Source organism: Vanellus vanellus (assembly GCF_965231255.1).
Source record: "Vanellus vanellus genome assembly, chromosome: 1".
Taxonomy (NCBI): domain Eukaryota; kingdom Metazoa; phylum Chordata; class Aves; order Charadriiformes; family Charadriidae; genus Vanellus; species Vanellus vanellus.
Window position 1 is genome coordinate 215,930,931 of NC_138905.1, and position 128,845 is coordinate 216,059,775.

The following is a 128,845-nucleotide window of genomic DNA, read 5'->3' on the forward strand; positions in this document are numbered from 1 at the left end:
TTGGCAGGGGAGTTGGACTAGATGATCTCTAGAGGTCCCTTCCAACTCTGAAAACTCCGTGATTCCGTGAAACAAACAGAAGCTTGAAGCTATTCATCCTATCACTGACTGAGTATGAATTCCCTTCCCATTTCCCTGTCTCACTGAACACTTACAAATTTTACACGTATTAGGCAGTGTCAATGGGGGACATTCATTTTGGAGTACCCTTATGTCCTGACAGGCCCTCTCTTGAGAGTTGAGAGATGTGGGTTTCTTTCCTCTCAACTAGAAGTTTCTTATGTTATCAATTAGTGCTTTGAATTATTGTGGAAAACAAAACTGTTATCACTAAATTCTCCAGTCCTCTGAATTCACTCATCTATTTTCTGTGCTTGTCTTATACAGATGAAATATTTTCTTTCAGGTTAATGTTTATATGTAGCTGACGGATTCTTCTGGTATATTCTTCTGAGGAAATCAACCAAACATTTCAGTTTTGTCCTGGTTCAAAATTTATCATTTTTTTTCAGTTTGGCCATGGAACTGAAAAATGACTTACCAAAACAGCCCTAAACTAGTTACCTCCAAATTTGAACAGATTTGGAGACTTCAGTCACATATTTCCATGGTTACTCTGTTACACCAAGATGGTACAAAGCTGCATCACCTCATCATGCCAAGCCATATCCTGTTACTGGTTAATGTCCTGTCATTTTCACCTTTTTTAATCCCTGGGAGAAATGGGAACTAGTTTTTAACTGCAAATTTAGATTATTATAGCTGGATTAATTTGGCTTTGGTGGGAACAGATGCATTCAGATCACTAGATACTGTTTTTAACATGTGCGTATGGCTAGGATTTCTGGGAAGGTATCCATCCCATAGTACATTCCAATTCCCAGTGAAGGGGTAGGAACTTGCTTGTACTTCAGGAAAAGTGAGAGGAATTGTGGGAACTGAATAACTGATATCCTCTGTTTAATATACCTTCATGGCAATATGGGGCAATTACCAGTCCAAAAGAAAGTAGAACCTAGGGTTTAGCCAATGTCATGGCTAACTTGGACTGAAAACTTCCCTAATTCTGCATAAGAAGGTTTTGTGTGTAGGCAGGAATTAGAAAAGCAACACTTGCTGAGCAAGAGCTTGAACAACTCTACAAAGAAAGTTTTTCTCTCTCAAAGCTCTGATATGAAAGCAAAAAAAAAGAAAAAATCCAGAGTCTCTGTCTCCCAGACGTATTTGGCTACATGAGAAAGTTCTGCTATCAGGGTTGCATAGCCCAAAGGTGTGGCTGTGATTGACAGTGTTGTACCAGCAGAGGGTTCTAAAAATGGTGTGAAAGAACCAGAGAAGCCTTCCCTTTGCCTGAAAACGTGCCACTATGTTTCTCCACAAAATACACAGTCTTGCTGATACAGCTGCGTTCTTTCTAGGTATGTGCTATTGAGATAGTTACTATGAAAGCTTTCAAAAATGAGTATAGTCTTTCTCAGATGACCCTTTTTCTTTTTATTTTTTTCACTTGTCAAAAGGTTAAGGTGTACCAAAAGGAAGTGAGTGATTTGAAAGCCTCTATTCAGCTCCTAGAAGAAGAAAATATCAGTTTAGTGACAAAACTGATAGATAGCAGACTTCAGAATCTGGGAGTACCCAGGTAAAATGATGCCTTTGCAGACTCAAAAGTGATTATTTTTTTTAAAAAAGATACTGCTGCCTTCTGCCTCTAAAGCTATTTGGACTTTCCCACAAGAAAGCCAAGGTAGTTTCCTAGTTGAGGGGAGGCAGGATTTGACTCACTATGTGTGTGACTTGTGTCTCTGAAGGATGACAGTGACATTGTAGCCTCCTAAATACCAAAATTCAGGGAAGAAAATGGGTTCTTTAATAATCTATTGCGACCTAGCGACACTCGCTTTCTTTTAGTGGGGATACCATTGGGGCTTGGAAATAGTTTCTTTCTGTTGTAATTGTCTCAGACCCAACTTCTCAGACCAAGTGCTGACTAATAGATTTTTTTCTTTGCTGTTGGCAAAATGTTTAAAGTTGTTAAGATTAATATACAAATATATGGGGTTTTGCAATCTCAAGTGAAACAGATGACCTGGTACTAAATAAGGAAGAGGCCTTGGGATAGGTCTGTCTGTAGACGTGTCTGTTGTATTAGTTTCTTTTATATTGAAATTATTTAACTTGTTCCCTAGAGAAAGACTAATTTAGCTGCAAAATGTCAATGCTAATGGTATCAAAAGCACAATGTAACAATGGAAATGTTCCATCTTTAATTTCCAGTCCCCACTCAGTGATTTCAGCCATATTGCATAAAAAGCTCCAAGTCTTAAGAAATGACCATTTTTCTCTCTTCTTCAAACTTTGGACTGCTTTTAAGTGAGAGCTGCCAACTGTGGTTTGAATCTTGGACTGACTGGAGACTATAACATTTGTTTTCTTTTAGTCTCATGGACATAGCTGAACTTAGGCACTAAGAATAAAAAAAGAGCAGCATATTAGCCACTAAGCTACCTGGCTGCCTCCATTGCATTTTTAAACCATTGCGCTATTCTGCATTTGTGTTTAAGCAGCAAATGGCTTTCAGAAAGGGTGCCTTTCCCCCACCCCAGAAGATTGCACAGGACAATGAGAAAATTCAGACATCTAATATGAGTTTCACTTTATTTTTTCAATTTCATAGGCATTTGTTTCTTACCCAGGCAGCTGGCTTGCAAGATGAATTTCCTAAGGATGAAATGAAAGAAGCAGAGTGTAGTGAGTATGCAGGTAATGCACATGCCAACAGCTTATAAGAACTGATAACTTATGGAACATTTACATGCTTTTTATTTCTTGAGTTTTTAATCAAACTGACTATTTTACATGTTGAACACCTAATTTCCCACTTAATTGCAGCCACAACAGCAATGATAGTCTGTAGTTTGCGTTAAGAAGATAAAACCACAATCTACCTGTAATACAGTTTTAAAATTGAAATTGGTGTTTAGAATATCGGACGTAGTTACTCATGTAGAGCTAGCCTGGGATGTGGTTAATAGGATCGGCCATCTGTTATGAAGACAAGATTCATCTATTTAATCAGTTATTCACTGATCCATATCAACATAACTTCATTATTATCTTGTCCCTGAGAGGGCACTCTTGAATCCTACATTGGCTTTCACTTGGAGTACACTCACTTTACAGTCATTCAGCTCATAGAGATACACTGGAGTTAAATCATAAATTAATTCCTAGCAAGAGCAGATGAAGCTACATGGAGCTCAGCCTGAACTGAAATCTTGATAAGCAGTACTGAATCTTGGGCTGAATCTCCATCTGTTCTGGTAGGTGTGCCCAGGAAAAGGATACACCATTAGGCAAGAAGGACCATGTGATTGTGCTTACCTGTTCAGGGTAGTTTCTATGGATTCCTTAGTATCACATGTTTTATCTTACATCTTTGTGTGGTAGAAGAAAGAGGGAGAAAAAAGGACAAAATTAAATCAAAGAAGTAAGTTGCAAAAATTGAAGCCATACAGTTATGGATATGTGAACAAGTCTATTAAGTTCTGACCAGTTCCAACCATAGGTGGGCCTTTCTGGAATCATCAGGCACCAGCAAACATGTTGAATAAGACTTCTGAATTAGATATATGTTTACTTTGAACACTTCAGCTCTACTACCTTTGCCAGACCTTTACAATATTTACTGGGAGGAGTAGGTTTTGTTCCAATAAGCTGAGGTCGAGTCACTGTCCCAGGCAAACATGTAACACGGCAGTCCATGTCCAGAATTTTCTGTCATCCCGAGAATTAGTCAGCTGCAAATGTGAGCTCTTCAGGGGAGTTATAAGTAGACTAGCTGTGTTTCAGTAATTTGTATATATGTACATACAGAGATACATACATAGATATAGAAAAAGTTTATACTTGTTTTTGCTGTCTTTCCTATTTTCTTAACTATTCAGGCCTACATAGGATTTAAGTTGAACTGATATAAGCTCATTTTTTCCCCTGCCCCAGACTTCTAACTTCCAATCAATATCAGTCCCTGATCTTGATCAGAAATTGTGCACAGAAATAAAATCAGTGAGCAAAATCAACATTTGGCTTGGATTGCCAATTAAAAATCCTACCAAGCTGTTCTTTACATCACACTGGCCAAGTCACGTTAAAGATTGCAGGCAATGCTCATACCAAGTACTAATTCTGATCTTCGTAAAGCTTAACAATTACATACACATCATTGTTCTTCTCTTTAAAAAGCAAAGACAGATGGAGATGAAAGCCTCAGAAATGCTGCAGTCCCCTGTCAGAAAAAAAAAGCCTTTCCAAAGATTCAGTCTAAAACAGAGCATGAGAAGCCTCAAGACAGTGATGAGGAGCTGTGGGGAAAGTCATTCACTCCAACTCTTGACAGCTTATTGTATGAAGATGAAAATGATTTCCAGGTATGAGTTAAAGTAATCGGGTCTTTCATTGACACAAACATCTTTCAGTATGGAGCAAGAGCCCCAGTGGTGTTAGGGCACAAAAAAAACCTCCAGTGTTTTACCTAGTGTACAATTCAGGTGCTTAATCATAGGCACCCGGTGCTATTTGTGATGGTTAGGACACTCCCTGTGCTTTGATGCTGAGCCAAAAGAGCGTAGGTTCTGTGTCATACAGGGCAGCCTCATGTGGATGTTTTGGATGCCTTAGGGCATTTCTGATAGCACAAGATACATTGTTTTGGCAATTGAATGGTGTCCCATGAATCAGCGTACGTGAGCTTCAGAATGAAATTCCCCCTAGGAAGAATTCTGGATGTCACCTAGTGACAGTTTTCTATGTCACTGCATAGACTTGTTTGATTGGATGCTGGTCCTTTAGAATTTATGTTGCGTAGTAGCATTAAAGGATCAACACGTAATTTATTCCTTCAACAGAAAGCCAAGACGAAGGTGTTCCTGGGTGCAAAATATAGGGGTTGAGAAAACAAACAGGTACAGGTTATATGTAAATAGGCAGATTTTCTGTGGTTCTCAAAAGATGTGCTTCAGAAGATCTGTGATCCTAGGTTGCAAAATGATGTTTCCTGGATGCTTTTGATACTATACTCTTGAGTTATGAAAACTTTAATACATTTCTAAATAAACTAATTACTCTCGGAAAATACATTACATCACTGATTTCTACTGCAAATTAAAGATGATACAGACGTGGTGCAGACTGTGGGGTTTACTGTGTAAAGATACTTCTCCATAATGTTTCTTTACTCTTGAATATTTTATTCAAACATACTAAATAATGAGTTTAGAAAAAAAACAAACAAACAAAAACTAAACCCAACATTAACTCTTTTCCTAGAAATTTGGCATTAGCTTGATAAATACCCTGCAACTTGTGTTCAGAGAAATCATCCTGTTGCCTTGATCACAGACCAAGTGAAGGAGAGGCTCTGTGTTGAAGAGTCATTACACAGAAAAGCTGAACATTTAACAAAAGAACACAACTGTCCAGGCATTTGTTTCCTTGCAGATGTTGCCTTGGGAGAGGAATATTAGCTTTACTTCTTTGTTCCTGCACTGCAGAGGGACAACGTCCCACTGAGGGACATAGGTGCTGCTGACATTCTCGTACTTTATAGCAACGAGGGTGTAATTGCAAACAGTGAAGTTGCATTGGCAACTATTATGAAAGCATTTATTAAATAGAGGTGATTCAAGAGCCTGCACCGTAGGGTTCCTCCTTCCCTCTGCCTGGCCTTGCCTGTATGGTCCTGCTCCTCCCTTTAGGGAACCCACAGTGCACATAGGCCTTTTCTGTAGCTGATTCGCACACTAACCCAGTGGAGAAGCTTGCTTTTTTTCTCTCCTGAATTAATTTTCTGTTGGGTTAGTCAACCGAATTGACTCAGAGGTTTGGAGAAGACCAGAGCCAGCCGCAGACATGGTGGAAGCACATGGCTGGACCTGGACTTCTTTCTTGGCAGTAGCGAGCTGTTGGATTAGTTTAATTCTTCTCACAGAACTGAACTTGGGAGCAGAATTTGGTTTGCAGAGCAAGTGTTACTGCTGAAAACACACAGGAAAAGAAGAGGGCAGCAGGGCTGCAGCCTCCTAAGATGAGCGGGCGTGTAAGCCAAGCCCGTTAACCCTGACATTACCAAACATAGCAACCCCAGGGCAGCATATTCACAGCTGCTTTTAAAAGGAAAGTTGCTGGGCTTTTTTTTTTTTTTTTTTTTAAGAACGGCTGCCTTTTGATGTAATTGCAGAAGAATACTATTCTTTCTTCTTAAGGAATACTTAAAGCTGGGTCCTCTGGAGACAAAGCTAATGTGTGTTGTTGGAAGAGCCATGCCTATTCATAAAGAACCAGAAGAAATGCCAAGCAGGAGCCACATAGAAGATGGCATTATTGGTAAATCAGATGGGCACATCACAGCTCAGATGATCAAGGCCTTATCTAAAGAAAAGGTTGGTTAAAAATAGACAAGCTGGGCTGTTAACACACAAATGTAACATTCTCAGTTCATTAAATTTTTGTTCTGTTCTTCAAGAAGAAGTGTGGCACTGGGCTTTGTGTAAACTATTTTTGAGTGCCTGGATCGTGATTTACACACAGAAGTTTAATAAGAAATATATCTGTGTGCAGATGGCTAATTGAAAGGTTGCTTTCCTTACTGCTGTGAGAACGCTTGTGCACTTTTTGGGCTTCTCAGTCCACATAGCTGCACGTGTATCTAATAAAGGATCCGAGTTAATATTTAGTTTTTGTTGTCCCCACTTGTAGTCTGTCAAATGTGGAATTCCCTCGGGATCAGACATGGCACGGGTAAATGCAGGCTGCTATAAAATGTAGACCTGTTACAAAATATTTAACACCCCACTAAAGCAGAATGTAATTTATCAAAGCATAATTCAACTATCGCTAGAAATCAAATATTTGAATGCATTTTATCTGTCTTCATAAAACCCCTACTTAAATATACTGAAATAACCCAAAATTGAATAAAAAATTTTAAAAAGCATAAAAATAATAAAAAATTTATTCTTTCAATACTTTTTTTTTTATTTGGCCAAATATGTTGTGTAATCCTGTATCTTTGGTTTGAGGGTAGTTTCTATGAACATATATCTTAGTGCATTGACTCAGTGGGGTTTTTTTCCAGTCTCATTGCGCATCCTGGACACCCCGTCAGGGGTACACAACGCTGTTACTTCCCAGGCACAAGTAGGCTTCTGACCTGTGCATTGTTGGTGACATGGACAGTGGGGTCGAGTGCACCCTCAGCAAGTTTGCCAATGATCCCAAGCTGTTTGGTGAGGTAGACATGCTGGAGGGGAGGGATGCCATCCAGAAGGACCTGGACAGGCTGGAGAGGTGGGCCCAAGCCAACCTCATGCAGTTCAACAAGGCCAAGTGCAAGGTCCTACATCTGGGTCGGGGCAATCCCAAGCACAAATACAGGCTTGGCAGGGAATGGATTGAGAGCAGCCTGCCCTGAGAAGAAGGACCTGGGCGTGTTGGTGGATGAGAAGCTCAACATGAGCTGGCAATGTGTGATCACAGCCCAGAAAGCCAACCATATCCTGGGCTGCATCAGAAGAAGCATGGCTAGCAGTATGAGGGAGGTGATTCTGCCCCTCTGCTCTGCTCGAGACCCCACCTGCAGTGCTGCATCCAGCTCTGGGGCCCCCAACGTCAGAAGGATGTGGACCTGTTGGAGTGGGTCCAGAGGAGGCCACGAAGATGATCCAAGGGCTGGAGCACCACTGCTGTGAGGACAGGCTGAGAGTCGGGGTTGTCCAGCCTGGGGAAGAGAAGGCTCTGGGGAGACCTTATTGCAGCCTGCCAACATCTAAAGGGGGCCTACAGGACAGCTGGAGAGGGACTTCTTACAAGGGCATGTAGTGATAGGTTGAGGGGGAATGGCTTCAAACTGGAAGAGGGCAGATTTAGATTAAACACTAGGAAGAAATTTTTCACTTTGAGGGTGGTGTGGCACTGGCCCAGGTTGTCCAGGGAAGCTGTGGCTGCCCCATCCCTGGAGGTGGTCAAAGCCAAGTTGGACAGGGCTTTGAGCAACCTGGGCTGGTGGGAGGTGTCCCTGCCCATGGCAGGGGGGTTGGAACTCGATGATATTTAAGGTCTCTTCCAACCTAAACCAGTCTATGATTCTATGATTTCCCATTTAGCAACTTGTGAAAGCACCGAATAATCTGATTTAAACCCTTGACGGGTTAATCAGCAGTTTGGAATAAACTTAAAACACTTTAAACAACCTGTGTCTATGCAGTGTCTCAGCTTATTCCGTACTTCAGCGCAAACATTTTTTTTTTCATTTTTCGAGTGAGCTCAGATATTCCTGCCCAGCAGGTGAATCTGACTGAATCTCACTTGTGTTGCTGCATAGTAAACACTTAAATATTTAAGTTTGGCTGTATCCCTGCTGTGACCCAACTGAGTTACTGCAAAGACTGAGGGGGCTCCTAGTGCTGGAGTGTCGAGAGAAGGGGGTCCGTAGGTGTGAGTTGGTACTGTTTTCAGCACCACAGGAGCCTCCCCTCAGCTACACCGGCGTTCTTTGAGGGAAGCGCAAGACCCGTGAAATGGCTTTCTTGAAAGAGAGATTAGTTCTGCTCAGTGATTAGTTTAGCTTTTCGTTTAGTCGCAGAATTAGAATATGGCTTTTCAGTTAAAGACTGGCCTCTCCTTCTTCCCACCGCTCCCCAAACGGCATTTCCATTTCCTAGCGATGTAAACGTAGGGCCCATCTCAAGGCTTCTCTTTGCTCATGCCCATGATGCGTACCGCCACGTGGAGGGCATGGGGCAGCACAACAGCAACTTGCACCCCGGGGAAAAAAAAAAAAAAGAAACTTCGTCTCTTCAACTCCCTGTTTAGCCTTTTACCATAAATGCCTGTGTGGGTGAGAGGGAGTTAAAAAGAAATCTGAAACATGCTAATTAGGGTACAAGCCACAGGCAGCCTGCACAAGCCAGAAGCAACAGCCTGTAGCAAAATGTATTTAGTGAAGTGTCCCAAATCCCCTTGATTTCTATCGGATTAGCGCTAAGGCCAGTGTGAGGCTTTTATCTGGAGAAAGCTAAGTCTTCAGCAAATGAGGCATCTGGATTTGATAATTTTGTTACTGGCAAAAGCTCTCAGAAATGAGCAACATGTTGTAAAACAGAGGGCCGATCAGTCCACTTCGTGGCAGCACAGCCAACGCTTCCAACTCCTACTTAAACAATGGGAGACGGGGCTCACTGCTCCGGCGAGGACAGAACTTACAGGAGTCACCCTGACATCCCCAGCATTATGAAATACCTTTTCTTCACCGTGTTTCCGTTGCGCAAGACAACTATAGGACACCAGGTAGGCCACAAGATGCAGAGAAGTGTCCACGTGTCCCCACAACCCTAATCCCAGCAAAGCCTCAGTTGAACTGGAGTTACATATTTAACTGGCACGCAACATACGAAACTTGCAGTTTCAACAGGAAAAACGAGCAAACAGCAAACCCCCAAGTGTCCCCTGGAAATTCAAAGTTAAAGAAATGTATGTAAGCGTGTGGTAATAAACCCCATTTTAATAGACTGAAGCCTGTGTGTTGGGATTGAAGAAGATCAATCCATCAAACGCCTGAAAAGCACGGTGGGGTGAGGTGGGGTGGGCTGCTCACCCGCATCCACTTGAGCGATTAAAGCAGCCGCTTACGTCAGCGCGCTGCTGGTTTGAACCCTCTCTGAGCAATTTCCCTGTAGAGTCAAGCGAGGGGATTATATTGCTTTATAGTCTGGCTGTGCAAGTATGATCTCTCCCGGCCTGAGCTGCGGGGAATGAAGGTTACTTAACTTCTGGTCTGGTTTTTGAGAGGTTCGCAGCCTCCGATGCAGCTGGGTTGTATAACGAGGCAATCTTTCCACAGGTTCAGACCTGCGTGTTTTGGGAAAGGAGGGTAGGAGGCTTGTTCTGCAGCATTTGTTCTTGTTTGGCTGCTTTCTGAGAGAAGTTATTAAACGCTCCCCTTCTGTGGGCTAAAAGGAGTTTGCCAGAATCAGGTCAAGGCAGAAGCTAATGGACTGAAAAGTTACACTACAGTGACAAGCAAGGAACAGAGAACTTAATGGCATTAGCATCCTAAAGCCACTGATGTTTTGCAGCTGGATGTTCCTCTGAAAAAGATTTTCCCTTGGATTTTGAGTCCAGAGTAGAAATAAGGATGTTTCTCTGTAATACCACACTTCAGAGCTCACATTCCGCAGACCACCACAAACACCGTGTTGTTTTAGGACACGACGTGGTAATAAGACGCCAACAACTGTTCCTGTATATGGCCCATCGAACATCTCCACTGAGCCATGGAAAGCTGGGATTTGACATGGTGCTGGACCTTTTCCTCACTTTTAGTGATGAAAGCGCAGCGAGAGGCTAAAATTGTACCAAATAATCTTTTCTAGAAAAACAATACTCGGGCAATCGCTGTAGCTGGTACGGGGAAGTTCAGCAGTTACCACTGTGAACAAAGCCGAGATCTGTGCTGTGAAAATAAACCCGAGAGCTCAGCTCTCCCCCTGTGCCACAGCTGCCGGATATCCAGAGCAACTCGCTCATATCCAACACACCTTCAGCACCCTTATCGGCTCACCCAACAGAACTTTTAAGGAAGTTGGCTGTTTGTTCCGAGGCTTTTTGATCTTTGCCTCAGGAAATTTCATCAGCAGAGAAGCAAGAAAAAGAAATAAGAAACGCGTTTCACTCAACTCCTGGAGCGATTTGTTATCTTGGGCATCTCCCACAAGTGAAATGGATTTACTCAGCCTTCAGATACAACAGGGTGCCGAGCGGGTGGCAGCAATGTCACACCTTCAGGGGAACCTGTTCAGGGTTCTCTCCCCCTCACTCATTCTCTTGATCTGGTCATAGAATCATCTCGGTTGGAAGGGACCTTTAAGATCGAGTCCAACCATCAACCTCACACTGCCAACACCACCACTAAACCGTGTCCCCCTGCTCAGCCAAGTCCCTTCATTCTCCAGTTTGAACATGGAAACCATCCGTAACTCACAGATTTTTCTTGTTGGGCAAATTCACCAAAAGATGTCAAGACTTTCTGCTCTCTCCACCGCAGTGCGAGCACACTGCAAAGGTCAATGGGCCAAGGAGAAAGCTCATGGTTTGTTTACATGTGCTCCCATTAACATGGATTTGTCTTCTGTACTCAGCGCATTTCTTCGCTACCCTGACATTATCTTGTCAATCTTCTGGTCCTGTCAGCGTTTCCTCTCTCTCCCAGTGTTTTTGGCACCTAATTCTCATTTTTCTGCCACAATCTTTATCTCAAGTATGTCATGGCTTTCAAGTTGCAATTCATTTATAGCACTACAACATTTATACCCGGCTCTGACAAATGGGCACTTTTTCTCTCATAAAAGACGCGAGGTTTCACCTTGTCCCTCCTCCTTGCTGAAAGGCTGTTTGGCAGCCGAGAGAGTCCGTGACTTACCCCAGTAACTGGCTGAATCGACCATCTGATGTCACGCAAAACCAGTTTTTAAACGTTTCCTGAGGTGCTGTCAACTTACTGCACAGAACAGTTCAGTTCCCTTTGTGACTTCGAAACAAAGAACAGAAGCAGTGAAACAATTTAGATTTGTCTTTGGATGAAGATTCTACATTTGGGATTTTAGAAAACACCTGAGGCTACTACCTGTTCAGGTTCTTGTTCCAGCAAGAGTAACTGCCTCAAGAGGTGAATCCAGTTGGTTTCATTATATAATATTCTGATTAAAAAAAAAATATTAAAATATTATGACAATTCTGACATGCTAATTTCCTTCATGAAGCTCTGAAACGAACCACAGCACTCTAACAAAGTGCTGTATCCTCCACTGCTTGCTACGGGCAGGCAGCTCTCCCAGAGCCTTCGCTCTTCTGGACTCATAGAATCAGAGTGGTCAGGGTTGGAAGGGACCTCTCTGGGGATCATCCCGTCCCACCCCCCGCCAGGGCAGGGGCACCTACAGCAGTGGCACAGGACACATCCAGGCAGGTTTGGAATGTCTCCAGAGCGGGAGACTCCCCCACCTCTCTGGGCAGCCTGTGCCAGTGCTCTGCTGCCCTCACAGGAAAGTTCCTCTTCATGTTAAGATGAAACTTCCTATGTTCATGTTTGTGCCCGTTCCCTCTTGTCCCATCACTGGGCACCACTGAAAAAAGACTGTTCCCATCCCCCTGGCACCCTCCCTTTAAGGATTTATAAGCGTTGATAAAATCCTCTCTCAGATTAAATAGGCTTTGAACTCAACTTTGAGGGAACCAGGTTTTCACAACCCCCCATTATTAAAAATGGCCAGCAACTCAAAAGAAACACATCTATGAGCCCTGCTTTTTAAATTAAGCTACAACTGAGGGTTATTCCAGCAATACTGAAAGCAAACATACTTATCAGAAACAAAGTAAATGAGAAAATAATCCTTGGGAAAATTCTCAAGCCAGTTTGTCTCTGGAGAGCGAAGCAAAGGAGAGCTTTCTTAGCAAGGCCTCCGACAAGCTTAACCCGCGCAGCAGCTGCGTTAAAGCACACGGAGCAACTGTGAGTGAGCGGGAAAGGGTAAGAGCTGAACCCGGCATCCCTGCAGAAGAAGTGTTTGTGTTTGGGCATTTTTGGAAACTGCCTGATTTGCCACCGTGTCACACTCACAGCCCCACAAAGGGGGTCCAAAACGAGCTCCGCACAATCTGTATCCTCAGCCAACAGCCTCAAAATGGACCGCCCCCCCCTCCCCCCCCGTGCGCAGAAAGCCCTGTGCACAGAGCACCGCAGGCCTAGACGGGTGACAAGAGTGGTGTCTGTTTTTCTCACACCCCGGCACAGCAGGCTACAGGGGAGGAGGACGCTCGACCTTGATCTTCCACACAAGCTCTGGGCCGTGTTTCAGAACGGTTCGTCCCCCGGCAGTTACCGATTCAGCTAACAGGACACATATGTGCACCTTTTTCCCAGCTGACCCCCGGTTCAGACAATTCGCATTTTTGATATTCTGAGCATAAGCGAAAACTAAAACAAAAAAAAAAAAAGTTGTTCTCTGGTGGTTCAGTCCCACTCAAAGCCTCATTTGTAGGGAGGTAAGTGTTTAAGTTAAGTGTATATGAAACTCCCCAGCTGTGGGCATGTGCATTATATACTATAAAAGCAACAGTTTCAGGGTTTTTTTTAATTCATGCTTTTAGAAAAAAATTGTAAATCTACTGATCTGTACTGATCATTTGATGATGTACATCCTTCAGGACAAGCCTCGGGTCGCTGAGAAGAGGGAAATCCATTTCTGTCGCAACTCCCCGTGATGAAAACTAGCGTCTAACGCAGACAAGGGTCTGAGCAGGCTCTTCACCGCTCCCACAGCATTACCTTCCGCTGAAGGCGAGGGAACATACCTAAATAATTATTTTTGCTGTATTCATACTTCTTGCTCAGTTATAAACAGTACAAGTTTATTGCCATGGATATTTTGAAAAATTAGAAGATCGTGAAATACCATATCAAGTAAGGAATCCGGAATCCGGCTCTTTATGAGACAACTCATTATAGTGGAACTAAGGCCGTCTACTGCAGCACCACCGGGAAGGTGTTGTCTGGGTCACGTCATTCACGGATTCGCAGCGCTGCACTCCCTGTAATACAGTCTGCACATACAAAATACATTTGGTATTTTATTAAGTAAACAAAGCAATTATCAGTGCACATTTTAAGCAGCAAAAAGAAAAGAAGCACCTCAGACTTTCATACTGTAACAAAAGTTCTGTGGAAGCTGCATTTTATTTGAAAATCCACCCATTTTTGCTAACGTACATTTTAATATTTTAAACAAAAATAGAATCTGCAGAGACAATGCAGCAAGTATGCTTAACTCATGTACAGAATTGCTTTCACATCATTGACTATCCTTCCGAAGGCCCCACTCCACCCAAAAGTTATGATGTATTTACACAAAGCACCGATCAACAGTGCTGCTTTAATTCTTCGTTAACTAAATATCCAACTAGACATACATAAGGAAGCTACTTCCCCTTTTTTACTTTTAAAAGGTCCGGGATCATAAACACGGCACTGGCCAAATGAAAAGGCTTCCCCCCAACACACAACACCTCAATATTTTTTTATATATTTTTTTTTTGGTTTTTTTTTGTTTTGTTTTTTTTTTTTACAGAAAAGAAGGAAAGTCTTAAAGTGAAAGCAATTCCTCACATTCATTTTGGAAAGGCCTTATAATGTCAAATGTAAAAAGAATGACATGCCAAGCACAAAGCAATAAAGTTCCTTCCCAACGCACTAATGCTGAATTAAAAGTGTAGTGCTTCTTCTAGTCAGTTAACTGTTCCCTTGCAAAATCCTAGGCACAGAATTGACTATAAGGATTAATGCATTTTACAGCTCTTCCCTAATTCCCATATATACTGAGAATTCATTAGATTCAGACCTTTAAAATATTTAGTGCTCTGTATGTCAGCTGAAAAGCATTCTGAATCAGATTCATTCTTTGTGGATAAAAATCAGACATACTGTATACATCCATACTCATTTTCATAAGGAGGTTTTTTTTTTTGATACAATATTAATGTTAAATTGATAATCATAAATAAATACAAACAATAATACATAAGGAATGTCTACTGCAAACTGAATATATAATTTTTAAAAAAAGTTAATTTCCATTACTGCTGTGCCTACATTTGTGAGGACTGAAGAAAAGGTAACTGCAGAATTAAGAGTTAGGATTTGACCCTCCCCTGCCCAAAGTCCTGTTTTGAGTTACAGAAAAGGACACATCTCCATTCCAGACAGCATTTCCAAACACCAATCGCAATTTCCAGAACAAAGGCTTCTCTTTGTACATTACCGATTACGGATATTATTAGAAGCTGAAAGTATCGACGTGTTAGTCACCAGGACAAAAAAATTAGATCTTAGTCTTAATTCATGGTAATTCTTGGCTTTATATTGTGTATCAATGTTTTCTTGTGGAGTTGTCCCAGGTTCCTTCACCGGCCTTCATCATTTCACCGCATCATTTAGTGGAAGAGGAGAGTTTGAGAGACTGAAGTTCATTTTTTCCTGGAAGTGGGGGGGGTTTACTGGTAAGCGCATCTCTTTGGAGACGGTCCTTTCTCTTCCATCTAACACAGTTACATAAACTGAATCTGGAAAGATTAAAAACCCTCATGTTAAACATACAACAGAAGTAGGACTTCCGCTACAAACCTGCGTTTTCTTCAAAAATGTCCATTCTTCAAATGCCTGAGCTACCCCAAGATCTGAAGTTTTGAACAGAAATAAAGAGTTTACAAAATCACGGCCAGAAAACCACCAAAAGCCACCAGGATGTTTTTCCAGCTACACCCGCCTTTGGAACAACTCTTTGCGTTAAGCTGGTTTGCCCAACGATAAACCCCATCTATTTATCCATGCAACACTGTCACCAGCGGCTGCGTAACAGATCAACATCATTATGAAGAGAACTCAATGTCACTTTTCGTGCTGAACCAGAGGAAGCGCACGAAGAAAAACAGGTGCCGTGGGCAATAAAGCCTACTCTGTCCTTACAACACACGTTCTTGAATTTTTTCATATTTTCACTCATTTTAGTATTGAATCTCCACCCGCCTCTGACTGATAAGAACGAACGGAACTCCAAAATTTAACCCTCGCACGCCTGAAGCCAAGTACCACCTTCTGCATGAAGCGCACTCTTTGGTCAGCAACCGGCCACGTGCAGGAGCAGACTGCCAGCAGCACTCGGGGCTTCACCGATAGCCACGAACCCGAAACATTTTCCCGATGAAATGGTAAAAACCAGGTAATACCAGTTCCTTCTCCCCAACTGCAGCGAAGTACCACGTGTGCTGCTGTCGCAGTTCAGGGAGGAACTGGGAAACTTTATCTCCAATGGACCGAAGCAAAATGACTCGATCGGGCCCTTACACTGCCGCAGTTCAGTACACCGAGTTCCCAAGTCACTTCCACAATGCTTCCAACTCAACACGACTTGTTTTATTTTCTTCAGAAACGGTTCTAGTCACCTTAATAAAACTCGAATTAGAAGTGTGATTTTGTTTTATAGCACGAAAACCAGCATCTCCCCAGAATAGCGGACAATACCTAAGTTGTTCTACAAGAAATCCTGGAGAGAGAGCTCTGCAAAGGGATCCTTTCCTGAGGCTCTGTGAGGACTCTGACTGGAAGGGCTGGATGCTGCAGACAGCTAGTAGGAAGACGACAGAGAAAGGGAAAGAAAAAGAAAAAAAGGTCTCAGAATGACAGAATATGAAAGCTGAACGTGTAATGAAAGGACAAGGGGAGGTTAAGAGGCAAACTGGGCAGAAATCAACTACTGAAACAAGGTGTTTGGTCATATGGAGAACAGAAAGCCTCTTCAATGGTTGGTGTAATGCAGAAACAAGCTGGATGCGACTCTCCCAGAAGGAAATTTCAATTGGAATTCGCCAAATAAGCAGATAACCTTGCACTTTCACAATAGTTTTCTTCAAAAGAAGATACAAAACATTAAGCCTGACGCTCCCATGAAACAGGTTAGCGCTCTCCCTGCTTTACTGGCAGGGAGAGGTGAGGCTGGGGGTCTGGCCAGAGCCCGGCAGCCTTCCAGATGCCTTCTCTAGAAGAAACAGCTCTCAGCATCTTTCCCTCTCAAAATAGGATGTGTATAAAAAGAAGCTGGAGAGCAGACAACGGATAATTGTCAATTTGGGGCCTAGAAGGAGAACATGGGATATATTCTGGTGGCAGGAAAAAAAAAAATAAAAATAGATGAGAGTTTGTCAACTCCTGAGATTTTAGGTGAGAACTGAAGACAGAGCAATAGTCTATACTATCTACACTAACAAAATCACATCCTGTAGCCACGTATGTAAAGCCCCACACTACAAATTCAGCCATGTAAAGCACATAATTTACAAGTAGATAATATTGGCATTCCAGCTGCTGCTGCTGGAAGGGACCAGTAATCTGCAGGCTGTAATTGCAGGAGTATCTGCTATCTGTCAATTTATTTTTTCATCCTTTTCCTTCTTTGTTAGTGCTTTCCCAGTTATAAATGGCGCTTTATTAAATTCTGTTTGCCCTCTTCCCTCGTAGAGCTTGTGTGCTTTTGCAGTTACAAATAAAACAGTCAACTTTCTCCATTTCAGATTCCATCACTTTAACAGTTTACTCAGACTTGAGTCACTAATCACTTGCACTTCATACCCATTGCAAAAAACATCACATGAAGACGTATTTCCTTTGGAAATACTGAATGCCGGCCAACCTACGCATGACAGGGAACACGCTTATGGGAACTGCTTGCAGGAGTGCCCAGAGTGTAAATTTTTCACATTAATGTCTATCTCAGAAACCACGTGGGGAGGAGGAGTTCCTTCAGGATCAGTACTCTCTGTCTGGGTTGGAATCTTCATCTCCCTCCCAAAACCACACCCCCAATGGGACACTGGGATTCAGTCCCCATAAACAGATTATGGAAGAGTCATGAGACAGAATGGGAAGTGCTCGAGAAGCGGTTTCAGGATGTCAGAAGTTCCCCTTCTAAACTTGGTTCTTCCCTTTGGAAAGCCGTAGCTCACACCCCCCCACCCTCCCTCTCCAGGATTTGAGCCAGACTAATGACAAAAATCCAACAGAGCCACTGCTTCAGCGAGCCGTGCCTGCTGCGACTTCACCTCAGGAGACATTCTTCCTCTTCGTGGTCAACTGGCTCAAAGTCACATATTAAAAAGTCCCCTTAAATTGAGTATCCAACTGATACCAAGTCCAAAGTAATGTCCCAGTTTGAAAGCAGTGTGGAAGACTGGTAGGTTTAGAGCTGTGTAACATCAGCGTGTAACCAGAAACAGAGGTGAAATTTCAAGGAAGCCCGTTCAGGTTAAATACTGGGAAAAAAACTTGACAGTGCTACTTCCTGGATGCCCCAGGCAAATTCAGACAAGACACAGGACCTTACAGTAAATACATATCCTAATGTATTAATCTAATTATGAAAAAGGACACCTAAAACCAAAACAATGTGGAAAGTATAGTTAAGACAGTTTCCTACACTGCATCGATCCAGAACACGGCTTATTAATATATCTGAAAACCAGAACCTACCTTAGCTGTTTCTAGGGAGAAGCATTTGAAACAGCAGCACTGGCCATCGCTTTCTCTAGCGCTGACACCCCTAGAGCTGTGCATTTAGTCTCCTCACTGCCCAGCGCTTGCGTGAGCTGAAATGCAACGTACTGTGCTGGATCAGAGCCAAAGCTTAGTCTCACCTCCAACAGCAGTCGTCACTTCTCGCTGCCTCCAAAGACAAAAACTCCCCGGAGTCACAGTAACACAGAACCACCCGTCCGTAGTGAGCGTTGTGCCAATTCCCATCCCTAGCTAGATATTGGTTTCTCATTAAACAAGGTTGTCAAGCTGTTTTAGCACATATTTTAGGATGAATGTGCCAAAAGGAGCACCTGTAAAGTCTACTTTCTGGTATAAGTCTGTCCTGGACTCTATAGCCTGCTCTTCCGCAGTCTCAAATAAAAAGAAAAATAAGAAAACCACAAGCACAAAACCAATTTACTCATTTGCACATTTACCTATTATTCCTCATCACCAGGCGATTGCTCCTACCACCATTCTGTACAGCTCTGATGTTAACAGCAGTGTTACCGTGCACACAGAAGCTGGCAGTAGGCACAGCAATTTCTTTATTCTGTCTTAAATCTTAAAATTTTCGCTACCCAGCTGCTTCCCCTCCGAAGGCCATGTCCCTTTGGGGTTAATCAGCCCAGAATACAGACCAGGTATAGGCATACCGGTGATTTGGCAGTACTGTACTGTTTCACATTAGCCAATGCGACCATGTTTTTGGTGGCAGTGGACATTCACGCACCGCTGCTGTGCGCTACGACACTCAGGTCTTACATCGAGCAGTTACACTCCCGTTCTCTGGACATCGTTCAGATCTGGCTCGTCTGAAGTACTCTGCGTTTGCTGTACTGCATCACGCCTGCTGTCACTCTGGCTACTCTTTACCCCTGTTTGGGCCACTGATTCAGCCCATCCCTTCCTCCTACGCACACACACGCTCTCCTCCCCGCCAGCTAAAATGTAATCACCCAACTCCGACCATGCTCACTGCTCCGGGTAGCATGATATATAATATTTTGCAGTGAGAAAAGCCCACTAGTTTATCATGATGAAAACTATTATTTTCTTTCTCAAGCAGGAAATACTAACCCTAACGCAAGATAAGTGATTCCAAAGAAAAAGGTACACACCAGTTTCTTTTAAAACTATAACTTTTGCACCTTTCAAAGCAGCAACTATTCTAGTCTCATTCTCAATTGTTTCAAATTATTTTGCCGTTAAAAAAACAACCTACCCTTGCTTTGATAGCAACAATTAGAAATAAAGTTGCAAGCACATAAATATAACACTTGAAAGAGTGGCAAAATAGGTATGTCTAGAAGTAGGAAAAGGATATTTGTTAAGACAAATCCTTAAAAGTACCAAGTTAGGAACACCAGTTTAAATTATAAAGAAACTGGACAACACTGGGATGCCTATTTTACCACTCTGTATACGAAGCAGGAGGAGTTCCCAACATGCTACAACTTAGAAATATAATTTCTCAGCAACAATTTCATATCTGTCATTATGTTTTAAAGTACCTCCAAGACTCTCTACTGCAGCCAGCAACCAAGATCTATGAGCAGACTGGAGCCGAGTGATATAATCTGGTGCTTTAAATTTAAATATGAAAAACAATTTTGGTTTTGGCAGCAATGACACCATGGACAGAACTTGTATGAGAATAATGGCATTTGGAGAGATGCACGTGGGACGTCGGCAGTTTGAGTTGTATGCCTTTCAGATAACCATTATTTATTAAGATCTGTTTACTCACACCAAGAACACACATTTTTATTTATTTTCCTATTTCTAGGAGGAGTATTAACTACACCTAAACAGACAAATATGCTCTCAGAAGAGCCTCAAGACTAAGCATACAGTCAATTTAGCATAATAACACTGTAATTCCCCTCGGTGGCTGCGCGTTAGTAAATGCCACCTCCGCTATGTGTGGGGAAGCAGCTCTCGCTCGCAGCCTTTGTTTCATTTCAGTCGCTTTATTGATGTCAGACTGCAGAAAGCTCAAACACCTGCAAGCACCGCAGACTGTGCGTCTTGGGGAAAAGCCTTTCTGGTCACACAGCAAATGCTGATTCAGAGGGTGTGTTTTCTATCAAATTAATTCTCACAGGAGCCAAGCCCCTTGTCAGATAAGCACAATAAATATAGCCCTATGCACTTCACTTGTGACTAATTCCTCTGTCTCCTGTTATGACAGCCAGCTGCGATTCAACCCAGACCCAGCCCTGCAACATCAAACCGAGCAGAAAGGCTCACCTGGCTATTCAGACCCACCTCCCTGTTTATAACCCAGTTTGGCAGGTAGGCAGATTTTAATTTCTTTTTTTTAAAGGGACACTTCAAAATTGCTATTTTGGGAACTGTACGAAAAAAAATTCTCTTATCCTTGAGGATCCTTTAACTTGTTCTCTATTTAAGAAGTCTTGTAAACACATTTTTTCCTCTTGAGATAGTATAAAACCCACGTGAAATATACCAAATCACTTGTCTGAAGCAATAGTGAATATGCAAACCAGCTTTCAGGAGTCCAAGAGAAGGTCAACTGAAAACTGCATTTCTAGCTGAAATAAAATAAATAAAAAAAAAAAATCTAACAGCGGCCCTATCAATTAAAGCCTTTAAAAAATAAAACAATAAAAAAAAAATCTATTTTAGTGAAGAAAATGGACATACTGCCCACTGGGAGCACACAGCGTGGCCTCCCCTTAGTGCAGGATCAGATTCAGGCACTAGAGAAAGGTTTGAGGCTCTTTTCCTCTCCAACCCACTGCTGAATTCTTTTCCCTCCACACTCTAGTCCCCAAATCACACTTACACCAACATATACTTAAGTGAAGTTACACATGCATGTTTTTAAGCAGTTGCCTATGAAGACAGAGCTCTTTATGAGATCAAAATACGGTCCCAATATATTACATTTTTCTAACACAGTCATGATGCACAGCGTCACCTTTGACAAAGAAACTTTTGACAGGTAAGTGAAACCACACTGTTAATACCGGAGTCCCAATCTGCCAGCTAAACTTGGCTCTGCCTCTAACTACAGTTCACAAACACAACCAGGTCTTAATGATCTTAATATTTTCTGAAAATAGCATGAAGATGTTCAAGGTCGTCCCTCCCCCCAGTTTTTCTTAAACGTTTCTCCTACTGCAAAAAAATCTGTCTTATCATGGCTATTGGGTTCAAAAAGTGAGTTCAGATAGAAACCTCCCAGCGACAGAAGTTCGCAAAAAAACCCCAATAAAAGGTACGTATTTAACTCCAGTGTTGATAAAGTCAGTTATTCTCAATGTTCACCAAGAATAACGCTTCAGCACTGGGGCCTGTACTGTTCAACGTCTTTGTCGGCGACACGGACAGGGGGGTCAAGTGCACACTCAGCAAGTTTGCTGATGATCCCAAGCTGTTTGGCAAGGCAGACACGCTGGAGGGGAGGGATGCCATCCAGAGGGACCTGGACAGGCTGGAAAGGTGGGCCCAAGCCAACCTCATGCAGTTCAACAAGGCCAAGTGCAAGGTCCTACATCTGGGTTGGGGCAATCCCAAGCACAAATACAGGCTTGGTGGGGAATGGCTGGAGGGCAGCCCTGAGGAGAAGGACCTGGGGGTGCTGATTGATGAGAAGCTCAACATGAGCCAGCAGTGAGCGATCGCAGCCCAGAAAGCCAACCATATCCTGGGCTGCATCAGATGAAATGTGGCCAGCAGGTCAAAGGAGGTGATTCTGCCCCTCTACTCCACTCTCATGAGACCCCACCTGGAGTACTGCATCCAGCTCTGGAGTCCCCAACAGAAGAAGGACATGGACCTGCTGGAGCATGTCCAGAGGAGAGCCATGAGGATGACCCGAGGGCTGGAGCACCTCTCCTATGAGGAGAGGCTGAAAGAGTTGGGGCTGTTCAGCCTGGAGAAGAGAAGGCTCCGGGGAGATCTTATTGCGGCCTTCCAGTCCCTAAAGGGGGCCTACAGGAGAGCTGGGGAAGGACTTATTACTTGGGCATGTAGCGATAGGACGAGGGGGAATGGCTTTAAACTAGAAGAGGGCAGGTTCAGATTGAACCTTAGGAAGAAGTTTTTCACTGTGAGGGTGGTGAGGCACTGGCACAGGTTGCCCAGAGAGACTGTTGAGGCCCCATCCCTGGAGGTGTTCAAGGCCAGGCTGGAGGTGGCCTTGGGCAACCTGGTCTAGTAGGAGGTGTCCCCGTCTATGGCAGGGGGGTTGCAACTCGATGATCTTCAAGGTCCTTTCCAACCTAAACCATTCTATGATTCAGCAGACTCTTACTGCAGCACGTTAGGTAATGCATGTACACACAACAGATGAGGAAAAGCAGAAAAGCAGTGACATAAAGAACGCTCCATTTCATGTAACGCCTTACTGAACAGGGAAAGGCCAGACACATTGGTGTAGCTGTTAATATCTTCACTATGCTGTAACTACTGTTTTCTGCAAAAACACGGAGGAATACAGAGAGCTCTAGAGAAGCCAACGGTTAAAACTAGATGAAGGTGCCGTGTGCCTCCCACTGAGAGCGGTCAGTGCTACCAACCAGGTGCGGGGTTGAAGCCCCACCACGTTTGATGCCGCGTTCTGTAACAGTCACAGACTGAAAAGGCTCCATACATCCGGTCTGTCCCCTGCAAAACGCTGTCATGTAAGCATGCAGCTTACGCTCAAAAAGTTTACAGCTACTGCCAGACTCGGTTACTTTATAATCTGATACTTTTAAGAGCAGTGCCACATATGCTCTAGAAAAGGCTGTAATAGCACAATGTCATAAACCCACACTTAGAGGTAAAGCAGCAGAGAAGACCAGCTTTGGGGAAGAAGCCTGTCTCCAGCAAATAGCACAGAATTAACTAATCTTATCCCTTCACTAAAGCGTTGAGGATAATCTTAGTCACATTCCCAGAAAAACAATGCCTTAAAAAGCCATCCTCTTTCCTGCTGTAAAACAAACTCGATGCTGCCAGCCTGGACGTAAGGAGCTAGGAAGCAGTCCTCACATGAACTACTGGGCTTGTGCAATACGTTTGTCCAACACAAGAAAATATTAAAATATTTTTAAAGAAAATGACCCAGCTGTAATTTGTTCCGGGCACCAATTACTTTGAATATACCCACCTGTGCTCCCGGTACAGGGCCAAAAGGGTTTGGTGGTCTCATGACTGGCTGACTGTATATTAAAGTTGGCTGTGTCATTACTGGTATGCCTCCCATCTGTGACGGCTAAAAAAAAAAAAAAAATAATAATCCAGACAACATCAAATCACACATAGCATTAATACATTGCCAGTATTTAAGGAAAAGAAAATGGTAAATGGGTGAAAAGTCTTGGTTCTATTTGGCAACAAAGATGGTGAGGGGACTGGAGCATCTTTCCTATGAGGAAAGGCTGAGGGACTTGGGGCTTTGTAGTCTGGAGAAGACTGAGGGGGGAATCTTATCAATGCTTATAAATCCTTAAAGGGAGGGTGCCAGGGGGATGGGAACAGTCTTTTTTCAGTGGTGCCCAGTGACAGGACAAGAGGGAACGGGCACAAACTTGAACATAGGAAGTTCCATCTTCACACGAGGAGAAACTTCTTGACTTCAAAGTAAAGGTGGCAGAGCACTGGCACAGGCTGCCCAGAGAGGTTGTGGAGTCTCCCACTCTGGAGACATTCCAAACCTGCCTGGACGCCGTCCTGTGCAACTGCTGTAGGTGCCCCTGCCCTGGCAGGGGGTTGGACAGGATGATCCCCAGAGAGGTCCCTTCCAACCCTGACCATTCTGTGATATATGCAATCATATGAGACCTTATTCTGCAAATAAAGGTTACTAGAAAGGAACATTAGAGCCTTTTCAAGGAATACTCTCAACAACAACTGAGCCCATTTAATCTCTTGCTGCAAAGACTGAAACTCTAAAATACTTAAGGACAAGCATTTGTGCTGGTCCTCTTGCTCCCAAAACTGAGGTCTGACAGCATTCCCCTGTCTGCCTCTGAAAGCACAGACAGCGTTACAGATACCAACACAGAGCTGACAGCGTTCAAGAAAAAATGAAAACTGAGAACTATATGTATAATTAATGATAAGTCATTATGCAATCAAAGTCTACAGTGTTACTGACACTCTGGCTGAGCCAAATAAAGAGTTTAGCATATATTAATGGTCTTAAATGTCAAGTTTTATTTATTTTAGGTAGACGCCCATCTCTGGCTCTGCTGTTGGCACTGCCCTCAGGCTTGGATTGATACCCAGCTGCAGTCCTACTGAAGCAATCCACATGCCAAGCAGCTTTTCCTTGACTAATCCTGGTCCTCCTCCTCCTCCTACCATGCCAAGCAGCTGTTTGGGCAACCACATGGTGAACCCATTCAAGAAACTGACCCTGATGAAAACACCCTATTAAAAAGTAAGTTAAAAATAACTACTGGCACAACGAAGACAAAGGAAGCAGCAGCCAGGGAATGCCAAGGTACAAAAAAGACTGCCTGTCCCAGTGTGCCCTCGCCAAGGGAAAAGCCTGCTATGAGAGTGCCGGTTAGGAACAGCCCTGCTCACAACTACGGTACCTACTGCTGCTCTCAGGAAAGTTCAACACAAGGGTTGTAAAGTGGGTCAACATTTCAGAGATTCCCAGCAGTAATGTCCTGAGTAAAGTCTGAGTGAGTCAGGACAGCTTTCAGGATGTGTTACAAAGCTGCTGGTCCTTCCGTAATGACCCACCTCACCCATCTGCTCAGACGTTGCACGCTTTTGAACAAGTAACAGCAACTCAGGATAACAGAGCTATAGCTCCTACAAATTGTAGTTTCCATTTCACATTGGCATTTGAACCCCATGATGAAAGCTGCTTTACAAAACACGCAAATTTACTTCCTATACACTAAACACATTACCTTCCCCAGGTGCTGAATCAAAATAACTAAGAAAACGCTTCCAGTACCACCAATGCAGAGTTGCGTAGACCAAGTTTGAATCAACACTAACTAGTTTAGCCACAACGACTTTGCACAGAACATACTACAGGAGTTCACAGATGGGTAATGGGGAAGATGATTCTCCCCCAAAAGACCATTAAGAACACAGTTGACCACTTTTGCAGTTCACTTACTGAGCATATATGAATTATAAACCATTAATCTAATTTGATTGTATGATGAAAAATTTAGCCTATTTTTATTATACTCATCTGAGCCATTAAACAGAATAATTGTTTTAGGGAAGTTCTCCTTTTATTCACCCAGCAAAGCTGTGCTACATAAAAGCCATACTAATAAAGAGTTAAGGCGTATCATTTCAGAAGTATTTTAGAATTTGAGACAGGAACAAACATTTGAACAACTTTTCAGAGCAACATGCAGCAAGGTCAGGTTTATGTCAAAAGCCTTCGGTACTGGTGCGTCACAAAGAGATTCAATTCTCAACTGACACCACAACACACAATAGTGTCACAAACTTGCACATTTGTAGCATCGATCATTACAGATACCTTTTGCAGCAGTTGGGAGTGAGTACTTAAGGAAGGTTTCACTTCATCGATAAAACATTCCTGTTGTGAATGTAGCTATCTATACTCGCATGACACACTTATTCCTATGATACACTTCTTTCTACACCAATAAAGCCCACCATGAATAGCCACTGTCTTAATTTTAAAAAGTTTATGAAAAACTCCGTGAGGTAAGAAAGAGCAGACTTAATTTCAGACAAAAGTCACTGAAGTATTTCAGAAAACCACAACTCAGTGATTTGGTGAAGAATAAACCCAATAGGAGCTGAAATTCAGTCTTCAGTAAAATAGTTCAGAAAAACGACTGCTACCAAACTATACGCAATCAAACAACATGCAGCATCGGACTTCTTTGAGTTACAGGTTACTCACCATCCCGTAGCCCATCATTCCTGTTGGCGTCGTGGCAGGATATGCCATTACAGGTGGTGCCTGGTATGAAAAACAGTGGTGAACTGAGAGGAGTCGCAAAAAGCTGCACACTGGTAAGACATTGCTAGCTAAGGGCCAACTGCAGCACTTAGCTTATTATGAATATAGCAAAGAATAAAGAGTATATGCAGCCTCAGAGTTAAAAATGTACCCAAATTATTTCAGATGGAATATAACACCTAAGATAAAGTCTCTCAGCAAATCTATAACTATGTATTTGCTTTTAACCTGTTAGAATTCTGGCTGACTAAACGAAATTGCAAGCTACCATTCCCTCAGCATCCTCTTTAAAGACCACAGTATGAGACAAGTTTGAGAGAAAATACTCAGGAAGCAGAAGCATTTTTTTTTTTTTAATCACATGAAGTATATATTTATATTTCAAAATCAGAAGTAATGGTACACAAGGAGTCTTGAGAGAAAATTTTAAAGACTGGAAGACCAAATTACCATTGGTTCTGCTGACATTACAGGAATTCTCTTCTCTTTAGCCAGAATGTACACACTATGGGGATTCTCCTACCACATGTCGATATAAATTCAGCTCTAACATGAATACCCAACTTGCATTCCCTCTCGCTCACCCACTTACTACAGCGAATTTGAACAGGTTAAAATTCTTCTTAGTACTTTGCAGATATGTTTATACTACCCTTAACCCAAGTTAACTTTTCTGAAGTTACAGTAAGATTGCTGTCAATAGACAAAACCTGGGGTGAGGCTATGTTTTGTAATCAACTTGGCAACATATACTTAAAAATCCAGCTGATATCTTAGAAAGAAAAATATATTTAAGACAGTTCTTCATATCCTAACCATAGTCTTTGTTCTACAGTTTCATTGTCCACTTTCTAAATTGGTATTAACTCTTACAAGGATAAACAATGTGGGTTTTTTCCAGACTATAAATTGGTGCTGACAAATATTCAGATAACTCACTGTCTATTCACTCCACCTCCTGTTAGTCTGTCCTTTAAGAAAAAAACAGTCTAATTTTCATGCTATTGCTGCAGGCATTACTATTCATGGCAAGACAAAGACCACATATGTTTCTTGATACACAGAGATTATTGATACAGAAAAGAGGGAAGTGACAAAATATTAATTATACTGGATTAATTAAAGCAGAGAAATTGTAACATCAAGAACAGGACATCAGCAAAGCTGCTTCTGAATTCAGTTCTAAGGTATCAGCTGCCTTTTCATAGATAGTAGCCAGTGTCACTGGCATTTCAGTTGCCATCAGGACACATTTCCCTGATCAAGAATTACCTAGACTGTGTACTATCCATATATTTCATGCAGCTGGCAAAGCTATCCTGAAAATTACTTTTTTGTTTGTTTTGCTTGTTTATCCACACCTAAACACATACATGCATGCTGACTAAATTTATTTTTGAGTGCTCAAGTATGGACCTACCATCCTTTAGTTACAGAGTTACCCTGTAATAAAAACAGAATACAGGGAAAGACCAATATCACTGTTGACATATAGAAAAAAAAAAAAAATCCATTGAAATGAAAGACTGCATTCCTCAGACAGCAAGCACAGGTTAGTGCTTGCCCTTTGTAAACTGTCAGCATGGATTTTGGTGTTTTGTTTTTTTATGAGCATTAATGACATATTGGTCTCTCCCCACTAAAAAAAAAAATAAATTAAAATAATACAAAAATTAAAATAATAAAAAAAATAATCAAGATCTACCATAAATGTGGATAAAGTGCCAAGTGTAACAGAAGCCTGTGAGGTTTCATGCAGTTATTCAAACACAAACATCTTTATCTTCATTCAAAATTGACCAAGTGCATTAAAGGCAGCACAGACACACACCCCAGCTCTCTGGCAGCAAATGGTACAGTTTAAAGCAAGGAAAAATAATTTTGGTATTTCCCATGCCATCATTCGAGTCAAGAGCCTGCAGACCACCTAGGAGGTTCGTGTATGCTAGGAAAAGCTCAATTTTTGACACACCAAAGATTTTAAAATGAGAAATGTGTAAATAAGCAAGAAGGTTATGAGATTCTGCAACAGCAGTGGTTAATATCAGCATGCCAGTCGATTGCAAAAAGGCTGTGGGTTGTTTCACTTACGTATTGTGGAAAATGCATGCCATTCTGTATTTCCCAGGGAGAACAATTACATAATGCAATAACACTGGATTAGAAGCAAATACTTACACAACGGAATATACACAGATAGCATTTTAGTTCACAAATACATTAAATGTTTACCCCAACACATTCTTGTAATTCAAGTCATTTACCAAGACAACATACACCTGTGATACTGTCATCCTTATTAGGTTTCCAATTGTTTTGCATAGTCCATTTATTTGGTATATGCCTTTTTTGCAAAGACGAGAAAGCCTTATTTTCAAAAGCATATTTATTTAGCAAGCAGCAGCAACTCCACAATAAATAGACCAGCAGAGGAAAATAATGTTTTTCCCCCTCCTAGATTGTTTCTGTTTCGAGGTTTTTATGTTAATAGAACAGTTTCACAGGAAGAGCAGTGTCTCAACACTATCTCTAAATAATGAAAGCTCTTAAATGTAATGACTTATCACAAGAAGATGTACATATGAGACATGAGTTATTAAACAGATTCAAGCACACAAGTAAACTCAATCCACCAGTCAATAAAGCAGGTGAGTCGTTACAGTTTCTTCAATATCTACCTCCGGTAAGGTCCACAAACATTTCTCCCTATGAAAGTGTAGTGAGCTGACACCCAGTAGGGAAGAGGTGGTGGATCCAGGGAAACAGGCTCTCCCTTTCCAAATCCACGCCACTGTGTTGTTATTACACTGTGGATTCAGCCTCCCCCAGTCAGTTACAGGGTCAGATGCAATAAATCCTCGGGGGCAGTTTGTTACTTGTTCTGTCCATGTACAGTTCTCCAGGTCATCAGTGAAAGGGCGAGTAGGATTCACATGCAGAAATGTTCTGTTGTCATTGTGAAAGCTACTCACAGACTCATAACCTCTTTGGGGTTGTTTGTTTGTTTTGTTCTTTTTTTTTTTTGTTTGGTTGGTTTTTTTTGGCTTGTAATTAAGAACCCTCACTCTACACGCTACCCAAATCCTTGCCAATACAACCTGCTACAACACACACTGTGAAGTTGATCACCAAAATTAACACGCATTAAAAACAACTGCACACATCGGGGCAGGAAAGCAGTAGTTACATACATTAAGAAAGCTACAGCCTGCATCACTGCGCAGACACCTCCACAGGGAATCAGGAGGATAAATCTCTCGGCCCATTGTAGGCTGAGTCGTAATGTTACATCAAGTATGTGTATCAAGTGCACCTCAAGAACATACATTTCACACTTCTACTTTTCTAGACTGCAAAGTGCTTCCCCCCGCCCCTGGAATTCACAGTTTTACATCAGTTGAGTGAAACGTGAAGGCTGCGATCTCGCCATGAGAGAGGCTGGTCAAACACTGCTGAAGTTCATGCTAAACCTGCACAGGTCACATCAAACTGTTTACTAGAACCTCTCAGCAAAAAAAAAAAAAACAAACCAAACATACAACAAAACCCACAACCAAGCAGTACACATACACATATCAAACTGACCACTTCTTCAATTTTCTACTACCCTTTTACTGCAGCTATAGATCACTTTCAGATTTCTCCATTATACATCAGCCTGCATATCTAAGTCACAGGGAACTCACTATTTTAAAATTAGCGTTTGCTTACCAACGTTGGAGCATTCCACGCGGTTGTAGGTGCAATCTTGGGTTGCCAGTTGGAACCACCTGTTAGTTTCTTTTCACCTGGCTGAGTCCAGTTTACATCACTTCAAATAAATTGTTTTTAAGAATTGTTAGAAAACATTGGATTTTCTTACAGAATTCCCTCAGGTAAACACTACTTCCTCTTGGAAATGTGGATTCTTTTGTTAGTGAAGGTCATTTTAGCAAAGATGATAAAAGGTCTCATGACAGCTTGTTTTGGCTAGGAAAAGTAATGCAAGATGTTCAACATGAGCCACCTCAGCTTTATCTAATCTCAGCCAAGCTCCCCAGTCTGGGTAAGTTAGTCTAGCTGACTTTCCTTGGGTCAAGATAGTTTCATTAGAAGCACGTGCATACTAGATTTCTGAATGATTTCACAGTTGTCACAGATGGTCCCAATAAGCCTGAAATTTGCTAATCGCATTCTCAACTGTGCTGCTAGAGCAGATGTTCACTACTCTAGAATACACCCTGCTTCAAAATTCACTTCTCTAAAGGACAACCACAAGTCAGAGGTTGTAGTTTCACAATCTTTAGTACAGCTCCACACACCCTGAGACCGCACAAAGTATTTACAAGGTGTACTAAGATTACCTACAAAGCAACATTTTCATGAACTTATGTCCTAAATATATACAAAGCCTGAAAGGAATCAGAGCCAGGAGGACATCTTGCCTGCTCTCACCTTCCAACAGCTCTCAACAACTCACTACACTTTGTATGAAAAAAACCAAAGTACAATCCCAAATGTGATCTGAAGGTTAACATTATGTTGTCATGCACAGGTTTGAGCCCGTACATTCATAAAACTTTACTATCAAGGAAATCAAAATGCTCAACCTTTGATTAAGCATACTCACTTTTTAGTGGTTCCATTTCCAATGCCCAAATCTGTCACAAAGTAGAAAAAGATACTATTGAAATCCTAATCATTTAAAGGAATTAAATAAATATTTATATGTTAGCAGTACAATACTTACTGCCTACAAGATTGGCTAAAGATGAATCCAGATCATCTGACACTAATTTGTTAGGTGGTACTTTGGCAACTGGAAGACTCTGGTTTTGAGAGGCCACTGTTGGTTTTAGAAGACCACCTAGTTCATCAAAGCCTTGGAATGATAAACATAAAAGAAGTGAATGTTGTGACATTCAATTACATAGACAGCAAGTTCAACACAATGGCTAAAATACAAAATTTAACCTAGTAGCTCTACACTATACAAGTAGGATAAAACTTAAGCCTCTTCATAGAGGAGGTATTTATTACAGAAAGGAGATTTCACTCTACTAGTTTAACCTACACGACATCAATTTTACATAGAATGGTTTCACGACTGCAAAGCAATCAAAATATAAAACAAAATAAAGATACCTTAAGTATTTCAATCTTATAAAAATGCATATGTATTGTCTTTTAGTGGATCTCTGGTTTGCCCAAAAAGAATCCAATGTGAAGAGTCCAATGTAAAAAGACCAGAAGGTATTTACTTTCCAGATGCTCAAAAGAACAGAAAGAGTACTAACTGTGACTACAATCCAAATTAACTGTGTAGGTTTTGACAATTTATCTTTTTCTGAAATAATCTTAACATCAAAAGAATAACATGTAGGCAAAGGGCCAAAAATGTGTTGCACAGATAAATAAAACTAAGATGCGACTTTAACTCAACTTCTTCTGACTATACTCTACAAATACAGACTTAATTTCACTTCACAGCATGTAAAAACAAAGGCCGTTCACTGTGTGAAGGTTTAATGCACAAAATTTTTTAAGTGAAGGAGATCAGTGTAAACATTTCAGCAGGGTGCACGTAGAAATAGCGTGTAAGGAAAAAATATTTGATTAGCAAATGGATGAAGAATGCTGCTCCTGGCCTTTTAAACTCAGCTTTCTTTGCTTCGGCTGGAACACTGTCACAGCAGTACGAGTAAATACAGATTAAGAGATTTATACTTCAAGAATAACAAAAAGTTGAAGGACATACGTCATTTATTTTAGTAAGTGTCTTACCACCAGAATCTAGGACGACATTAGAAGATTTGTTTCCAAACACAGACTCAAAGTCAACATTAAGGCCAGATGATGGCTGTGGTTGAGCAACAGGAGATGGAGTGAACCCTGTGGGGAAAAAAAGAAAGAAGTTGAATGTTTTTATACAGCATTTTCCATGAATACACCTTCTTTATGCAAGACAAGCCAAATAAATAGGTAGATGATTTAAGTACCGCAGAAAGATTAGGAATACCTCAAAAGTCCAAATTACACCCTGACACTGAGAAGCACGTAAGAGAAAGAGCTAGAAGCAGTTTATTTGAAGCTTATCTGGAGTTACTCCTCCAAAGAAAGGTTTTTGTCTCAAAAACTGGGCAGACGGGCCAGAAAAGACACTCCTCCTCCCCACAGTTGCTAATTCTCTGGACTATCTATTTACATCATCCTTATCCTTTTACCAAATACTTACAATAAATTTATTGAGGAAGTAATCACCACGCTTCTCCAGGAAAAGCAGCTGACTGGGTACAGAATCTGTTTCAAGATCACCTGCCTGGAGATTATTTCCTCCGTGTTTTATATTAGTTGAGCACCTGTCATATACAACTGCAGCAAGATCCACATTGTCCCAAGATGACTAGTAATTAGACACTCATACTACTAACAGCTTTTATAATGTTTACTTTGTTATTTTTGGACACATATTTTGTGGGAGACCACGTTTTGCAGTTAAGTTTCCAGTAATTATGGCAAGATATGAGGAGCTAAAGCCAAGTTTTAACTCCCACTCCTGTCTGACCTCACTCCATTTGTCTCCCCTTGTGTATCTGTAAGGCAGATGTAATCTGCTTTTAAGTGTTCTCCAAATACAGTTTTTTTCCGATATTTCAAAAATTTTTTGCAGTATAAAGCATTGCTTATGCTGACAGACAGTATTAAGTTGATGGTTCAGTAATATGGAAGTGAATATTGATTTGTTTCTAAAATAATATTTTTTTAATGTTATATATAATCATGCACACAAGTCTATGCATACATGTGCGCATGTACATCATCTTGATATTCAGGCAATTACAGAAGTAATTATTCCTTTATACAAGAAGCACCCAAAATATTCAATGCCATCTTGCGAACTAGCTCTTCAGGTTTCTAACAGAAATTTTGATGTTATGGAGAAATTAAAGAAAAGGATTCACAAATACTTCAGCAGTAAAACATCACAGTGAGTGGAAATAACGGACCAAGAATACCTCTTGGATTTCATTTAGTCTGCTGTGACAGCACCTCATTTCAATCTCACTGTTGTCCTGAAATAAGTCACATTTCACCTAGAAAATTAATAACTATAGGATGTTATCCTTGAACATAAACTTCACGGAATAAACAAATTTGGATTACCTGTTCCTTCCTATTTGTCTTAAAGGAACTTACAACTCAAAAACATCCATCTTTATGAAATTAAACAATGTACTTTTCATTAAAAACAAATCAAACAGCATACAGCAAAACTGGGAAGCAGTAATGTGGGGGAAAATGGGGAGTAAATAAACAATGAAACAAAATGAGTATCTTTATGACAAATATACCATCAAGTCGTAACAAGCCATTTCAGAGACTCTGAACTGTGCATAGGAATTCCTTTGATGGGATGTTGTGCAGCTCTTAAAACCGTGCCTGTACCGATAGAAAACTTGACTTACAATAGCTCATGTTTTTCTTTAGAAAATGGCCTTAACTGAAACAAGCTGAGTTTCCTGCTCTCACATTTTAGGAAGTTTCAAGCTTTATGAAGCTAACGAGATGAGACCAAGCAGAAGACAAAACAATACACAGGACTCCTTTGGGTCAGCCTCTGAAAAAGATCAAATCCTACTCCTGGTATCAACCAGCAGCCCAGGGCATTTTGTCTCACGAGGATGTTTTGAAAGGTGCAAAGGTCAGTGTTTTTAATGGAGTTCCTTCCAGAGAATAAACCAACAAGACTTGACAGAAACTAATCGTCTTGCTGGAACAAAAGGAACAGTCTCATACATAGCATTTAACCTTTTGTTTAATGACTCTAGCTTATTTCTATTCAAAGACACTAAGTCAAAATGTGACCATATGGTGCTTTTAAGAACTAACTCTGCCAAAAACTGTTTATTGAAGGTATTCCTAAACCTTGCATAGCAATGACGTTAACACTCCCTGTTCGATCTGGTTTAGGCAGATTATCATCCGTCACAGTCCACAGCCAGTCTAGCAACTGTCGGGACAGTATTCCAGAACCAGCACCAGTACTGGGTTACTACACAGACATTACACAGCTGCACAAATGGTTAGCCAGCAATTTAACGCAGGGGATACCTCCTCATGTTCTGTTGCAAAGCTCTGTACTGGTTTAGTGCACTGTTTAAGAGTAGTATGTCAACAAAAATACCAGAAGCAGCAAGAACATCCCAATCCCTTTATTTTAAAAGCAATGAGGTAGAGTAAGATGAGAAAATACTTATAACATGCAAGTCTTTTGCGTGGTACGTAGCAACATGTAAACTACAAGAGATCCTGAAATGGGGAGATACTCATTTCATGTTTGGACTAAATAAGCCTTAGTTTAGCACAAACTGAAAAAATATATACCATTTGTGACAACACACCTAGCACAAGCACATGAATAAAAATTGGAGCCACTACAATAATGCACTTCTGTAGCCAACAACATACCTACTAGTTCTAGGCACAAAACACACTCAAATTTCGGTGTTTGTGGTAAGGCTGTATGTACCCCGTTACCTACCTCCAAATAGACCAGCTACAGAAGAAGGCTCATTGTGGAAATGAGAAGCATTAGGGTAAGCTTGAGGACCACAAAAAGAATCTGATAAGGCATATCACACAAGAGAGAAAGCCAGGGAAGGAGAAGAGGGAGAGTTACAGAAAGAGAACCAAGATATACTGTTTATCTGCTATTACAAAATTAATTTCAGGTCAGTCTATAAATCCACATATACTCTAATAACACAGAATCAATGGAATGAAATCAATACACATCAGACATACAGCAAGAAACAAGTTTACATTATCTCTAACACAACAGGGGAAAGCACGGTTTCAAACTTACAGTTATATTAGGAAAAATACTTTTTTTTTTTTTCCAAGCAAATGCCATGTTTTACACTCGTAGAAGGAACAAGTGTAAAAGCTTCAAGGCATTTTTCTTATACCTGAAGTATAAGGATACAGCCCAATAGTAGATTCATATTTGATTGCCACAAAGGGATTTAGTTCAGTAAATGGATTGTAATGATCTAAAGAACCAGAAAGAGTTATTTTAAATCCACATTCACATTATCGTAGCACCTTGTTTGTACTATAGCTAGAACTGCATTTACATTTCGTGTATCATTCTGTTGGGAGGTCAAACTTGGTTTTAGATATATCTTTAGAGAATGAGACATTGGAAGGGAATGCGAAGTATCAATGCCATCTATCTCCCGCAACTTCAGGGCTGTCATGTGACGGATACTACCCAAACCTGCAAGTGCCACAAAAACCCACCAGGCTCCTTGTTCACAGCCCTGCACTGTCGCAACTTTTTGTATGACTGCAGAACAAATTATACAGAGGAAAGCGATCTGATTAATAACCCTACTAAAAAAATAACAAACAACTCTATTTCAAGTGATCATTCTACATTCACATGCAGCCATACAAATTTTATTGGTAGCGTGGGAAAGACTGATTAGAAGCATAGGTCAGCTTATTCTGCAGTAGTACCAGCTGAAAGTATTTATATACTACTGCCTCAGCCAACTAATCCTCCACAGGAGTTGTGGAGAGAAATTCACAGCAGGAGTTCTTGTGCTTGAAGCTCTTGCTTGCTTTCTCTCTCCACTAATCAAAGACAAGCTCATAAACTGGGTGGCTAAGGTGACAAAGTGCAGGTGGTATGAGTATCTCTAAAGAGGTCCCTTTGTTTTATCTCTGTTAACAAGTATCAGAGATATCAAATATCTCTGTTATAAGTCTGGATTCATTTCTCATCAATTCTCATAAGGTTCAACCTGCAAAAAGAGAGCCTAGCTCTCTAGCTAGCCTAGCTCTGCTTAAGAACAGAACTGACATAATTAATTGATTTTTAGTCTATGAAAGCTAACTTAATTCTTCATATTGAAAAGTAATCAAATTACTATGTAGCAGTACCAACAAAAACGTTAGAAGGATTTCCAATATGACAGTCTTGCTGAATCATCTCCAAAGTAAGATTTCAACAGTTTTCAAAAGGTGAGTCACTGGTTTATTGCCTAGTAGGTAAACAGTCTGAGCAGACCACGCACCAGAAAGTGCACGGCTTTACCAGTTTGGTTAATGCCAATACAACTGGGGTAAAAACACCCACTACCAAAAAAAAAAAAAAAAACCAAAACCCAAACAGATTAAGCTCCTATATTTAAAAAGAACATTTCAACCTGAGGAACCTGAGGTAGCATTTCATTCTCAGGCATACATAGTATTTGACCTTAAAATTCCTAAGCATAAGACACTCTGTAAAACCACACTCAAACAACTGCTTTAACTATAACTAAGTTCCTTTAAATCAGGTAGAATCCCATCTAGGTAGCCAAGCAAGGTTTTTAACACCATTTTCACAGCACAATTACTAAATCAAGTTCTAACATAGCACAAAATCAGCCCCAAATGACTGGCTTTTAGTTTCTGAAAGGCCCCACAAATATACTTTAGAAACTGAAATAAGTTACAATTTTTAGGAAATTAGTTTAAAATGGTACTTTACCAACAAACATTTCATGTGTGGGTGTCCTACTGGTGAAAGTAGATACATCAGAAGACACAGACAGATGAGCAGCATCGTTAGTTTTTGTAAGGAAAGGATTTAGGTTTGGAATGGCATCATCAACACTATCAACAGTAGCAGAAAAAGGATCTGTTCAATTCCAGAGAGCAAGGGAAAGAAGAAAAGGGAGATGGATTTAGTTACATGCTACTTCCTAGGTATAGAAGAGCAAGAGTTAAGAGTAGTCCAGGAAGTATAATTTTCTCCTGACATCTCTAAACTCGGGGTGACCTAGCTAATTGCTTCATTTTCAAGTTGTCCAGAATTATCCATTCTCTGCTCAAGAAAAATACTACAGATACTAGCTAAACTTTTACTATTTTTTTTCTTTTAAATTAATACCATCTTGGTAAAGGGTACTTCTTCCACAGTGTGTTTTATACTGAAGGTTAGTATGTTATTCCTCTTTAAACAAGCAAAAACAGAGCTGTACTGTTCTTTCTTCTTCAAACTGTGTTTATGGATTATTTTTTTGTTGTTGTTATCGGGCATCATGAAATTTTCAAGAGACATGAATGCACCAAGATAGCATACAGGACAAAAGCACTTGCGTCAGGAGCAATAAGCTTGCTGTGGATATGCCATTAGCTGCAAGCAAGCAAAAACCTGCTCTGCTTTGAGGGACAACAGCCAGCAAGCAGGGACAAGGAAAATGTTCCTTATTAAAAAACCCTGTCAGACCATACTGGTGAATGAAGGAAGCATAGATCTATGTGGGTCGCCTCCCAAGGTCTATATAGGAGAGTTTCAAGGTTTCCTGAGGATGGACAGAACCGCCAAGCTAAAACACTCCTGCACTCTGGGATCCAACAGATAAACAGGATAGGAAAGACAGCTACAGTACTTGTTGACAGAAGGAGCTGTGGTTTAGCTGTCTGGCTTCAAAGCACACAAATCCTTGATGGAAAACTCAAGAACTCACTAGTGAGATCAGCAAGAGTTGCATCTAGCCCTATTTGATTTATCACAGTGCCTAGAACTGCAACTGACTCTTCCAGGCAAACCCACTACAGAGAAATGTCTGAATAACAATTACAGGAGAGATTTCTTGAGTCCTTCAGTTTCTGGCCTTTCTTTATTTTTTCAAATTTTTTTTTTTTTTTATAACTTGGTTAGATTCCAGATTTCTCTACAACTCTTGTAAATACTACCATGACATGTGCAGCAGCCTCAAACTGCGAGTTATTTTCTCTCCCTGAATCTGACCTCCTGATTCTTAGCTATAAATCCAACACAGCTTGATAACGTGCAGATTTCAATCATACAGAAGTCCTAAAGAAAATTAAATTTTAAAACCATAACTGCATCATTCTTTGCAGGCTTAATAAACCCTTTTATTTTCTGCAAGCTCAAGTTATCTTATTCAGCAAGACCTGACTTCTCTCCCAAATTGCTTGGCTACATTGCAAGAATGAACGAAGTACCTTGAAAAGCCCTTTTTCTAAATCATTCAGTCAGCAAAACAACAGCGCCAAACACTGAATAAAGGATAAGCAGAATGAGCTAATATAGTATTTGTAATATAATAAGAGCAATACAAAGCTTTGTATTGTCACATGTATGTTTGGATAGTAATATTACCACCTTACGCACTTGTGGACATGCCCACCAGCCAGTCACCTGAAACGCAGTCCTTGCTTTCAGGCACTGCTCAAAACTGTTGTCTGCTTTGAATGATATTCTAGAAGCTGTAGAACGAACAGATATGACAATAAAACAGGTCAGACCATCCTTTAATCAGCTTCTGCTTGCTTTTTCTGTTGCTGCTTCCCATTCTTCTGATTCTATTGGTTCTTCTTGTCATTGGAAAAAATCCAAACAGATAGGTGAAACTCATTATTTCCACACTGGTACATTTGTTTTGCTTCTGAAGTTTAGGTACAAATTGATAGCTGGCAAATATACCGAACACAGCTGGAATGGTCTCCGAACAATCCCAATAAATGGGTCAGATAAAAAAAAAAAAATGAAAGAAGCTAAAAAGGACAAGAAGTTTTTAAACTACATTTGTTTGAAACTACTATCCACTGGAACTATTTTACACATGAACGCAACAGGAAAATTACTACATACTACTTTGTTTCCAAATCCCAAGGTTGTATATGGAGTTATGTGTTTTGACTAGTAAGAAAATGCAACTCAATTTTAGATTATCAAGATTTTCTCAGACTCTTTGCCTGTCTGCCTCTTTCTAATTCTAGCCAGTGTGTTCAATCCTGTCTGAGTCTCAGAACTTGCCAAATGCTAGTGACAAAGGTAACTAAAAATTAATTAATTGGATTTGGGTAATTTATATCCTTGCATATTCAGATTTAAAAAATTGCTCTCTCTCCTGACAGCAACACCTCAACATTTCTAAAGCTCAATTTCATTCTTGATTACACATGGCATCTGTTTGTGTCAATGGAATCACTCTGCACCTTCAGGCTGTCATTAGGCCTTAACGATTCAGGTGCATTTAAAAGAGTAATTTGAATTTTGCAAACTTCTACCTTTAAGTTATCCAACTGAAGTATTTTAGCTGAGAGAACAACGACAAAGGTTTTCCATTGGCATTTCTTACAGTTTGAAAAACTAAACTGAAAACATGCAATTACAGAACCTATCCTCCAGTTTATCTCATCAGCTTTAACTTTTTTGGAAGCGCAAGACAAAAGGCAGCAACCCAAATATAATGTTTTTGTAACAATTTATCCTTTTATTACATACCTAAGAGTTGCTGCATAATATTTTTAACTGATTTTAGTCCGTTGCAACTTGTAGCTGGTTCGCTACTCTTCTCAAAGTCACCATATACACCAAACACAAACATCATCACGTCAGAAGATTACCTAAGGGAGGGACGCCGTGCAGTGGTTAGAGCACAGGACTGGAAATAGTTCAGGTTCCATTCTTGGCTCTGCCACTGACCTGCCGTATGACTTCGGACAAGTCAGATAACGGCTCAAATTTCCCCATCTGTAAAACGTGGAAAGCATTTCTTATCTACCTCACCTATGTGAAGTGCGTGTTCATGGCCGTGAAGCTGAAGTTTTGTGTTGGTTTTTTTTTTTTTTTATTTATTTTTTTCATGACAGGTAACACAAAAAATGGTGATCTCAGAATTTTAGCAGACAGTCCAAAATCTTCACAGTTAACTAAATTTTATAAGTATTTAGCAATGTGTCAATAGTAAGCACATATCAATGACTGTTACCGAAGACTCTTACCAACAGTAACCCAACATTGAACACACACAGACAGACTTTCAGGCTCAATTTTCAGGTTAATAAAGCAATGCTAGATTGTGACGTGGCCTTTAAGAAGATAATTTCCCCTTCTATCTCTCATCCATTAAACAAATATAGCCAGCTGAAACAGAAGATATTTTCCAGAAAGCAAACAAGATGAGCAAAACACTTCTCTCCATTTCTAAACTCTAAGCCTATTAAACATTGAAATTTGTATGTATAACTTGATACGCTCCTCACTGCATCTTTCTAAAAGATGCTCTGCTCAGCAAAACTAAAGGACAAGTAAGCTACTTTTATTTATTTTTGAAGCTACCACATAAATTAGTATTGCCCCTGTCACTCAAAACTGTGTGGGATTTCCTTACAAATAAATGCAAGTAGGTACACAAAACACAAACCACACAGCAAAAAGTAAATAGGAAAGTAGAATACATACACTGCTTATTATGAAGATATATTAGATAACTGGAAAGATGTTTAGGAAAAGCTACAGCTCATAAAAAGAAATAGTGAAGTAAAATTTCAGAACAGGGTTATTCCAATGCCTACAAAACTTTCTGAAGCAGCAAGTCCCAAATTTTCACATCATAAAAGAAAGTATTTTTGCAAGCATCTGATTTACGAAAAAAATAGAATCTGGAAATAGGCACATAGTTCAGGAGTTTATTGTTTTAATAAGCGTCATTTATCTAGAAAAATATAAAGAACCATCCTTATTAGAGATTTTTAACCCTCCACTAGTACAACCAACAGTGCAACAGGCAATATGTTACCTATATCAGAAGTATTCTGGAACACTGCAAAGCAGCATAAAGAAAAAGAGCTCTGAGTAAATGCCTAAATGCTCTAACACTCAAACTGGCCTGAAGCACAACATTCACAACTTTCGAGAACGCTCTTGCTTGCCGCCTTGGTTTAAGGACTTGCCTGTATCAATAAAATAATCTAGCATCTCATTCAGTCCATCCTGGAAACTGGGCAGAATGATAATTTGGATGTTCTGAAGTAAATTTCAGATGGAAGAGTTCCTTATAAATTTTGTCACTTCACTTAAAGAGATCTAACGGCAGTTTTTTTTGCTAATTTGCTTCTGTAGTTAAGTGAAATATAGCAGAGAATTTGTAGAGAGGTGCCTTATTTTGTTTCCAATAACTAACTCCGGATTTTCTTGCTTTCTATGCATAGTTGTCACAACAGCCTCCTTTTGGACCTCATCCAAGTTCTGCTCTATTGTCACCTGCAAATTTGATTTAACATTAGTCAAATTTAAGAAGTTTATTTCAAAAATTCTGTACTCAAGTTCCCACATATGCAACGTGGGCTATCTGGCAGACATCTTCACAGAACTGGCTTCTCACAGTTAACTTTCTGTAGCTTGCTACGTGACTCTTGAAGACAGCAGTTGAGGTTGACAGAGCTGGTCAACAATTAAAGTAAATTTATCGAAATATCAAAATTCTTTGTAATCACCACATGCTGCTACATTATTTTAATCCATACCCAGATTTGACTTATTCTGCTCCCTTCATCCACTTGTAGCTCGTCTTTGCAAGATCTCTGTTTTCAAGGAAGAAAAAACCCGGAGAATAGGGGAAACATTTACAGGAACATGGCTATAGTAATTAGAACCTTAATCCGATTCCGAATTCTTACCTCCCCAGGTGCTTCCTACTTGTGGAGGAGCAGATATAGGATGTACAGACGGATGGAAAGTTGGCTGCAAATCAAGCAGATCATTTGGCAGCTTTGAAGTGCTACAAAGACAAATTAATACAACTGTTTGAACTACATCACAGTTTTCAATACAAGGCAAATGATAGCGACCGTCAACAATAAGCAAAGCTCTGTTACAAATTGGTTGTTACAAAATGTATACAACTAGCCCAAAATCAGAAAGCCTGGTGAACTTCACATTTTCAATTCTGTAGAAAAGCGTTAATTTAGCAAGCTAAGTTTTATGTTATGCCAAATGGCTTTTGTCAAAGCTGTCTAAGACAGAAAGACAAGCAGCCTTCTCATCTTCCTCACAGTCCAACGCCAGGGCTAGAGCATGTTACATTCCACAGTCTTCAGCAGCTTTTAAAATGACCTCGTGAAAGCCCTGCAGTAGGACAAAAGCAGACTGACAGAATGAATTCTAATGGGTTGCACCACCAAAATACTACATCTAAACTCCGCAACTGGTATGTTTCCACTATCAACCACTGTTGAGAAACTAGCCAACACCTACAAACTACTGAAGAACTTTGGGGAAAGCAAAATACAACAAGCCTTGAAACACTTTGGCACACAGTCATGTGAATGAAAACTCATTTAAATGCACATTTTAGACTATTCAAACCCAAATTGAGACCTAAGAACATCGAATGGAAATGAAGAGTGAAGTCTTAAGTACAACCACTGCAATAATTTCAAGAGTCAAAGAGGAACAGTAAAATTCCTCCTGCAGAGAGCTCATTTCATACTTTAAATTAGCCTTGAATAAAAAAGGAGTACTGGTGTTCACCAAGAACATTTTAGCACACAAAATGAACCAAAATTTGCACGTATGGCCGCTACTATGGACAGAAGCTAAGTCACTGGGGCATCCAAGCACCTTTCAAAATGAGACTGGTGCAAGAGTTAAGGCTAGTAGCCACATCCCAGGTCTCTGTATATTCTCTTACTGACCCAATCCCTTCTATCATTCAGTTTTTACTATTTCATTTCAATGGTGATTGAAATCACATTCTGCCACTACTGCTGCTACAAAACAAAACAAAAAGCAGTGTGGTCTGGCACAGCCCTATAATGTGAGCAGCAGAACCAAGATGATTTTCAAGGTAAAGCTTGTTGAAGTTAATGACAGGGATTTAATCAGACACATTGCATCTAATAGCAAGCAACTGAACTTCTGACCCAACATATCCCCTTCATGGCAGCTCCTGCTGCAAAATCTGTTCTTTGCTCACAGCAGTCATACTGCCAGCAACTGAATTTAAACATGAAGACAAACTAGCATTTGGTTTTTTTAGAAGAAAATGCTCCTGTCTTCACCATGTAGGTTTTCTGGCCGTTTGAAGAAGTTTCAGCAGATGTTTCTATGTTTCAGACCTCTTAAGAAGCAAGAACAGCTACTCAGAGTTACTAGTTCAAAGCATACGCCCATTTCAAATACTTTGGCCTCTAAAAAGCAATTTAAAAGAAAATCGTTTTCCAAGGAAGCCTTTCAGTTACTAACACTGACAGATTCTCTAGGTCCTTATATGTGATTCACATATTTGGTGTCAAGTAATTCCCTACAATGGCTTTCTAGTGGGGAAGGAAGGCTGTCAAAGTGCTGACTGCTTTTAAAGAACCACAAAAAGCTAAAGGAGACAAGTAGATTCTTATGTGAGCTCTAACAGAACAACTAAGCAACCGTTTAGGCTTAGGATCACACCCAAAGCAAAAATATGCCTTCAGAGAGCCATTTCCTCCTATACTGACAAAAGCACAGTACCTTCTGCTACTGCTTGATTTGACAGGTATTTTACAGAATAAAGATCACAGGCTTACTCATACCAACAGTTCCTACTAGTCAAAGGCCGGGATTGGCATGCAGTGAGTCTCTTGCATTATCTTTGCAAGTCCTCGCAGAGATACAACTCAAGACTGCAAAACCTGCCTCGCCTTTCAAACCCTGTTTCAGGCTTTCCCGTTCCTGAAGATCTACCAAGAACATTTGTTACCACTCTACTTTTAAAGGTCTAGAAATGCAACATTAAATTCAGTATTATCTTTATGACCTCCCAAACTGAATTTTTATTTGAGTTTTCCCAAATTAACTTGTCAGGTTCTTTGGGGTCAAAGCATGCACGTTTTATAGTTCCAACCGTCTGGCTTACCAACTAAGAACAGCTACAGGGGCTGTGAGCAGTTAGTTCTTATCAGAAACTACTCTGCAAATGGACAATGAAAACACACTTTATATGTTATTTATGACAATAGGTTATTTTTTTCCATCAATTTTACCCAAAACATCATTTCTTATCACATCATTAATGTACTCACACCCAACCGACCTTATGCAATGCACACTCTGCAACAGAAATTTAGAGGAAACTCTAGCTGCAGCACAGTGAAGGAACACCATGAAGCATACCTGTTTGAAGAGCTAGGGGTAGAAAAAATGTCAATGGCTGGTGTAGTCATTATGCTTCCTGCCGCAGTCGACACAGGAGAAGCTGCAGTTGTTAAAGAGGTATGAGGTTTCTTTGCAAGTTCTTTTAGACGTTGCTCCTGTTGGGAAAGTGAGCTGGCATAAGAAATCCAGAAACAACATTTGTGTATATGACTTTGGAGGTCAGTAAAGCAGAACTTAAAGATTTTGTTTATTTATTCCACACACTCGTGTCAGCTACGTATAGTTACAAGGCTCAGTGGTACACAAATCCTCAGAAACTATTTTAACAAACCATCCACAAGTTGTATGGCCCACGTACGTAAGATTCTACTTCCAGCACTTTGCCAATAGTATACGTTCAGTATTAGTAACTCTGTATTTTCCCTTTGCTCCTTTAAGACTCCTAATAACCTATCAACAAGAACATTGGAACAGGGGTTTCGATTAAAAATTCTGTATGCCTACCTTTAAAGCTTTTAAGCGAGCCTGTTCTTCCTCTAGCGCGGCTTGTTTTTCCCTTTCATCAACTTTTGTGAGGGACAGGCCAGTGCTTGCAAGGGAAGAGACTGCGTTGGAAAGGGTGGTAGCCCTAAAGTAATTGGAGAGGAGAAAAGCTGGCTGTTCATAGGTGACACGTGATAGGAACACCTAAAGAACACTTCGCTTGTATCCACCCAGTCTCCTTCTGAACTCTTTATAACATTGGTTATATCTTACACAATACAATACAAAGTGATAAGTTTAAACAAGATACACCGTATGAACTGCAAAATGAAAATGCCTAGAAACCATGCTATCTACTCTTAAACACTGGATTTTGGACTGTCCCCTTAAATGTTTCCCCTCTACAGCGTGTCATAGAATTCATGTTTGAAGCCTTTGTTCTTTTCCTCTTTGCTTAAGATGGCATTATTTATAGATACACGGGAATCACCGAAAATCTGGGCTCCAATTCAAGTTGTTGCTAATTTAACAGGTTTAGGTAAGAAACTACCAATGCTACTAGTATATCCCAGAGGAAGTTTACAATTTATCACATCATGTTTAAGAGTGTGCAAAAAGATTTAAAACAAATGCTTAACTTTTAAAAATACCTGAAGTAATCTTACAAAAGAAAACAAATATTCTAAAAAGTAGCTAACAAAATTGTGCTAAGCCCTAATATTGTCCCTACCATAAAAAAACCCAAATAAAATACTGCCGCCTCATTTTTAGAACATGCAATAGAGAAACAGTATTTGATTTTGGAATATTAAGCTTTTTTAAATTTAAACAATGAAGTTAATTGCCTAGAGGACTTCTCCAGATTGCACTGACTGCCTTTCACCACATACAGTATAGCTTTAATCCCCAATTACTTTAAAAATCCATTCTTAATTTAAGGACTTCTGGAAGCATTTTCTTGCTTTTGACAAAAAAGGGACTAGAGTTGAGATATACGAGTCTAAGAACATTACATACGTTATAGAAGTCTAATTATTAACATAATATGAACATTTGCAGGCAGTAAGTGAAAAAAACCTTAGTTTCTCTTCAGAAGTTCGAGATCAGATGTTGAAAGTCTAAGTACTACAGGAGGGATCCTGCAGCAAGTGCTTGCAGCTCCTTAGATTCCAGTTTTGTTGGCCCAGAAGAAGCTGTCTAAAGTGCTCAGCAAACAATATGATAACTTGCTGTTCTATCAATACTAATATAATACAGTCTGGTCGTCAACACAGCCTACACAAACCTTAGTTTATAATGAAATCAAAAATAATGGTCTTAACATTTGATTCAACAACTGTGTAAAAGGACAAGGGCATAAGCACCTGCTTGCAGCTGTGGAATCTTTGATTTTCTTCCCTTCTAGAGAAGCTAAATGTTGTTCCAAAGCATCAAGAAGGCTACTTGGTGCCTATCAAAAAGAGACATCAGGGAACAGATTTGAAGAATCTAAGTTGAAGCAAACCAGTAGTTAAAAGACTTTCAGAGAATGCAACTACAGAGCAACTGGTACAACAGCTCAGAATACTTATACAGCATCTTGGCATCCTGTACATATTTAATTACTTAAAATATCAGGTGATGTACATTACTCTGTCATAATGACTCATCAATAAGTACTGAAATATGTCAAGAGATGTTAAAATTAACAGCTAGGAAACAGCAAGCAGACAGTTGGAAGCAGTCAGTATTTCAAGAGACACTAAGAAGGAAATTGTACCTAACGTCATTTCTATGTGCACGCTCTGCGAGCCTTCACAGCCACTTAAATGGGCATATAACCAAAAGCAAGCTTGCTAAAAACCACAGCTTCATAATATCATTTAAAAGTTTTGTTATGTGAACTCACAGACACAAACTGTGTTTTCGAGTGTGATAGAAATCAGGTTGTCTTAAAACAATTAAAGTACGACAGAAATGATCTATAATATTTTACAATAGGATCACTGCATATAAAAGCCAGGCTCTGACAGAGGTTGGATTTAATCACAAAACTTGGAAATAACTTGGGGACAATGTATGCAAGAAAGCCTAAATGCATGCCACAATGCCAAGTTTTTCTGATTATGCAACCCCAAAAATAGACATGTACAGGCAAACGCATAATAGGTTTATCTACCTGTGAGAGATCTGGTATGTCTCCTCTGTCAATTCCAACTTGCTGTAAAAAAAAAAAAAAAAAAAAAAAGCTTTAGAATCTGTTTGCATTTGTTAAAGGCAGAGATGCTCAAAAAGCAAACAACATTAGATGAAGCCATGTAAAAAGCACAAAATTGTCCATATACATTTTAAATCTCCACAATATTAACTCTATAACGGTTGGTTATAATAAATTCTTCTGTCAAATGTATACACGTTTGAAGTAGGCTTGTTTAGGTATTTTAACAAATACAACCTTAGAAATAAAACAGAATAAGAATCAAATGTTTCAGAATTTTAAGGCTTCAGAAGTTTGCCTATCGCACAATATATGTGGTAAATTCTCAGACCTACTGATATAAAGCATATATTTGCTAAAACAAAGCAGCTTCAAAGTTCTGTAAAAATGCTGTTTTCCAAAACACAGATCAAACTTAAGATGGTCTGCAGCAGGTTAGACATTGTCACAACAGAAGATTAATTCTCTCAACTTCAGTTGATAGCGCTATCAGCTGAAGATAGCTAAAGGTAGTACCTCTGATAGAGATATTCTGTCTGGACAGACAGCAAGCCAAGCTTTACTGCTTAATTTCTTGTTAAGAGAGTTATGAATAATGAAGGAACGCAGAAGAACAGGAGCACATCTCAACTGAGGAATTCCCTAACACTAGGACATCAATTCAACAATGCTTCAGGAACAAGAATGCAATGTCTAAAAAAAAAAAAAAAAAAAAACCAAACAAAAAACCAACCGCAACCAAATGTTTTGCAAGGTAACTGCTTTTTCCTCTACAAACACACCTATAGTCAAGACATCTTTAAAAAAAACCAAACCACAACATGTTCATCTACTTGTCTCAATTTTTTTTTTGTGAAGCTGTTATTTCATCTGAAACTTATGACAGAATTGTGGGTTTCAAACTAGAATATAGCTAGAATCATAGAAAGCAGCAGATCACCGTGAAGGTACTTTGTTTAAAGCAAGGCTCTTCTTCAAAGAAAGCTCACAATTATCATGTGACCAAGGAAATTTTAAAATCTGTATTTATCTTTTACTTAAGGAGGGTATAAAAGTATTTCGTTGTCAGGTTTTGCAATACAGTCCTCAAATGAACTAATCACTTGGGTAGAGACTAAGTTGACAGTTGATGGAACTGCAATTTGGCTGGAAGGAAGAAGTATCTGCTTTATGAGAAAATAAGCATTTTATAAGCTGTTTCAAATAAAAGGGCAAAAGTTTGGCTGACTAAAGTTTACCTCTGCAACTTTAAGGAACTCTGAGATCCGTGTCATTCTAGTGAGGAACTTCTTATATATATCAAGGCCTTCTTTGCACTGGTTCTTTTTCATATCGAAGTATTTTTCTATAAACAGTAAGAATACTTACATTAAATAAGAAATCGAGCATTCTGCAAAGGATATGCAAAGCAAAAGCATATAGAACAAGAAAAACAGAAAATGCCAGCAGATCTCTTAGTATGTTAACTGCAGAAGTCGCTATGCCTAACTTACACCAAATGACAACAGCTCTGGCTGAACATGAGCTAATAATCAAATGCATGCAATTAGCCCTTACCTTGCAGGTACTAGATCTCACAAAAGCATAAGCACCCTGAAGAGGACAATCAGGTTTAAGAATAGGTCAAAGAACCCTGTGGCCACATATCAGGCAAGATTTTGATATTGTCTGCGAAACTGATGCCTCTTGTTATGGTGTGGTCTACAATGAGGCGCAACCGATTGCAAAACACTGGTGCTAGAAGTGAGGGGGTTCCAACTCCCCTCTTGAAATAGCACTTTCAAACACGGTTTCTGTATGAAGCTTCACTCAAAACATGAGCTGCTACTTCTTGCTGAGGCAAAAGAAGTAGACAGACTTCAGACTGGAGAGGCACGACTGTCCTTCACTGACTATTTCTGCTTTCCATTTTGCAAGCACTGGGTAATAAAAACAATCAAGTAGCTTGATCCACTCACAGAATACAACTAAACCAAGCATATCAACAGACTACGTTCAACTTATTTTCCAGATTTAGGCTCCCCTGCATCTCTAGTGTGTGCAAGTGAAAGGGCTTGAAGCCTGAATTTGTAATTCCCCTTAAAATAGCCAACCAGTCATTAAAACCAACCAACATTAAAGTTTTGATAGTCAAGCAATCACAGATGCTGTAACTGCAAATTCGTAACTGACCATAGCTTATTCCACTTAAAAAGAAACAAAACCTGATCTTGTTTCTTAAATAAGAAACATCAATATCACAATTTGGGTTTGCTGTGCCATTCAATGAGACAAAACCAAAAAACTAAGAAAACAACAAAAAAAAAACCCAAACCCCAAAACAGTGTGAGAACAAAATGAAGTGAAAAAAATCTTGAACTGGCTTTGTTTCAGAAATTTACCCATCTCTGTACACAATGCAATGGAAAATGCTATTTGACAGGAAAACCTTGGAAATAAATCTGGCTTGGAGGTAACAGCAATATTTTGATGGTTCACAGTATGACTATTTCAATTCCTCACAAAAGAGCAGCTCTTTGCGATTGTTTACTCCCAGAAGTTTAGCATTGCAGAAAGCAATTATATTTACCCAAGAGGTTAATAATCCCTTCGTTATATGCAGCAAACAGTCTAATGGCATCTTTGAAGAGGAGCATGAAGGCAGCATTAATTACACCATTTGTAAGTTCGTTGCTATTGACCTAGGAAGATCAGAAAAAAAAAAAAAGTTAATTTAACTGAATTGATCCCTTATTGAAAAACTTCTAGTTCAACTCTAGTACTCCATCCCAAGGCAGGCTTTGCAGGCTTTCCAGTCATCTCACTGGCTACTACTGGAAAGTAGCAGCATAGCAAATCAACACAGGATCTCTCAGCACAGGATTAAATCAAATAATTTTGGCAGACATTTTTATTAACTAATGTCAATATTAACTAACATAACTAAAAGACAGAAGGCAGAAATAATCAGCTTTTAAATGAACAAACAATTCTTACACAATGTACACAATAAACAACACTAATACAGCATGAAGCCTTCTCTCCAGTAAGCATCCTATTTCTTTTTTCTGGTTTCTTGGGAGTATATCAATGACCAAAATGATTTGTAGTCTAAGATGTGCAGATAACATGGACACAACAGGACGAACACGGAACTAGGTTCAAGACCTTTAATCTTGCCCTATTTTACAAGCTTGAGCAGGTTTGTACAAAGCCAGTATGTTAGACATGCACATCATGTACATGCCACTAAACTTACATTGAAGTCAAGAAGTGCATCCATTTGATTTTGTATAATCGGTACAGTTTTTAGGAGTTTTTCTGTGCTCATTGTTCTCATCACTCCATCAGCCCTGTTGTACAAAACAAAAGAAAATCCTTCACCTGAATTTTGAAGGCAATTGTTAGTGAGAAACAGAACGCAGAAAATTAAAATAGGTCAGAGAAAACATTTAAATCACGGCCATTCAAAGCAAGCATTTTGATGCTTAGGAATGCTGTCTAGCCAATACAACTGTAATAACTGCAATGCACAAAAGCAACAACTTTTATATGCCCAACATATGAATCCAAGATTAATTTTTATTCAGAGGAAATGAAACTGATAGTGCTCAGAAACACAGCAGAGCTACAATGCATCAGGTCATCAAAAAAATGCTCTGAAGGTTGTTTCTGAAGCAAATTTTTACCTACGCTTTTTCCAATCACCTGATTATTGTTTGGATTATTTTCTTTTCAACTAAAAGTAGTAAGAAACAGTAATGTGGCAATATATTTTTCAAGCTTTTTCAGAAAGACTAGAGACTACATGACACTTTTTTAATGGCTGACTACTAAGATTCTGTTGTTCATTAATTGTCCAGATTAAATAGACTAAGACCAAATATATTCAAGAAAAGCAACAACTAAGGAAGAGATTAAATCACCTCAGTGACAAGAAACAACTGCTTTCTGTAAGACAAATCAGACAGCCTTACAGTTCATCAGCATGCACACAGCAAACCAAATGTTTCCTGCAAGTGCAAATCTCACAGTGCATCTGCACAGAAAAGGCTGTGGCTGTTCTCCAGGCTGGAAAGCAATGGGGAGCACGCTGCTTCCAGTTTTCTACTTGTGCCGAGTACTCCCTCCTTACAGTGAACGGCAACTGGAACAAACCTAAACGCAGCAGGACATGGGTGTAGAGCCCCTGAGAAAAACTGAGGTGTGGAAAAGGTAGATTGCTGCCACCAGAACAGTTATTCCTGCTGGCTTACAGATGCTGTGGGCTAAATAATTCACCCCTTTTGGCCTAAAACACCTGATTATAAAGCAACTGTGTAACTCTCTAGTGTTGTAGATATGTGTCTCTGGCGACACACATAACCTATACATGGAAAAGGCTAAGTGTTTTATGTTGTTGGGACTCCAACCATCTCTTAAGGCAGAAAGAGTGAAAGGAGCCCAAGCACTCCCCTTTTACTTCACCATCACATCTCAAAACCAAGTGGACTGTACAGTATTAGCAGAGGCATAAAGGATTTGGCCAGTCTTCTCAGGCCAATTTCAGATGGCTTTTTAACACTAATGAGAGATATCATTAGGCAGCCCACTACAGCAGTTAACTTATTTACCAGTTTTAGGTTGAGATTTTTGTGGGTTAGTTAAGAATTAACTTTTAATCCTCAAAATTAATTATCCTGTGTTTGGATGATAAAGGATGCCCAAACGTAAAACTAAAATTATGTTATTAAACTTTAAAAACCTCTGCATACAGAGGTAATGGACAAAGATGGAAAGACTTTCAACCGTGACCAATACATCCTCTCCCACCTTCCCAATAGAGGAGATCTCCAGGTTAATTCCATCGTTCACTATAACATGCAATTTACCCAAATACTGGTGCTCTGCACTGTATTATTTTACATGTAAACATGTACCTAATCTCAAACAACCGGTCTCTCTCAAAGGAGCTCATTTTCTAGGGAAAATTCTAATTCCTGTAGACAAACTCAAATAGTATTTACTACAATGTTCTGTTTAAAGTATGAATTGCACTACCTTTACAAAGGTAATAAACTGCATACAGACATTCTGGGGCAAGAATGGAGAAACACCAGGGAGGACTGCAACGTGTTTCACAAAACACCTGTCATTTAAACATTCCAGAGCTAGAAACACAAGTAAATGGTATAGTCCCCTATACTACATGCAAGACAAAGTAACTTGTGATGTACTGAGCGAGATTTGTCCAAACTTCTACTTTTTTTGACATATACTTTGATGCACACTATTTCTCATTTCTTTAAACATTAACAGTTTAATATAAAGAAGAAAAATTGCAGCAACTGAAGCAAAACATTTTTGCGATATACGTAACTGAGCAGTTCAGCGTCATGGGAGGTACTCAACTGAGAAAAGCACACACTACTGTCGTTACTAAGCTGGAGCCAACATTGAAATTATCCACATGAGTTACAGGACATAAGAAAAAACCTCAAGATAAGCAAAACAAAAACACAGTCCTTACCCTCTTTTTACTTTTGTGAAGTCAAAAGCCACTTGTCTATAGGAAACCGCCTTTTCATTCAGATATCTGCTATACCGTCGGATAAATGTTGACATATCATAGCCTAAAAAACAAGTTTCAGAAGCTTATTACTTATCTAGTCAGTTAAAGAACAAGAACCTTACTTTAAATAAATTGCAACATATTAACGTGAGACAGCTTCATTATATTTTCGCCTGATTTTTTTTTTTAGAGTTAATCTGTGTTATGAAGAGCTATGTATGTCATTGTATTCACCAGTAAATCAAACAGATAATACTGAAAATATCTAGAAGACCTAAACTACATGGAAGTTTACATTTCACTTCCTAGTGAAATTGCTTCCAAAAGCAAACCAAAGTATTTTTATGCAAGTTCTTTCATACTATGATAGAAATTATGACCAAAAAGATTACACAATGTGATTATGAAGATGTTTGCATCAACTCTACAATACACTCTCATTTACAAGTCAACAGAAAAAGAAAAAGGCATTGAAGGAAACATTAAGACATGACAGAATTTTTTCTATGTTAAGACAGTGGCGATAGGAAATATTTTTTATAACTGTCAGTCTAAGGATACAGATCAAGAAAAAAATCTGTTCATAATCTACACTGAGACCATGGAACTTAAAACTGAATAAAACGAGACAATTTGGCAGACCCTTGGTTATCAATGAGAAGGTTTCTGTGCCCAGGCAACCACTCTGTGCCTGCTTTAGTACACTTGTGGCAAAAATTAGAAGCAGCTATATAAAAATTGATGCAGAATGTAAGAAACCACCTCAAGAAGGGGAAAAAAAAAGAAACAACCAAAACAACAACTACATATATGATCAGAACTGCACCGAACTGCAGCATAAGTTTGGAAGGGTATTTCAGTTGAAAAGTCTGAATCTGAGAAAAATTTATTTATCCATAGAATTAATCTCAAAGATAGATGTAATGGTCTTTGAACAATTTCCCAAAAATTTAATTTAATTTTTTATGTTTAGACACAGTTCTTGTGTCACTGACATGTTGTATCTGATGTACATATGATGCATTTTTTGACATTTAACTTACTAATCAAAATATACCTCTTTAAATGGAGAAATCTCTTCAGAAACAGGAGGAATACCAAGTCAGATCTGTTTAGCTAAGAAAGTTAGAAGCATTTCTAAGTAAGCCTTTCCTAAAAGATGCAACAAATTCCTCCAGCAGACAGCTTCTACCATGCCACAAAAGCATTTTAAACTAAGAAATGCAGTCTGGGGTAAAACAGACAGAAAAATGACTTCTTAAATTACACGGTCCATTAGCGTTACTAAACTGTATTTAGTGTCCCCTAGTACACTACTTTTAATGAAAAAAGATGCCTTACCTTGCAATCCACTTTTGTCTAGGAAATTGCTCAAATTAAACAATGTGTTTCTGGACGCCAGATACTGGATAAAACGCTAGATGAAAGGAAAAATTTGAATGCTTTTACTACATTACCAGTGAGCTGGAAGTGAGGTAACAGTACTAGAAACTCTTTTTATCCAGCTTATGAATTTCAGCTTTTAATCTTTAAGACTGATTTCAAATCGGGAAACTATTACAAAAACCCAAGATAGATTTTCAAATGAAGCTAGTTATGTTTTTAATGTAAAAATCTGTGAACAAATCAGTTACGCAGATATTGCATGAAGGCTTCTGACAGAAAGACTGTTTCTTTTAAGACACAATATGGAACTGAAAACTTCTGGAAAAAATCCCCTCAAGTATGTTCTCATTTTACATGCTCACAATTGTTTCACTAGCTTCAATTTTATAACAGTTGATTTCATTTTACCAATTAGCCAAGGCATCTTTGCTCAGCAAACAACTGCAATGGTACTTAGCTTAAAAATGAAAATAAGGCGATATGAAGGTTAGTTTGCTTATATATCAAACCTTAAGTAATCATAAGAATCCATATAAAACATTGAGTATCACACTTAGTACATCTCATTAGTTACACCATAATTCCACATTATGTTTCACAAAATGAGTGATGCTATTTTCATCTTGTAAAGACACATTTCCGATCATGGCACCTCATCTTAATTTAGTAGGAAAAATAATTTTGTCTTATGAACCACTGTATAGAGAGCTGCTACAAAAATAAAACAATCATTCACTTGCAATAACATTTTGACAGAGGAAAAAAATAGTTCTGATTAGTGTAACATATACTACTGAATTATTTTCATTAGCATAAATACATATGTTACGTCAAAAAAAGACCGGAGAAGAGTAAAGGCACACGTTATTTAGCTATAAATGAATTAAGCAAAATCTGGAGGACCAAACACTTTTCAGAGTTTTTTGTTTGGTTTCTTGGTTTTGGTTTGTTTGCCTTTTTTTTTTTGTTTGTTTTGGGTTTTTTTTGTTTGTTTGTTTGTTTTTCAAATTTACAGATTCTCTATAAGTTTCTAGACACTTTCAAAACCACTTGATTTCCATGTTCATTGTTTAAGTACTATTTCTAGCTGTGAAAAGTTTCATCTTGAGCAGCAATCTTGCCCTCATTACTTCTGTAACACATTTGGCAAGTAAAAGTTGTTTGGCAGTTTCATTCTTAAAATGGAAAGTATTTCAGACAGCGGTCCCATGAAATACCTTTCAATACTATGAAGTGTATTGGTATCAGTTTAGAATGTATATGAATGAGAAAATGCAAGCACAGCAATTGTATAGACTCTACTTTGGAAAAGTATCAGTTATCCCTGTGATGACGCTTAAAGTCAACATGAGAAGTTTGCCCTCTTGTGGCTTACTTAGCTTCAAAGAACAGATTTTCACCAAGACCAGAAATACTCTGCAGCTAATCTGCAAGAGAAACCAGTGTATATATATTAAAAAAAAAAAAAAAAACCAAAACCAAACCAAACCCAAACCCAAACCAAACAACAAAACAAAAGCCTTAAGCCCCTCCACAACCCAGGCAGTCAGCCAGAGGAAGCAGTTACACAGTCTGTAAGAACTCTGAATGCAGCCCGAAATGAAAAAATTTGGTCCTCTCTACAAAGTTCTACTTGTAATTTTCTAAAGCTAGAATTAATTCCTCTTAATTCCAAAATTCATACAGATTACATCATACTGACCGTTTGCAGTAATAAGGAATGTTTACAAACACTTTCCAATAAAGCCTTTAAAAGTACAGTTTTGGTTTTTTAAATGCAGAAAATTCAAGCTGCTGCTATGCTTGGCTTGGCATTTCGAAAAATAAGGCCTCATAGGAATTCAAGGTCTAGAACAAAACAAGCTTATTCCTTTTTGTGTAAATTGAGGGTTGTTTAATTGTTTTACAGCATTTGTTGTTATTTAGATGCTCACACTCAAGGCCAGCTCACAAGCACATATTTGTCTTCACTGCAAAAGGTTAGGAGGGTGATGGTGGAAACCAGTTCAGAATCAAGTTACCTGGGAGAAGAAAACCCGTTCAGAAACCCCGTTCAAGATAATTTCTGTTGGTTTTGTTTGTTTGTTTTTATTATTAGAAAAAGCTACCTCCAGCATTCAGGACACTTGCTTTTGACTCTAGAATTACAAACTTTAAAGTAGAAAAAAAACTAAGTAGACAAACATATAGTGAGACCTGTGTTCATGCAGAGTTAGACACAAAAAGGTAAAAATAAAAATTTTCTTACAAAGATAATTAGCGGAAGCATTTAGTGATATTTATAGGAATGAAGTGCTGTAACTGTTCTCAGACATACCTCATTTCCATACACCATTAGATGATGGGTTGTGATGAGAGACTTGAAGACCACTACCCAGCTACTGTTGGTCGTTCTTTCAAACAAACTGTCTGCCAGTTGTGGGATGTTCACATTCATCTCATTCGTGCACTGGATTAAGTCTGCAATACAGAAGGTTTTGTTGTTATTATGAATTCCATGAAGGAAGATCAATAACACAAAAAAAAAAAAAAATCAGTTCATTCACTTTATATAGTAATATTTTCTATGAAAACTGAGGGGCTTTCCAGTAAAATAAGTAACTTCTTGAAAAGCGCCATGGGACTGGTATACCACAACCCTTGAATACAGATTCCACTCAGCTCACTGCAAAGATTCCAGGTCCTCAATTGCTTTTACAGTTGCCTTAGAAGGTCCTGGAATAGAAGTACCAGAATGACTTATACTATCTCTGAGTAAAAACTCACAGCTTTCAAACATCCAAAGCATTAAATAGCAAAATAATTCTTACATGATACCATTTAATCAAGTTTTACTGGAAGATTATGACTAAAATTAACTGTAACCTCAGATTTCTGGCCTCTTAATGGACCAGTAAGCCCTTCTACACATTGGTGCAATGTGAATAATAGAAGATTCCAATACTGCTTAGTCTTGATACAATGCAATCAACACCTTCAAAAGGGCTGAGGAAACGTTAAATGAAAAAATGAGCCTCTAGCTACAATGCCAGAAGCTGACAGATGAATTCAGTTAAAACAAAGTGAAAAAAGGTAACTGAAAAGACAGTTAGGAGCACAGCAAAACCCGAGGTTGGCTAGCTAAAACAAAGCCAGCCAATTATTTTTCAACCTGGACTTCTAGTAGACAAGACTTCGAGACTCTTCAAATAGCTGTTAAAAAACTTACCCTATCTTTCTTCTAGATTTGCTACTGTCATAACTGTATAACCACAAGGAGCCATACTTACAATAGAACCAATATAATAATATGTAGTAATCCAGTTATTTATTTCTGAGTGCCAATGAAGGAAGTAATGACTTAAGATCATGATGCTATAGTGACAAATACAACCGGAGCAACTATATTAACATCCAAAAGGGATATAACACAGCTTGCTAGCATTTAATATGAAGCTTAACTTAATGCAACTAGCACTGATGACATTTTTGCTACTAATACCACCCTGAAAATAAAACAGCAATTTTCACCTAAACTGCCAACCCTACCAAAATCCATAGCTCAATAAGGATCAAGACTTGATTAAGCCCTGTGCCTGCCGTCTATGGGCTACAAAGGCTAACTGGAAACATCCGTTTAATCTGAGGGCAAGCATTTAACCTCTGAAGACAGTTTTATATCCTGTTATGAATAATCATTCATCACGAAGCACTCCTGAAAGACAGGACCGTCCTTCAGCCAGAGAAGCAGGTAAGCATGGCTAGCACAAACTCAGAACCAGTATGGTCAGAACTGAAAAAGCTGCTATTTACAAGTTTAAGTATTAAAGGAAGCAAGCAGGAAATGATTTCCACATTCAGAATGTAGTGAGATGGAGAGATTAGCCATTCCTTTATCTACAAGTAAAACTCTGATGACTACAGGCATTCATGACCTCATTTTTAAGTCATGGATATCTATTATTGGATGATGATTTGGGGCTGTTAAGACAATGCTAGGATATTACTCAGCAAGAGACATGCTCTGAACTGGATCATTAAAACCAAGCCCTGCAGCTTCTTGATCTTCAGGTCTTCCCACCTAAGTAATAACATAAGCAGTTTTGTTCAAGGCTATCTGGCAGGAACGCACATTAAATACAAAGGTGTATGCATCGTAGGATGTCAAGCCATACATTTTGGCATAAGAGGTGCAAGTGCATATTAGAAAGTGAGAACTTCTATTCTTAAATGCAACATTTACCAACTAGTCAACAGTAACAGAGAAAGAGGTGCCACTTGAAAATCCACTAACTAAAAATTACTAAAAAAGTTATATTAATTCTAGACGATATTTTATGCTGGAAGAAATGTTTTCTGAAAACACCACTGGACTTCCAAATCATGTTTTGGTATCTGTTGCAGTGTGTAAAAGAAAACAGGCTCTGTAACCCAGCAGAAAGTCATCCCTCACAGAACTGATGAGTGTTTATGTGAAAAGCATATGAATGAACTTGGGGGGCGGGGGGAGAGAGGGCCAGCACATCAGGAAGGAGAACTAGTAGCCAACTGGGAGAAAACATAGGCAAGAACAGAAGTACACAGGCAAGTCTAGCCTTGAAGGGAAGGAAGTAAATTCGCAAATGCAAACAAGGGAAAGAGGTACTGCAATACCACAGTTACTACAAGCTAAGTTTAGGAAAACATGAAGTTTCTTTCTCTACCAAAATTCAGGTAGAACAACACAGATGCTTAATAATCTGGTATGTCCTGATACCCCAAAGCGCCTACATCACATACATTTTAGAAAAGTTACATCTAAAATCTTCTTTCAAAGTATTCACATAAGCAATGCTAATTAGATAAAGAAATATTTGTACAGTTAAATCCAAATTAGATCAGGAATTTTTGTGCTGTGGCATAAGCAGCCTAGTACAGACACAGCAGAAGAGAGGACAGTACCCTGTACGCCACACCGCTGCACTGCCTGCGTCTTGCTTATTTATCCCATTCCCACAGACACCCTTCATTAAGGGAGAACAACAAATATATAATTATTTTCACATCCTACACCTCACACAGCTCATCTCACACCCACCTATGAAAATACTAGCTACGTATTTTAAAACCTAAGTGCCCAAAGCAACACATCTCAAGACTGCTAGTTACTGGCTATGGTATGAGCAATACGACAGCCAGGTATACAACCAAAGGGCAAGGCACTAAGGGGAATAGCTTAAACCTTAGAAAAAGAACAAAAAAAAAAAATTAAACTCAAACAAAAATATCAAGAAAAAAAAAAAGGATAACCCTTAGTGAAACTGTGATGACTGTTTCATCTTTGAACTTCTTGTCATAGGAGAGAAGGAGGAGGATTGAATACTTACCCCCATCAATACCACAGAAAGGAAAGTCACTCTCTCTATTCATCTTCTGCGCTAATGCCCACACCACCTCTCAGCTGAAAAAGAAACTCTCCTGGGAAATACAAACCAACTTCCCAACTCAAGGCTGCTACAACTTCCATAGCATAAGACACACAGCATAAAGATATTAAATAATAAACGATCATTGTTTCAAAGAAGGCAGCAGATAGCAATCAGAATTTTGAGCTGCGCTTGCAGCTGGCTGGGAGAGTTGGGTGAGGGAAGCTTAGACAGCAATGAATGCACAGACACAGGCACGGACATAGCTGGAGACAGCCCAGGGAAAGGCCATCAGGATTGCCAGGGCTTAGAGCATACGATGCACAAGAAGCGGTTGAAGCAGGTGGGTTTATTCCATCTGCAGAACAGAAGGGTAAAGGCGGGGAGGGGGAATATAAACACTGTCTTCACAGTCGGATGTTTCTTAGAAGTTCACAGCAAAAGGATGAGAGGCAGCAGACATGCTGCAACACGGGAAATTCTTATCAGATGAAGAAATTAAAAATCTTCACAACAAAAGTGGTCAGGGACTAGAGCCCTTAAGCAGCAAGATCTTTTAAAGTTTGGCATGGTTTAAGCAGGAGGTTGATTACAGGACTTTTTGAGGTCCCTCCCAACCTGAAGTAATCTACAATTTAATGTACTGTCTATAGAAAGAGAATGAGAAAATGGAGACAGGCAAAAACAGAGAAGAGACTGACAAAGTAAGTTAAAGTCCAAAACAGTAGTCCAACAGGAGTACTTCTCTAAAGATTTCAAAACCGTAGGCCTATTTAAGTGATAATACTTACGTTTTGAAGAACTCCATTCACTTACCTACACTACATCATACACCAAATTTCAGCAGAGATGTCAAAACTAGATTTTCCTAGAAAGCAGTTGTTCTTTATTTTTAAATTGAAGTAACTAAACCATATTTTTGTTATAACAGCATTTTTACTGCTAAATGACTTTCACATAATTCAGGTCTATTTGGGTTTATGTTTTTTTTTCCAAAGCAGTAAAGATTTCGCAAGGAATTATAACAAAGGTCTGGTCTACAGACATTTCGGTAACATTGAAGATTTGCAATTGCATCTGTATCAAAGACATTGTATTGCTTAATCCTGCTGAAGTAGTCTTACTCTGAAGATTCATAACCAAGAAACAAGCAGCAATCACGTACACAAAGCAGCTACTATGAGACTAAGATGTCGATTTGAAGTGCAGCATCTAAGCACACTAGACATGTAGATGTGGATTAGCCAGCCCATGGTAAGTGATCATACGATTCTTGACCCATGGCAAACAGAAGGCAGCCAGGCTAGATAGTAACACATCAAAGGCACCTGCCACAAATTGCCCTAGAGAACGCGTGTGCTTTTAACACATGCTGGTGACCTAACTCCTTGTGCAGAACCTCATTCTGCACTAAGCAGCCTGCTAAGACAAAGCTATGAAAAATTAGTTTACTTCCCCACAAAAAGAACCATCAGGTAAGCTGAATGCATTTTATGAATTTCTTTCCAGAATTTTACCCATATTAATTTGCAGCAAGATTATAAAAATATGACTTAAAAAAGGGTCCACTAACTCAAATTTTATCACTTGCAATAACTGAACATAAGCCAGAATGACGTACTTCATGTGCTGATTCTTTCCAATGGTTTAGCCGTATCTCTCATTTTAAACAACGTTTCTATTCATAAGTATCAACCTGGAAATATTTACCAGAACCAGATTGTCCAGGCCAGAAAGTGTGCCTCACATCTCTAGTCACTCCAAAATAGGTCAAGCAACTGTGACAGATTCCCATCTTGCTAACTATCGCTTTTTCATCTATCTCAACCAAAGACGTTATCTAGAGTGAATGCTTTAAGTGGTTATATCCTCCAACATGCTGACAGGAGGCATTTGTTTTGTTGTGTTTTTGTTTTGTTTGGGTTTTTTTTTGTTTGGGTTTTTTTTTTTTTTCCTCTATAATGCAAAAGACAGTATCCATCCAGTAAGCAGGTAATTGAAATATTGACCATTCAACAGTAGTAGGCACACACAGTGCCAACTGTTAAACACATTACGTATTTCAGTAAAACACCCCACCAAAATCATAAAGGGAGAATAAGGTATGTGGGAACCGAGGCAAAAGAAGCTTAAAGTGTGGTAGAACTAATAGGGAGGAATAAGCAGCTGCAGCACTGTTATGGCAGACGAAGTTGTGTGAAGCTACTCCCTAGATCAGGAGGTGCTGGTCACAGGGAAGAGAGATTCCCTTTTCGGTGGGAACGTGATCTTTTAAAGTACATGATGGTGCAAACAAGTAAAGTAGAAAATTACTGGCCTTAGTAGAAAAGTATATAAAGAGCACACTTGCTTAATAAAGCAGATTTCGATTTCAATCCTGCATATCAGAGTCTGTGCATTTCAATCGCCACAAATGGTGACCCTGACATGATGCTAAGGAAGAAGACGACTGGAAATAGTCGTGGGGACAGAGCCCAGTGAAGCTGAAGACAGAAGGCAGAGGTGTTGACAGATCCAGATCATATTTAAGATGACACCTGTAGTAGGTGAGCCATTGGGGACATGGGAGGGAAGTCTGCCCATCCCAACAGCGACAAAGGTAGATGACATCCCAGTTAGTAAATTCTTTATTTACATATTCCCCTCTGATACAGACAAAATCGACCCCTCATATAATAAGTTATAGCCAAACACCAAAAAGTTTGTAAGCGCTGAACTGTTCTGCCCAGTAAGTGACCTGCCCATTTCCTACATCTCATTGAATCTGGATTCAAGTTTGATAAAACAACTAAAAACGTAAGACGATTTTGGTGCAAGATTCAGCAGCTGAGCTTGCCCAGGAAAAACTGCTGCAAAATGAGTTGGTTTTTTTTTTTTTTTTTTAAACACTTGCATGGAAATTACTTGGGAATAGAAATTATTCTAGACTACATACTGCCTTAAATTGGGAAGATACAGCAGAATGAATGATCCATAGAACAGCATCTCCAAGTGCCAGTTGCAATGAAGGAGCTCATTGCCCCAGTGCTGATGAAAAAAAGTGAAGCAAAAAATATCGTAATACATAGTTCTTCCAGACTGGCTACATTTATTCTAAAACCAGATCAAAAAAATCTTCAGAATAAGAGCACTTTGCTCTTCATTCACACATGTATGTGGATATTGCAGTTTTATGAAGTTGATTCGAAAATGATTAGGAAACAAATACTACAATCCTGGGAAGCAGCTCAAATACAATATTTAGACTAACTACAATTAGAAAATAAAATAAGTCACAGGTCCTGCCAGAAACTCATAAAGTTTGCATTGTAAGAATGATATTTAAAAACAGACCTCAAAAAGAAGAGCTTCACAAGACAAGCTCCTGTTTAAAGTATCTGGTTTCCACACTGAAGCCACCCAACATGTGAGCTGCTTTGCTTGGATAGCATTGTTTTCTTTCGATCTTTGCTAGAGGTACTACTGTTCCAAAAACTCAATGTCCCCCCAGAACAGCTTCTTACAGGAGTCAAGCCTGTGTTTGACATCCACCCATGGTCCAGAAATTGGTGTCACAAATGCAGCATTGCAACTTAGTCCAAGATTCAATATGGAAATGGCCATCTGAACAACAAAAGGAGCAAAATTTGCTTTAATGTATGTTTTAATTTTAGAAACTAACAAACACTGGAAGTACAAGGCATGATTCAAGAGCGGCATGTATACCCTCACCACATTAAACAAATATTTGATTTCTCCATAGCCAATATAAAATCAATATGCAAAAGGGACCATGGATGATCAATCAAGTGAACCACATGTTAACAGCCTGAGCTTATATGTTCAAAATACACACATACTTAGCTTCAGGTCCAACAGCAGTCTCCAATTTATTCTGTGATCTTCCACAAATATATTTACCCAGCTATGCCCAATAAAAAGTCCTATATATGAATAGTTGATTTTTTTTTTTTTAAAGATTATTAAAGCACCACCCTATTAAATTAAGTAAATAGCTAGTTTCTTTGTATTACCTTTGGGCAGATGTGCACATTACACACCTCTGCTGTACCACAAGGTATTGTCAAAGCTTAAAGGTAATTCTGAATAGACCACACACTTTTCAGATAGCATACACTGCTTTATTTCAGATAAACTCAATGCCCAGAAAAGAAAAATACTATGACAAAAGGGATACATATATAAATCACACACAAATTAACTTTCACAAAATATTCCTAATACCCTACTCTTTCAGAATAGTCAGAATCTAAATACTCTAAAAATACAAACTACCAAAGAGAAGTGAAGTTACCCAACAAACTCCATGAAGTTGTCAGGAAGCTCTCATTTGCCTTAACACTTCATCTTTTCTTAAAAGGATGAAAGCCAAAAATTATTATTAGAATTTAAATACATATTGATGGATCCAAAGGATAAGCCAAGTATGCATCAGATCAAGTTTACCTAATTGGTAAACTTATAACTGAAGCCAAAATACATAGCAAAGCTGTTTCTTTTTTAAATAGAAAACACTTCTTGAATGAGATGAATAATTATTCTTATGAAATTATGTCCACATACAGGAATTCAATACAGCAAAATCCATTTAGCATATGGATTAGCTTTCAAACTGAAGAGGTAACATGCTAGTGACCGACATTCCACTTGCATGAGGGAACACTTGTGGCTAATCACTAATGGTGGAACATGGGACAGTGCCTATACTTAAGATAATTCTACTCAAGAGTGTACATTTGCTTATGATCGGTTCCCCTTTCACCTAAGGCCATACAAAATGATTTTAGTAAAGTGCTTGAGCTAAAGACTTAAAAAGCTATTGATACAGGATTTTTTTTTCTCCTCTAGGAGAGCAGTTTCTCCACAAGATGTAAGATTCAAAGCTGAAACACTTTCATTTTTATTACACTTTCGAAAATCACATACAGTGGGGAAGATTTTGGTATTTCCACTTAACCCAACAGCCGAAACAACAACAAAAAAAGATACAGGTGTCCACTCTCCTAAGACTCAAGTTCAATTCCCTTCTCTAGCTGTCTAGATTTCAATTCACAGAACCACACAGTAACTCCCGAGTTATACCACTTTCCAACTATGTTAGGGTCTCATTTTCTTACGTTAATACTTCTTGCTCTACACAAATATTTGATCACTGGAACACAGCAGTAAATGCGAAGTGTTCCCTCATTTGGTCAGCAATCTCAACTGAATTGCAAATGTTGAATACAAACGTCTGTTACACAGTTCCACAGGTAAGGCGTTACCGAGGGGTGGATGAGAATGTCAGCAGAGACACAACCATTTCCCACATAATGCCACACAGTGTAGCAGCAGCTCGTGCCGTCAACTTACTTGAAGAATTTGGTGAAAAATTTCAAAGATCAGAAGTCAGCAAATTTGCGCCAAAACGGTTAATGATCTGAAGTGATGGAGTTCATGCTGATAGGAAGTTTGCCACTAGATAAAAAATTCCCTCCTTTGATTTTGTGTTAGGAATAGTTACAGCAAGCACTAGTGGTGGTGTAAAGTTTAATTTACTATTTCTAAAGAAATTTTATAGGTTCGGGATTAACTTCCCCCCACCCCCCAAAATGGCTAACATGATCTATGTACTCATCTCAATTTGAAATAGTCCCATCACAGGTTCTGGCAAAGCACACGTGCCTGCCACATCTTTCCTTTCCAGAAGGACAGTTATGCAATAGGCAAAATAGGTGTTATTGACAAAAGAAAAAAAAACACCCAACAGCCACTCTGGTTAAGTTAATGGAACATTTGACAGCAAATCTCGAATGAAGCAGAAACTTAATTTAGGCACACACTGCAGCAGCCACAAAGTTTTCCATGGTCAGTTTTTATTCTGTCATTTGCTGAACTAAAAATTTCATTTCAGCCTGGGTGGTTTGCATGAAGTTTAACATGAAAGATCAGAATTACCTAATCTCTCTGTAACAATTTATTTTTTCTAGTTGCATTGCTTTTTTCAAATTTCCATAACAGATCATCTTTCTACCTTGAACAGAAGTCAAGTCAAGATAGCCCCTTGTCTTCAAATGTCCAATATAAAGTATCAAGGAGGAGAGCTTTTCAAATGGCTGCTGATGACAGGTATTTCGGATTACAGTGGTTATTTTTTCCACTCACCTTGACAAACTGATTATGAAGGTAATGAACATAATGAACACTTAAGATATTTCTTATTCTAATTTTACCCAGTTTAAAAGAAAACATTTAGAAAAAAAACCCAAACTTGAAGTACTTTCAAACACATACCAGTTTTATTTGAAAAGTTTATGAACTGTAACAAAACCCCTTAAAAACATTTATAGAACATTTAACATTTACTCTTCTGCAATATTTAAACACTGGAGGATTTAGCTGTGCCATGAAAGGATTTTGGACACTTATAAAAACCACAAGAAATCAGAAATACTAAACTAAAAACAAAATACAGAGGTTGGCTGTAAAAACCTATTAAAATCTACCTCTACAGACTAATAGTTCTGATGACTGTGAACCCTGATGCCTTCAAATCTGATCATGCACATTCCAACTAACATTTTAGACCCAGATAACTTAATGCATGCATAGGGCAAATTTCTAAATAATTTCCCACCTCTTCTATAGGTGATGTCCTCATTTAAATATGTAAAATAGGATTAGAAAGTTCCTGGATGTAAATAAGTCATTTTCATTAGAGAACCAAACAAACTGTAAAAACAATAATCAAAGTAGTTTCAAACACAAATTCAAGTATGAAAAATTGACAATTTTTTTTAACTGATTTTTCTCAGACACATTTGGTAACTGCAAATGAAGCTGGTGCCAAAACAAAGAAACCCCAAATGGCACACTTAAGTGATGAAGCTAGAAAGAGAGTGATGTGAAATTTCATTCTGAGCCAGTAAGTGACATTTAAGCTGACGGAAGAATATCATATAACCAGCATGTATTTGAAAAGTGAATGATACTTCAATGTTTTCAGAAGTACCATAAGATACCTGCGTTTGCAGTTTAAAACAAAATATGCCATAAACAATATTTGTTCTAAATCTAGTTCCGCTTCTCCTCTGAATAAACCCATTTGTACTAAACTGCTATAGCAGAAGCAGTTTTCTACAGCAGACTTTCCAGTGGCTTCACCCAAGCAACCTCAAGAGGGGGACAAGGAAATCTGGACCACACATTTCTTATAATTAACAATAAAAATTTTAGTTGAAAATTCTTCCTCTGCATATAACTTTATTCTAAGAACTAGATACACTGACTCAGGAAATAATTTATGGAAGAGTTAAAGAAATCTGAGAAGACCCACTCTGTTCAGGGCTTTCCATGTTTAAAAAGGAATGTGATTTAATCTTATTTATATTAGATAAGCACGATAAAAAAAGGCAGAAGAAAGGTTTAATATAATGTAGAATAACTTGTTCTACAGCCAACAATTTATATTTTTGTTTCATCAAGTTGCATCTTGTCTTTTTCTTCCAATTCAAATAAGAATATCATGTTCTCTCTTACCTAAAACTGCAATTTCTAATTGCAATTCTTACAAACTACTTTAAATCTCTACCAGTAACCCCGTGAACTCAGCATTATTGCCTCAGGTATCTCTAACTGTCTAGATTTACTCTTATGGCAACTCTTTGACTAACCTTTTACTTCTTATGTTTGAGAACCGTAAAAAAAAAATGATTAAGATACTTTCCGTGAAAAGCAGAATAAAAATGGGTTCAGCTGGACAACTGCTTCAATCAAGACTTGAATGAAGAGTAACATTAGGACTGCCTACCAAAACTCATCAGCAAACAAAGCCTCGATAAATGAAACGGTAGAAGCAGATAAAAATAAGGGAAACAACTCAACAACCAATAGGTAAATTAAGTCACACTGACAAACAAGATTTTTTTATTATTACTATTTCTCATCTTAATTCCCATGTATAGGTAGGTGCCAAACTACCATTCAAATAATCATTATAAATGGTGGATCGAAAGTTCTCCATAGTTACAAATACCATGGAAATGAGAAGTCTGGCTAAGCTACCTTTACAGAATCGATTTCTCAAGACATAGCAGAACACTGCTTCCCAAATAATTTCTTACCTTTAAACTTGCCAAGCACCCCATCACACTTTAAGGGCTAACATTAAAATACTGCTAAGTTCTGCCTCAGCAGCTCCAGCCACATATTGTAAATACTGTAATTTCAGCTACATTTGTCTCATTAAGCCAGAAACAGTTACAGGCACAATTACACAAGCGTAAGCGTACCATGATGCTGCATAAACAAGTTAGAGGAGTTTAGAAACTGAATATACCAACACCACAATCCTTCTGCTTATCTGCTCAACTAATCAGATACATTTCCCTTGGAAAAAAAAGACAATTTTAAGCTGTTCCTTTCGTCCTGCAAGCATCATCACATTAAACCTTCAGACAAGAGAAGCTGCTGGTATTCTGTTCAGCTCAATTTAAGAAAATAACCAGAATTGCTGGATCATCACAGGAGAATAAATAAGTTATACATACTTAGCCTCACAGAGTTACAAAACAATTCATGATGGCCAGAACCTCTAGAGGTCATCTCCTCTAATCCACGAAACAGGTCCACTTACCTGAATTAGGCTTGCTAAGCTCCACTCAGTTACTTCAGAGTCTTGACTAAACCTATAGGTTGTTGGAGCCTGGATCCCTCTGCAGAACAAGTTCTTCTCAAAGACATCTGATTGTAGAACTAGTATCAGTGACAACTAGGTTGGTGGGTTTTGGTTTTGTTTTGTTGTTGGTTTGTTTTTTTTTTTTTTTTTTTTTTTTTTTCTCCAGTTTTATAACTCTTCCTCTCCGTTTTTATATAAGGAAAAGGCTACCAAGCTCACAACTGAACACACTTAGAGCTAATGGATCTGGCTTATGTGGCTACTGCTATAAGCTAACTCATTCCTTCATCCCCCCAACATTTCTACTCTTCAAGTTGAATACAAACAGTAGCTTAATTCACCTAGATCTTGATGCAAGTGTCACATGTAAGTGGTTTTTTTTAGACCAACAGAAATTCAAAAGAACAGGTCAAGATGGTTACACGAACAGTTAGTCTAAGAGAACCATCAATGAGAAAGCAAGAGTGAGCCTTAAATTACACTTTCCTTTGAGTCCCTCACCTAAATACCCTTTATATTATTTCAAACACCAGCTACTTTGTTTTAAGCCCCTCCTAACTTAGGTTCAGCCTATCACATCTCAACTGCTACCAAACCACAGAAATCAATAAAGTTTGGAAAGGACCTCAGTTAACATGTAATCCTCTTGCTTCATCTTAGACATCATTACCCACAGGATATGCTTTCTTGACAACCCACTAACACAAAACAGGGTCATCCCATTCCTGTCTCCACCTGCTAACAGCCACACACTTCCATTGCTCATGTTATACCAGCACTGGTGTACTTCTCTCTGAACCATATTAAAATTTCTCAGAACAGGAAAAAAACCAAACCCTAACTTAAGTGGTGATGGGAAGACAAGGGACAACACACAGGGGGACACAAGCCCGCATAGTTTTGTGGTTTTTTTTTTGGTTTTTTTTTTTTTTTTTTTCAATGGTCCTACAAGATCAAAAATGGCTCACAGAAGACAAAAACTGGCAAAAGCCACTACAGAAGAGGAGATAACATGCAAAAGTAAGAAGAATAAACGAAAAAAGGGAAGCAGACAAGTCCTCCCACTTTCAGCAACGGTGAGCTATTACATTATGGCACCATCCAACTACAATCATCTGCTGTTCTCCAAAGATGTCTGCCATGGCCTTTAGTGGTTACTCCACAACTCCATAAGTTCAAGTTTCCTTAGATCTACCTTATATCCCAGAAACTTAATGTTCTAACGCAGATTAAAAAAAAGGAACTTCTTGTCCTTCTCAGTGGAGACAGAATACCCGCCCTCTGCATAAAAGCCATCAACACAATGGAAAAACACTATTCTCTGTTATCTATTTCTTAATAAAATAACGATTTTTCTTTCAATATTTCCTAAATTTCCAATCTTCTTAATTCAGCTGATCTTCTCAGGATTCTCTACAGTTTCACTAATATTTTTTTTTTTAAATATAGTGCCTCAAGCTGGATACTGAAGCTCCCCAGCACTAAATACAATGGAAACAACTTTCTGTCTTATAATACATTCTTCTGTAGACATACAGAAAGAAGCCCAGCTTTCCTGAAGCCTCTCATTAGTGGTTTACAATGAAAATGAAATGAGCCAAAGCCTCTAGTAGTGCTTCAGTACTTTCAGATAATCCTTTTATATTCAACTTTGACACCTTCCTTACCCATTTAGAACTTTGCACTTGCAAGCATTCAGAGTACTACTCCAATTTACCAGCATAACTTTGTCTTCTAATCTTGGTCTGAAGAGCAGCTGCAAACATTCCCAGTACAATGCTACTCTCTGTTAACACATAGTGTATTCCAACATACCAGTTATTAATAAAAAGCATCATTAGAATCAGATACAAACATATTCTCCACTTTAAATACCCTCCAATTTGATGGCAAAGTGACTTAATTACTGAAGCAGTTCTCCCATGCACTACTTAGTTTGAGAGTCATGCAGAAAAAACATGCCAAAAAACATGCTTGTTATCTGCACCCATCAAGATCAGTTGTTGTAACAGTAGAGAACTATCTTTGTTAATCATTTTCTATCCTTTTAGACAGGCAAGTTTTTAAGTTAATTAGGATGAAATTACCTTATTATGAAATTAACTAATAGATCTCTGGAGTAGATGCAGCATACTGGCAAAAAATTCTTTAGATGAATAACCACCAGTGATTCCACATCTTTGTGCAGAAGAACTGTTTCGACACAATGAACTACATCTCCACTAGGGATTTTTGCTGGTATTGTTTTTTCACCACCTCTTTCTTAGTAGGTCATTTTAAAGAGTGAGTTATAAGCTCTTTTTAGTACAAAAATACACTTCTTTATTACAAATGCAACACACAGAGACGGGTTTTAAAACAACACTACACATGTGTGCTTGTATATGGTAAAGTCACGCTTAATAAATGAAAGCTAAAAAGTCCAAAGCAAAGGAGTCCACAGCTATACTGGGAACAAAATGTGAATAGCGATTCCCAACTAATGTCTGTACCAGCAGAGGTTTCTGTCAGCTCAGCCTACACCAAATAAGCCGTGGCTCACTAGAACTGTCTTTGGCTGAGGATGTGAATCCTTTCATATTGCAAAGGGATAACATTGCTCTCCTTCTACATACTGGAGTAGCAGTTTGAAACACCTCTCAAAAATTCCAGTCTCCCACATGCAACACTATTACTTAACTGAAACATGTATAGCAAGTTTAACACATTTAAACTGGGGGGGCGAGGGGGGTGCTATCAGCATGAATGATCCAGGTCACAAAGATATAGAAAAATTCTGCCAAACACTGTTGTCAAACTTTTCTTCCTGCGCACCATTTATACATTGTTCATAATTTTCAAAAAGTTCGTGAACTTCTAATTGCCTGCATTTCACATAAAGAAGGGAGGGGTGTATAAGATTACTTATACAGGTAAGACTTTCTCCCCCTCAAATTAAAGTAACACTTCTTATAACAGCTTTTCAGATATCTAAGTATTTCTCTTCTGCTAAAGCATTATTCTTGCAAAGTTCCAAGTTTTACCAATATTGCATTACTCTTAAGAAAAGACCTTCCTCTAAACAAGACAACAAATCAGCTACTGCTTCAGCACCCTAAGGCTGAGAAACACGCAAGACATGCTAAAACTACTGAACACTTTTGCTCTACATTCCGTTCCTACAGTACCTTTTAAAAGCATTTTATCAAGAAATCTAGTACAAAATAAGTATTAGCTCCCACACATACACTAGCACATTATTCCCACTGAAAAATATCTGTAAACTTAGAGCCTTGATCCCATCTTTACAAACATGCTTAATAATGAGCCTATGAATCATATTCTAAAAGTGATTCTTGATTACAAGATGAAAAATGCCTGTATTGGCCAACCAACATGACAATTCTTGCACAAGCAGTACATTCAAGCTGAGTATTTAACCCATTGGCCTATTGAAACCAGAGAGAAACATATATTCTTTCTACTGATCATATGCTAGTTTCAAGGCATTCATGAATAAAAGAAGGAATAGTTATTCATTCAACACTAAGTCAGTATTTTCAGAGCACATAATTGCAAACACTTGAGGATGCATCCACTTCAGGTTTGTACGGGCTAGGAAGCGGTTCTGTATGAGCAGTGCTGTTTGAGAATACATTAGGACTGGTGGCCAGGCAGGCTTTGGTTTTGAATGACAGCCATTTGAATCAACATCGAAATAAATTGTTACGTTTAGGATATTACAGTATAATATTAAATTACTATATTAAATATTATAATAAATATTTAAGTATCCAATATAATATTTCTAGTGTGGATAGTCATACACAATGGATGGATGGAAGCACAACAAATTGCATTAGGTGGAACGTTTCTATTTTGATGAAGGCTAATTACTTTGAAAACTGTATCGCTTTAAGACTACTTTTATCTCCTACTGCAAACAGGAAGCTGTTTCAAGGAAACAGTCTGCATACATGCGAGTTTATCCTATGATTTTACCTTAAGGTACACAGAGAAGGCACATAACGTGGTTTGTAGATAGCTGAGAGAGACCAGTATGTGATGCCAAAGATATTAACCCTCAGGTCTCTTCATCACCAAGTACACATTGAGCATGTTATCATACTGTTCTCTATATCTTTCTCTCTGACAAGAATAGTGCCCAAGCCATCTGCCTTTGCATACTGTAAATTTTTGGGTATAGTATGCACTTATAGACCTTTCCTTCTGCTCCAAAGGAACTTATTCTGTAAATACTCCATAGCTATTACACCTCCATACAACAAAAAAGTTTTGCTAATGGAAGAGTGTTAAAAGCAAGACTTGTGAAACACATGGACAAGCTGCTGTTGTAGTGCCAAGAGTAAGCAACCAATCCCTGCAGGCTGCTCTCGAACACCTCTTAGACTCACGCAGAGTACTAACCATATGTCCTTACCTGGCAGCTTCATAGCAGCAAAGCTGCAACATTATTGTAGCCCAGCCTACTGGAACAGAGAAACCATTTTTGTCAACAGCAGACACCGCAGAACAACAACAAAAAAACACCTCAATAAGCATTACTCTGTAGTTGTTTTGCAGCAAGATGACTTAGTTTTGTCAGGAAGGTGGGCCTTTAACATAACTAGGAATTACGTCAGTATCTAACCCTCCTCAATCCTGCAAACAGCTCCTGATCTCAATTTGTGGGAGTAAGTCCCACAGTAGATGCCACCATTTGTGATAAAGCTAAATGGCCTCTCTTCAAAGCTTCCAGTCTCAGAGTTCACCTGGTCCATATGGGATTCAGATCAAACCTGTTAAAAAGTATACCCAAAGACAGCCAAAGTACCTATGCTGCCTTCCAACATCTGTGACTTCCTTAATCCTGCCTTACAGAAAAACAGTGAAAACACGCCTGACCACGCACAGCACATTTTGTCAGTAAATGCCTCTAGCACAGTTTCTAAATCTAAATATATATATCTTCTACATATACAAAGTACTCACACAAGTGTAATTTAGGTGTTTCTTAGGTGTTTAACTTCCACATCACTTTATTCTAAAAGATGCACCAGAGAGTAATTTTGTAGTTGTGGTGTACCATCACTCTACAGCCTACAGGTCCTTCTACAAGGGCATGTAGTGATAGGATGAGGGGGAATGGCTTCAGACTGGAAGAACGGAGATTTAGATATTAGGAAGAAATTCTTTACTGTGACGGTGGTGAGGCACTGGCTCAGGTTGCCCAGGGAAGCTGTGGATGCCCCATCCCTGGAGGTGTTCAAGGCCAGGCTGGATGGGGCTTTGAGCAACCTCGGCTGGTGGGAGGTGTTCCTGCCCATGGCAGGGGGAGAGGAACTAGATGATCTTTGAGGTCCCTTCCAACCCAAACCGTTCTATGATTCTATGAAACGGAAACCACCACTGTGTGTTAATGCCAGCCTGACCTCCTGCCACCACACCTCTCCGAACGGATTTTCGAGCCAAAAAATTCTCCTGATGTTTGTTAATTTAGAACTAATCACACACTTGTCATTCACATTTTTCCCTTTGAATGGCAGTGCTACATCTTTAATTAGACAGGTTAATAGACAAAACCAAAGATAAAGTAATCAAACCCATCTGATCTGAGTTTTTCCTATTTCAATACTTCTCATTTCAGTAGCTCAAAAGTCTTACTGGCTCTAGCAAAGTTGTTTTGGATACCTGTTATTCTCTCCCATTTTTAAAGAACTGTGGAAATTAGATTTCCTTCAAACAGAATCTAATTCAGAGCAAGAATAGAACATTTCACCTGAATGCCTTTGGGGGCTGTCAGGGAACATGGATTTGAGTTAAAGGAGTTACACCTCTGTATTTACCAACCTCCATCAGTGCTGAAACTGCAGATGAAGATGTGTATATCCACTTCTGCAAAGCAGTTCTTTGGTCAGACTATGACCTTCTCTAATCAAAGGTTTTCCAGTTTCTGGAAAGCACTCATGCCAAAACATGTCCTCTACTATACAGCCTCCCAGACTGTGTAATGCCTGCAGCACACTAAGTGTACTGGTGTCCTCAGCAAACCGGAAATTATACAGCACAATAAACTCAATGTAATTAAAGCTGTGCATTGTAAAAATATTTAAATGTGTGGTAGGACATATTTCTTGGCAAACACTATCCTACAGCTTTACCTACAGTAAAGGGTTGTCCAGTTAATTACTGGCAAAAAAAACCCCATACATATAATTTTGTGGAAATCTGCCTTCTTTTGTCAAAAGTTCATGCTAGTTTGTTGTCTAAAATAAGCTGTATTGTCAAGAGATTCTAATGGTGCAACAGCATCTATTATAGGTCCTTTTGCCCCTGCAGAATATCAATTAAAAAAACAACATCCCACATTTAACTGCTTCTCATATAATTACACAGAGCAGCAAAATTAAGAGTTTAACCTGATAAAGGGAAAAATCTAGGAAACTAACACCAAAGTAGTTTAAGCCATATCCTAAGATGGTATGATTAGTAAATCATGCTCTTCCAACACCATAAAGATGCAAAAATGACTAAGTAATTCGGGTTTATTTTAATATATGAAGTATCAAAAACCCAGTACATAAATTTACTGAAAGCGGTGCATTTTCTGGCATGTAAGAAACAGAAGGAAGTCCGAATAATTTAATGTTTTTTTTCAATTAGTACTACTTATTACAAGACCGTGCTATATGCTTTTCATTATATATAGCACAATACTCACCTATTGGAGCAGAACTCCTCAGACAGGCTTCAGCCCAGATTCTCACTATGAATTAACTTTACACATATCTCGCTACAACGCAGCTATGCAGTTTCCTATTTTGTGTGGAAAATCTGTGTATCTTAATTTCCTGAGAGATCAACAGAAAAGAACTACAGCAGTGCCCTGTCAGATGATCACTTGCTGTTTTAGCTGACTAAATGGAGCTTAACAGTTCTTAATGAAAACTGCAGCTCTGATTTAAGAGCTCACAAACCCATGACATAAGTAGCAGCCTAACAAAAGTGGAAAAAGGGAAAAAGTGGGGAAAATAAGGCAAAGTCAAGAAAAATCACACTGCTAATAAGTAACAACACAAATCACAGATTTCATGAGGGAGTTTTGCTGAGGAATACAGCATTATTTTTTTTTTCCTGTAGTTTCTATAAAAGAAGCTGGTCAACCCCAAACTAGTAACCCTCAAGATTTTACCGTAAGAGTTCTTGCTCCAGTGACAATGCAGGGGCAATAAAAACACTTCCCCAAAGCTTGCTGCAAAGCTTTCCTTACCAAATCTCAGTTAACAGATCAAGGAGGAAAACAATTTAAATTGTTTGCTTATTATATCATACAACGCATTTTCTTATAGGAAAAAGAAAATTCTGATAAATTATTTGAATGTGCAAAGCAGCAAATCCTCAAACTTCAAACATTTATCATTCAATAAAAACAAACACTAACCTTCTCCTACAAAGTGACTGGCAGAAAATCATACAAGACAGCATAGGTTTACACAGTTGGATATTTGGGCTATTATCTCAGAGATCAAACAGGATAGGTTTTGTACTCCCTGATGTTATACAAAACAGTCTGAATGCACAGTTTTGTAGAAATTGCCTGAGATTTTTCTTTCTCTATGCTGACAAACTGAAAGAAAAATAGTCGGCTTTGTAACAAAGCATGGGGACCGAGATAATAGTATAAAGTCTGACACGAATTCTAGACACAAAATTGTGAAATTGTGTTGCTTTCCTTCTATTACTTGCTCCTTCTCCCAGATCTCACAAGTGATTTCTTCATGTGAAAGGCCATCTCTATATGACTTGTCTACTCCTCAGTGGAACTAATCTTCATTTTTCCCAGTAGGAATAGGAGAAAGAAGCCTAACAGGAAACACGAAGCTGCTTGTTCCATGCTAACATATTTGGTGACGTGCAAAATTCTAGTAATTTTGGTTAAGAAAGTGTCACTACTTTCTAAATTACAATTTTTTAAAAGCAACTAAAATTCAAGATACCTGGATCTAGAGTACTACTTTGAGCTACTTCAATGCAAGCTCCGTCAATTCCATAGCATCTGTTTCACATATTGCACTTAAAGTAGGTGAACTCATTAAAAGAGATTTGTCACTGACAGCCACTTTCATACCTTTTCTTTTGGCCAATAGAGGATCAGATTTTGAGACAAACTGTTAGCAAGCTGGATAAAATAAAACACCAAAGCTTAAAGAAAAAAAAAATGTTAAAAAAAAAAATCACCTCTCCCCCATCAAAACACAGGTATCTTCACAAAACTGTTTCAACTGACACTCATGTACTGTAAGTGTGCAGCTCTCCCATGAAGGGAGGCAGTTAAGTAAAGGAACAGCTAAAATCTTCCATGCTATTAATAGAGATGTTGGAAATGCCTGCCTAATTTAGCTTTTACTTCCTTCTTCAATTTAGACTAACATCTCCCATGAGATATTTGGAGCTCCCTGAGCAAACAAAAGTCATCCTGGCTCATCCCAAGTACAGCTTCAACGTGCATTTGACTAGCACCCTTTTGCGAGGTCACAACAGCTAAAGGATCAAAACTATCCTTTACAGCCCATGTCAAAGCTGCCCAGAGTAAAAGTTTTAACATATACTTTGATACAGGTCTTCATTGAACATGGAGAGTGAAAATGAAGATGTATTTTCCAGCACTATGCATTAGCTTCACTGATTTTCAGTAAACAAAGCAAAGGACATTACAAAGGGGAACCCACCCTCTTACAACACCGCTGTTATGTCTGAGTTTCATAAATCCAGATCGGCTCTTCACCTTATCTCCCAGTTTTAGAGATTGTTCGTGAGCACTTTCTTAGTGACTATGTGTTTACGGAGTTTCACACAGTTTTAGAGCAAACAGAGAGCTTCAAACCCTTAAGTTTGAAACTGAACAAGTAGGGGAAGCTGTACACAGAAAGAACTCCTCCGCATCCCACAGCTTTCAGACAGGAATTTCTCTATTTACCATGCACAAAGACACGTCCTTATCACAAACGGCCTCCGAGACAAACTAAAGCCAAGAGCAGAAGTAAATATCATCTGCCTTTTGGTCCTCAGTAAAAGAAAGATGACTTCAGCCAGATTCTATCTTTAAAATGGAATTGCTTCATAAAGAAAAGCTCTAACAATGCAAAATATACTTATTCCATCTGCTTCAAAGTAAGATTTTTTTCACTGGTTAAAACCTCAGACAGCTAAAAAGAATATGAAGCTGTAGTAAAACTAGGTGTTATAACATCTTGTGTCAGCCCTGCTACATACCAAGAGCCTGACCACATTCCTGTCTACAAAGGCTCCCCATTAACAGTTTAAAATAAGGACAAAAGTATCTCCTCTAATGCACTGTATTTTACTTACAGATAATTAAATCTGAAGAAAGTCTCCTCATAAAATAACTGTGGGTAAACAAACAACAACAAAACAGCGAATCAGCCCCTGGAAAAAGCTTCAAATTCATAACAATACAATTCCAAACATCAGAGGTTGGTATCTGAGAACTAACACAAGTGAGTCTCTGGATTTCCATCCACTTACACATCAAATTCAGCACTGAAACAAATTTCACATATATTTTTAATGCAAATTAACCTGCTAGGAAATTTACTTAATTTATGTTTTAGCTTTAATTACATTTGATAGACTTAATGATGCTATTCTTGTGGCAAAGCATTCCAACTGAACAGATCTGGAAGAAAGTTTGAGCTAGCTCCCTATTAACTATCAAGAACTTAAAAATAAAAGTCTGGATCCAGACCATCATCTTCCCTCAAAGCACAACATAGTGTGCTCATCTCTGTGCTTCAAACAGTTTCCAGTTAGGAGTTGTGCATCCTGAGTTTTTCCAGCAGACACCTAATCAAATGCAGCAACTTACTATGCATTTCGTACCCTTATAAATAACTACAGCCCAGGAATGCAAAAGTGTTCATATTTGGTTTCCATTGACTTTTCTTTCATTCCTCTGATTAATATCCACTCCACGTATATTTTTGATACTTGAATTTTATTCTGCAATGCTGTACTGTGGCACTCATGACTGAAATGAAAGTACTCCAGGGAGAAACAACTCCTGTTAAATTTAACACAGGTTATTAATGTATTACAGAAAATTTTATTAAAATGGTAATAGATCTAAATTCAGTAATTTAAATAAAACTCAGCTAATTACACCATGTCTATATCAATGAAAGCAAAGTGACATGGACTGTCACCTTGAGAATTAATTCAAAATTAAAATCTACCTAAGGATTACAGTATATTTCTAAAAAGTAAACAAACTTGGTTTGTCAAGAGGAAAAAAGAACACAGGTATATTTTTCAGAAAGGCATTTTATTTTCCTGTTTTACTGCAACAATGATTTGAACAGTACTAGTTGTAGCTCATGATGAATAAAATGTAATTGCAAGTAAAACACCTGGATTTCACCCCCAAATCTTACAAACTGACATAATCACTTATGTAAATATTAAACATAAGTACTCCTTGTAAGACAGAAGGATGAAGGCATTTCATAAGACAGACTCTATGAAGCTAGTTTAACATCAATACAGAAATGAGGAATTGCTGTCTGAACTACAACTGTATGTAGCTGCTATACAGAACGAAGTAAATATTCCTAACAGACTGATTTTTAAATCAAAGTTATTTTTAATCTCTTCATAACACTGTTTGCTGAATTATGAACACATATGGTTTCTGGCAAATAGAAGAAGGGACAGACAATTAAATCAACTTACACCACCATTCTTGGTATGGTGGCGTAACCATCACAATAGTTTAAACAACTTTTAACATTTCACATAAAAAATGAGGTCAGGTCAGGAATACACAGAGTTGTGGATCAGAAAAATTAATCAGTTTGAAATAGGCTGCAATGATGGCTGCACCTATGATGGCAATACTTGGGGGGGGAGGGAGAGGAAGGGCATAACTAAAATTCAGGTGTGACCCGATTTCCAACTAAATATCACCCCATTTCTCAGCAAGAGCAGAGACACCATCCAAATTAATCTAGTGTGACTGCAAACAAAACGTAGGTAAAATGCTGATGTGATTTCTGAACATACAGGGAGAAGGGGTGAAAAGAGGTACATGACACAACAAAACTAAACCCAAAACAAAAAGCACACACCTGAAAAGCAAGAGGCAGGTACAGAAACTTCACCCTATCGCATTACAGCTCATTATCGGCCCCAGAAGAATCCAGACATCACCAACAGCAAAGCACATCACAAGCAGCCCATAAGAATGCCAAAGAACATGAAGACACCTACATCTACCTTTTGATAGCCAAGACACCCAACCTTCTGATTTTGGCAGATAGAGCAACAAATCACACAGCTGCTCTGAGTCGATTTTTCTGCCAGATTGAAGGCATAGAGAAATCTAAAAAAAAAAAAAATTAAAAAAAATAAATATTTAAAACATATTTACATATTTGTAACCTGAGTTTAGTTTAAAAATCTGAATGTTACCATTCTGGGTCTTGATATCTAGTTTACTATTGTAACTTTAGAAACTTATGCCATGCAACTGAATACCTGTGGGTTGTTTTTGGTTTGTTGGGGTTTCTGTTTTTGAACAAAACTAATTGAGGAATGAAAAAATTCATTATCGCCTTTTTCAACAGGATAAAAAAAAAATATCAGTTTATAAAAGCTGTTAACATGGAGAAAAAAATTTTTTACACACTAAATATTTGACTAGGAAACAGTGTTATTAAGGATTCATAATTTGTGCTTTAAATTGTATTAATTAACTACTAAAAATTGACAAAGGTTATAACAGAGATACTTTGTTGATGTCATAGTACATGGTCGGCAACTTAGCTCCATGCTACTGCAAGTACCATATTTAGAGTAAATATGTGAAATTCCAGAGCAGTTTCAACCCGTGCAAACTTATCACTTCCTACATAAGCAAAGGAATCACTGCTGCTAGAAAGGCATCGCTGCTAGCGGCGTACAGAAGCTGTGACTGAAGCACTGCTTGCTTGGGAGGAAGCAATAAAAAACATTAAGTGATGATTCCAGAAGTGTCTTTTCAGGAGAAAAGGAAAAAGAAGGGGTTGATGTGAAGAGCTCTTCCTCAATAAGTTAACATGGGTCTGAAGGAAATTATATAGGGGAGCTCAGAATGAGTATAAAATACACCTTTTGTATTTTTTGTTTTATAGACCATGTATATGTCATGATATGAACTAAGATAAGATCACAGTATTTCCCTTTAGGTCACCATTTCAGTAAATTTTCTTATACTTCATGCTATGAATTGGCACTCCAAAGTTAAATGTTGGTGTAGATCTTGTTATTGTACACCCTCTGTTTTGAGGTAAAACTTATAAAAGCCTAATTTATTCATGTTTAATATTGCAAATGATCCAGATAAGCATTACTTTATTAAAGCTCCTTTAGCAAAATAGCACAGGAGATGTTTAGTCACAATCAGAAAATCCAGTGTATTTGTTAAGTCTTTATGAAATGCTTAACTATTAAGTTAAATACAGCTTAGTTCCCTAATTTCTCAAATCTCAATACCCGATTTGTCACATATTACTCATAACCTGGATTTGCCATTAGTAGAATTGAGAGTACCACAAGTTCGCACTGAATTCACTAACATTATTTTGAGGTTTACAAACTACCAGCTAATCGATAAAGCTCTGATGTAAAGCTAGGAGTGAAATACAAAGTACAACCGTATTTCTACTTCCATTGAGTTTAGAAGGACACACAGTTAATAAAAGTTCATACCTTGCCTGCTCACCATCACATTTCACAATGGAGAGAAAGCTGCTAGAAGAGCAAGAAAAATATCAAAACCAACAATTTTATATCAACATCAGCTTCTTTCCTTTCCACTCGATTGCAGCTTTTTGGCCAGTTATTTCTTGTTTGCTTTTAATCCAGTGCAGATCTAACTAATAATAAAATATCTCCTACCTAAGCCTTTGACTTCATTACCTAAGCATTAAGACTTCAACCAGCAGGAAACCTAGATGGTTAAAATCACATACTGATGTAAAAAGAAAAAAAAACCAACAACAAAACAACAGTTCTTTGACACAAATCAAAGTTTTCATTGCTGCAGCAGCAGAGTTTAAGATACTCAGAAGTAAAACCACATAGTTGAGATTATTGCTTTAAACTTGTATTATGAAATATTTGGAAATGTTTAGTAACTGTCCCACTACAGAACTTCAAGATTTCATAAACAAGTCATTTACAATACTTACCTGATTTCTTCTAACATGCTAGAGGAGCAGCTTCTGCACAGTTTACAGAAAATACGAGTGCACGCACCCAACCAGTAGTAGACCAGTGGGTTATTTTTAAAGAAGTGATTGATGTTTGAGAATTAATGAGTGAAGAGATTTTAAACATATTGAGAAACTTAAATTTAAGACGACTGTTAAAAAATTAAGCTTTCAAATACAAAAGGTGTCTCTGCTTCAGAAAACACGTTGCATTTTCCAGGGAGAGGATGCCACATTTTATAAGTGAACTTTCCCAGCATTCTACCATCACCAGTAGTTTACTGATCATGTACTTTACATAAGGCAACATACACAAAGCAAAAAAGGGAAGCTTTAAATTCCATGTTGGATAAGTCATCTCTTTTGTATTATTACACAAACTAGTGTTACTTTGTGAGCCGAGTCACTAGGAACAGCTTAAAACTTTCACATCTGCAGATCAAAAACTGATTTTAAGATTAGAAACTAAAGACTGAAATAGATCATTAGGTCACAGGCTGAACTGCAAAAGAACGCCTCTTCCAAGCATCACTCTTAGAAGATATATGACTGCACCATTAAAAAAAAATAATTTAAAAAATCACAACTAAAGCTACAGCCCAAAGTTGTACAACACCTGAATAACCACAGCTCATGGGAAATAATGGCAGTATGAAGATCCACAGTAAGTTGATTGAATGTGTCCTACAGCTTCTCCTCCTTAGATCCTGCCTCTTACTTCATCCAAAGTAGAATACTGCTTCAGGCTAAGTAAAATAAAACAACAGCTGCAGAACTAAATGGCTATTCTTTCTGCAAATAAGCAGCTGTGGTAGAAAATTGGCCCTCTGGCAGTTTGGAGTATGATAGTTCTTGTACTCTACTAAAAGGCACAAACAAATATTCCAAGGAATTCCAGTAAAAAGTTAGGAAAAGTTGGATACAGAATAAATGATAAAGGAATCATGGAAGAACTCAGAGAGAAAAATGAGTACTTCAAAAGAAAGTTGTAATAATGCAATTATCTGCATTTGAAATAATTACAATTAAACAGAACAGTTTAAGCAAAAATAACAATGGACTGCCTCCAGAAACTTAAGTCAACTATAAAATGGGAAGCAAAGCCACGAGAAACTTCAGGTAACCCTGCCAAAACTAGAAAGAAAATATGAATTTGGTGAAGTATTCTAATACCATAAAAGGAACACAGATAATCTGTTTCTACTGGAGAACACAGTAGTATCCACAGACAGCAGGAGGTAACAAACCACATCACTGAAATAACCCAGTTACGCTTCAGTATGTAAAGGCAGTTGAGTACTTAAAAGGCTGTTTTTTCCCAGCTTTACTATCTTGTAAAGATATCTCTTGTGAGAACAGTGAAAAGCAGTGACTCTTGTCCCTCAGTTCTACAATATACCCTCTGCATACCATCTCATTTGGAAACAGAAGCTGTCCCCAGCACAAACATAAAGCATGTCTTCAGCCGGACTTTTATTTGTATTAGTAGTATCCTCTGGACAAAACCAAAACACTAGGGACTTGGGAAATAAGTTCCCAACAAGCTCAATTAAGTTTACTTTCACTTACACAGCTTCTCACAAATGTCTACACAACACAGGGCAGGGTGCTGGTTTACCGTCTTCCTTAAAAATACAGATTTTTCTTCACAATAAGAAGTCAAGGAAGTTACACTCTGGCATAACTATAGAGAAATTTCCTGTTAAGAATGGATAATTACAGCATTGCAACTTCCTTCCAAGCCATCCATCCACATTCTCCTTTAAAGAGCGCGTTATCCATTACCTACAAGCAGATAGGGTTACTATGCCATACTCATTCAAGAGCCCAACCCTTAATGCGTTTCATTATCAAAGCTGTTTTAACTACACTCCACAACACGCACGGGTACACAAACATTTTTATGCTCCTGAGAGCATAAAAACATTTTATGCTCCTGCTACAGCAGTGATATCTGGGACTGAACGGACCCAGTGAAACCTCCTACTTGGCATTAACTATGCATCTTCTGGTTTTCCTAACCTGAATTATCCACCACACATACATATCCAAGCACACACACTCCCCCTATAAGAATCATGTGGAAAAGAAAAAAAAAAAAGAAAAAAAAAAGAAAAAAGTGAAACCCAGCAACTAGTTTTCCAGCACTATTTACATTCAAACAACCTAAAGCACTTGTTCTTAGCATCGTTATACAGCCCTGAACATAGCAACCAAAAGCTAAAAAGGAAGGGCTGCATAAATCACAGTGTACAAGTTAAACCCACAAACCAGTGTTGAGCTATCACTGCTCAGAGAAGTGTGAAAACTAGGACAAAGTCCTAGTGAAACTAGGTTTTCTGTAAAAGAAATTTCATGAACTATGCTTTGAGGGTTTCAAGACTATTAAACCTGCCTGATTACTATAAAACAAGTAATCCATCATTACAAAAGCAGCACCTAGATTACAAAACAGAGAATCCTTATCCCAGCTATAAAACTGGACCTCCAAAACAGGAGAAAAAGTGTATCCTGAGTGCAAGTTTATGATCATAAGGTGATTGTTGCTACCTATCACAGGCTAAGTCCACTTGTAAATTAGACTACTACTAACTCTTTCTCCCTCAAACCAAACAAGCAACTAAACTTTGTAAGGGTGAGAAAGAAGGTTCTTTGGAGTAGATTAGGTTTTTATCATTATGGGCTAAGAATGCCTTTTTACATTCTTTGATTATTACGGTAATGGCCACTGGGAGAAATACAGAGGGAACATACAAACCTAGGATGGGGAGCACTTCAGTTTTGGAACTCCATAGACAGCCAAGAGCAAGATAAATAAGGACAGGAATAATCATGTGCACGGGTACCTATGTTGGATTTCCCCCATTTGTATGAGTTGATGTGAGACTGTGCTACTTAAACACGTTCATGATGGCTTGAGCTTAATAAAGAAAGAATTTCAGAAACAGGACAGTCAGGGATTTTTGTACAAGCAATACAAATACCAGATTAACAAGAATATGTGTCATGGTCACAGAAAATGCTACAAAACCAAGACTTCATTCCAGCACAGTATTAGAAAACTCAGCTTATCAAGTCATCCAGGATACAACCTTTAACAAAGTAATTTTTAACCGTCATTATCACAATAAACACTAATTACAAAAATATTTAAGAAGCACGCCACCTATGAGGACTGGTATCTTAATTGTCATTCACAGTGAGATGTCAGTTCATAGGACTTATCTAGTACTTAAACTGTTGTAAAAAGAAGATATGTGCGAATAATTCAGAGGTGGGGCTTGAGACACAGCTTGTGCAAAAAAACCATTTATTTTTAAACATACAACTATAAACAGTATGAACAAAGAAAACACAAAACCGTATGTCATTTCCTGATGCCAGGAACAGAGACTCCCAAACTCATTAGGGGCAGCATACAAAACTTATCTACCCATGATCTATTTTAACCACTAAAAAAAAAAAAAAAAGGTGACTAGTAGCAAAACTAATAAAAAAAAGTTTGCTTGCTCTGATAAAAGAATTCTCTAAGAGGCAGGAACAGGGACCTCTGACAGTCTAGAGTAGACAAGGGAAATAAAGAAACGGGCTTCTCGTGCAGCAACTACCAGATAGCTTTCTAAGGAAGTTCAAGCACCTTTCTACAGCAGCATCCTATAGGTCTCAATTAGATTGTCCCCTAGCAACTGTGTTCAGAATACCATCCAAAGTATATACATGCCAGTCTGAAGAGCACTTGTCTGGTCAGTTTGATGTTCTTTTTCATAGAAGCTGAATTATTTCAGGTTTAAATGCCCTCCTACTGAAACTGTACTTTTAGCACTATTCCAGGCTAAACCTGACAAAGTTTTTTCCAGAAAACCTTCCTTCTGTTGTGTGAAATCCAGTAACACCACGATTTCATACATAAGCCATACGTCAAGGTGTTTTCTCTACCTGAGACTAAGTTACTTAAAGCCCAAAGATTTCCTCAGGTTTCTGACACCCTGGGCTGACCAAAAATAACAAAGCTATTCAGTTACTATTCAAGTGTTCAGGCAAGAGATTAAATGGAAGAAGGAATACTAGAAAGAAACTAAGGCAGTTGTTTGGGGACCACCCTAAAAAATTGATTACATCCCTCTCAGGTACTTGCAGAACAAGAATTTCTTAAACCATGTCAGACATGTTTTAGTGGAAAGAAGAAATAACTAAAGTACAATTAATCCTAGTACTATTATCTGCAACTCAGAAGGCACAAATTCAAGAAACACAAAGACCCAACCTTCTCCTCACAGATGTGGGTGGGAGGAAAGGAGAAAGCACACATACTGAAGGCATAGCCACACATCTCTCTCCAGTATACATATTGGGGGAAAGTGAGGGGAGGGGGGTGGCGAGGGGAGAGAAGGGTGCTTAAAAGGCACAGAATAAATAGATGCAAGGTAATCAGGTATTCAAGCCAAGAACATCCTCAGTGCTGTGACCTTACAGCTTAGTGGGAGACACACTAATATGAACTTCGGTGCTCATCATTCTCTTCATAATCACCTGGATGAAACAGAGTTGATAGAAAACCTTTTAAGCCTTCCTATCTCAGATCTATTTTTAATAGAAGCTGAAAACTGACCAGTCCCTGTATGGGAAGTTAAACTGAGGTACTGAAGGTCTAAAGAAGTCCTCTTAGGCCCACCTTCCCAAGTGAAGGAGAAAGACTAGAAACGATAAGACTAAGAAAAACACCCTTACTGACAGAAGTTAGCTCCTCAGGCACTCATTTCACATATTCTTGTACATGGAAGAGTTACAAGAATGATGGAGAAGCAATTGTTGTTTTTTTTTTTCTAGCAGACTACCTGGGAAAGAATTAAGATAACTGATCAGCTATTCCTTCTTGAAACTCCTGCACCTCCTCTACAGAATGAGGCAGTGCTGCCGTAGCAAAACACAAATGAGATCAATTAGTAAGGAAATTACAGCCCATTCCTCTGCTTGGCCTCTGTGGTTCTCTCTCTCTCTCCAAGGAAGGGGTATGGGCTAAGTCCTGTCCTTCAGAAGCTCACATTGTCCAGGGCCCTGTGCATAGGGAAGAGCTAATAAGGCCCCTTCTGGAAAGCAGATACGCCGAACAGCCTCTCCCGAGCTCTCCATCGCCACGTCCCCCATCCTACCCCCCACCCCCGCTCATGAGAATGTCCGATGCTGAAACACACAGAGCTCCTCCGCCTGACGAGGCTTCACGTCCCCGCGAGGCCGGTGGGAAAGGAGGCAGCCCCACAGCGGGGGGTACTCCGCTCCACAGGACCCCGGGACAGGCCGGGCAATCCTTCTCCTGCGCGGCGCCCGGCGGGACGCGCGGAAGAAAGCCCCTCGGCCGCCATCCCTCCCCGGTACTCACAGTCCAGGTGCTTCTTCTTGGGCCCCATGACCTCGTGGGTCGTGGCCTTGCAGACGGTTTTCGAGACCGCCGAGCCGGTCACGCTGTGCTGCGCCGCCGTGATGCGGTCGGTGAGGCTTTGGCCGGACATGGCGGGTCGCTGGCGGCGCTGGAACCGAGAGCGGCTCCGCTCCCTCCTCAGGGGCCGGGACGGGAGGACTAGCCGGGGGATGGAGCTGCACGGACTCCTCACCCCGCCGTGCCGCAGGCGGCCCCCGCTCCGCCCTCAGGGACGGACCTGTCACCCGAGCAGGGACCCCTCCTCCTCCCACCCCCCTCCCCCAGCCGCCGTCCCCTCCCCCTGCGCGCCTTCCGCTCGGCCGGGGACAGGGGACACGCACTGGGCGCCGCAGGAAAATGGCGCCGGCGGAGCTCCTCCTCGGATCTTTCCGGGCCGCCCGCATCACGTGATTCTCCTCCCCCCCCCCCCGCCCCGGCGCCGGCGCCCCGCCCACGTGACACGCACCGCCCTCCTCGCCCGCGCGCCCCGCGCGAAGCTCCTCGGTGCAACAAAGGGGGAGGGGGGCGGGAGGGAGAGAGGGGGGATGTCATGTGGGGCCGCGCGCGCCCCTGCGCGGGTGCGGCCGTTACGGGGCGACTGTTGGGGCGGGGGCTGGAGGCGGCTCCGTCCCCTCAGCGCCGAGGGCTGTGGGGGGAGACATGACACACACAGGGACAGGGACAGGGACAGGGACAGGGACAGCCCGCCAAAGCTGGGCGATGCCTGAGGGGCGGCGGCATCCCTGCCCCTTGGCGGGCAGCGGTGGGTGGGTGGGAGCGATGGTGGGCCGCTGCGCGGGCTAAAGCGCTGTGTACAAATCTCGTGAAGCGAGCGGGGTGTCTCTGGCCCTGAAGGAAGTTTTTTGCTATTTTTTTTTTTTATTTATTATTATTATTTCTCAGCTTAGAAAGTTGAGTGGAAACTCCTTCAGTGACACCTCAGACAATGGAAGTGTAAAGGGAAACTCTGCTCACGGTCTGTGAGGGGTTTGGAGCTGTGCGGTTGCTGCCATTGTGCTTCTCCTCAGAATCACAGAATGGTTTGGGTTGGAAGGGTCGTTAAAGATCATCTAGATCCAAACCCCCTGCCATGGGCAGGGACAACTCCCTTACAGCATTATTTTTATTTGAAAGCTTGCCAAAAATCTCTCAAAAGTACATCACGGCAAGCATAAAAATTGGTGTTTTTCAGGTCTTTTATGATCAGCCTCCCACTGTTTTGCTCCCCAGCTAATGCTCCTCAGGGCTCTTGGACTTAGTCGGTGGCTCTGTCCTTGGCTTGTTGGGATTTTGTGCAAAGTTACTTAAAGTTTCTGTTCATGAAAGTTAGCTAACTCTTCCTTAACATGCCTTCTGTAAGCCTGATACCTATATGACCCAGATGCAGTGGTGGACAATGAGGAACAGCAACTGGAATCATTACCTCCTCCTGTGCGTTGCCAAAGTGCAGATAGCCCGAGCTATCTGCAACTTTCATTACTTGTTACAACAGGGCTCTTCTCCTCCTTCCCAAACACACAGCAGCCAATAATACAGCAAAACCACAGGCTTCCAGCAGACAAATGTTCTTCCTCTCCCAAAAGCGCCTCCTGATGAGTCGTCTTGGAACTGTCCCTCATCCATGAAGCCACTGAAATACTTATTAGGGAACTTAAACAGAAGCAGTATACAAATGATACTCAGCTCTGTCTGCTTGACAGGATATATAAGTAGGATTATCTGTTTATAATGCGCAGGGAAAATCGGTGTCAGAGGAAGGACATCTGGCGAAAGCTGAACCCAAATAATGCCACTGCTGTGCGTGTGGAAGGAGCGCTTGCACATGTAGAATTTGCTTCCCTCATAATGCCAGGCTCTTTGAAGATACTGTCATGTTTGTATTTCTTGGCTACTTCCGAACTGCTTCTGGAGTCCCAAATATCCATGCTGGGAAATAAATCACTGACATATACAGCAGTGGACTCTGAGATAAGACAGCTTTAGCACGGAGCTTCGCACCATGAAAACACCGAGACTGCTATAGGCTATTGATACAGCAACACATATCACTGGGAATACATAATCTTTTTGTTTTATTTCCAAATTATACTGTAAATCAGAGATATAAATAATTTTGATGCTGATGGTATTTTTTTCTGCTAACTTCAGCTAGGACCAGGATTTCAACACTCCCAAGTTGCTCTTTGGAGAAGTTCCATGGAATTGGCCTAAGTAATTTAGTCTCCATCAGTTCTTCTCTGATTATGTCCATCACTTTCTCCAGGAACAGTGAAACTATCCAAATAGAGGAAGCTTGCGACTCTTGGAGTTACTGAGACCAGATTTGGACAAAATATCTCATTCCTAAGGGGACAAAAAGTGACCTCTGTCTTGGAGGTCCAAAACCAAAAATAAATTTAGCCTTTTTACAGATCTTCGTACAAACGGAAACCTCATAGTTTTACCCCACTCGGTTAAAAATTCTGCTCTTTATTTTTGTTCATAAGCAGAAATGGGAGAGAGAAGGAATGGAAGAACTTATCTTTGTAATTGTTTGTTGCTTTTTAATTGCTGAGGAGCCACTTCACACCATTACAGTGAGGAGCTTGAAGCCCTGTGACAGATAATATCTGAGCACCTCCCAAAGATTTGGAAATTGAAATCAAAATATTATCTCTTTTCCTTTCCAACCTGAAGAAAACAAGTTTGATTAGTTTACAACTCATTTGTTTTTGTTTGTGTGCCTGGGTGTGCTTGAGAATGAAAGGAGAAAGGAGTACGTATCTGAAGAGAAACTAATGCAAAGATAGGAGTCCTATATTTAGTGAAGTGGCAAACCTAAACAGCATTCTTTTCTCTTGTGAAAAGTTCTTCCAGAGTCTGGATCCAGCTCCTGCGAAAATGCTGTATCTTGCATTCACAAGCTCCCAAAAGTGTCAGTGTTTCACTGGCATCCAGCTACCCTGGAAGGACAGACAAGCTGACGGGGCTGTTTCTCCCCATGTGTATTGTATAGTGCTGAAAACCTCGCCTTGCTGTGACCTCTGTAATTTATTATGTGTATCACTTTCTTGCAACAGTGTCATTTCCACCCTGCGTGGTGCCTGCCAGGCTGTAATGCCTGCAATCCCACTGGGTGCTGTGGTGTTTACAGCGCTGCTGCCACCCATGTCTTCCTCCATGCTTCGTACTGTTGCAAACAATTGGGAAAGCTGTGGGTTGGGGGGCACTATTAATCAGATGTAGCTTCAGATTTAAAACAGGTGTTTTGGCTGAATTTCAGGTCTATTAGAAATCAGCCTTTCTGGGGCACAAAACTGGTGAGGCACAGAGCTGAGCACAGGCTAATAAATTGTAGCAGGCTCCTTACCAAGGATTTGGGGGCATATCTGGAAACAGCAAGAAAAAAAAATGCAGCAACAATAATCTGGGAAATGAAGGGGGGTGATAAAGAAAAGTCGTAGAGAGGCAAAAAATTTGAAATAGAGCAGGGCCAATGGAACTGCTGAAGGGGATGGTAAGAGCCATGGGGCAAGTAGGCAGCAGGGAGGAAAGCCAGAGGCAGCGAAGCCACCCGAATAAGGTTGGGAAACACTCTTTCAGTGTTGTATAAATGATTTGGAAACATGCTACAATCCAGATGTTTCCCATGAACCATTTCAAGGATCACCATAGTTTGATTTGTTGTTAAGGGTTATAGCATTTTCCCCAACTTTTAAGGAAAGGTGAATTTGATGTCAGCCCCAGGAATTCAGCATCTGTTTGAGCTAGAGACAAAAGATATAAAAATAAAATAGACTGTGGAAACACCATCTCTTTGGCTTCCTGAATGTAGCTAGACATGACATATGCCCGTGTCCATGGCCTCTTAGGAGTACATATGTGGTTCATTTCTCGTGCACCTCTGTCAGCGTAGAACTCCAGAGCAGCTGCACTGCTGGAACCAGGCCACTTGCTGACTGTATACAGCCATCTAAGGGTATCGATGCACTTCTGAGCAGCTTAATTTTGCCCAGCCTAGTAGAATTCTGCCCATTTCACTGCAGTATAATAATTTCAAAACCATTTTCAAAGAGTTTGGCAAAGATTTACCCAAGGTTGCTTTTCTTTGAAAGACATTTAGTCATACTCCAGCTTGACTATAATAAGAATTCAATATAATTTGCGTCACCATAGCAACTTCATCAAAGAATTTTATGGACAATAATTAATTTGTTCTTGTAACACCTCTAAGAAGATAAACACAGAGAAACTGGGACATAGAAAAGTTACAGTCGAAGTGACACTTGTTAGTGGCACGGTGAAAGAAAGTAGCCCAGGCGCATGGTTCTCGCTACTCGCTCGTGCTGCCTCCAGGATCAGGCAGCCAGCAGAGGTATGCAAAGTGGGCAGATTCCATGGGGGGGAGGAGGAGGAGGCATGATCACTGAGGACTGATGAAGTACTGCAAAATAGCCACAACATACAGTGGAGTTGGGATACTTTTTTAATTGATACCCCTTTTCCATGACTCCAGATATGCTTGTTTACACTTCCAACATTCCTCTTGCCCACACGTAATATGATGACCTGTCAGATTTGACTTTTGCTTCCCTCATACCCAACTTGTATGAAATTATGTTTCTGATCCTTCAGACTCTAAGTACTCAGCTCCTTCGTTTCCTAATAATCATTATTCCATACTCAGTTCATTCCTGCTCCAAATACATCAGCCTTTTCCATCTAAATACCCACCTTGAGCCTACCAGAACGTTCCTGCTGAAATCACCTATTGCTCTGTGTTACTCTTACAGTGTGTTACTCTTACTTTTCTTCTTGCTCCTCACTGTCCTCACATCTACTCCAAATCTTGTCCTTGCAGACAAAGCCACCTTCCTCAAGCCATGTTGAATCAGACACCTCTTTTTGAATTCTCTTCCCTCTTTCTGGAAATGGTTACAGATTTGATGTTTCTTTTGTTTCTCTCACATTTCCTCTTTCGTGCCTCTCCATGTAAGACCAATATCCACCATCCTTCCTCATACGTAGTATTCTGAGCTCTGCAGCTTCTCATGCAGCTCCAGTAGTCGATGTCCCTTGCTGTTCTGTTGCCCAAAAGGAAGCTGACTTTGTCAAGGAAGAGAGCAGCTGCCCGAGAGCTAACGTAACTCTGACATGAGAAAAGCAGGTAGGAAGGGGGAAAAGTGAGGCAATATTGTTTCACAGGAGGGGAGCAATCAGAACTAATTTTACTGCATTCACTTAGGAGTGGGATATCTGGGTAGGAGCTCCCATGCCATATGAGAAGATCTAAGTAGAGGTGGAAAACAAATATGATGCTTCTGAATTCTGTTGTGTGTTATAAAACCTTTCTCTCCTTGCCTTGACATGAAACTTGCACATTGCAAAATTGATCGTGTCATTAATGCTGTAAGCAAATGCCTTCCAAACCAGGATTGCTACCTGGCAGACAAATGTGTGTACCAAATGCCTTTTTGAGTGTGAGAGAGAAAGGAAACAAGCTCCTCTACATTTTGTTCACACTTTCCAGTGGATGTGTCAAACACTGACACCTCTGAAGAGCGAGAGGTATGCCATCCCCTGCGGCTGCCCATCAGCAAGCATTCCTAATGCCCTCCCGCTGCTCTTTCCTAAGGACTGGTTTTTTACACATCCTTTCTCGGCAGCAGGCACTCTCACAGTAACTCGCTCAGATGCTCCAAGGAGAAAAACAAATCTTGCAACACAGCCTTACCAGCATGATAAGTGCACCAATATACTTCCCCAAAATTTCCGGAGACCATCTTTCATACAGGAAAAGCAAACAGCCCACTTCCAGCTAGTGACACTGGCATCCTTTCCCTCTAGTTTCATCTTGAAAACCTCGGGCCTTGCTGCCAAATCTTTCTCCCCACTGTTCCAGGCTGGCAGTATTCGTGAGACTTGGCAGGAGATAGCATTTGATAAGAGTCCGACTCTGGGCACTTCTGAGAGGGCCCTGTCATTCATTTCACTCCCCTTCCAGTTCACGAGCACCAAGCCAGCAGGACGAGTGCAGGAGGAACTGCATTCCTTTCGGGCTCCTGTAACTCCGCAGCAGCTCCTATCATTTCCTTCCGTCATCACCTTTGAGCCAAAAGCAAGCATAACACACTTCAGCCCCAAAGGAATATTTTTAAGGAAAGTTATAAGCAAATGAAAACGTGGGGTATGAATGGAACAGCCACTTCAGCCTGCTGCCAAGCTATAATTGGTACTTATGCTCACACTCTTGCACACACATACGTGCAGCAGAGCCTAATAGATTCCCTCATTAATGTTGAGGCTCATGTGCTCACGCTCTATGTCTGGGAAAGCTTTACACCCACATGAATTTTGATGTGGAGCTGAAACAAAAATGTTGATGCTGGCAATGCCAACTACAGAGAGTAAATAGCTGTGTCCAGTCCTGCCAATGCTGACTTGAATGGGGCTTCTCACCCAGAAGAAAACCTATGTGTGAAAAGTATTCTCACGACCGGGTCCATGCAGCAAAAGTAAATCCTGGTTCCCTACCTCAAATGAATAAATCCATTTATGCCAATAAGTTGGTTTCAAGCCTTGTATCGGTAGGTCCCACTCCCTGGTCTTTATGTGAGATGTGAATCTTGCCCGCTGGAGTGAGTCAGGCTATCAGTGTTTGGCTCTGTGCTTCAGGGGTCAGCGATTGCATTTACATGTGGGCAGACTTCATGCTGATTAAATCAAACTGCTGCACTGAAAAGGACATTAACTAAATGCCTCCCAACATTCTGATGGTGTATAAGCTATTCTGAATCTTAAAATCAATAGAGGATTTGTCCTAATTTGTTCCAGCACACACAAGTACGTAAATGAAAGTGCTTTCCGTTCAGTGATATGGAGGAAATGCATAAAAAAAGAAATGAACTGGATATTTAAAATTGCTTTGTTTTTCAGGATCTGAGAAGCAAAGAATTACAAGTAATATTGGAGTGACTGTTCTTACCTTCTCCGTCACCCTGTGTTTCCTAGTTTTATTTCTTTTTTCCTAGTTTTATTTCTTTGAGCTCCAAAAGCAATACTTCCTGAGTAGCAGTGGTGCAGGCTTGTCTTGATATTGCGCTTCAGCCACGACCCCTGTCTACGTTCTGCTTGTTTCCTCCACTGAGGCCAGGGACAGATGCAGGCCAGATGTGAATAGCAGGGCCACAGCGCTCCCTTCACAACCATGTGTCAGGCAACCCACCTTTCAGCCAGCTCATCGGCCTCGGGGAGATCCCACAGGGGAGGGCCAAATGCAGGAGAATGCATACTCACAGTTCTGTCTCAGGACCTGCCTTCTCTCTGGCTGCCCACCGCTTGCAGATGGGGTTGAGGTACCAGAGAGAGGATGAGGTGATACACTGGGAAGAAGTGAATTGCCAGCGCTGCAGCAGTGCAGTGGGAGAGGGGCTACCAAAAGGCTAAAATTCCCTCAGTAGCCTCCTGGTAAATCCACATCGGTGTAAAGGTACAAGCGAATCTGGCAACCAACTTCATTGACTTCAGATCACAAGACGCCTACTGTGTCAGAAGCTGCGGGATGTGGACCTTTCCACTGGGAACTGGCTGCAGGCCAACAAATTCACTTTCCATGGATCACAAAATCACCAGAATTTTTACTGGTCATTTTTATCTGAATGCAGGAGCAAAGAGTGGTAGAGGATCTGTATATCATTTCTAATGCCTCCACCTATCCAATTCTTCTCTTTGGACCACTTGTGTGTGCTTTCGCTAATCAATTAAAGCCCTCCCTTGCCTTTTCATACAGCGTCCCTTTTCATTGGAAAGCCAGACATGTTGGCAGTGCTTGCTACCAGAGGAATAAAGAAGGAAGAATGATCCAAAAGAAAGGATTATAGTCTCTCAAATTGCACTGGGATATTCTCAGGTCACATGCTGACCCTGCATGTGTTGGTATTCACTTTTAACGTTCTCCAAGAATGCTAAAGACTTCATTGCTAAAGCCTGTGCAACAGCAGCTGAAACCTAGGAAGAACTACAAAAGCAAGATGCTGAGGAACATCCTGCACACCTGTGTTTTTTAGCCCTCACAACCCAAAAAACAGTGAAAGATAAAGAGCAAAAACGATTATCAGATGCATTGAACTGATTCAGATTACATAAGCCAGTTGGAGGAAATGGGAGAAGATAAGTAGTTTGTGCAACAGCGTATTGACCTGAAAGATCAGATGCCTAAAAGAACGTTTAACTAAGAACAGCTGTAAAGAAAACAGTAGCATGGGCAGGTAAAACCATAGATCAAATACTTTGTAGGTCCATATTTCATCACACGCGGTATGCTTTCAGATGCCAAATTCTTTTCCTGTTGAATTTATGGCAAAATGCCCACTTGCTTCAAACAGAACAGGTTTTGCCCCTGTAACTTAAAGAGTATGGCCAGCAGTACTGCAAATTTAGTGCCTGCCTGATTTTAACACTTTGAATTTCAAATTAACAAAACTCTTTTACTCTTGGGGCATTATATTAATCGATTATTTTTTTCAGATCCACAATATTTTAAAGCGTGTTGTTTGGAGTGCTTAATGCTAATAAATATTTTTTAGTAAATATTTTTTTAAATGGTTAAACAAAGTGTTCAGAAACATTAGAAACTTTCTTTTCCAGACAGAACTTCTCGGTATCGTAGCAAGTTTTGTTCAGTAAAGGTCTTTAAACCTTGGCATTGCTATTCTCTTTCTTTTACCTTCTTCTCTGTTCCATGACATTTTGTTTACTGAAGTTTACCCAAATCTTTATTCTTAAGCCTTATCCTGAAAGTGGATTTGATAAATCTTTGTAATTGTTTGACACATCTTAGCATTATGGCATATATCTGAGCATGGGTCTGTGCATGGAAGTGAAAACCAATAGCAGAAAACAAACTACTGAGCTTTTTGAGCAATTAACTAATTTTGCATCAAAACAAGTAAAATTGCCAGCAGTGTATCTGTAGTATTTTAAAATCAGATAAAAATAGGATTGCTGTATTCTTTAATTAGCATAGCTGAAAGTTAGCCAAATCAGCTTCGGACACAGCGGGAGACGTACAGTTTGTCCTGATTTTGCAGGGAATGAAAAAATGTAATACTTGGCACATGAACTAACTATGCTAACCAAAAATGTTATTAAAACATATTCAACTAAGTCAAATATGGTGGTTTACCAGAGATTAGTCTACATATTTTAACAGAACAGAAGAGCACAGTTTTGAAGTTGCAGACTACTGAAAGAAACAAAATCTAAAGATTATCAGTGACAGGAAAATTTTGAGGAAAACTACTTATTGAAATCGGTAAGCTTCTTTTGCCAAACTCTGGCATTCTTATTGACACAGAGTAACACCATCCCCAATGAATGATTTTGGTTATTTGTGAATCCAGCCTTTTACAGCAAATGAAGTTGCAAGGTGTTTCAACTTGAGTGAACATTTTCAAATGTTAAGATGTTAAAAGCCACCACTTTTTAATTTCTGTGTGCCCAGTCGCATAAGATGGGTTTTGATGAAGTTAAAGGTATAATATTAACATGGGATAAATTGTTTATTAAACAGGAACAAACATCAACTGAGTAAACATCTTATTAGTGCTTGTGACGTTTAGCCTACATGTAGTCCCTGCCTGTGCATGATGGAACTGCAGTGTCTTACTATGCAGATACTTTCTTGTGCAAGTTTAAGGGCAGAATTCTGTCATACTCAAACACACATCCTTAAACACAGATACTCTCAAGAGTCATGAAAAACTTATGAAAAGTCCAATAAGAAAGCCTCTGGTGAAATCAGATGTGGGCTTCAAACCAGTCCTGTTACAAAAAGATAAAAGTGATTCTTCCTGAAGCAGTGAGGAGTCAATCCAGAGAACATCCTTGAGGAGGGACATTATGACCCTCCCTGCAAGGTTTTATTGCAATATTTTTTTTTTTATAATTGCAATTTGAATTCCTGACATTAAGATTATGAAGGATATTAAATAAATCAGCGCATGTTGCAGCTGCTGTCACCATTTAGTCCTATGTAGACAGCCCAGCTCAGTTTGGGAGCAACACTGGCCCCTATACTAGAGAACTATGTGCAGACAGCTAACAGATTTACATTTACTGGCCTTTTCTGTCTTCAGAAATGCTTACTTTTTTTTTTTTTTTCAAGAACTTAATTATGAAGATTGCCTCATTCCCAGATGTGACATTTCACAGCTTTAGAAAGAAGAAACAGTTACCTGAAGAACTTTTCCAAATTGCATCACAGAACATATCTCTTGGTGTTTCTCTAATCCAGATCCTTTTGTTTCCTAGAAAGGACAGCTCATCGTTTCATAGGACTGACGTTCCCCTGCACAGATGGTTTGCCTGTTAAAATAACTATTCTTCAGAAACCACAGCAGAACATGAGCACTCTTAGGCAGCAGTTCCCAAATTTGGGTTTCTGACCCTTCATGAGGTTGTAGCAGTCCTGAGTGAGGTTGCAATTATAGCCAAAATGAAATAATTTTGATAGTTCTGGGGCTGTAAGCAGACTGAAGGGGAACTTGCAATCAGAAGAGGAGGTAACTCAAAAGCCAACTGGACCACATCTTACTCTTGTGCCAGCTTCCATCTTCTGCGACTTTGATGATCATACACATCAGACTGTCTATAAGATGTATCTGATAGTCACAGTGGGTGAAGATTATTATAGCCCTTCTATTTTACAGACAATAAACACCAAGACATGAGGCACAAAGACAAGAAAAGCCCAAAAGACTTGAGGGTGAGGCAGATATCTTGGCTTTCCTGAAGTCAGAGCCACTGATTCACTTTGCAGCCCGCTCCACAGAGCTGTGACCTCTTTAGGTGAAGGAAGCTTGCTGGGCATCCTTCCTCAAAGATCCTCAGATCTACCCCAATCCCACTGGTGGGGGGAGGTAGGATGGCTCGGTCACTTCTCCCCGATACGTACTCTCAACAAAAGCAGAATGCATCCAGGTTCTTGGGTAAACAAAGGGATGTGTGGGAGCATTTATCCCCTTAGAGACTTGCTAAACATCTCCTGGGTAGATGGAGCATAGCTGAAAACAAAGACCTAATTCCAGTGCTCTTGCAAAAACTTCTGGCCAGCACTATCTCTTAAAAAAACAGACTGGAGGAATGTAAACATGTGTTTGGCCAGTAAAGCAGTCATTATATAAATGTTAATTATGAAGAGGATTTCCCATGAGTACAGGGCTTCTGACACAACTTTGATCCCATGCACGACACAAGTCTCGGGAGTCACATGCTCTGCCTTAGAACTGTGCTGACACTTCTCCGAGCCCCGAGAAGCTGCAAGGACATTTACTGCTGCACAGGAACAGAAGGAGCTTTGATGACTGAAACTGAAGCTTGCACAGCATCATGCTGAAGCAACCCTCTGTTTAACTAAAAAGTTCCATTGGTCAGAACATGTGAGTGTCTAGCTATGATCTCGGGGTGACCCATGCATGACAAAATACAAGAAAAAGGTTTCTAATGAGCCTCCCAAACTCTCTCTTGTTCCCCATCATCTAGCTGAAACCAGCCATAAAAGCCATGTATCTCATCTGCTCAGCCAGCTATTATCTTCTCCCCAGGTTTAAATGCCTTCCTTTGGTCTCCCCTCACCTCCTGCATCTTCCCAGAGGTCTTTATTTTTCTTTGCAAGGCCAATACGATTCAGGCTACACCTACAGAGCACACTATAGCAGCCTACCGAGCAGGTCGGTGGAGTAATGAGATGGATTGCTGAGCTGGAATACCTACAGCGTGTACTGCAACCCAGCTAGTTTATTCACTGCATGGAGTAAATGTACCCTTAGGTCTTCTCTGTCTCCTTCCTGACATTTCTTCCACCTTGTCCTTGCTTCCTATGCCCTTCTCTTCTTTCTCTCTCCCCCCTTCCCTTCCTCCCAAAACTGTTTGCCCCTTGGGCTTCTTGTGTCCCGAATCCTGATCTACACTCTGCTGCTCTCCTCTTGGGACACACTTTTTTAAGTAGGATGCATTGAAAGCTGCTTTTCCCTTCATGAACAGCAAACAAAATAGCTTATAAAAAAGGATTCAATAAAAGCCATACATTTGGCATAGCATGGGCTATGGAGTCATATTTTTCTCTGTTATGGGGGTGAGATTATTCTCTTTGCTTTCAGCTTTTTGAGCTGGTAGGATATTACTTTCATGCTTTTTTCCTCCACAGCCAGGAGGGATTCAAGCTAAACTGACCTTTCCAAAGGGATGCTGAGATCCTCACATGGGCAACATGACTCTAGGCTCCCACAAAAATCACAAGAACTGGGGACAACCTTAGGCTTTCTTTGCTGTGAATAGTGCCATTTAGTGAAGGGAATGACTCACCACGTCCAAAGTGAAGCCTCTCCTCAGACCATCAGGGCGAAGTTTGATAACCAGCCTGTTGGCATTGCTGGTAGCTTAAGCAGACACTGTGACACTCCTCCTTCCACTGTGGTGGTCCCTTCCTCACGCCCTGCCCTTGTGCATGCAGTGTTTGTGCTGCTGGGTGATGAATCCAACCAGGGAACTCATCGCTGGCCCTGTTTCACGGGGTTACTTTTTCAGCTGGATCAGAGTTCCCTGATCCAATTTGTGATGTGGCTCCAAAGTGTTTCAGCACAGAGTAAAGGCGACGAGAGGTGGGAACCTGCAGGGAAGAGTGGGAGTTTGGGGATATGAAAATTGTGCAAGTGGTCTTTGGCAGTCCAGTGACTGAATATTGAACCATGCTTTGGAACTGAAACCTTCTGTCTGCCTTGCCTGTTCAACTCTTATTGCATGTGGTGCTCTATAAATAATGTCTTTTGAAACTATTGCAAAGCTATTTAAAAAGAGAAATACGGTTACTGAATTTCCACTGTGATTTATCTTCCAGCCCTCCTCCCTTCCCAGTCCCCTGCGGCTGATCATCTCGTTTATGTATTTAACAAATGCGAAACAGAATACTCCACTGCTTTTCTCCCCATTCTTAAATAAAATGGTGAGAATTCAGCCTTTCAAGATGACTAAGCAGGGCCACAGGACTTCTGCTCAGGAAGAAAGGCAGAGATCTTCATTTGAGGCTTTAGAGGGTTTCAAATAGCGAGAAAGAGTTGAAGCATTTAAAATCCAGAATTCTTAAGCGACCTTTGAATTGAAGGAGTGTTTTATATATCAGAATTTGTGCCTATATCCAAGGGGCTGTATAGGAGTTCTGTACTGCCAGCAGAGAGAGTTTGTAGTCACAAGGTATAGTGTTAGTTAAGATATTAATGTTCAAAATAGCATTTTTATTCTAAGCAATAAAATGTGAGTTACAGTTCTGAAGATGACAGTATTTGAAGCACATTTATTTGCAGTAAAAATCTGCTTCTGAAGGAGGAAATAATGGTTTGCTGATAATATTGATTCTGAAATAAAGAAATTCAACAGTGTCAGAGGGCCAGCTTTTCCAAGAAGATGATTCCATGTGTGCCAACGGTACCCACAGAGCAGGTGATAAATTATGCATCCTTGATCTATGGCTTCCAGCCATATTACCTTTTCTTCTAGTGATGTAATAACAAGCTCCAAAAGGGAGTCAGAGCCTCAGCTCTATTTAATATTGACTCACAAGCTTTTGTCACAGGCGAGCACGATTTCCTGATGTCTTTGACACCCAGGACAGAAAGATGACTGAGAGACATATAAATCTTGAAGTCCTGTTTTAGACGTAACAGAGCGAAGGAGAGAAAATTATGACAACGTAGCATTTACATGGTCAAAGTACTACAGTTGTAATAAAAGCCCCAAAACCCTTGTAAAGCTAAGGAGTAAACACTATTATCTCCATACAGAAGCTTGCCAAAGGTGATATGCCCTGGAATTTATTTTAAGTAAGATTGAACTCTTCAGTTCCTCTCTAGAAACTAATGAGCAGTTGCAAAGCGAGCCTGTAGCAGAAGTAAGAATAGATCCTGGGCCTTGCTGGGTTTCAAGCCCACGCCACCTCACAACCATCAAAATTTCCTGTACAAGAGGTAGCTGGAAGCTACATTAAAAGCTGGGCTTTGTTGTGTTCTTGCTGCACTGGGGTTTATTGTGTTCTTGCTGCAGAGCGGACCAGTCATCTGGAATTTGGCTCCTGCAAACTGTCTTTCATTTGGCGTGTCCCTGAAAAGAAGTAATCCTTGTTTCCACTCCTGATCATAAACCACAAGTTAAAACAAGCAGTTTTTTTTTTTTTCTTGAATGCCAACCAGCGATTATTATACAGTTTTTTATCAGGTCAAAGCAAACATGACCTTAGCCCTCAGACAGTGCATCATATAGTGCCGTGCCTTCCACATGGAAAGGAGGAGGAAGGGGGAGGAGAATACATACCCTGCTTTGCTCTCCAGATGTGACTGCAGGTATTTTAGAACATAATTATGGAACCGGCTAAGCTCTTTGGCTTTCAGACTGATTGGGTGTCTCGCCTCCTCAGTCTATTTCTGGGGTGCCATAAATATTGCTGTTCAGGTAGCAGGAGAGCAACTGAGCCACAGCCTTGCTGGCTAATGACTCAAAAATGTGAGGGCAGATAGAAGCCGTACCTATTTCTGAACTCACTTGCTCAGCAAATCGGTACAAATCTATGCAGCCTTTATACCTTAGCAATAGTCCTCACTGCACAGAGGTGATTTTACATGGGAGGGATCATGTTGTGACAGGTGTCCTTCCCTAACCTGCCCCTTTCCGTGCATTATGAGAAGCAGACAGACCAGAGCCCAAACTTGCCACCTGTAGGAAGCCTTTGCCAAGAATAGGGGATACTTGGCCAGGCCGTTAGCTCTGCTGTTAGCATTTCTAATTCTTTGCATTTTACATTCAACTCCAGCTTCCAGAATTGAGTGGTTACATGAGAAATTCAACTTCTGTTTATTTGAGAGGTTACTTTTTTATTTGAGAAGGTTTATTTGAGAAGGTTTCTTGTGTTCAGAGTTGTAAAGAAAGGACTTAGGAATTCAGGGCTCGGAAGTTAGAAGGAAGGGGAACTCCTCTGCACAATTGCTACCTATCAGAAACTTAGAGATTTCTAAGCAAATTTCATGGTAATGAAATCTGAGTCATGATGTTTTCAGATCTGGGCTGCTGATAGTGCCTCCTTTAAGGTCCTTTGCATAGTCCCGCAGACTCTTTCACATCTGGTGGCAGGCCAAGCGCACAGATTGTGCTGTGTAATAGCAGCGCAACAGGTTTCCTGATACCTGCTTACCTCTCAGATCACGTCAGGTAGGTGCTGCTTGCACCTCCATCACTAGTTATTTTCCTTCTGAGCAAAGGGAGAGCTTTAGGCCAGTGTGGATGGCACTTACTATAGAATCATAGACTGTTTTAGGTTGGAAGAGACCTTGAAGATCATCCAGTTCCAACCCCCCTGCAATGGGCAGGGACACCTCCCACCAGACCAGGTTGCTCAAAGCCCCATTCAATCTGGCTTTGAACACTTCCAGGGATGGGGCGGCCACAGCTTCTCCAGGCAACCTCTGCCAGTATCTCACCACCCTCACAGTGAAAAATTTCTTCCTCATATCTAATCTAAATCTCCCCTCTTCCAGTTTGAAGCAATCCCCCCTCATCCTGTCACTACATGCCCTTGCAAAAAGTCCCTCTCCAGCCTTGTTGTAGGCCCCCTTAGACACTGGAAGGCCACTATAAGGTCTCCGCGGAGCCTTCTCTTCTCCAGGCTGAACAACCCCAACTCTTTCAGCCCGTCTTCATAAGACAGGTGCTCCAGCCCTCTGATCATCTTCGTGGCCCTCCTCTGGACCCACTCCAACAGGTCCGTGTCCTTCTTGTGCTGAGGACTGCAAAGCTGGACACAGTACTCCAGGTGGGGTCTACTTCCCACAGGCAGTGGCTTTTCCCCACTTTCCTCAATATCATGTTTTCACCAGCATTAGGAGTGAGCTCAGTATGCAGTGCTGCTGCTCTTAAAATGGCTCTTTCAGTAAGGCATCACTTGGGCTCGGAAGGTGATCCCTTTTTCACATGCTGCTCACACTTCTCCTTACAACATTTTGAGCAATTACAGAACACTTTACAGGCATTAACTAATTTATCCTTCACGTCACCCCTCAGAGGTGTGCAAATGTGTTTTATTATCCTTCTTTTACTGATGGGGAAAGCAAGACCTGCAGATTAAAGGCGATATTCTCTCCTTTGTTTCCATTCTTGGAAAAGAGCCAAATTTATTAAATTCTGGCTGAAGGCTGGCAGGGGGGAGGATGTGGGGACTGCTCTGGGGCAAACTCCTACTGTTCCTTGGAGCCTGGTAAAAGCAGCTCTGCCACAACCTTTGGAGGTCAGGTCTCTGTGAGGTCCTGGGGGTGACAAAAGGAGGTAAGAGGGAGTTTTGTGATGACATAAATTTTCCATCAGGCTGAGTTGAAGGTTGCAGTTTGTCACTGCGAAGACAGGAGGCAGGCAGTAAGGGACACAGAGTTTATAGGGAGCCGGTATTTACAGGGGCAGGGAGGCAGCCGTGAGAAGTGACAGGGCTTCTTGCAAAGCTCACTGAATTGAAGTGGACCTTGAGAGGAGGAGCTGCTTGCAAAGGAGCGGGGAACAAACACCGTGAACAGCAGGACAGTGGATGGTTTGCTGTGACACCAGTGAGCCCTCCCTGCTCTCGCTGCAGCTGAAGTCTTCCTGGCTCACAGAGGCCAATCCATTAGGAAAGAGAAAATTACGCTGATTAAATCAAGCAGAATTTGGAATGCATTTGCAAGGACTGTAGCTCCCAGTGAGCAAGATATGTAATCTTAGTACAGGGGCCAAAACAGAGCCTCTAATTTGATAGGAAGACTGTATCCTAGTGGGTGAATGTCACAGTGATAGACAGGTATCTTCCCCTCACCCTTAGGACAAGGCATTCCTTGTACGAGCTGGATAGGATTCCCCGAGAGAATTATGAACTCTATGTTAGATGAAGCAACTCCTATACTTAAAAATCATTTGAAGGAGTCTCCAAAACAGCTGGTACCTGGCAAAAAAATCTGTGGTTTTGCACTTAAGTTTATGCCACAAACTGGTCTTCTTCCATCCAGCTGTCTGTCTCAGTAATGACTCCAGTTTCCGGAAAAGGAAGGAGATGCCTCTATCTATCATCTGTTTAAGACTCAGTTCACCTACTACTGTCATTCCAGAGGAGCAGAGAGAAATATGTGGTTCCTCTGAACTCCAGTTTTGTTTGGGGTTTAGAAAACAAGGTGATAGATGTCTTCTAAATGTCATGGATAAGACAGATAGGTGTTTCTTCCTTAACCTACCATTTTCTTTTAAAGCCTCCCTGTCTGTTTATTGTCTCTTCTTGTTTCTTGTATTCATTGTGGACTTGACAACTAAGACCTGCTGGCAAATACTGCACTGAAAGCCCTGCGGCCAGGATCCCTGACTTCTCAGCACTACTGAAACTGTACTGGTAACAGTGCCAAGCTCGGTTGGAAACACATGCAAAGAGAATCCAGTCATCATTCTTGTCATTCTTGTATCTCTGTGCCTTCACTTCATATATCCAGGGAAATCACTAGCCAAGATGTTTTGTCCTGAGAGTGAGATTTCTTCTCTTTGTGTTTTCTTGTTCACTGATCTTAGCCTGGTATTGTCTCCCAGTTTATATTCTGATCTAATCCCTCTCATCACTATGAACATAAAATCGAAAATTCCCACTCAAGCAGTGAATTTTTTTAAGAGGAGGGTGGTGAGACACTGGAACAGGCTGCCCAGAGAAGCTGTGGCTGCCCCATCCCTGGAGGTGTTCAAGGCCAGGTTGGATGGGGCTTTGAGCAATCTGATCTAGTGAAAGACATCCCTGCCCACAGCAGGGAGGTTGGAACTAGATGATCTTTAAAAGCCCCTTCCAACCCAAACCATTCTACGGTTCTATAACAAATATGTTCATAGAGCAGCTCAAGATGTTTCTTGACTTATGCCTTTTTTGCAAGGTGAGGCCCAGCATAAATTTAGATCAAGTTTGCCAGGCTGTGTTCCCTCTTTTGGCTCCCTCAGAATCTCTTCTTGAGACTCCACTTTTTTTCTCACCTTTTTGTTTACACTTGTCCCAGCTAAGACCCCACAGTGTTGTGGGACCTCCTGACCTACCTCCTGCTTTCCTTGGCCAAGACAGCCAGTTGTCTTAACAGGACAATGGAGCTTGACCAATGCCCAAGACTGTGAGGCTTGTTTCTGTTCATCCTTCTGCTCCTGGACACAATAGCGCTGCTGTTTCAGCAGCTTACTGGAGTGGTGGTGCTGTTGGGAGTCCTTTGCTCTTTGTACCCCTCCCGTTTCTTACTTTTAAATTTTTAAACCTTTGTTGGCATGTCTTTCCTCCTTTTCAGTCACTGTTCCCTGCAGTCATTTGGCTTCTCCTTTTCTCTGCCTTCTCTCTTTCTTCAGCCCTCCTTAGTTTATGAAGGAGGGCTTTGAAGTTGTCTCAGAGTTGGGCTAATCCCTGTCCCTAAAACCCAGAGACAAAAGGGACAGTGGCCAATCCATTGAATGAAAAGCCATCTTCTTTTGTTTGTCCCATACCTGGCCTCTCCTAGCTTCACCTGATGGCCCCATGCCCTTGCACTGGAAGAGACAGTGGAGAGTGGCCTGAAAAGCTTGGCTGTTCAGTGTCACAGAGGAACTGCAGGAAGGCTTTGAGGAGCTCTCAGCCCTTGTGTGATTTCGGCTGGATATTCAGTGTAGCACAGTCCTCTTGCTGAGAGCACATGATACGAAGTTTTTGTGGGGTGCAGGAAGGGGGATAAAGACAACACTCAAATAAAAGCCAGAGGTTGAGGTGACATGAATCATAGAATCACAGAATGGTTTAGAGTTGGAAAGGACCTTGAAGATCATCGAGTTCCAACCACCCTGCCATAGGCAGGGACACCTCCTACTAGACCAGGTTGCCCAAGGCCACGTCCAGCCTGGCCTTGAACACCTCCAGGGATGGGGCCTCAACAACCTCTCTGGGCAACCTGTGCCAGTGCCTCAGCACCCTCACAGTGAAAAACTTCTTCCTAATGTTCAATCTGAACCTGCCCTCTTCCAGTTTGAAGCCATTCCCCCTTGTCCTATTGCTACATGCCCAAGTAAAAAGTCCTTCCCCAGCTCTCCTGTAGGCCCCCTTTAGGTACTGGAAGGCCACAATAAGAAGAAAATGAAGACATTTTCTTTGTTTCTGCACTCTATTCTCAGCTGCTTCTTTTCTCCTTCACGTCTCTCCCCACCAAGGCCAGACTGTCTGTCCAGTGCAGTGGGACGCTCTGGCTGACGGGTGGAACGGTGGCGATGGAACACCAGCAGCTTTTCAAACCCGTTACACAACTCTCTGTGAGAGGCTGTCTCTGCAGATGTAAATGCACAGCTCTTAAACCAAGTGACAGGTTCTTCATGTCCCTCGCACGTGCTGGTGTACCCTCTTTTTCTGAGTTAGATTTACCAGCAGGTTCTTGCTGCCTCGTGCTGTTTAGATCACACCGGGCATCCCAGTAGATCTGTGGCTGCTGTGCATCACTGGAATAGGGCAGTCAACACGCACGGAGGCACCCATGCAGCTGAGAGAAAGATAACTTACTTTTCTAGGTTTGCTTTATGGTATTATTTGTATATGTAGTGCTCCATATGAAATAGGTTCCGATTTGCAGTCAGCCGGTCTTATGCCATATAAACACCTGTTTAAACAAGAGCCCCCAACCTAAACCCACTTAATTCTGGCTGCTATTATATTTGATATCCACCTTCAGTCACTGTTGGAAAGCTATTGTTTTTACAGTGACTGCTAATGACTGATGAGGTGCCCAAGATGAGCTATTCCCTGGGTCACATAACTCCCACACCGCTACTGATCTTGTTAACGTAAGATATTGGCGAGTGCAGTTGAATATGCTGCCTTGAGATCTCCACGATGCGGCTTTGAAGAGATGCTAATCCTGAGCTACCAAAAAACCCCATAGGTACAGGAAAGGCAGATCGTCGTGTTCTGCAAATCGTACACTGGGATCTAGCCAAGTGCAAAAGAAACTAAACAAAAGCCACAGCCAGGCCTTTGAAAGTAAAACTGCATGAAATATTTGCTTCTGTTAAAAATACTAAAATACTCCAATTGCTTTTTTTTTTTTTTTTTTTTTGTGCCAGTCTTCCTGCAAAATCATTTGCCTCTACAGCCTTTTTTCCTCAACTTTGGACACAAAATGCATGCTCTGGGTGGCTGCCAAAAGGGTAAGGTAGCTTCTCTTAGGTCGCCTGAAGAGGACATCTGAGCATCATTGGTTGGATTTTGTCGCGCAGCGAGAGGAATATCAGATTCTTCTGCTTCCCTAATAGTACGGCCTCTTGCAATACTTCAAGCAAACTGTGTTTTTGTTGCTTTTCTCAGAAGGGGCTGCATTATGAGCTAGCCAGAAAAGTAAAGCCAAGCTGGTTATCTCATACAGCTTGCAACATTATTAAGAAGCCAGTTCCCTTGTGGCTAAGATTTTCCAAAGATATTGATGAGTGGAATGCGCTAACATCTTTAGTATCCGAGTGGCCTCCTTGAAATATTTCAGAAAGCCTGTTTTTGGAAAAACTGTGCTCCTCAGCTCTGCAGTTGAGCCCTTTTCAGTTGTCACAGTGTAAATGGGTAGTACCAAAAATCATAGACACTTTTGAAAATCTTGGCAAAGTTAATATTTAACCTTGTCATTATTTATTTTTTTAAGAGACCCTGCAAGCTTGTTTGTATTATTAGAATCCACCAACATTAATCCTGAACCCTCCTCAGGCTTGTGTTATCTAGACATGGATTTAAACAAGCAAATAAGAGACCATTTAATATCGAATATGGGAGTACTTCAGCAGAATTATCAATGCCGGCTTTAGCTTATTATCTGATGTAGACATAAGTAGTATCTTCCCTCTCCCATTAACTTCCGAGTTCCTCAATAAAACACTATAGAGAATTAGATTCTTCTCTGTTGCCTACTTAAACAGGAAACATTTAGTGCTGGTGAATAATAAGTATTTCCCATATGCAAATTTGCTTATTTGCTGCCCCTAACTTCTTGTTGAGGGAAGGGGTCATTTATTTTGCTTAAAGCTTTCCCTGGGAGCTATTCAAATTAACAGGATGCTAAGTGCTTTAGTGAGGAGGGTCTTTAATTTCCTCAGCTGGTACAGCTGGAAAATCCACGTTTATTTATTCTGTGCTCAGAAACTACTGGGACAGAGACATATATTTGCTATGTAAAATATAATGTTGGTTTCTCAGCATATATCATCATGCTGGGTCAGAGTTAAGAAGGTTAATTAAATGTTTAAAGTGAATTTTCGCAGAGCATTTTTTTAGTACTCTAATGGATAAACCACAAAGCCAAGAGCACGTTTATGTAGGGTATCTAATCAGTTGTTTTCATCCTATAGAATGCATAGAGGCTATTAACGAGATGTTCTTACACCACTTGGATAAGATTATGCTCTTTATAAATACTCTTTTACAAATTTTAAATTTGCTTGTAAGGTTGTATTGCTGGAGTAACGAGCAGTAGAGCTGATGTCACTCTGAGCTTGCTTTAATTTATGCTAGAGGCCAGACTGGCTGTCGTTACTCTCGGGGTTGAGATTTTTAGATGGGGCACACCTGTGTCACCCCTGTTGGTCCCAAATCAGTGGAGCTCAAGGCTTCTGAGTCCGTCACATATAACAAAGGCAGTATTTCTGGCTAGCTTCCCTGGTCCAAGACATCCAGACCAAGGCATTATGTAATGGTGATTTTGCCTCTTTGTATTTCTTTGCAGAACAATTCCATTGCAAGCAATGGAATTTCTTGAACGTCGTCAAAAGGAGTCAAACCCAGATGTGGGCTGTTCCTGCTCGAGATGTCAGAAGTGAAAACAGCTTTCTGCAGCTTCCCATGCGGCAGTGAGAGAAGGATTAAAACCTAAGTTATTTGAACACCATGAAATTACCCCCAAATGGAGCAGTGGATATGTTCACAAGGACTTTTTGCAAATAAACAAATAAAAATGTCACCACTTTCACACAGTGAGGCTTGAAAGGAACATGCCAAGATCAAATAGCAGCTGTACCCGCTGGAGCTGGAACTGAAACAATATCTGATCCACTTCGTTTGCTACTTAACAAACAAGAAGCCTGATTGACAAAAATGCTCATAAGCCTTTCTAGCTCTGCGGTAGATACAAGATTTCTCCGAAGTGGCTTTACAGGAGTGGGCTGTACTGGCAGAGCATGGCGACTGTTTGACTTTTTCCGAGCAGTGGGTTTGGCATCTGCTGAACAGATCATAGAATCATAGAATAGTTTGGGTTGAAAGGGACCTTTAAAGGCCATCTACTCCACCCCCCCTGCAATGAGCAGGGACATCTTCAGGTTGCTCAGAGCCCCGTCCAACCTGGCCTTGAATGTTTCCAGGGATGGGGCATCTATCACCTCTCTGGGCAACCTGGGCCAGTGTCTCACCACCCACCACATAAAAAATTCTTCCTTACATCTAGTCTGAATGTACTCTCTTCTAGTTTAAAGCCTTTATCCCTTGTCCTATCACAACAGACCCTGCTAAACAGTTTATCCCCATCTTTCCTGTAGGCCCCCTTTAGGTACTGGAAGGGGCTCTAAGGTCCCCCTGGAGCCTTCTCCTCTACAGGCTGAACAACCCCAACCCTTTCAGCCAGTCCTCATAGGAGAGGTTCTCCAGCCCTCTGATGACCTTCATGGCCCTCCTCTGGTCCTGCTCCAACAGGTCCATGTCTCTCCTGTGCTGAGGGCTCCAGAGCTGGATGCAGCACTGCAGGTGGGGTCTCACCAGAGTGAAGTACAGACATGAAGACCAGCACTAAAAGCCAAACACATAGTCCAAAAAAAGCCATGGGAGGCTAGATTTCGGTTTTATTTCCATCTTGCATTTAGAAGCAGAAGCTGCCATCTTCAGGGAATTTGTCATTAGCACTGACGAGAATGGTACTGGGCAGGTCTCTGACCCCATTTCTGCTACTGTAAAGCTAAAGCAATTCTGACTGTAGGGATGCTTTTCTGTGGATGAACACTTTTAGGCATTTAACTGTTTATTTAGTCCCTTCAGTAGAATCATTGATGTCAACAGCAGCCAAGCATAGCCCCAGTTGGCCAGTTACTAGATAAAGAAGACAAGATTACAGTTTCAGGAGAATTTGACGCACGCAGCACCACCGATCATCTCACAGTGGTGCAGTGTAGACAGATAAACTGCCCCGGCTCTAACAATAGAAGAACCGGGCATCTGAGACAGAGGTGGTTTCGCTGCTGTATTTTTAGAGGCACCACAATCTATTTGTTTGGGAATGTGTTTGATAGTTGTTTATCTTTTAAAAATCTGGAAATCAGCTTTCTCCTTTGTTTCAGCAGAGAATTTTTCAGCATTTTCAGCTAAATAAATATAAGGCATGGGGTCTTGAACAGATATGGTTTTCTTCAGGGAACGTGCCAGAAATTTGAGGTAATTGGTCGCAACAACAGAAATAAATGAAAATTCTATGCTTTAAACAGTGGACAAAATACTTTGTTCTGTTAAGACTCATTTTTTGGCTACTTTATATAAGACTTTTGCAAGTTCTCCAGTCTTGTTTCCAAGATAAATGTAAAACAGACAGACACAAACTCTTTTTATACCTTCTGTGGTCATCATAAAGAAACAAAGAGTGACATCAGACTTAAAAATATCCAGGTGACCTAGATTATCAGCTGAGAAACATGTTGCCAGGACCAAAAATTTGGGCAGCAAATGTAAAAATTCTGGTAATTTGTAATTACAAATAACCCTGCCACGACAGTCAGAGCACTCAACATTTTTTAACATTATAGCTGGACATGCACAGTATGTGCCTCAGCAAAACTGGACGACAGGAATCCACCAGCTTAAAAGGAGGACTGCATCACGCACAAAGGGGAAAAACCTGTTGAAGTAAACGGTTTCGTTTGTATCTCCCTGCAAATTAGATTCCTTCAAAATCTCCTCGAGGGAGTGTGGCATCACGAAACCTTTCATCAGGGGCCCCAGACTGGGCTCTGCTTCAAACTTCTTCAGAAGAACAGAACAAACATCCTCCTTCCACTGAGCCGGATGTTTTCTGAAGGTGGAACAAGGTATCCACTGTAACTCAAAGGGAGGAAGGATCACATAACACCAGGCATAAATGTGGAGTTACCAGTTTTCACAGGCTTTTTTATTATTATTACTTTTTTAAACCAGGAAGCTATTCCACATCCCTGTTAGAGCTGATGTTCTTTGGGTTTCCTCTCCTTTGGATCTACTGACATTCAAATCCCAGGCTCTCAAACACAGTCATTATGTGCTGGGCTCCTTAGCAGAGAGAGTGGCTGGTAGAACATTTCACTCTCATAACAGCCCTACGGCGAGTACAGAAACAGCGTACGTGGAAAAATATTTATCAGGAAGCACTTGATGTATTTTTAGGTTCTCCTTTAAAGCAATTTAGTGGCTGGAAAGCAAGTTCCCTGCACACTGCCAGTAACTTCGCCATAGACTTTGGAACCCGGTGCTGACCAGCTACACCTGAACCTCTTGAGAGTTGTCAGCAATTCATATTAGGGTTGAAGCATCTTTCTTATGGCACCATGCAAGCAGTGGTTCCTGCTGTTTTCTTCCCTGAACTCAATGTCCTGTTGTTAGGCAATAGAGCAAAAGTTGTTTCTATGAACTTCTTCCATCTTTGATCACTCTCCAGGATCAAACAGGTTTGTATTCCTGTGGCGGAGTTCTCCAGGACAATGGAACAAACCATGGAAAGGGTCTCCTGTTACAGAGTTGTCCAGGATGATGGAACAAACCATGGAGAGGTTCTTTTTCTCTAGCAAACTGCATAAGTTTCAAGTAGAAGCCTCTGTGACACTCTCTCACTTTAAAATAGCTCACATTCCTCTGGACTTTTGTGTCATCGCTTTAATGGTTTTGCATGTTTTGCCTGCATATGCAAAAATACTTAGATGGAGATGTTGTTTTAAGCATTCTGGAAAATTAATTTTTTCATTCATGCCCAAGAGAGGAAAGGTCCTGATCAGCTCAAGGGATTAGTAAAAAGGGATTTGAAGACATCTAGACTGCAAGTTGTAATGATTTCAAGACTGGCCAGCAGCACACTGAGAAATGTTTCATGCTTGCAGTCCCATTTCCCTACATGGGAACGTTTGTCACAAACCTCATACTGCGTGGCATTTTCGGCGAGTTTGTGGGCATTTCCAGGCTAATAGACTAAAAAATGAATGCAAAGGAGATGTCCTACCTCTTCACTTGTACAGGATACATCTCAAGGACAGAAGAAAGTCATTCTGTAGTCCTTTGTGATGGATTTATTACCCTGGTAAGAAAAGTTGTTTTCTCTTTTACACCATCAGGTTGCCCCTCTGATAAACTTATGTTGACAGAATAATGTGTCTTTTGGGACTTTATTAAAAAAAAAACAAGAACTGCATGAGCAGCAGCAATGAAAGCTTTAACACCTCTACCATCCCACAAGTTCCAGTCTTTTTCTGGCAGGACAGCCTTTCAGAGAGAGAAGATAATTTCATTAATACACGGGTTGAACATTGGCTTCTCTGTTGAGATGCTAGTGTGTCCTGGAGTGATGATAATGGTACCTATCTGCTAGGAACGAGACGCAATTCTCTTTGTAGAAGCTGAAAAAGATAATTATATTTTTTAAGTAAGCGCCTACTTAGTGCTGTGAATTCCATTCCCAGAAGTAGGCACTTACATTTTAAGGTATGATGAGTATCATAACTTGAAAATGTCTTTCTAGACCAAGACCATAACCCAGAGGCACTGAAGTCACCATGAATCTTTCCATTCACTTCAGTGGGTGTTAGACTAGAACAAAATTGTGAAGTTCAGCACTTTGACTTCGGAAGAGTAGCCAGGTGGAGCAGTAGATGGGTGAAAGGAAAGATGGGTAGAAGAATAATCAATAATAACTGAAGTTATTGGTAGTTGGTTAAGAGCTCAAGTAATTTTTTCAGATGATGATCAAGGTTCCTACATGTGCACAACACACAGGCTGCAGCAACAAAATGAAGCTAGAAAAAAATCAGAAGTGATGGCTTGAACAAAATTAGAGCAGTTTCCCAAGCAGTCCTAATCATTAGCTTGAAGTCCTGCGCAGAGCTGGTATGAAAAGGAGAGAACAGACGAAGAAGCACTGATAAAGAACAGACTCTTGGCTCAGCTGGCTTTAGAAGATAATCACAAGCTTTCTGGAAGCCAATTTAAGTGCCATGCCAGAGCACAGTCTAATTTCTCTGTTAAGCCCTTTGCCAGGAAATAAACTATTTCATTCAAGAGGTTATTGCATTAAGCAGAAATGACTAAGGCTGAGATTCTGAGATCCAGTTCAATGCTGAATGTCACCTCACTTGACAAGCAGACCTTAAATAACAAGAAAGGCATTTAAAAAGTGAGCTTTTAATTCAGTTATATTTTTAGCTGGGTCTCCTGCTTACCTCTAGATATCTTGTTTCTTATCAGAATGAGTTAAAGCTTCATAGAACGTAAGATGGAGGAAAGCTAAGCTACGGTGCATGACTTTCTTTACTGAGTAGGATCAAATGGGTGAGAAACCGGTGATGCCGGATGGGAAATAGGATTCCCTTCTCTGTACAGAGCAATGCCCAACTGTGGCAGTAAGCAGAATCTATTGAAAAATGCAAAATACCAAATGTATTCACAAATACTTTAATGAGTTTGTTTTACTCTGGCTTCTGCAATCAGAATAATTTGCAAATAGTTGGATGACGACCAGATATTTCTTTTATTTTTTTTTTTTCCAGAAGAATGCCATTTCATTGTTCTGCTTTAAAAATTTCCGTCATTCAATTAGGGAGCTGAAACAATGTCTTGGACAAAAATGACATGTTCGCTGCAAAGCAAACAAAAAACAAACACAAGCCCAGTGGTTTTTTCCATTAAAATAGCTGTCTTTCTCCAGCTGGCTATCCTGGTATAAATCCTCATGGAGGCAAGGCACAATGGTTTCCATCTCTGTAAACTCAAGGAAAAATGCAGCTGGGGGGAGCAAAGCTGATCTGACCCAGGTATGTCCACGTGAAGAACAGGTCCCTTTTTGCAGCAAAGACAAAGCCTTAAGCAATTGGCCACACGACGTGAGTAATGGTTAGTAAAGTATGCAAACAAATGATTCACAAATAAGCCACAGGCTGAGAATTATTAATTGATTTACTCACTGGATTCTGACACATACCACATTTTTAAAGATTTCCTAACCAAAAATAGGTATCCTATTTGTGCACATTTTACCCAGAACTTTAGTGTGCCTAGAAAGAAGTGCATTGCTCTGAATTTTGATTTTTTTTTAATGGAAATTGAATTGAAAAACCTTCCATTGAATGAAACATGAGGCCTTGACCACTTTTTTATCATTACAACTACGGCACTTTTCACAGAAGTAGGGTGTTAACCTCTGAGACGTGGCTACCTTCCAACTCAGATGTTTTTCTTTCTTCCTGAATTTTCTCTGTAGTTTCAGTTGGATGACGTATTCCTCACTTCCCTTCCTTTGTCTAATCCTGGTGGCACAGAATGGGAAAGGCTGCTGTGTTTCCCACCACAGAGCTTGCCTGCTACTGAAATGCAACTCGAGAGGGATATCTGTACAAAGAGAACCATGTTCCTCCTCTTCGATGCAGTTAAGAGAAGGTGCATATCAAAGAGGCAGATTTTGCCCATGGCTTATTAATCAGGTTGGTATCCTCCTTAGACAACAGCAGCGCAGAAATGAGGAGCAGTGTTATCCTGCGGGTTGTTAGTTGTCCCTTCTTCATCCAGAAAACAAGGGGTCTTTTCGTCAAGCCTAGAAAGTGACAGAGGACCACAATTAGCCGATGAGCTATTAAACTCCAAATTAAAACAAAAAGGAAAAAAAAGGCAATTCTGCAGCATAATAAAGGACAAAAACTCCAGAGGAACACTGAACTTACAGATGGTCCATCTTTATGGTACATAAAAGAAACCTCAAAGAATTAAAAGGAGTCCACTCTGGTGTCCACTCCGGTGTCCACTCCTCACTTTCACATTAAACCTTCTGCTTATGTTCGAGTATGAAAATCTTTAACACCTTTCTCTGCCATGATGCTTTGTCAGTAAGTGGTGCCTATTGCAAGCAAAGACATGTTTCTCATGTATCCCTACAGTACTGTTCTAAGGTGGAAGGCTGCTTCTGGTTTTTGTAGGCAGGAATCTGAGACAGACCTTTCCAAAAGGTCTCCGCAAGGTCTGGGCTGGCATTTTTCCACTGCACCACAATCTCCCTCCTAACACAGCCCCATATCTGGGCCTGGAATGAGCTTGGTTGATATTTTGGCAGTCCTCAACTTAGAAGTAAAGGATGAAGAAGCACTCAAGATACTGTCCAGACCCTAAGAAGCCATTCAATAAAACCAGGGCAAAGTCAGTCTTGATATTGCTAATATTTCATAGAAAATCCACCTCATCCTAAGATCTTATTTTTATAACCTTTCAGGATTTCTTTGTATACTCTTAAGAGAGACACAGCCGCAATTCCTTGAGGATAACTTCTAAATCTGCTTCAAAGCCGTACCGGGGCAATACCCCAGGATCTAAATGCTTTAAACTTTTGAACAATCCAGATCTGACATTTGCGGCTTAGGCCCATCTCTGCTCTGAAGGTTAGAAAGCCATTCCCATTCCACCGGTGTGATTTTAATTTTAAAAGCAGTTCTGGCAGGCTGCTCTGCCCTCAGCCGATTACGTAAAGTAAACTATTGACATATGCAGACCAGTTGAGGCCTTTTTCTCTGTTAAATTCAAACCTTGTTTTAAAAGTGCAGTTTTAACATGTTGTTCTTTCTGAAATATTCCACAATATGTGCTTTCACGTTTGGTTATATAACATTACATTCTTTTACAATAATAAAGCCGAGTGTATTTTGGAATTGTTCACAGACTGAAGCAGTTTAGCAAATGGGACACATCCAGATGTGAAAACGTTCTGCGGCTTGGCTAGACATGTTACTAAACCTTTGACTCAGACGTCCAAATGATGCTCGGGATGAATTTAGATTTCCTTTCTGAAAGGGCCCTAGCACTCTCTTAGCATGCACGGGGGGAACCAGGGGTTCCTATTCCTGATGGCGGGGTTCTGCAGTTTAACACGATTTAGCATACATTTAACTGAATATTAATTCACAGTAAGATGTTAAAACTGCTCATGAGCTTCATTTAAGTACTTATATAGTCTGCTAATTGCCTCGATACAGAATACATCATTAAATAATAATGCTGTATTGAAGCTGATGTCTTCAAGCTTCAGACTAGGGGCAGAGATGACTGGTAGTAGTGTGGAAAGAAAACTCTGCTTGGTAGTTTTTCATGTATGGGCAAATTGCTATGACTTTTCCAAATTCATAGGTGGGTATTAAAACGTCTGCCATTCTAACAGAATAAATAAAATCGTTTGTAAGTATGTGGAGGTTTTCTGGTTCAAGAAGCTCCTGAAGGGATGGGGTGTAGACAGCTACTGCTACACAGCAGCCTCGTGAGTGGAGGTGGGCAGCCCATGTGCTGTGACAGGAGACTTTGCCGGGGGACACCTCTTTCCTATGAAGGCATTTTCATGACCCTGTGGAACAGAAGGCAACTCAAGCCAAAGCTGTGGTCTGCATCTCCAAACAGAGACTTCAGAGTACTTATGTAGCTCTGCCAAGGGTCTGACATCACCCACATGAGTCTTAGCACAGGGGGTCTCTTGTCCAGGTACCATCCATTGTCTCCTGCATTGTCATACATTGCCATCCCTGATGCAGCTACATGACCTGCACATGACACACACCAGCAATTGCCTTACCCTGGCCCTGTGCTGTTCTTGGCGCAAATTTAGGCTCATGACCTTACAGGATAGATCCCACAGGACTTAAATATATTGGTCCTGTATTGTCTCTGCACAAGCAGAAATTCAGTGGACTTCAGGAATTTCAGTGCATTGTCTGCGTGGCGCTCATTTCACTGGTCCTTCACCGTATCAGCTACCTGACACTTGATTTATCTACGGCCCAGAGAAATTTGAGGACTAAAAGTTCTCCACTAGGATCAAATAATTTGCTTCAGTTGGTTTATTCCAATCTCAGATTCTGGTCTGAATCAGTCAGGACCTGTCCCGTTAACTCAACGGCGTTTCCGCTGGTGTGAAACAATGGGTCTATGTCAACAGCGTGCTGATCTGGCTTTACATCACATGGAAATCAAAGCAGTCATCATGTCATCAGTCTGTAGAAACACAGTGGTGAGTTCATCCACAATAGTTATTTTAAATCTGCCCCTTTTTTTTTCTGAGCTGACTTTGATGGAAAACTCTGGGCTGACTGCCTTTGAGTTTGCTATTTCATGTTGTTTGTTGTTCTACTTCCTGATTATTATTGATATCCCATCATTATCCAAATACTTTCTAACCACAGGAATTAGTGCAGCAACAAATTCTCTCTTTTTTTTTTCTTTCTCCCCTTTGCTTGTAACTTATGAATCTTTATTTATTTGTAGAGGCCAAAAGTCACAAAGTGTTTTCATTCTTTCCCTGCATATAGGCACGATACAGTGATTTACCGTGCAACCAAAGACTTGAGATTTATTACCTCACAGCATTTATTGTTTTATTTATTCACACAGTACTTATTTATCCATTCAAAGGATTCATCCTGGCACCATTCAGTTTATTGCAGTGGTGAGATTCTAATTCAAATGTTAAGCTTTGGTTTTCTTTATCAAAGTTCCTATTTTAAAAACATGCTTATCTCCAAATACCCTTCATCCACAGCTGCGAGATATCTGGGTGGGAAACGAGAGACAACTTAAATTTCATGCCAGATCTGCTTTATTTACAGACGTGCCATGTGCACAGAACGGTCACCTGTCATTGCCAGCAGTAAAAGAGACGTATATTGTGTGCACTCAGCTTTGCAAGGACGAAAGATTTCTTTTCAAGGAAAAAAACTCTGGACATTTCATGCACTTATATGGTATTTTGTAGCCCCAGTACTTCAGAGCCAAAGGAAATGTACATGTCCAAGAGAGTTTGCTGGATACACAGACAGTATTCTTGGAACTGGGCTTAACTGTAATCATCAGGGAAATCACTTTGTTTCTTTCCTTATGCTACTATAGCCAACGCGCAAGGCAGTGCGAGACTCCTTCCAGAGCAGGAACTTTGCCATCCTTTCTGAAAGCAACAATTTCAGGCATGATAGATCGACGAGCAGCACATATACACACAAACATACAGACTTTTGTTCTCTTTGCACTTTATCTCTGGGAAGTCTCACGCTCAAATGTATATTAATCTACCGAGTCTGTTCTGGAGACTTCCAGTTCTGCTCCAGATCTGCCTCAAGGGTTGAGAGTCACCTCGCCTAACATTAGGCAGCTGTAGCATAGATGTCTACAGCTAAACTAGGCATCTGAAGTGCCTTTTGTAGTCAGGGGAGAGAAACGGGCATTTTAGGGACCAAGGTTAGGGGCCTTTTTATTCAGAACTGGTCTGTGTTAGGTATTTAGCCTGAATGAAATGGATTTTGCCCTAAAATCCACTTAATAGATCTCCATTGTCTATAAAGGGAGCTTGGGTGATCGGCTCAGACGTAGACATATATTTAATAGTGATGTATGAGTCCTGTCCCTTCTGTCCAAAGTAGTCTCATCCTGATTTGACACCTTCTGTGGACATGTAGTGGGTTTATACTCCATCTAACTAAAGGAGATGTTTCAGCCTTCGCTACCAAAACCTATTTATTATTTTCTCAGTCGGCCTGCACTCTATAGTTACCTTGCTTGCCAATCAGACCCATATGCTGGGTATCAGTTTTGACTTCTTTGACCTCTTTTGAATTCATTTAAGTACAGACTGCCTCAATTGTTTAGATTCCTCTAGGATTAAGGCTTTCCTATGCATCTCACAGCCAAAAATTCTGTGTACTCACAGCCAAAAATTCTGTGTAAACTTGGGGTTCTTTTTCATGTGCAAGCTGCAGAAATTGTCTAGAACCAAACTACTTAAGAGTATGAAACTCATGGATAAGTTTATTCAGAACATGGGTAACTAACTGTGCAGTTGTTGTGTATAATCCCGATAATATATTCATAGCCACATCTATACTATTTTACTGGCTTCCCCATCAGTGTTCATCAAACCTCAGCTGTATCTCCTCACCTTCACTGAGGTCCACAGCTTTTCCTTCCTATCTCTTCCTATCGGCCATATTGAGAGAGCGGCCCCTGCTTCTGCCTTGTATTTGCCATGTTTTCAGAAAAAAAAACCCTATTCCCATTAAATATCTACCAGCCCTGTTCATTGTTCTCCTTCAGATTCCTCCTCGTAGCTCTCCTTGGCCCTGATGCCTAGAAAATACTTGGCAATACATGCTGTCTTGCTGACTAATGCAGTTGCATCGTTTCCTCAGTCTCCTTATAGGTCTGTTGTTTTTTGTCTTGGATTTGGATTGTAAAGCTATTTGCCCGTATACTGTATACAGTGCTGAGCTCAGCTGCTCCCATGCCATCATAGTACAATGAGTAAATAACAACAATCAGATAAACAGAGTTTGAAAAATCCAGGGTAAATAACTTCTCACAAAAATTTTCTGGTGGAGATTTCCACTGCCCTCTTTCATAAACGCTAGCACTGTCCTTCCTTTGTTACAAATTCTTCATTCTTCTGGGTTTGATTCTTTCATGCTTCTAGTTGAAAATCTTCAGCTAGGTTCTGAAGCCAACACACTGTTGCAACCATGCGCTTTTGGGTAAAATTCTTTCATTTTCAGACAATCATAGAATGGTTTGGATTGGAAGGGACCTTGAAGATCATCTAGTTCCAACCCCCCTGCCACGGGCAGGGACACCTCCCACTAGACCAGGTTGCCCAAGGCCACATCCAGCCTGACCTTGAACACCTCCAGGGATGGGGCCTCAACAACCTCTCTGGGCAACCTGAGCCAGTGCCTCACCACCCTCACAGTGAAAAACTTCTTCCTCATATCTAATCTAAATCTCCCTTCTTCCAGTTTAAAGCCATTCCCCCTCGTCCTATCACTACATGCCTTAGTAAAACGTCCTTCTCCAGCTCTCCTGTAGGCCCCCTTCAGATACTGGAAGGCCGCAATAAGGTCTCCTCAGAGCCTTCTCTTCTCCAGGCTGAACAGCCCCAACTCTCTCAGCCTGTCAATTTGTTCGTGTCTGTAAATTACCACATTTTAGGAAAAAAGATCACTACCTTTTTGAATATGCCCAAGGGAGGCAGAAAACTTGCAGCCGGTAGCAGGTTTCTACCATCTGTTGCTCAGAAAGAAAGGGTTACGCTTCAACTGGGTATCGGTGAGACAAGGTTTATTGGTAATCTCTTTGGTTAGACCAGCTGGTATAGCTTGAAAAATTAGACAACTTTCCAAAATATAAGCCCTTCCTATATCCCAAATATGTCCAAAATATAATGTATATAGAATGGTCTAACATATCTCATGCCATTAGAAACAAGAAACAGATAAAACACCCCAGGAAAGGTGTAACATACAGCCAAGCCCCGAGATACCACTGCATCTGGTCTAGAAAGAACACAGTCAATGCTACACCAATAATCTAAGAACAATTTTTACCAAAGGATGCTATTCTATTTAAGTAGATGGAGTTTTTGAAAACAGGTGTTTAAGCACCCCATAAGGAATTACTTCAGAACAGAAAGAAAACCTCCACTGATTTATGGAGTGGCTGACAAACGCCAACCTAGCCTGGAACCCACACAGTGCAGTTACGGCTGTGGTTACAGTCTTATGAGATAAATATCCTACTTCGAAAAAGTTCTTCTAGACCTCCTATCCTGCCCTCAAACAACCCTCATGTTTGAAACTAGGGGGTCTTTTCCAGAGATGCAGTTTCTTCGGATCTTTTGTTTTGTGTGATGTCTTTGTTGTATCGCCAGTGCAATCTAGGTGAGGAGATAATATGTGGAAGAATTAAACTACTACACAGCAGTAATTAATAATGCAAAAACCTTTGAGAGGCAAGAACAATGTATTCACTGAACTTGTTTTTCCCAAATGTATGAAAACTGGGCACTGTCAGGAGGCAAAACCAGTTGATGAGGGACCTAGCTCAGGTGCTCGTCACCATTGAAGATCTATCTCTGCCTGCTCCAGGGTTAAAGCATCTGTCAGCGCAGAGTGGCTGAACGGAGCTGCTCAGAAGTGGATATAGATGGCTACAGGGGTTTAAGCAGGAATAGAAATCTGTACAAGCTCTACCCTGGTGAAATCAGTTGGGAAAATGAAATCAGTCAGCGTTCCCTCTGAACTCTGCTGAGCCTTTTGCAGGCACCTCAACAGCTTTACCTTGCCTTGTGTGCCCTGTTCCTCTGGATAAGTGTTTTCTGCTCTACGCTAAACGTGCCTTATGTTTTGGGAAATGCTGTTGATCTGGCATGACACCCGAACGCTTTTGCAGATGGGCAGGAATGTTTTATTCTGATAAAGAAAGGGCTCCAGACACAAGAATATCAATTCTCAATAAAAAGGGAGGAGAATACCTGGAGGAATGGAAATAAACCTTCTTTTCTCAAGGACAAGGGTTATTCTTAATAGTTTTTCTAACTCTTTTTTGTGCTCATCAGCAGCAACTTGTGTTCTACCCATTATTTTCTCCGTGGAGGAGGACCTAATCTTCAGCTTGCTGCTTTATCATCCACACAAGTAACTTTCAGGAGAGGCGGTGAACTTATCTATTGTTTGTCATTTGATTGCAATGGTTGCTTCTGCTTCAAATCTGTTGATCCTGACGTTCTGGTAACATCTGCACATGACTTTATTACAGTTCCAGGCACTGTCACTTTCCTTCTCTTCACCAACGTCTTGTTCAGCCTGGAGAAGAGAAAGCTCCGGGGAGACCTTATAGTAGCCTTCCAGTGTCTGAAGGGGGCCTACAGGAAAGCTGGAGAGGGACTTTTTACAAGGGCATATATAGTGACAGGACAAGGGGGAATGGATTTAAACTGGAAGAGAGGGGATTTAGAATAGATATCAGGAAGAAATTTTTCACTGTGAGGGTGGTGAGGCACTGGAACTGGTTGCCCGGAGAAGCTGTGGCTGCCCCATCCCTGGAGGTGTTCAAGGCCAGGTTGGATGGGGCTTTGAGAAAAACCTGGTCTGGTGGGAGGTGGAACCATGGCAGGGGGGGTGGAACTAGATGATCTTCAAGATTCCTTCCAACCCAAACCATTATGTGATTCTGTGATTCTATAATCTTGATCTGATCCAGTGTCTGTGCAGCACTGTGAAATTAGTCACCTTATGTAACACAGCACTGTTCCAAAAAGAAAATCTTTTTCAATTAATACTTGAAAATTTCAGACTTTATTTAATAGGATCCACTCAACAGGGGCCTATTTGCATCAGGTATGAGTGTGGTCCTAAGAGGGACTAAAGACTGTAATATTAAGCCCTGAGTTAACCTATTCTTTTTTTCTTTTTCCATTGTAAGACTAATAATATTGGATGGCATTGCATCCCTTTACTACATGCTTAGCAAGACATATAAGACAGAAATCACTCCATCCTAAAGTACCTGTCTAAAACAGAGTAGATGAACGGTGCTGCCTCCTCTGCACATGGACCCCAAGGTGATTAGCTGAGACAGTCAGCCCTGCTATGGACACTGGGCACTGGGGGCAATGAATCCCATCTAAATTGACTGAAAATCCCTCAAAATACTTGAATAACTGTGTTCCAGCACAGAGCATGTATGCTGACAGTTGATATAGGACAATTACCTATTTGTACTGCCAATGAGTATACTTTCTCCCTATAGCTCGAGCAGCCTGAGCACTCAAGCAGATGGGTCATGATTCACAATGGCTCTACGCGTGCAACGTTTGTTCCTTTCTTCACCCCTGAAAAGCCTACGGAATAAGGGTACTAGTTGTTCAACTCTAGCATATATGTTAGGATTACATCTTTATTTACATAATCACATGCGATTTTGTCCCACAGAACAGGGTACAGAATGATTTCACAGGAGGAAGGAATTAGGACAACCTTCCATCTGGCATCTGCTTAGCTTTCCAACCTATATGCATGATGTTTTGCATAGGATATAGAGGAAATGTAATGGCAAGTTGCCTGTGAATCCTGTTCATGGTGCAGTCAGGGAGTGAGGGGAATGGTAAAGGATGAGAAGACAGTGCAGAGAAATTAGGTTATTTCTTAGCATCAGTTTTCTTTACAAAGCATGCTGGGAAACAGCAGAGAATGGGAGAAAAAAAGGTTATTAGCAAAGACTAAGGAAAGAAGTTACAGAAGTGTAAAATACATTTTAGCATGACTCAAAAACTGTGGATGCTCATTGTAGAGCTTTGAAAGAGCTTGGATGAATGAAATGAAATGCCAATAAAACTATACAGCAAGCTTGTGAATGCTCATCCTGTGATTTTGTGCTGAGAGGACAGGGGAATTCATGTTTATTTGGGGTCTGGAAACTCCAATATTGGTTTATGAAAAGGAGCATCAGCAATATGTGCTTCATTTAAACTTTTACTGCTTCCTTAGGTGTAAAACAGAGGCACTGTCAGCGCCATGCTTGTTGCTCTGGTAGGATGTTCTGGCTGGACTTAGGTGAAGCTCATCTAGCTCACAGTCTCCTGCTGAATGTTTGTCTATAACACGTAGACGAGCACGGTGTAGAACATCCCTCAGTAAGCGCTGCTCCATAGTTGCAAATCCATATAGTAGAGATGTTCCTGATCTTATCCACTGTCATGTTTCTGACAAGAGCCATTTTCAGGAGATTCAGAAGATGCTTTTCACAAAGCCAAAGTAGGAAAATGCATCCCATATGACAGTCATATTGATAGACTGACTAGTAGGTTTAAATCTGGTGTTACGTTTTATATTCTTTCCAAAACCTTATTTTGGCATTGACAATGGTAAGTCTGGATGACCTTGGAACGTGTGTACATGTCAAATTTTTCACAGAATCATCTTTAAGTCACAGAATCATCTTTAAGTATTGGTCAAAGTGATATATTGTGGCTATAAGTGTTCTACCCAGCAATGTGCCTACTTGTGAAGGCTCCCCAGGGCTACATCATCCCAGCTGAGACCTGAGAGTCCCTGTGCTACTCAGTAAGGTAATACAAATTCAGTGTCACCTCTAGATCATTCCTGTGTAAGGCCTTACAGCCCCTTACAGTACCTAAAGGGGATCTACAGGAAAGATGGGAAGGGACACTTTATCAGGGAGTGTAGCGGTAGGATGAGGAATAATGGTTTTAAACTGAAAGAGGGGATATTTACATTAGAAATCAGGAAGAAATTCTTTACTCTGAGGGTGGTGAGACACTGGCAAAAGTTGCCCGGAGAAGCTGTAGATGCCCCATCCCTGGAAGTGTTCAAGACCAGGTTGGATGGGGCTTTGAGCAACCTGGGTTGGTGGGAGGTGTCCCTGCCCATGGCAGGGAGGTTGGATCTAGATGATCTTTAAGGTTCCTTCCAACCCAAACCATTCTATGATTCTATGATAAGAAAGAAACGAAAAGCTCTTCAAAGACCTGAAAGTCTCTGAAACTCTTCCACTGCAGAGGCCTCCAAGTGCTAACCATATCAAATTGCCTCCTTGACCTGTCAGCTAACTTCCCTCTCCCTGTATACGCCCCAGGATAAGTATCTGGCGGGTACATATGGGCCACTGCCTTTGAATCCTGTAAGTCTGCTTTTAACTCTCCACCCTGGGTCTCCTGGGGTTTCTTCTCTCAGCCCCAGCCACATACCTTACTATCTTTGGCTCCATAGGCCAACAGCCCATCTACCAGACAGTCTATAGACAGATGTGCTCTTCCACAGCCAGCTGTTGGTGGAAGAAGTGAGCCCTTCTGCCTGTGTCATTGTGGCGGTGAAGCAGTGAGAATGCTTCCTAACCCATTTGAGTGAAAACCAGCCAACTTAGCTTAGAAAGTTTAAATAATTAATTTTCACATCTAGGTCACTTTGCCAGAGATGAGTTTAGAAGTGTTTACATAAACAACACAGCTGACAGATATGAGGGGTCAGGAATCCATGGAAGAGAGGCAGAGAAGAACATTTGGGAGTGATAAATTCTTCCAGTGCCACAGCTGAATCTAGAGGAAGGTATCGGGTCATGGACTGAGACTGCCTACTATTCAGAAAGAATGTGGGCAGCCGATGTCCCTCAATGTGTTCAAGGCCAGGTTGGATGGGGTCTTGAGCAACCTGGTCTGGTGGGAGGTGAACCTGCCCATGGCAGGGGGATTGGAACTAGGTGATCTTTAAGGTCCCTTCCAACTTAAACCATTCTATGATTCTATGTACACAGCTAGTAGTGAAGCCATGCTTCGGTGCCTGGGGTACTGGTTGAGCTACAATTCAAAATGGAATGATAAACTAGAAAGAACACCAAAATATGACAGATCCTCATGCATCTTCTAAAAAGGAAACTTCTATCTCCCCCACCAACATGGACAGTGGGGTCGAGTGCACCCTCAGCAAGTTTGCCGATGATCCCAAGCTGTTTGGTGAGGTACACACGCTGGAGGGGAGGGATGCCATCCAGAGGGACCTGGACAGGCTGGAGAGGTGGGCCCAAGCCAACCTCATGCAGTTCAACAAGGCCAAGTGCAAGGTCCTACATCTGGGTCCGGGCAATCCCAAGCACAAATACAGGCTTGGCGGGGAATGGCTGGAGAGCAGCCCTGAGGAGGTCCTGAGGGTGCTTATTGATGAGAAGCTCAACATGAGCCAGCAGTGTGTGCTCGCAGCCCAGAAGGCCAACTGTATCCTGGGCTGCATCAAAAGCAGTGTGGCCAGCAGGTCAAAGGAGGTGATTCTGCCCCTCTACTGCACTCTCGTGAGACTCCACCTGGATTACTGCATCCAGCTCTGGAGTCCCCAACATGGACCTGCTGGAGCGTGTCCAGAGGAGAGCCACGAGGATGATGCGAGGGCTGGAGCACTTCTCCTATGAGGAGAGGCTGAAAGAGTTGGGGCTGTTCAGCCTGGAGAAGAGAAGACTCCAGGGAGACCTTATAGTGGCTTTTCATCTGAAGGGGGCCTACAGGAGAGCTGGAGAAGGACGTTTTACTAAGGCATGTAGTGATAGGACGAGGGGGAATGGCTTTAAACTGGAAGAAGGGAGATTTAGATTAGATATGAGGAAGAAGTTTTTCACTGTGAGGGTGGTGAGGCACTGGCTCAGGTTGCCCAGAGAGGTTGTTGAGGCCCCATCCCTGGAGGTGTTCAAGGCCAGGCTGGACGTGGCCTTAGGCAACCTGGTCTAGTGGGAGGTGTCCCTGCCTATGGCAGGGTGGTTGGAACTTGAAGGTTCTTTCCAACCTAAACCATTCTATGATTCTATGATTACAGTACTCTGAATCCATCAATAAGATAGGAAGAGGAGAAGAATCAGGTGACAGAAAGTTGGACTTAGATGAGCCTTTGAATTGTTTCTTTACAAGTAATAACTAAGTTGACCGAGAGAAGTAAAATACCATCACAGGCCAGAGATGGGAGAAATCAGTAAGTACTTACTCCATCTATGTTCGTCACAGCCAGGAGTTAACACTGGGTAGCCAAAAGTTCAGAGCAGAAGCTGCAGCGCTCAGCACAGCCTTGCCACACTGCCGAATGGCAGAAGACATTCTGGTCCTCATGGCTCGGTGTCTTACTGCAGTACTTGTCCTTTTGCTGTAATAACATGTTATACAGCCCTGGGAGTGATGGTGGGGACCGTGGCACATACTCTGTCATAAATGCCAGAAGCAATGCTGTCCCAAGAGCTGTTCTGGTGAGAAGGACTAAATGAGACAACAAAAGCTCTATTTGCCATGACTTCTCCAAAGGAAAAGCATCATAAAACTGACATCAATAAAGCATTTTCTACCCAAACCAAACTCTTGCTTACGTAATAATAAAACCAGCTTGTATTATTACCTGTAAAATTGCCATCTGGGGGCTATTCATATTATATTCCGTGTTTGGAGTGGTGTCCATGGATTTATTTATGAACGTTCATTACTGAGCTGAAAAGAGGTGAGAAGTAGGGAGGCAAAACCTGCAGACTAGTCAGTATTATTTAAGGAAGGAGAGACCTGGAGACAGTGCAAAGAATTTCTGAAGGGATATTCTGGAACAATGTGCTCAGCTTGGCCACTGTGTCTAATAAAGAATATAGCTGAAAGAAAAAGATGGAGAGATGGGCAGTAAAAATCACGAAATAGTGGAAAACCATGGGCATTAAAGGAAAAATGCGGAAATGTAATTTTAGAAACAGAACAACGAAAGGAGACAATGATGAAGCACATGAAGTAAAAGCTTAAGAGAGGCACACTGGGATTCTTCCATTCATGTGCTTTTCACAAGAAGTCATTCACTGAAAAACAATAGTGGTGAGCGTGAAAGGAAAAAGGGAAATACTATTTCAAACACTATACAACCTCTATTGACTTACAAGGCATTAGGGTGAGAGATTAGCTGGGCTGAAGAAAGTATTTTCTGAATTTTTCATGAGTCTTTTCTGAATATTTTCATGAAAAATGCAAACATTCCCACTTAACGAAATAGAGATCAAACTGTGGTATGGAAGAGATATAAACCCTAAAATTCCACGGCATGAATGTAGCCAAACTGTAAGTGATACTGTTAGGGAGAAACCACTAACCACAAGTATTCATGCACCTGGTTTTACAGGATCTAGCCATTACCAAGGATAGAACACATAACTAAATAGATCACAATGCAGATCCAGTATAATTTCTGTGCAAGAACCAACATTTTGGTGGCCATCCTGATTAAAGATGATGCATCGCTGCCATAAAAATGTAGACATCTATATTGAATCACCTTGTTTGGCTTTGAGAGTCAACAGCATGAGACAGTGGGACCTGCTTAATCTTGGAACGGTGTTTGTAATTTCTTTGCAACAGATCTTCAGATCCTCCCTCTCACTACACTGACACTTAAAGTGTCTTGTGCTGTAGATATTACACGGGAAAATGCGTGTGATAAAACCTTTGTTCTCAAATGTCTCCAAAATTGTACACTCTTGGTATGAAAAAAGGCTCTCACTTAAGGCAGAATTTGCTGGTTTTTTTTTCGATTTCCTTCTTCTGACCCTTCTGGAATGCAAACTGGAATACTTTGAAGTCCCAATTCAGCACAATGTTAAACTCTTTGATAGAACTACGGCATGTAATTACAGCTGAGAAGATGCGGAAATGCTGTGTGTATAACAACTTTGTGTGTATATGCCTTTAAAGTTAGCCGTATCTTTAATTGCTGTGAACTTGTAAAGCCAAGTACAATCTGGTTTCAGTCCTGGACACACTTCTTCAACCTAGAAACAAGGTAGATAACTCTGTTTTGATTGTTTGTGGCAGCTGGCTGTATTCCAACATCTATTTAAAGAATAAAGCCATGCCAATATGAGCCATAATAATTCCTGGGATTATATTAGAAAACAGCGATATGTGAATTATTTTCTTTGCTCAAAAGCTTTTGAGATTTCTCCTTCTGGAGGATGTGTCACCACCTTTTGGTAAGGAATTTATTACTTTACAAATTGCTATGAATCAAAACTACAGTGCATATGACATGAACATGCAAAAGGGGAAGACAGACGATCGTGACCAGCAGCCTGACGGGCAGTGCCTGTTTAGCTGCTGTGGGAATCTGGACATGAGCATGAGTATCATGAAGACATTGCATCTTCTTCAACTGTGAAGTGCTATTCCAAAAGAATAGCTAGATTAGGTGATCACCATTGTTACAAATCTTAAAACAAAACAAGGCAGTCTTTCTTTTCCAGTATTTAAACATCTCATTGTTGAGCCAAGAGTAAAATAACACTGTTCTGAAGAAGCCTATACATTATCCCGATGAGCAGCAGCTGATTTCTTCAAGGTTGTTGACTGGGACCTTCTCCCTAAACCTCTGGCTTCCAGTTCAGGTCTTTAACAAAGTGGCTGCATTCCAGTGGGTATCTTCAGGGACCTCAAAAATATGCTGGTCTCCAGTTTTCTTTGTAGTCTGTAGTCCAAAATTTAGGCAGGGCTCCTCCAGCAACAATTTGAAAATACCATCCTAATATTACCACTTCCATGTGTCTGTATTGTATCGAAACTTGACTTTATAAATAAAATGGTTGGTTTTGAGCTTTGAGGAGGTTTTAGCTCAAAGGATGAATTGTGAGAATGATGTTGGACTGTGGCGTTTCACTATGAGGTCAGAGAAACTCAGGGCTGTGACTCATGGTCACAGGCAAAATTAAAAACGGCTGTAGGGGCTGACACCTATAATATGAACACAGATTTCAATGTCCTCCATTGTGCTGACGCTGGAATTAGTCCAGTCCCTTGATGAGCTGGTTCTGGGCACCAAAGTGTTAGGAAACTACTTCAGGGGAAAAAAAAAGTGAAAGCTTTCTGCTGATTTATTGGAATGGGTCACCCAGGGTCATATGAGCATGAGAG

General features: G+C 40.4%; 2 protein-coding genes across 2 annotated transcripts in view; one reads left to right on the top strand and one right to left on the bottom strand.

The window, feature by feature from the left end:
* CCDC83 (coiled-coil domain containing 83) overlaps positions 1–6,451 on the top strand; it is a gene marked incomplete at its 5' end in the record, with an annotated part of 20,025 nt that extends 13,574 nt beyond the window's left edge. Inside the window, 4 exons of the mRNA XM_082498290.1 lie at positions 1,518–1,639; positions 2,675–2,760; positions 4,243–4,427; positions 6,261–6,451. Of these exons, the coding sequence (XP_082354416.1) occupies positions 1,518–1,639; positions 2,675–2,760; positions 4,243–4,427; positions 6,261–6,446 (579 nt within the window). The 3' untranslated portion in view covers positions 6,447–6,451. The remainder of the gene's footprint in view (positions 1–1,517; positions 1,640–2,674; positions 2,761–4,242; positions 4,428–6,260) is intronic.
* A 6,829-nt stretch (positions 6,452–13,280) lies between these two features.
* On the bottom strand, positions 13,281–86,553 carry PICALM (phosphatidylinositol binding clathrin assembly protein). The gene is made up of 20 exons (XM_082491634.1): positions 86,283–86,553; positions 55,936–56,078; positions 53,574–53,649; positions 52,191–52,293; positions 49,941–50,034; positions 49,272–49,383; positions 47,941–48,047; positions 46,664–46,705; positions 45,870–45,955; positions 44,527–44,650; positions 44,041–44,177; positions 41,571–41,671; positions 31,869–31,976; positions 30,835–30,966; positions 30,715–30,745; positions 29,817–29,916; positions 28,197–28,220; positions 26,046–26,105; positions 23,298–23,402; positions 13,281–15,168 (listed from the first exon to the last, which is right to left on the bottom strand). Exons 1-20 carry the CDS (start codon positions 86,410–86,412, stop codon positions 15,154–15,156), a joined length of 1,830 nt encoding a protein of 609 aa, XP_082347760.1. The 5' UTR covers positions 86,413–86,553; the 3' UTR covers positions 13,281–15,153.
* Positions 86,554–128,845: the final 42,292 nt, after the last annotated feature.

Excerpts from the sequence above, each read along its gene's own strand:
- PICALM (XM_082491634.1), bottom strand. The coding sequence starts at position 86,412 with ATGTCCGGCCAAAGCCTCACCGACCGCATCACGGCGGCGCAGCACAGC. Across the intron at positions 46,706-47,940 it reads AGTTCCTTAAAGTTGCAGAG|CAAGTTGGAATTGACAGAGG; the intron begins GTAAACTTTAGT and ends TTTTTTTTACAG. Across the intron at positions 29,917-30,714 it reads GGAAATGGAACCACTAAAAA|TGATGTAAACTGGACTCAGC; the intron begins GTGAGTATGCTT and ends ATTTATTTGAAG.